Source organism: Dermacentor silvarum, chromosome 11, assembly GCF_013339745.2.
Source record: "Dermacentor silvarum isolate Dsil-2018 chromosome 11, BIME_Dsil_1.4, whole genome shotgun sequence".
NCBI lineage: Eukaryota > Metazoa > Arthropoda > Arachnida > Ixodida > Ixodidae > Dermacentor > Dermacentor silvarum.
Genome location: NC_051164.1, coordinates 116,159,176 through 116,303,354, shown reverse-complemented (window position 1 = coordinate 116,303,354; position 144,179 = coordinate 116,159,176). Strand labels below are relative to the sequence as shown.

Here is a 144,179-nt window from a genome sequence, read left to right as displayed (position 1 = left end):
CTTTCGACACGCACAGATTCCTACTTGGGACAAAAACTTTTTTTACTGCATCTAAGGCTTTTTCGTTGAAGGCCTTATGAGACAACACCGCAAAACCCCCCTCCTTATCTGAGGGTAATACACACAGCTTGTTGTCCTTCAAGAAAGAGGCTACGCGTTTTACAGATACCTTTGGAACCGCTGGCTTACTGTGGATCAAGGCATCGACACCGGTTCGGATCCTGTATAGCTCCCATTCTCAGCGATATATTTTTAGCAGAACTAGACAAGAACATGAGTGGTCGGCTTCCAGATTTTAAGATTCTCAAAGTTTTTAGATACGTCGATGACTTTTTAGTTCTACTTGACTGCAGCTCTGTTTTGATTTTTTAACCACTAACGCACTTCCTTTTATACGCGAGGGTTTATCTCCTTTAAAAGTAACGCATGAACTGCCGATTGACGGAAGTATTCGCTTTCTTGACATTAAGTTTTTATTTTGCAACGACCATGTACGCTGGAAGTACGAGCCCCGCGCGAATAAGCCACTGCTCCCTTATCAGTCCGCGCACTCTAAGTTGGTTAAGAGGGGAATAGCAAAGACATGCTTGTCAAGCGCGTTATGCAAGTCATGCCCTGAGCAGATGACCGACAGCTTCAATGATCAGATCCTTCGCCTTCGTTTGGCAGGTTACCCTATACATGTCCTTAGTAGCGTCGCTGAGAGTCTGCTCAAGTCGAAGTTATCAAAGAATTCTTCCAGCATGCCTTGTGTAGATAAGAAGAACGTAGCTGTCATCCCGTATATCCACGGCCTATCACACCGTTTAAAGAAAATAGGTCAACGTGCGAGTGTTAGGGTTGTCTTTTAAGCATCTACAAAATTGCAATGCCTGTGCAGACTAACCAGACCAGACCTGTCTGAGAAACGCATGTGCACAAACAAACACCAGGACCCGTTTGTTGAATGTGCGGGAGCGATCGTTTACAACCTTCCTTTAAAGTGTGGAAAAAATTACGTGGGACAAAGCGGAAGGTGCCTCAACGAGCGTTTAAGGGAACACCGGTATAATGTAGCAGAAAAGCCGGGTGGGTTCCCCGACGCTCGCTGCAGGCATTGCAAGTGGGCTGATGCCGGGGCGGATGATGGTGACCGCTCGACGTGTGCTCCAGCATACAGAGACTGCTCTATCGTGGGAAGAGCACGAGGAACTCGCGAAATTATCGAAGCAGAAATGATTGATAGGCTCGGGGATAACTGTATTTCGCAACCATCACTTGCCCTTTCCCGCAAAGAGCTAGCTTATCTGCGTAATGGTGTGTAAGATATTTTTTGTAAACGGCGCATGTATGATGATGTATGCGAAACGGTTGTATATATGTGTGGGTCCTTTGCTCGAAATAAATATTATTGCAGCTTAGCGCCTGTGTGTGTCACCTCTTCATTCGTCCTTATCTTTTCATGCGCTATAAGCCTCACGATGTCATACCAACAAGCCCAAATCATTGCATTACAGTACCCACTATAGCGTCCCTCGTATTCCCGGAGTGGCTTGTGAATATTATTGCGTATGATTTAAAGCTGCAGCAAAAAGGAAGCACATTACTGTTTTCTGTGCTTCTTTCTTATCGATGGTGACGCAAGCCTATTCGGCGTAAAGCTGCGGCCCGTGCTTGCCATTGGCCATTAGACAGGATGTCCCAACTATCATGCACCAAGACTTAAAAATATGAAAATATCACGTAGCTGGACAGAACTGAGGTAATATTGTTTGCCGTCGTACGGAGATACTCTGATTATTTTTTGCGTTCCGCCTAATTACATAATTAGTCCTAATTAATCAACTTCGCAATTATTATAATTATATTGAAAATGTCATTGAGAAGAGTGTAGAGCAACATGAGAAACTCCCAATACAGCTTTCTGTTGCTCAATACTTGCTGCATAAAAGTGTTTTTCCGAGTGTTAAAGAAGCCCGCGAATACGCGAAGAGTACCTCGAGCGGCCAGTCGCGCGGCAATTTTTCGTGTATTCGCGGGCTTCTTTTACGCTCGGAAAAACCTTTATGTAGCACGTATTTAGCAACAGAAAGCTGTATCGGGACGTTTTCATGTCGCTCTACAATTTTCGCACTAACACTTTTCATATAATTATAATATTTGAGAAGTTGAATAACAGACTAAATATATTAGTCTGAATGCAAAAAATAATGTCTTCATGCAACGGCAAATATTACATTGGTGCTGTCCAGCTACGAGGCATTTTCATATTTCTAAATCTTTGTGCACGACAGTTGGGCCACCTGTATAATTGAAGCCGCACATACTGTAACGCGAAGAGAACACTTACAGAGACATGACTAAGCTGGGCCCAGATTCGTATTTAACGAATCGGAAATTATTGAGCCCACAGACTCGATAGTGTTAGCATTCTTAAACATTACGGCACAACGCAAAGCCTACAGCGGTAATATTATATATAGTTATGCGCACTTTAACTAGTGTGTTAAGATTGACTTCCAATTACTGCGGCTAGCATTCTTTGGAAATTTCATCCATCTTGTGGTATGATTGTCTGTTGGTTTGCTAATCCGTATTTGAACTAACATGTGGGCCAGAAACTTGGAGGTTAAAAGAAGCTCGAGAACAAGTTAAGGACCGGACAAAGAGCGATGGAACGAAAACTGTTAGGCCTACCGTTAAGAGACAGGAAGAGAGCGGTGTGGATCAGACAGAAAACGGGGATAGCCGATATTCTAATTGACATTAAGAGGGAAAAAATGGAGCTGGGCAGGTAATGTATTGTGAAGAATTGATAACCGGTGGACCGTAAGAGTTACAGAATGGATACCAAGAGAAGGGAAGCGCAGTCGAAGACGGCAGAAAATTAGGTGGGGTGATGAAGATAGGAAATTTGCAGGCCCAATTTGGAATCAGCTAGCGCAAGACAGGGCTAAATGGATATAGCAGGGAGAGGCCTTCGTCCTGCAGTGGACATGAATATAGTCTGCTGATGATGATTATTTGAGCTCTTTCACGCCAATCAGGGGGTAATCCATGGTCTAATGTTGATGAGGGAGCAGGGTTCGTTACCAACATTCAGGCGAACGTGTCGCTGAGTTTGTGACAGTAGCTGCCGCTCTTCAATGATATTATTTCACGCCATCTTGGGTCAATGTGAATGATCCACTTCTTCAATGCACTTTTGCGCGGTCACTCGATACAGGCGTCTTACCCCATAAATGGAGGGTAGGGCAGGTGGTCCCCTTCCACAAATCTGGTAACCAACGTTTAGCAGCTACCTCCCCATTTCGCATAGAAGCACATGTCACAATCTGTTAGAACACATTGTATGGAGAAGCCTTGACTTTTTTTGATAACTCATTTTTATTCCAGTTGCACAGCATGGCCTGATGAAATAATATTAATGCAAGACAATTATCTTTTACTGATAAAATGTGTCACAATTTGATCATGCCGAACCACGTCATCCCGACTCACCCCGACCACACAGGCCCTCCGCGTGGCGCAAGGCGTTAGTGAACAAAAATGTAATTTCTGAAAGTAAAATCCGTCAGAAAAATTGTAAAGAACGACTTAACCACAACCTACAGGCGTGACAGCGTCGGCTTGTAAATTGAGTATACGAGAAGAAATCCTGATAAGCAGCCAGGGATCTTTGAGTGCTATTGCGTTCCACCCTTAAACGCGAAGCTTAAGCGTCCTCCAATTCTGATGGTGTTTCGCTGTACTTTAGTTCTAGGGAACATTGAGGGGAATGTTGAAAACCGATTTTGGACACGCGGTCGCCTCAGGGAACAGCAGACAATTTCGGCATAGGTGGCGCACAGTGTAGTCCGATTTATTTGTTTGTTCACCATGCGTACCCTACAGGCTCCTACATGGAGCATAACATGCGAAATAAAGAAAGAGCAGACGGATACACAATTATCAATATTTGAGAAGCGCTATTGCTACACACAAAATTGCATGAGATTAAAATTGCGATCTTTGTGGCGGGTAAACATGCACGGTGTGCGGGATTGCGCGCTGCAGGGAAGGAAACTAAACGCAATCGCATGCATCGCCGTTAGATGTATAGCATTTAATTACTCGTTTCGCTTCAGACATACTACAGCATGTGCATCGGATCTGCGTAACTATTTTCGTGTGCCGCGAAGCAGACGTTTTAGAGCGTTAGTGTACAGGTAGTTGAGAGCGTAACCGGCACATTGCAGGTTGTACATTCGCGTGACAGCAAAGGAAACAAAAGCTGACTCCAAATCATCGGCTGACTTTTTGCAATTTCCATCATTTAATCTGCCATGATCGTTTTATAAAGGTCGATGGCATATATATTCTACATCGTTCCAAGCAAAACCATCAATTGACAGGAAATGTACGTGTTTAATCTATGCTGTTAACTTTGCGGTGTCTTCCCTTCGTACTTCGCTTTCCTGTCGCATACTCGCTGGTCCTGAGCTACGGTGTCCCTCATAATAACCGCGTTACTTTGGAATATTATACCCCATAATTTAAAGGTGCGGCGGATGGAAGCCCTTACGATTTTCCAAGCTTCTTTTTTATCGACAGTAAAGCCAGCCTATTCGTCCTAAAGTTGCTGTATGTGCCACTGACCTTAAAGATGTTACGTAAAGAAAACACAGGGCATGCGCAGGATGTGCTTGCACTGAGATGCCAGGCTCTCAACAAAATGGTGGACAGCTCGCATGCAGAACCGTTCTCTTCGTCGTCGTTTGCCAGCGACGGCTCTTTCCTTTCGCCTTCAGTAGATTTGCCAGTAAGACAGTGCAGGCAACGCGCGAACGAACGATTCCAGGTCGGTACTATCGAGAACCTCGGGTGGCAAATTATTCCAGTCGTTAATCGTACGAGGAAAGAAAGAATACCTGTATATATTGGTATGGCAGAGGTGTTGAGCAACTTTTTTAGGGTGAGATGAGCGCGTTTCGCGGCGCGATTGGTCTTTTCTCTATTACTAACTTGTTATTACATATCAGATAGAATAGCTTCATCCTTTCACCGTCTCAATTCTTTCAATCTTTCGCTTTCCAGGAGAGCTGTTGGAGATGTGTCGCGTTGGTAGGCATTAAATATAAATCTTGCAGCTTTCCTCTGTACTGGTTCTAGTTTATCTATGTTAACTTGCGTGTGCGAGTCCCAGACAGCCGACGCATACTCTAGTACTGGTATCATACAGGCTTTATAGGCACATAGTTTAATTTCGTGGGTGGCCTGAGCTAGTGCCCTTCTTAAGTAATCCAGTTTTCTCAAACCCTTCTGTTCTATGTATGATACATGTTCATTCCGTCTTAAATGAGATGTAATGACAAGGCCAACGTACGTATAATCTGAAGAAAAATAACATGTAGTGGTTTCCCAGACTGTATTGGAATTTTAAAGGGTCCGTCTGGCGGGTTATAGTCACCGCCATAGTTTTTTCCGGGTTAACGTTCATTTGCTATGTAGAGCACCAATTCTGAATTTTAGATAAGGAGCTATTTGAAGAACTTGGTCACTGTAGGCGTTAACTTCCTCATAACGCACGCAGTCGTCTGCGAAAAGCCGTATCTTTACCGTAATATCATGGACGATATCGGAAAAAAAATGAAAAAAGAAGCCCGAGAATAGATCCCTTTGGTATTCCGGATTCAACCGGCGCATAACAGTGAATTGCTGCCATTAACCGTGGCGCACTGACGCCTGCAGTTTAGATATGCTTCGATCCAGGCTAATTAAGAGTTGTTTTTTAGAATTTGTTTTAGATTGATAAGAAGCTTACGGTGTGAAACGTGGTCAAATGCTTTTTTGTAATCTAAGAATAAGAGCAAAATGTATAAAATAACAGCGCGAAAGGAACAAGGACGACAAAGGAACGAATACCACAGGATAAGCGCTGACTGCCAACTGAATGTTTATTACAAGAAAACCAGCCTTTCTTATACATACTCAGAAAACATGCGCACATCACACTCGTAGATCACAATCTTTATTTGAGTAAGTTTATTTCTTTCTCCGATAGTGGACGAGAAGGTGAACTGACACAATTGTCACCTTCGTTGCTGATCCAAAAGGCCTCTAAAATTTTTCTTCTTAGATTTTCCTTTTCCTATAAATATCGTTTTATTAAACAACGAAGGCGCATGCGTGTTTCTTACAATGGTCAGCTAAATGGCTGCCATATCCGTTCTGTACGTTATTGCAGTGTTGACGAGCGCGATAAATTAAACATTGTCCAGTTTGACCTATGTTAAGTTTTCCACAATTCAAGGGAATCTGATATACTACATTATTCGTGGAATCGGACAAGAAACGGGTTTTGTGATTGATAGTGCAGACGGGGGGCTTGTACTTTGGTTCCATGCGTGCACAAATCGAAGGCAGCTTGCGAGGGGCGTTGAAAAAAACAAGTCAACATAATACCTATTTAAAATTCTCTTAAAATTGTGTGATAACTTGTGCAAGTACGGAACAACGTGCACTGGTCTCCTGTCTTGCTTTTTTTTTATTTGTTGCCTGGTTCTGTTTTTACTCTCTGCAGGATTGTCTCGCACACAGATGGGATGACATCTTGGGGAAAGCCTGCATCTCTTAACCTTGCTAGCTGATTCATCACGCTACGTTCACATTCGTGGTCACACGACTCATTTAACGCTGCCTTAATACACGTGGTGGCTAAGCCCCTCTTAATCAGTTTGTGTGCTGTCATATGAGAACAAGATTTTCTTAGATCTAGGCTGATAGGCCCTGCACATATGCTTACTTGGTGAAAAACATGGGTTAATGTCAAGGATTGAATTCGGTTGCTGATCGGCAAGTCGTGCTTGAACTTGAGTCCTCCCGATGACGATGAAAATGTCTAGTATGTTATTAACTTGGTGCTGTGAATGGACGCAATCGCTGTTCTTCGTAACAACTAGGTAATCGTCAACCTACCTGAACACTTGTGTTGCAGGCGTGTCTACTAACTTATCGGCGATAACATTGTCGAGAGATGATAAAAATATGTCGCACAAAATGCGAGCTATGGCTGAACCTATACAGATTCCGGTTGGCTGTATGAAAAAATGGCTGTCAAATTCGATGGCTGTTGAATGAAGATAAAATTCTAAAAGCGTTAAAAAGTTATAGCTGCTAAGGCCCACTGAACTCTGAAACTTCACTTTCCCAAAATCCTCCATTCTTCTACGCACAGCTGACATAATACCAACATGCGGCAGTGAATAATACAAGTCCTCGACATCTATTGAAAATGCAGTTTGATAAGTACATTGAGCTTCCTTGATTGACAAAATAACTTGATCTGAACTTCTTACCAGGAAAGGGTCCTTTAACGGCAGCTTTTTTAGATGAGTCTGTAGAAGCTTCCCCAAATGGCACTGTCAAGATATCTTCAAGGATACAATTACCCTAGGAGGGTGATCAGGCTTGTGGGTCTTGCATGTGAAGAACACTTCCAAGAACTCTGCATCGCCTGTGTTTACAAGCTGCCTCAACGAGTTCAGGTGCATATCCTGGAGGGCGGCTTTCTTTTGTTTCTTCGGTTCGAAAGAAATTTCTTTGAAGTTCTTCAAAGCAGCGTTCCTAGATTTTTCTTTCATTAACGTTTCGGGCAGAACGACGAAACCACCTTCTTTGTCTGCCTGTATCACTTGAAGTGCATCTTTCTTTAGGCAAGTGACAACTTTCTTCAAGGGCGCTGTTCCTGAATTCTTCCTGGGAGTATGCTTGAGAACACAGTCCACTGCCTCGCCGATGACTCGCTCGCGGTGTTCGTCGTCCGCTCTATCTCCAGCGCTAATACCCATGGCAAGAAGCTGCGGTGCGTTCAACCGTGGCTGAAAACTGTAATTCGACACTTTTTTCAGAATCTTCTAGACATGGTCCGGAATTTTTGCGCCCCCAAGCGTAATTACCACATTTGTGCTAGTGGTCTTTGATGGCGGCTTCGTTAAAAAGAGCCTAGTGCGTTGCCAAAAGAATTCCGTGGTCTGCCCTGCTTAAAGGACCCTTTCCTGGTAAGAAGTAACAACTTTTTAACGCTTTTAGAATTTTATCTTCATTCGTCGGCCACCGAATTTGACAGCCATTTTTTCATACAGCGAACCGGAATCTGTATAGGTTCGGCCATGGCTACTATTTTGTGCGACATATTTTTATCATCTCTAGACAATGTTATCGCCGATAAGTTAGTGGACACGCCTGTAACACATGTGTTCAGGTAGATTGACGATTACCTCGTTGTTATGAAGAACAACGATTGCGTCCATTCACAGTACCAAGTTAATAACATACTGGACATTATGATCGTCATCGGGAGGACTCAAGTTCACGCACGAGTGGTCCGAATTCAATTCCTTGACATTAACCTATGTTTTTCATCAAGTTTGCCTATGTGCAGGGCCAGTGCACGTTGTTCCGTACTTGCACAAGTTATCAGACAATCTTAAGAAAATTTCGAATAGGTATAATGTTAACTTGTTTTTCAACGCCCAAAGGAAAATCTAAGAAGGAAAGAGACATTTTAGAGGCCTTTTGGATCAGCAACGAAGGTGACAATTGTGTCATTTCGCCTTCTCTTCTACTAATGGAGAAAGAAATAAACGAGTGTTGGATGTGCGCATATTGTCCGAGTATGTATAAGAAAGGCTGGTTTTCTTGTAATAAACATTCAGTTGGCAGTCAGCGCTTGTCCTGAGGTCTTTGTTGTTTTGTCGTCTTTGTTCCTTTCGCGCTGTTACTTTATACCCTTTTGCTCTAATTGTGAACCAGCTATCCCTCATTATGTTGTTACTAAGATATCAATTTGGCTCTTTTTGTCTAAACTGATGGCAAGGTCGTGAACCATATGGAACAGTTGCGTGACTGTCGACAAACCACGTCAAAAACCATGCTGACGTTTATCTATTAAGCCATATTGTTTTCCTGGACACAGAAATGTGTTTAAATATTATGTGTTCCAGTACTTTAACAAATGCGCATAACATTGATATAGGTCTGTACGCGGATGGCATGGACTGGTTTGCCTTTTTTGGTATGCGAGTTATTTTGGCGTGACGCCAGTCATGGGGAAGTTCCGATCGAGCAAGGGATGTGCGAAATATTAAAGGTACTTAGAACACCATTCTGCGTATCCCACTAAAAGGCGGTTGGTATGTTGTCGATTCCACTGGATTTATTATCTAACTTAAGCAAAAGGCAAAGCACGCTCTCGTCTTCTATGTGTATATTGTCAATTGGCGGTAATTCACTGAATGAAAGAAACTCCGGGCCTAAACCGTTATCACTAGTAAAAACTGAGCGGAAGTATTCATGAAGTACGCATGCGATTTCGGAGCTATCAGTGACAGCAGTAGTGTTTATAAGAAGGTTAGGTACCGGTCGTTTTTTTTTGTTTGTTTGTTTTTTGTTGAAAGACACCTCCAAAATTTCGCCGGGGACGAAGAAAAAGTTTAGTTGCACATTTTGGTAGTAAGCTTTGCGCCAGCAATACAATCTTTCAGCTGTGATCTCAATGCACAAATGTGACTGCTTGCGGATGCTACTTTACGTCGCTTGAATTCTTGTTTTGAATTTTTTGGTCTTCGTCCCATGCGTAAAATTTCTTTGATCATCTAGTGGTTTATGTTCCGAGTTATTTTCCACTTATTTGGCACAGTCTTCTATAGATTTTATCACAAGGTTCTTAAAAAAAATTCCACAGGTGATCAACTGAATGCCTATCTGATTCACAGAGGGAGACAAAGTGCAAAAATAAACTGTCTAGTACATCAACATCGCTTGCATGTGAAAATACAGGCACATATGATTCCCGTTATATAATTTTACGCACATAATTTAATTGCATTCTGAGGCATAAAATATTGTAGTCTGATATGCCCTCGAGGATATGGATAGTGGGATTACGCTGTAATACCCTGTGGTTGACCAAGATTAGATGTAGGACCGATTATTCACTACTTTGAACACGAGAGGATACTTTAACGAGTTGCGTTAAATCATGAAAGAGCATAACGTCAAGGAGAACAGCATCACTTGAGAGCGCATAAGGAAAATCGTTGTCCCAGGCAATATGGGGAACATTGTCTCCGAAAAGCATTAAATCACAGGAGTGATTTCTATAATACAATAAGAAGGTATTAAGTCCTTAGAAGGTTTTGTCGGGACTCGGGGGCCTATTCATTCATTCACAAAACTTTATTAAAATCCTGAAGCCCGGTCTTTTCAGGCATATAGAAACCTCCAATTATCAAAACATTATCAAAACACGTTCTTTCAAGAATATTTTGACGACTACACATTCTATTCCTACAATGTCAGACAGTCTCAATATCTGTAGCGCGTCTTTGAACTCCACCACCGCGCGAATCTAATTTCTGTGGATGCTATAACTCGGTGTACAATTTCAAAGTCTTTAATGTCACTGTTTAACCATGTTTCGGTGAGCACTAAATTTCCGGATTACGCGCGATGACTATACTCTCTAAGTCAGTCGTTTTATTAACAAAGCTGTGAGCATTTAGATTTAGTAAAGTGAAACTTCATGTGCTTCTGTTTGGTCATTAATCTCTCTGCCTCGCCCTACCGTGGGTTCTCGAAACTAGAACTCTTGCCATTTGTGCGTCATCCCATTCAAAGAATTCGCTATCAACCCTAATCTTATCGTACACGAGCCTGAACTTATTTCCAGATTCGCGTCGCTTAGCTTTACTATCCCAGAGCTGCTTTCTTAGTTGCCTAGTGGCAGCGGAAAAGTCTTCACGCACAGACATGCGCTTTCCTTTTAGTTTGAAGCAGTTTTATTGCGATAGCAATTATGTGGACACTCAAAAGCAGATTTCTGCCGTCGGCGTCGCCGTCGCCGTAGCCGTCGCCGTAGCCGTCGCCGTCGCCGTGAGGTTCCGTATGACGTAATTTGGAGAAGAAATCGTCGCCGCGCGCCGAACGCTGTATGTGCGAGTGAAAGGGCGCGAGGGACGCGTCTTTCACGGGGAGTGAACGCACGGCGGAGAACAAACGCGCGTTCTGCGCCGTGTTTAAGTACACGCTTATTTTTCACGATGGTTGAACGATTTCAGTGTCACAGGGCGCGGTTTGTTTGGCTGGCGACGCCCCATTCTGTGTAATCTTTCTACTGAGCGCACATTAACGCCCAACGTGTTTTGAAAAAGATCAGTGACGACCTTGTCATTAAGAGCATCGATTGTTTTTCATTCTCACTTTCTGGAATACCGAAAACAATGAGGTTATTGTGTTTGCTTCGATCTTCTAAATCCACAAGCCTTCTTTCGAGGCACTGTACTGTTTTTTCGATGCTGTCTACTTTCTTCAACTTAGGTTCAATAGCGTCTAGCCTTTCGTGTATGCATTTTTTGGCCGTCAAATAATTGCGAAGTTCTTCGATACTCGTCTGAGATTGGGCTTAATGTCCCCGCACAGCATCAACAAAGACAAAACAAAAGCCGCACATTAATCAAGAGCGCATGCAGGCAGTTCATCTGATTTCACAAGTGCACGCCTTCATACCCTGGACCCCAATTTACAGCTCCGTATTCCGTCGGAACTTCCACGAAGTGATAGCAACCTTCAAGTCCGTATATGGCTAGGAGTAGCATTTTAAATTACCTACTCCTTTCTTATCGGAATGGCTTACAGCCTACTTTGTGACTTCTGCGGGTGCAGCGAAACGATCACGCACCTTCTTTTCGAGTTTCAACCGTCAAAGAGCAGCCCTCTCAGCCACGCTAGACCAACTGGACAAGTGCCCACTCACGGAAAACAACATTCTTGGTATAGCAGGCCTACAGGAACATTAGCGCGAGCCGCTACGAAGGCACTGCTGCGTTATTTATGACACACCAGACTGTTTGACAGGTTTTGTCTCACGTGAGGAAATGTGGTATCACGGAGTGGATGGCCTAGGTCATATTGCACAATCTAATTTTGTGCCTCATTGCTCCGTTTTCATTTTTGATTCGTTTGCTGGGAGTTGGTAATATGTTCGTGCGTTTCACTTGCGTTTGCCTCTTTTTCTTTATTTTAGTGTTCATTTAGTGCCGATCAGCCTATTAATGGCTTGCCATAGAACACTACGCCCCGTGCCTCTGCGTTTCAGCTTGCGTTGCCGTATATGGCACTATGTGGGTGAATAACTATCATCGAGGCACGGTCGGCCAGTGGTTCTGGAGCAACATCTGGGGCGATCACTTTCGGAGGTGATCACACCGGATCTGTGCAAGTATACGGCAGAAAGCGTTTCTGGCTCTGTTGCTAAGCTCGCTATATGACGGTGTACTGAATAGAAAGTCAAGGTTTCGTGTCCTCGGCTCTTTCACCGTGCTTCTCACATACGTGTGCAATGTCTATTTTGTCTCTCGTCGGTGCTGAGAACGAACGGCATGAGATCGACATGATCCTGTCGTTCACGCATCTGTCCGGCAAAGGCGATGCTGACATTTCGTGCGTCATTTCCGGGTCGAGCATGGGAGACAGCACGGTAGCTTACTGTACGAGTCAGGTCAGCAAGGTAAGTGTACCGAAGACGACCTGTTGCGTCGTAATCTTCCCATTGTCTTTCTATCTGCCAAGGTAATTGTCTATAAAACGATTTAACGCACACTAAACTGTACGAAGTAAGATTAGTAGTTTTATTAGCCGCATAAACAGTTGTACACATCCGCTCGCTGACTAAATGAACAACACATTGTCACGCGCGAACGCGCAACCGCGAACACATATCACTCGATGGCCGCGGACACTCGTTGTACCTTCCAATGTACTCAGCATACCGTCTGAGTTCACTCAGTTTGCCTGTCTATTGGTTTGTTTGTTTTCCGCATCTAACCTGTTTCACGCCAACTTATGTGACGGTGTAGACCGTGGTCTGATGGGTATAACATCGGGTTGCTGGGCTGAGGGACGAGTGTTCGCAACGAACCTTCAGAACAACTTGGGTTTATGGGATGGTATGTCATCCGTTAACTTCTTTCACGCCATTCTGGGTCACTGCGTATGTGCCACTCAGGAGTGAACCTCTTTTACACCAATGTTGGTCTCTGGTGAAGTGCCATTATGTGGCGTAGTCTGTTTGGTGTTTCGCCACTAAGCTCGAAGACGTGGCATCAAATCCCGGCTGCTGTGACCGCATTTCGATGGGGGTTCGAAGAACGCCCGTGTAGCGCGCATCGGGTGCACGTCAAAGAACCCCTGGTGGTCCAAATTATTCCGGAGTCCTACACCACGGGGTGTCTCGTAATCCTATCGTTTTTTGGCAAGTAAAGGCCAAACGTTTTCTCTTTTATGTGCCATTGGGTACGCATACCCCCGAGTCAGTATCATTGACGCAAACTTGGCAACTGTTCCAGTGGCCCGGTGTCTACCTGCCTGCACTGCGGAACTGGTGGTCAGGCATTCCAGCAGCATGGAACCTGGCAGCACGCCCTGCAGATGAGGTGGCCAGCTTTTCTTGTGGCCTTCTCGGCTGCTGATCAGAAGATCGAACATGCGTTAAGAATCACAGGTGGCAAAAGGTTTATTTCTCTACCCATTTCTTCACCAAAAATAATTTGGCAGTGTTGTTGGCTAAAATATACAACATCAGCGTCTGTGTAAACTTCGTTTTCGTCCCGCTTTGAATTCGGCCATTTCCTTGTATTGAATAATTGTCTTCGCTGAAATAACGGGTGATGAAGCCTAAATCGATATCGCGGATTACTGCCTATTTGGCTGTCATTTTGCCATTAATAGTAACTGTGGTGGCGGGAAAGAGTGTTCACCTCCTGCTTTCGTGAATCGTTTTAGCCTATAACGTCCGAACGCAACTCGGGCCGCTTTTATGAAGACACCACCAAGTGGCTGGATCATTGCTTGCTGCTCGTTTATGGAGGCCATCCCCGTGGCTTTTGGTTCAAACAACACGGAGATGGGCAACCGGGCCAAGTTGCGGTTCCTAGCAGAAGAGGTGAGCACAATACTTGCGACTGTTTTGAATAACGCTCAATCAATTTTTGGTGTAGCAGCTACGCGAAGTGCCGTCCGCTGCTTTCTGCTGTAACCGCGTTTTTATTCGGGCTTGGAAAGTAGGCGTATCTGCGGTTAGACAAATTTACTACAGCAGCCTGTGCAGTGCAGCAGGTTCTTGAAATTGATGTCGTGTAGTTAGACTTCCTGATAAAGTATTCAAGAAATACTGCAGGCAGGTTTACGTGTGTTGAGGTTTCAGCTTCGTTTTGGTAGCTTCTGTCGTGGCAGAATCAATGGAGAATAATGCTGATCCAACGCACTTGATTAATTTATTTGAAGCGAAACCTTTTAAGTAAATGCTATGCAAGCAATGGCAGCGCGCATAATTGTTTGATTTCGTTCTATGCAACGAGTAAATTCATGCGCTGTTTATGCTCAGCCTTCGCCACGCATGATATTTAGATTTGTGCTTACACCGTTCAGAAGCTATTCTGAAATGCAAACACCAAGTCAGGCGGATGCCCATTGTGAGACGTCTTCGTATCGATGTTCACGAAGACGAAAGGCGACGTGTGATGCTTGTCGAGAGAAGAAAGAAGCTGATGACAAATGTGTTTGCGCACAGATATGTTGGACACATTTCTAGCCACATGTATTCGGGACATATTCGAGGTAGGTGCAATCTTGAGAAAGCGCAGTTCGGCAGCTTAGCGTGTACGGTCACCAGTGTACCCTCTGCTGCGGCGGTTACCTGCTTATGTCCCTTGGTTTCTCGAGAGCGATTGTATCGTTTTGGAAAAAAAAAACTTCTTCAGTGTAGGCGAACGCACCTGGTTAATATGAGAAAGAATCGCGTCTGCCCTTATGAAAATGGTTATATCCTGTATGATTACTGTATGTTTCCTAGGGGTCACACGAGGAAACATCCTTTATGTTTCCTACGTGTTGAAATTTGGCCACTGCTTTTATGATTCCTTCATGTGTCCGTCCTTTATGTATCCTTCATGTTACCGTACTTTATGTATCCTAGATGCTGAAATTTGGCCACTGCTTTTATGTTTCCTTCATGTGTCCTTCCTTTATGTATCTTAGATGCTGAAATTTGGCCGCTGCTTTTATGTTTCCTTCATGAGTCCCACCTTTATGCACCCTTCATGTGGCCCTATTGATAAGATCCTGTATCCCGCATTTTCTGTAGACATGCATAGATGAGTTCTCTGTGCCCATTTTATATTTATGCACATTCTGTGAGTTTTAAAGATATGCATTGGTTTTTATTATATGGTTTATTATAAGCGTACTGATTGGAACTCTGCTAGGGCACAGAAATTCACACAATATTATTCTATAATAATAATTTCAGTATAACACTTGCAGTACAACTTGTACCTTCCTCACTGCAGTGTCGCTGTTCTAAATATGTTTTTGTCAGAAATATAAAGTGTAATGTTTGGATGGAAAGATGTCATGTTGGATAAGTGCTTGCACTTTTAAAAGAAAGTGTCGACAATACTTTGCAAAGGTTTCTCTGAAACTACAAGTAGTTTATTGGACTATCTGCATGTTACTTCCATATGTCACATCGGCTCACAGCAGACCTGTGGAATGGGGTTGCTTGGATGAGAGCTCACAAGACACCTGAAAAACAAAAGGCCAAACGTTTTCACTTATGCAATAAATTTCATATAGCCAAGAACAGTTTGGCCTGTATGCACACAGCTAATTGAAACGTGCAGAAGTGAAAAGGATTGAATTGAATTTTATTCCGCATCAAGAAAAAAATTACGAGGACAGGTAAAAGCTGTAAGAACAGCTTGAGGAGCCCTGACCTCCTAGCACACGGGGAAGCATAAAAGCGTGCGGCTAAGAGAGTACAACCTGCTAAGAGGAAACGCTTACAGGAGTTATAAAACGTCACTTGAAAAGGGGATTATCAAGCTGTCATAAATAGAAAAGAAATCATCGCGTTATACAAACATTAAACGCAGTTGTTTTGGTGATGCGCTAGGTATGGCACTGTCAACACTGAAGCTTTAAACGAATTATTTTAAACAGACTGCGCTGTTGCTATCTGCCCGAGCGTGTTGTTTGCTATCTGCTCGAAAGTTTTTTTTTTTTTTTCCCGAGCGTAAAAGACGCCCGCGAATGCACGCAAAATTGCCCTGCGACTGGCTGCTCGACGCGCTTTGCGGGTATTCGCCGGCATCTTTCACGCTCGGAAAAATACTTTTATGTAGCACTTACGGAGTAAAAGAAAGCTGTATCGGGAGTTTCTCATGTCGCTCTACAACTTTCTCATTGACACTTTTAGTCTAATAATAATAATTGAGAAGTTCATTAATTAAGACTAATTATCTAATGAGGTGGAATGAAAAAAACCTAAGTATCTCCAAGCGACGGCAAACAACATTACCTTGGTTCTGTCAAGCTACGTAACATTTGCATAGTTTTAAAGTTTGTCACAAGCTAACTGAAAAACCCTGTATAAGCGACAAGAATGCGCGCAAGCGCGAGACTTGCTTACCTTTCAAGAAGTGAAGTAATCAAACGCTCCTTGTCTCGAAGGCACCTAGGTGCCGACGCTCTTTCTGAAGCAAACACTGTCTAATTGCCGATGAACTCCAGCACACGAAAGCAAAACTTTCAACAAATTCCTCCACACACCATGATTCGAAGCCACAGCACCACGTTTTTCACGAGAGAACCCGGACAGGCGAGAACAAAGGAAGCTCGGATGGGCGCTGTAGTACACTCTAGACACTGGCGTTTCACACGAAACATACGGCGAAATAATAGCATTACATAAGTCCAGAGGTTTCATGATGATTAATACACACGACAGGGACCACATTTTGTCGAGACACTTTCAAAACATGATTAAATTACCGTCTTGCTGCAACGAGCACTCCTACACACACAACGTGGCCCAGCGGGCCGGGCATGGACGATGATGATGATGATGATTTGTGGCTAATGAACCCTTTGTAACGGGTGGACTCAATATATTAGTGTCCTAGCCAAAAGAAAGAAACAGAAAAAAAGAAAGAAAAAAACAATCTATACCACATAGTCAGGAGTTATGTCACACCCGGCACCGTTCGCGATTGTTTTACCGCTCTCCACCACCGCTCTAGGCGAGCTTTAGTTGTGGCTACGCCCTCGAAGCAGCGGCCACCTTCAGCGTCGAGAAATCCGAGGGCCTGCGGCATGGTGGTGCCCTCTTTTGGGGTGGGAGACAACTTCGCACAGTTAAGGACCAGATGCTCCGCCGTCTCCCGCTCGCTACCGCATACCCTGCACACAGCGGCCTGCACCTCAGGGGCGCAGTCAAACCGGCTGCGGTAGTCAAGAGTTCGGAGTGCGCCCGCACGCGCCTCGAATAGAAGGGCGCTGCCACCACTGTTGTCGTAGATCGGCTCCGGTGTGATGGTCCCCTTGTTGTCGCAGTACAGGCGGAGCGTCGTCTTCGAGGCCATAGCCGATTTCCACAGCTCTCGCTCTGTCTCACGCACATGGTCCTGAACTCCCTTAGCCGTCTCACACCTGGCTCCTCCGGTTTCCGGATAGTTCAAGAGGCCATATTTTCGCCTCAGGAACTGGACACGCGCCCTCCATTGTGTCTGGATGCCTTTAAGGTAGACGTACCTAAACACCCTGCGCGCCCACCTACCGTTATCCATGTTGCGCAGACGGCACTCAAACGCAATTTTGCTCTTGGCCTCTCGAGCCTCGAAGGAGGACCAGCCGACATCGCCCTGGATGGCCTCTACGGCAACTCGGCCATGGCAGCCCAGGGCCAGGCGGCCTACCTCTCGCTGCCCACGTTCTAGCCAATCACGGGTTGGTGCCGTCAGGCATATGGTTGAGTTCGCGAAGGTAAGTCCAGGCACATGCACTGACTTCCACAGCTCGCGCACCATGAGATATCGGCTACAGCCCCACAGGCATTGTCGGCGCAGTATGCGACTGGCCCGCTGTGCCGATTGTCTCAGGTGCGCCTCGTGTTCCGCATTGACACCATCTGAGGCACTAAGCACTACACCAAGATAGCGGTACTCTTTCACTGCCGGGAGCCTCTCGCCATCTGGGAGCACCATAGTCGGATTTTCCCGGTCCCCAGAGAACTGTACTACCGCCGACTTCCTCGAATTGAAGGCTAGGCCCAAGGTGCCAAGGTGTTTGGCTGATGTTTCAACCAGCTGCTGCAGTTGGGTTTCATTTTCGGCCAGTAGCATAAGGTCGTCCGCAAAAACAAGGCCAGGAATCGTCCAAGTTGTTGGGGTGCTGTCAAACGAGAAGTTGAGTGTGAACCCCACGTCCAAATTTAGAAGGGCGTGCTCAAGACTCGCTGCATATACAGCAATGGGGAGAGGGGACAGCCCTGTTTCAGGCCTCTCTTTACCTCCACTGGTCGGGCGCGCGTCTCCCCAAAGCGGGTTTCAATGGTGTTGCCAGTGTAGAGTCGGCGAAGTAGGTCGATCCACACGGGCGGCATGCCGAGGTCATCCATGCGAGATAGGAGGAGGTTATGCGGCACGCTGTCGTAGGCTTTGGCTACGTCCAGGAAACAGGCGAGTAAACCTCGCGATTCCTTGCGCGCAATCTCAGTGCACTGCATGAGCACAAATAGGTTGTCCTCGACCCGCCGTTTCTGCCGAAAGCCATTTTGCAGCTCCGTGAGTGCCCCGCTCTTCTCCGCCCACGCGTTCATCCAGCTTTTGATGACCTGCATGAAGATTCGGTAGAGCACACTGGTGACCGTGAGTGGCCTATAGTCTTGTAGTTGGGCACTGCGTCCTCCCTTCTTAGGTATCAGGCATACTCTACCGCGGAGCCAGTCTTCAGGAACAGGGTCGCCTGCAACAATGCCGGTGAAAATTGAGGCCATGGTTTCTCGTGCTCGCTGCCCAAGTTGTTTCACGAGACCAGGGGAAATCTCGTCAAGCCCTTTGGCGCTGTGGGACCCTATGTGAGGACGATGATGATGATGATGATGATGATGATTTATTGGCATCCCCTTTGAAACGGGGTGGCGACAAATAGTCACCTAGCCTGCTTGATTTAATCAGGTATACTACACATGTTCTTTATCTCGCATTTTTGTATACCTTTTTCAAAAATTTAGCTTGTACCGCTGCCTATGATTTTAAGAGATCAGGTCGTATCCATCTTTTCCCTGCTTTTTTTCCACCAGTACTCTAATCGTCTCTTGCTGATCTCTACGGCTGATCTGTTTATGTTTCCTTCCACTTTAAACCCAAGCGCTTCTGGGAGTTGCACGTTACCTACGGTTCTCGCTGGGTGGATCCCGTCGCATTCCATTAGGATGTGCTGAGTGGTCTCTGGATCTTTACTGCAGCATACACATGTCTCATCTAGTTCCGAATATTTGTTCCGATATGTTTTCGTCCTTAGGCAACCGGCTCGAGCCTCAAATAGCAAGGCACTGCCCTTTGTGTTATCGTACAGATTTTCCCTTCTAATTTCTTTCTTCTCATTCTTGTAAATCTCCATTGTCCTTTTCGTTTCCATTCTTTGCATCCAATTCACGGTCTCTATTTCTCTCACTTTCTTTCTGATGACCCCTGGTTGTCTATTTACAGTTTCGATTATCCTGTACTTGGTTGCCAACTTCCTTGACCTCTTCCTCCATTCTGTGTCCACGCTTTTCATGTAGAGATACTTGTGCACTTTAGCCGCCCATTTATTTTCATCCATGTTCCTGAGCCTTTCTTCAAAACTAATTTTGCTTTGTGCTTCTCTGACTTCAAAAGAGGCCCAACCCATGTCTCCATGCACTGCCTCATTTGTCGTATTACCGTGTGCTCCCAAAGCCAACTGGCCTACTGATCTTTGGTTAACTTCTAAACCCGCCAATATATCCGATTTTAAGCATATAATGGCATTTGCGAATGTTAGCGCTGGCACCATTACTCCTTTCCAGATTCCACGCGCCACCTCATACTTATTGTGGCCCCACAGTGCTCTGTGTTTCATTAATGCTGCATTCCGCTTCCCCTTTATTTTCAGATTATCTTGGTGGTTGCTTGAGTAATTCTTTCCTTCGTTTATGTGTACGCCGAGGTACTTATATTGCTTCACTATGGGTATTACTTGCTGTTGAATTGACACCACGAAGTTACTCGTGTGTTCATTAAAGATCATAATCCCTGATTTCTCTGTGCTAAACTTAAGGCCTAGATTTGTCGGCAGCGCCACACTGCGGTAAACAAGTGAACGTAGCCTCCGAGATCTACATTCGTTTCTAGAAAATGCAGTTTGAAAAAGCACGGCCTTCGAGATTTAATTTTGTTACGCCGAGGAAGTCGTAGCTGGAAAGAAGGCCGGTATTTAAACAGCATTTATTAAGTTCAAAGTACCTGGGTGTGCTGTCTTTTTTTATAAAACATATACAGGAATTTCAGGCGAACCATGCGCGAACTATTGCTGGCGGACACGAGCCAATCAGCGCTCAGCCCGTGCACCTCTGCTCCGTCTGCTTGCAATGGCGGACGGCCTTCGGGCGGCTGCGAGAACCACCGAGCACAAATTCGTGATCACCGCTCATATACACGCTTCTTATGGCGCGAAGTGTCGTGTTTAAGAGAATATATGTGACCTCATCTTGAATCGGTGGAACCATATTTCCTCGTAGCGTAAGAAATAAAGACGACAAAACGTGCCGATGGCTCGCTTGCGGCGGCAGCTGGCCATGCTCCGTTCACAACTTTCACTACTCAGCCAACTGACAATTAAAAATTATTCAGTTGCCCGCCCACGAAAGCATTTACGGGATCCGCGCTGCCGTATGCTTATACCCCTGCGAATGTCAACACAGCAATCACACGCAGTTTTGAAAACACAGTCATTTTCTAGCAGCGACCGCACGTTGTGAATTTGTTAGTGAGCGAATTACAGCGTGTAATTTGCGTAGAGTACAAAAGGAAAGATAGCTTGACAAAGTCGAGGTCCGAAATAGCCGAGCCCCCCCCCCCCCCCCCCCCCATTATTTTTACCTGGATACGCCAGGTAGATCTATCCGTTGCATGTGTTAACAGATAATTACTGTGTGCACTCTATGTTACCTCGATGTGCACTCGAGGGAGTGCACAGCCAGGTAACATCGAGGGCACACACAGGTAACATCCTCCCGTAAACACAAAGGACACATCCTACAGGGAAGATTAAGTTTGCTTCCTCGAGTCGTACGAAAGGATGAGTAAACATGCGGTACACACGAAGTATGTTTCCTCGAGGTCACATAAAGGACAAGGAAACATAAAGGTCACATAGGTCACAAGAAGGAAACAGACAGGAAACATAAAGGTCGTGGCCATTTTCATAGGGGTGCCTTGCCCGTGCTGCGTTATTAGTGAGACCAGTGTATCGTTTAACGGCCCTATTTCTACCCATGCCTTTCTTTTTTTTCTTTTTTCTTTTTTTTTGGCCTAACCTGGAAAGCTTGGTTTGTGTACAATACGCACTTTCTCTTTTTATGCTTCGGTTTGTAGCACTCGGGGACCCTGTTTTCACTTCTATTACCCGCCAAAGCTTAAGAGGTAATTATGGACCCCTGTTATTTTATCATATATTGACGACGACGATCATGATTATAATGGTATTAAACGACAACAATATCCTGAAGGACAACAAGATTACGAGACAAAGACGTTGACATGGGGACGTGATGATGAGTGTTTGCTTCATCAGCATGGCGTGACTGCTCAACTGCTGTAGCAGGAAAAATTGACTGTAAAAGTCTGCAGCGCGTACGTAGTCATTGACGATGATGCTTAATAAACGGTGGCTGAGAAAGTAGCAGCGTACTTCGATGCTTGTGGTTGAAAACTTCTGGAGAATAGCTTTCTTTCCTCTTTCGCCCGTTATCGTGCTTGGTAGGTAGGTGGTCCGATTCAGCAAGGAAACCTTCGTTGGTTAATTCGTTAGTTATTTCGTTGGTTAATTCTTACTGTCGTTGGTTCGCTCATTCATTCATTCGTTCGTTCGTTAGTTGGCTCGTTAAATCGTTGGTTCAGTCAATGGTTGGTGCGTTCCTTCGTTCGTTCTTTAGTTTGCCCGTTCGTTCGTTCGCTCGTTTGTGCTATTGGCTTACATCGGGAATCATCGGCGATGGTTTCCCCACAATTTTTTTCCTGCCGCAGCACTTAAGTGCCTCCGACGTCACAGTCCTCATATCGCCGGCATCTTGCGATCTTGTGGTCGAAACCAACAAAGTGTAAGAGTGCGTTTGAAGATTATTATGCAGAAAACAAAGGTAATGTTCAATGGCCTGGCAAGAGAGCAAGAATTCATGATCGCCTGTCAGCATCTAGATTATGTGCAGGAATTCAATGACTCACAGGAGACCAGATCATGAGAAGGAAATTTACGGAAGAATAAACATGGGCTGGAGTGCATGCGTTATACGCTGCTATACGCTGCTTCGTTCAGAGCAGCGTATATTGCCTGATGTACTTACCCAGGATACAGCTGAAGAATTTAACGAGTATTTTGTAAATATTGGACCGCGACTAGCAAACCAACTTCCTAAAGTCACCGAATATACGCAGTCTATCCAATCTGTGGTGAATACTATGGTAATTGAAGATATCACAGTGGATGAAATAATAGCAGTTGTTAATGGGCTAAGACCTAAGGCTGCTGGGCTTGACCAAATACCTGTTAAGCTAATTAAGGACAACATTGACATATTAGCGGGTCCCCTCCTTCACCTATTTAATCACTCCCTTGATTGCGAAATATATCCTTCAGAATTTAAAATAGCAAAAGTAATTCCGACTTATAAGGACGAAGATCGTTCTAATCCATCAAGTTATCGGCCGATTTCAATTATCAACACAGTTTTTGAAAAGATACTATCGGTGCACATAAACAAATTCATATTCAAATACAACATACTGAGCCCCCATCAACACGGGTTCAGACCCCAGAAATCTACTTCTTCCGCTGTTTTCACCCTTACACACCAACTGAATACGGCTCTCCAGCAGAATAAAATTGCGGTCGTTGTCTATCTCGACATTAAAGAGGCCTTCGATACAGTTGACTATCATATATTACTGAACAAGATTAACATTCTAGGGTTGAGGGGCAAAATCCTGAACTTGCTTCGAAGCTACCTCAGTAACCGCAAGCAGCAAGTTATACTTAAAGATTATACGTCTACTTCACAAACCGTACTAACTGGTCTGCCACAGGGTTCCGTTCTTGGACCCATGCTTTTCTCACTCTACATACCCCGCAGGGGCGTCTGCGCAAGCAGGCGTTTGGTGAGTTGCGCCACCACGTACCCGAGCACACGAGGGTTAGACCCTCCCGCGTCTAGCCGTGCGCGGCTTAGCCGTGTCCGGGGAAAAGGGGATCCTGGGGGTTGAGCCAACGCTGAGTGTTTGGACCTTTAAGGCCCCTCGGCGGAGGCAACACACCCCTTTGGCCTCGGCTTCACGTAGACGGCACCCCCGGACTGACCCACCCGGGGGAAATCGGTAGTTGCCCTTTCCTATCCTCCTCTCCAACCTTCGTCTTTCTCGCTCACTTTTATTCTTTCCTGTCCTCTTTTCGCTTCTTTTTACTTCCTATCTTCCCGGCAGCAAGGGTTAACCTTGTGTGGTACAACCAACCTTGGCTGTACATATTTGGTTATAGTGGTGATGTACAGTTGGCGTGTACAGAACTATACAAGTCCTGCACGCCCCCTTGTTGGGCTCGATGGTGGGTGACTGGCATCGCTGCCGAACATTGAACAATATATTATGGCAACACCTGCCCCCTCTACCCTTAATCGCCCTTCGAAACGAGGGCGCACCGATGAAGTGTTTAAGTTTTTTGGAAAGAGCCACGAGAACTTCCCGAAGTTCCATATCATTCACTGCGAGAAAGCGGACGTAACGGCAAGAGTGATCTCACCATTCTTAGTTGCGAGGTGCCTCGCCGACACCATCGGACCGGGGTACAAAATAACTAAGATGGCAAGTGGCGATCTGCTTTTAGAACTCCGAGAAAAAGTGCAGTACAATAAGCTAGATAGCCTAGTTGCATTTGGGGATATTCCCATCACTGTAAGCCCACACCGCTCGCTAAACAAAGTCCGTGGAGTGATCTCTGAAGATGACCTTATGTACTTAAGTGAAACGGAACTACTTGAAGAATGGAAAGAACAAAATGTAATTGACGTACAGAGAATTAAGATTCGACGTGACAATAAGGAGATACCAACAAAGCATATAATTCTTACTTTTGATTCAAGTACTCTGCCTGAGTCTATCGAAGCAGGGTATGTAAAAATACGGGTGAGGCCGTATGTCCCAAACCCTCTTCGTTGTTTCAAATGCCAAAGATTTGGCCACAGCTCGAAAAACTGCCGAGGCAGGCTAACCTGTGCCAAATGCAGTGCTAATGACCATCCTGCTGAAAGCTGCCAGAATACTCTACACTGTGTAAACTGCAATGGAGAGCACCCCGCGTACTCGTGGTCGTGCCCTACCTGGAAAAAAGAGAAAGAAATAGTCTCTGTTAAGGTCAAAGAAAACGTATCATTCAAGGAAGCACGAAGGCGGGTGTCGTGCCTGCCCAATGTCACCTATGCCGAAGTGGCGCGCCTGGGGGGAGCGCCACAACGGCCTCCTGCGCCCCTCCGGTTCACACATGGTGCACCGGTGGTCGTGCAATCTGTCCCCCCTGCGGTAGCAGCCCCAACTGCTCCGCTCAACTCAAAGAAGGACCAGCAGGTCGCCAAGCTTGCGGCCTTCAAGGCCCCTGCTTCTGCAGCACGGCCTGACGCATGTGCTAACGTGCCCCGAGGGCGAGCTTCCAGTGCCTCTGACGAGGCCATGGATACAAGAGCTAGCACTTTGGTGGCATCGTCACCAAGAGCGCGGCGCGATTCTTCTGATCGTGCCAAAAAAGAAAAAAACAAAAAATTACAGGTCCAGGGAAGGATTCTACAGCCTAGGTGGCTAGGCTAGAAGTCCTTGCTTCACACATACGTTATTTCTCGCTAGCAAACAGACCTTTATTTTTCTACCACTTCCACTTAAAATGGCGTCAAGTGGGATTATGTCTTGGAATTGTAGAGGCCTCATAAAAAACCTGGATGATATCTACGAACTACTAGATGACCACACGCCAACAGTCCTGTGCCTACAAGAGACCCACCTGGGCTCCAAACATTCAAATATCCTAACCCGGTTCAATGTATTCAGAAAGGATAGAAATACAGGAAGCCACAATGCGGGAGGAGTGGCAATAATTGTACAAAAATCTGTTGCATCTAAGCACATAAAACTGACGTCTGATCTCGAAGTCGTAGCGGCTAGAGTGATGATGATGCAGAGGCTGATTACTGTATGTTCCATTTACATTCCTCCTGACTACCGCCTGAATAGTGCTGATTTTATAGCAATGATAAACCAACTGCCTGAACCGTACGTTTTAATGGGAGATTTTAATGCACATCATCCGCTTTGGGGTTCATCATACCATAATGCTCGTGGATGTCTCATTGAGAAATTTTTACTGACCTCTGCAGATTGCCTTTTAAACAAAAAGAAGCCCACATATTTTAGCCAAGCGCACAGAAGTTTTTCATCTATTGATTTAGCGATATGCTCCCCGACATTATTTTCTTCTTTTACGTGGACGGTCATTGAAAACCCGTACGGAAGTGACCACTTCCCTGTTGTGCTGCAAGAAGACGATTCCTCGCAACCACCCTTGCCTAGTATCCCTCGATGGAAACTGGCATCGGCAAACTGGGAGCAATTTCGCAATCTCACAAAAATATCACGCAATTATTTAGATAGTTTAAGCATTGATGACGCTGCAGCGTATTTTACTGACCTTATAATAGAAGCTGCCTCACAGAGCATACCACAGACAAGTGGCGGTGTAAACAAAAGACGCGTACCATGGTGGAACGAGGAGTGTAGTCGAGCGCGCAAAAACCAGAACAAGGCGTGGGGGCTGTTCCGCCGGTATCCAACTGCTGAAAATCTTATCAACTTCAAGCAGATAAAGTCGCGTGGTAGACGCACTAGACGAACAGCAAAAAGAGAAAGCTGGGAGAGTTTTTTGTGTGGCATAAATTCATATACCGATGAAGCAAAGGTTTGGAATAGGTTGAGAAGAATAAAAGGTCAGAATATAGGTTCACTGCCCTTGGTCAACGACCAGGGGAAAAGCTTGGAAGACCAGGCAAACGCTCTTGGCGCACACTTCCAACACATCTCAAGTTCCGCACATTACTCAAAGGAGTTTTTAAGATATAAAGAGAATGCTGAGAAGAAACGACTTGACCGCAAATGCAGCCGCAGTGAACCATATAACCTTCTATTCACCGTTGCTGAATTCAGAGCCGCATTAAACTCATGTACTAAGTCTGCACCTGGAGCTGACAGAATACATTATGAAATGATAAAGAACATGCACCTGGAGGCACAATTCGTTCTTCTTTCTCTCTTCAATAGTATCTGGGCTACAGGAAACCTACCTTGTAGCTGGAAGCAAGCAATCGTAGTCCCAGTCCTCAAAGAAGGAAAGGAACGTTCTCTAGTAAACAGTTACAGGCCAATAGCTTTGACAAGCTGTCTAGGCAAGTTATTCGAAAAAATGGTAAATCGGCGTCTTGTGCACTTACTAGAAAGCAATAAGCTCCTTGACCCATACCAGTGTGGCTTCAGGGATGGAAGATCGACAACTGACCATCTTGTGCGCCTTGAAGCAAACATAAGAGATGCAATCGTACACAAGCAGTTTTTTCTTTCGGTGTTCCTGGATATGGAAAAAGCATACGATACCACATGGCGCTACGGAATTTTACGAGATTTCTCGACAATGGGCATCAGAGGCAACATGCTAAATGTCATTGAAAACTACCTGTCAGACCGCACCTTTCGTGTGAGAGTCGGTAATACAATATCTAAGCAATTCATTCAAGAGACGGGCGTGCCTCAAGGGGGTGTTCTAAGCTGCACCCTGTTTATCGTTAAAATGAACTCCCTGCGTGCATCAATACCACCAGCAATATCATATTCAGTATATGTAGATGATATACAGATTGGCTACAAATCATGTAGCTTAGGGATCTGTGAGAGGCAGGTTCAACTTGCACTGAGGAAACTGTGTACATGGGCCGATCACAATGGATTTAAATTTAACTCACAAAAGAGTACATGCATGTTATTCTCTAGGAAAAGAGGCATATCTGTTGATCCAAATATACATCTAAGTGGACAGCAACTTGCAGTTAGTACGGAACACAAATTCTTAGGCATTATACTTGATACAAAATTAACATTCATTCCACATCTGAAGTATCTTAAAGGAAAGTGCCTCAAAGCAATGAAGATAATAAAGATTTTATCCCATACCACTTGGGGAAGCGACAGAAAGTGTCTTATGAACTTGTACAGAAGTCTCGTGAGATCTCGGCTAGATTATGGCGCGCCAATATACCAGTCGGCTACACACAGCGCGCTTAGAACCCTTGACTCGGTACATCACTTGGGCATCCGTCTGGCAACTGGCGCATTTAGAACCAGTCCAGTGGAGAGCCTTTACGTCGAGGCAAATGAATGGTCACTACACCTGCAGAGGTCATACATTAGCTTTATCTACTTCTTAAAGACACAAGCTGATCCGGAACACCCTTGTAACCGTGTAGTAAATGACACGTCAACCGAAACCTTATTTGCACATAAGCCAACAGTGCAAAAGCCATTTTCTCTGCGAATAAGGCAACTCTTTAAAGACATGGATATCCCCGTACTGAGCACCACAGTAAATCTGCAGAATAGACTACCACCGCCATGGGAGTGGCGATGCATAGACTGCGATACATCGTTCATGGATGTAACTAAACAAGGCCCACAACTACTTGTACACAGCCACTTCCTTGAACTACAGGCGAAGTACTCTTGCGCGGAATACTATACAGATGCGTCAAAGTCCGTAGCCGGTGTATCTTATGCAGCCTTAGACCCATCCTGCTCAATATCTGGAGTGTTAAACAGGAACACAAGCATCTTTACAGCTGAAACGTACGCAATCATGTCAGCAGTCAAGCAAATTAGACAGATAAGCCTCAACAAGGCAATAATCTATACAGACTCTTTGAGTGTTATCAAAGCCCTAAGGTCTCTTCAGAAACACAAAAATCCAGTTCTCACAAATCTATACTGGTTGTTATGTGCAGCTTATGCATCCGGTCAGCACATTATCATATGTTGGGTACCCGGCCATAGAGGCATCGAAGGCAATGAACTAGCTGACAAAAGCGCTGCCTCTGCTATCACCGAAAACCAGCAAACGACAACAAGCACCCCATATACTGACCTGAAACCTATGTTACGCACGAAATTGAGAATGCACTGGCAGAAGGGATGGGACGGAGAAATATCCAACAAGCTTCATGTGATTCAGCCGCAAATAAGTACCGCATTTGTTGAGAGAAAAGTAAGATGGAAAGATGTATTACTATGCAGATTGAGAATAGGGCACACGTACGCAACCCACTCCTACCTCCTCACGGGTGGTGATCCCCCTGTTTGTGAGAGGTGTGGCGAGACTTACACAGTACTTCACGTACTTATAGAGTGTAAACAAATGGAATGTGAAAGAATGAAGCATTTTAAGGAAATATATAAATACTGCGTACCGATGCACCCATCCCAGTTTCTTGGTATCAAACCTCTTTTTACAACAGATAGAGTTATCGCGTTCCTAAAAGATATTAGCTTCACTGGCGTGGTATACCGAAAAGAATAGAAGATTATATATAAGCCACCCTGCAGGTTCACACTTCGTGTGAGTGTGGATGCTGGGAATAGGTGGCTTGGAATGTCTGCAATCTCTCAGCCCCTGCTGAAGCAGGAGTCATGGACTGAGGCTGCACGACAGGAATTAGTTTTCTTCCTCTGAGCACCTAGCCGCAATCATATTTTAACTCAACTTTATTTATGCACCACTCTTTAAATACTGTACTACATAACGGATGTATTTACTTAACTTCTTCGCACAATCATCATGCATTGACAATACCCACATGTCTACCGTTATCATTTACAGCGTTCTCTAGTACAGCTTATGCAGGTATGTCTTCCCGAAGTATATTGCAAATAATCGTACACTGGGTTGTATTTTTTTAACACTTTAAAGTAGTTAGATTCGTCATGGCGCTCTTTGGCCAAACTTGGCCCTTGCGCCAGAAAAACCTACAAATCATCATCAATCATCATCATCACTCTACATAAATGATTTCCCTGCAACGCTTAGGCATTCACAGGCTTTGATTTATGCTGACGACACCGCTCTTCTATTTACTGGAGACAGTCTGCTTGATATACAGGATAAAATAAATGCTGAGTTAGATAATGTTTTTAAGTGGTTCACGTCCAATGAGCTGACCCTTAATATTAGTAAGACTAAGTATACACTTTTTCATTCCAGGAAGAAAACAATCTCAATACTGAAACACTGGATACATCATTACGAGGTATAAAATGACAAGTTTTCTCCTACAAATATATCGGCATTTTCTCAGACATGCACTGGAAAACTCACATTAAACACCTTTGTTCCAAGCTTGCTTACGGATGTTATATTCCTCTTAAGGCTCGTGAAAGGACCCCCCGCTATAGGTCACTAACACCAAAACATCTCCTCCCCCCCCCCCCCCCCCCCCCCCCCCCCCCAGACACACACACACACACCTACCACCTTTTTCGTCTGTCAAGAACAGGTGCCCTGTCAAGAGGTGGATAGCAAAATGACGATGTCGACAGCTAGCGACTTCCGGTTCGAGGGTTAGCGCTTCTGTTGCTTCGTTCAGCCTTGTCAGCAGTTTTTGTGCAGTGCGATTTCCAGCTGTTCGCGAAGAAAACACGCTTCAGCAACGTGATTATGGTTGGCTGCTCGGCATTAGGGGGCGCGAACTCTTCCGTGAAAGGAAAAAAAAATGTTTCGTTTTCCGTGGAATGAAGCGCACAAACGTAAATGGGCAGTTGCCGTTAAACGAGCGACCGTGAACGGCGAGCTGTAGGTACCGAACGTAGGAGCCCGAATGTGTGATCATTTCGTCGCAGGCAAGTGTTTTGGCGAAAAACTTCGTCTACAAACTTTTTCGTGCAAATACCCCCTTTTTAACAATCAGTTAAATACACACACGTGCACTCAGCAAGGATCCGCAGCACATTGATTATGCGCTGTCTTTATTCCAGTACAATGAAAAGGCAACTGAGGCTGCACGAAAGAGGGAGGGGAGAGGTAACGTCAAAATAATTCGTGCACTTTTCAGATACTTAAATTAGTGCTTTCTCTCTGCAGTTATTCACGACATGCGTCTCTTGAGAAAAAACGGGAGACTGCGACGGCACAGCAGCCGACGACATGGCGCTTGGTTATGGGGAGCATTACAACAACGGCGAATATATTTTGTTGCACGGGCTCGCGCAACAGCAAACAAACAGCCACTTTTAAGGTTGACGTACCACTTATTAAAAACTACTTAAGTTAACGAACGTTTATTTGCGCTCGACAAACGTTTGGGCTAGAGAAACGTTATTTGACGCGACACAAACACGTACGGGCATGAAATGCCTGCCACCTAAAAATACACGAGTATAAGGGCGCCAACATAAGTACGATGGAGCGATAGCTCACACCCATGTTTTGGAACGGCCCAGCGGTGCTTGCATCGTGATTTTTCACCAAAGTTCCGCAGTATATAAAAGACCAAGCGCGTGAAGCATGGGCATGAAGTGACGGCGGCATAGACGGCGTCGTGGTCTCGAACCGGAAGCAGAATACGCCGTATCCCACAATCCCTTGCAACCACCGAGATTTTGCTATCCACCTAGTGTCTCCGCACCTTACGCTCTCTCCCCCTTCCTCTCCTTTCTTACGATGGACCTTCTAAAAGCGGCACACCGCCACCTCCGACCCCCGGAAGAAGGAGGCGAAATGGCTCCGAAACGTCGGGCTAATAAATTCTCTTATTTAGTTGGAGTCAATCTCTAAGTCTTAATCAATTTTCCCAACCAGACAGGCAATTCTGTCGAAATGTTTAGCTTCATATCATTCCATTGGACCGGTGGGGTAGAAACGCGGGGGTGAACAAGGAGCAGGCCATGTTAGGGTAGATAAGCGGTGGTATAGGCGCAGAGTGGGTGCCGAGGGAAGGCAAGCGCACGGCAGAGGTAATTGAATATGCCAGGTTGAAACGTTTGTCCAACAGTGGTCATAGAAATAAGCTGATGTTTATATATATCAGTGCAGTAAAGAATAACAGGAGCCGGCACAGGAGTATAGTTCAAAAAAATCACAGCATATCCACGAGGTGAATGATGATGATGGGGCGAAGCTCCGGAGGGATCATCGGTAAACCGTGAATACTCCGAGTAATTCGCCCAGTATATGATCAAGTAAACACGTGAGAAACAGTGTGTGTATGTATACAATACGTTTTATTTTCTTAGACGCTTCTTCTTAGATGCTTGGTTTGCGGAGACCCTTCATTACCACGGCTTTGTGGTCCGTGAAATGAAGGGATAACGGTTGTATAACGCCGCTGCATCGCGTTCGCGAACGCCTATATATTAAAAAAATGTGGTTGATCCCTCTTATATAGGAATCGGTATAGAACACGAAAGTGAAACGTGTCTTCACAGAAGTAGTGTAATGTTTATTGCACATTGATATATAATGTCTATTGGTGTTTTGTGGCTAAAGCGCCCTTAGGCGTTGATGCACCCACGCTGACGCCTGGTGGCACGTCTCCTCCATCACGACTACCAACGTCGATGACCATGAGCAACCGTCGTGCATATGGAAGCTGCACTACGCTGCACACGCTAGCACAACGCGAAAGACGAAGCACGTAACTGACACACTAATACAACGCGCAAGACAAAGCACGTAACTGAATCGTCACCGAGTCAAATCAGCGCGTACAGCGCGTCGTAATTGCAGCCTCCGCGATCAACTTCAGAAACATTTTCAGAGCTAATTGCGGAGGCCACGCTCCGCTGTGCTGAGTACGGTGAACGCCACCTAGGTGGCGTTGGTAGTGCTTCTTGATGCCAGCGTCCCTTCGAATGCTGGCATCGAGGCGTCGTAGTGATGATGATGATGATGATCTATTGGCATCCCCTTTGAAACGGGGCGGCGACAAATAGTCACCTAGCCTGCTTGATTTAATCAGGTATACTACACATGTTCTTTATCTTGCATTTTTGTATACCTATCATTATTTTTCTTTTTCAAAAATTTACCTTGTACCGCTGCCTATGATTTTAAGAGATCAGGTCGCATCCATCTTTTCCCTACTTTTTCTCCACCAGTACTCCAATCGTCTCTTGCTGATCTCTACGGCTGATCTGTTTATGTTTCCTTCCACTTTAAACCCAAGCGCTTCTGGGAGTTGCACGTTACCTACGGTTCTCGCTGGGTGGATCCCGTCGCATTCCATTAGGATGTGCTGAGTGGTCTCTGGATCTTTACTGCAGCATACACATGTCTCATCTAATTCCGAATATTTGTTCCGATATGTTTTCGTCCTTATGCAACCGGCTCGAGCCTCAAATAGCAAGGCACTGCCCTTTGTGTTATCGTACAGATTTTCCCTTCTAATTTCTTTCTTCTCATTCTTGTAAATCTCCATTGTCCTTTTCGTTTCCATTCTTTGCATCCAATTCACGGTCTCTATTTCTCTCACTTTCTTTCTGATGACCCCTGGTTGTCTATTTACAGTTTCGATTATCCTGTACTTGGTTGCCAACTTCCTTGACCTCTTCCTCCATTCTGTGTCCACGCTTTTCATGTAGAGATACTTGTGCACTTTAGCCGCCCATTTATTTTCATCCATGTTCATGAGCCTTTCTTCAAAACTAATTTTGCTTTGTGCTTCTCTGACTTCAAAAGAGGCCCAACCCATGTCTCCATGCACTGCTGAGACCACCGAAGCGTTCACTGTCGGTGCGCGTTAGTGTCATAATGCAGTACTTCTCTTTTCTGCTCGTAGGCGGCGGCACCGCCCCGAGCAAGAGCGCGGGTACACGGAGGAGTGTTAGATATATAACGCGCGTCTGTGTAGCTCTCTGCAAATGCGTTTGTGGCGCAATGGGTTAAATGCTCGGCGATCTATCGTCGCGGACCGAGAGGTCGTGGGTTCGATTTCCAAATTTTGCATGTTTGTGGAACTTTTTCTTCTGGTTTCTTTCTTTGTATTATGTTCGTGTACATTGTAAGAACGTCATATCCGTGACGGAAATACGTCAGTGAAGTCTTGGTGGACCCCGGCATAAAACACTTTCGTGTTAAAACTCAAAGAACAGGAGAACGGAGTACTGAAGATGAAAAAAAATACAACAACACGACTTTACTGACGTTCCGGCCGCACAGTCAAATGTCAAAATAGGAAAGGAGTGAAGAATGACAGCTGGAAATGCAGGTGCACACCTTTTGACCTCAAAGAAACCAAAAGTGGTAGGGATAAAAGTATATGTGAAATGATAAGGGGCCACGAAACTTTCAAGGCGTTAGCACACTAAACGGGTAAAAAAAAAGTTTGCCAGCACTTTCATTGATTCCACAAGTAACCGCTTTAAATTTACGAATTAGATAGGATTCTCGAAGCTCTCTTTCGTGGTGGGAATGAAAAGCAGATTGAAGGATTGTTGCGGTGATTTTATCAAATGAGTGGCCTGGAATGAGCACGTGTTTTGATAGTGGAAGATGAGGGAGAGTAGCTGCATGGCACTTACGGTTGTTAAAGTGATACCGGAACGGCGTTTCAGTTTGTCCAACGTACTGTAATTTGCAAACAGAACATTCGAGCAAATAGATACAGTTGTTAGTGTCACACGTAAAATTACCTTTAATTTTCATGTGGAAATCGGAGGCAGTGCTTTTGGCAATACATTATGTCGTCATGTGTGCACAAACTTTGCACCGTGTTTTCTTGCAAGGTTGGCAACCCGCAGTCTCAGGAATCCTCGTTTTAGATGACGTTAAGATGTCAAGCAGATTACTAGACCGTCTCAAGACTACCCGTGGGGGTTCTGGAAAGATAACGTTAAGGTGATCACTCTGTGCTAGTATGTTGAAACGCTTTATAAGGATTGACGAGACATTTGGAACCGATGCTGAGTGGGTTAGAACGAGGGTACTTTGTGTCTGAATGGGCGATTGCTTTTTTGCACGGAACAAATCCTTCCGATTTAGCGCATCGGCCCTTTCAACGGCATCATCCACAATATGACGTGGGTATTCCTGCTGAATTAAAGCTTCGCGAAGTTGTTTAGTTTTCATAGAAGTCAGAGTGTTTCGAGCAAAGTTTTTTTAAAGTGGAGCGCCTGACTATATACACAGGTTTTCCAGTGTTTTACGTGAGAACTTTAAAGTGAAGATAACGATGCCTGTCTGTTGGTTTTCTGTAAAGTTTAGTGGTTAGTTTGTTGTTAGATAGGGAAACTGTAACGTCCAGAAAGTTAATCGTAGAATGAGAGTATGGATGGAAAAAGAAATGGATGGGTGGGCGGTATTGAAATTAGTGGTCAACGAACATGGAGGCAGCAAATTTACCTTCATCAATTGCTTTTTTAATGTAATCGGGAATAGCTATAAGTGCTAGATTAGTTCAAAAGCCAGAACGAAAGCCAAATCATGTTAGAGTACATGTCCTTAATGTCGAATTGAATTGAGGTGGCCGCAGCGATGGCCTAGCGGTAGAGCATCCGCCTCGTATGCGGGAGGTACCGAGTTCAAATCCCGGTGCCGCCGGGAACCCACCGGCTTTTCTCATGGGTAGAGATGTCCCCTGGCCTGGTGCTCGGCTGTCGTGGGGGTCCACATCTCGAAAGAGGGCCCAATAGAGATTTCAGCTGTTGTCTCTGGGCGGCTCTTGTCCAACCACAGACGGCCTTGTAGACGAGCATCCGCCGCGGCTGTGGGAGGCAAGTGTTGCCGCCGGGTACCTACCGGTAAAATAGGTACAAGCGCGCTCCCGGCCTGGTGCTCGGCCATTATGGGACCTGAGCGCTTGGAAAGGGTTGTTTGACCTCAACCCGAAGGTGCCCCCACCTCAATAGGTGCTTGGGGCGCCACATGGGAAATGACCGCCATGGGAGCGGCCCAGACACCACCTTTTTTCCGTGCTCACGTTGGTTTCGACGGGAATTCAGGGTGCAGGCTCCTTTCCCAAGCGTATCACCCCTGAAGGAAGCCGAACGCCAGGCCGGGGTACGTTTGTACCCTTTTGAACCAGTGGGTGCCCGGCGGCGGTGGGAATCGAACCCACAGCCTCCCGCAACCGAGGCGGGCGTTCTACCACTAGGCCACGGAGTAACAATGCGATTCAACACCTCACATGTCACGACGTCCACGACTGCAGAGCTCACAGCTCTGCGTAGTGCACTTGAATTTATAGACGCAGAGATTCCTGGTACATGGGCCGTGTTTTCAGACTCGAGACCGGCTTTACAAAGTGTGCCGGCAGTTCTCCGACGTGGAGCTCACGAACAACTAGCATACGAAATTGTCAAACAGAAAGGCCACGAAATTATTTTCCAGTGGCTACCTGGCCATTGCGGGATCAGTGGAAACGATCTCGCAGACAAAGCTGCCCGAGAGTCACATCAAGAACAACACAGCGTTCCCATTCCTCTTTCCAGGACAGACGCTGGAAGGCATCTTTGTCACCTGGCACGCAAGCTCTCTTTAACAGAGCGGAACACCCAAAATATAAGGCGCACCAGGCTACAAGAACTGAACCCTTCGCTCCAACTTCGGGATTCACCGACGTGAGGCGACGTGGCTTTGATGGGAATGACCGAAAGTGCGACGTCTGCGGCAGCGAAGAGAACATAGAGCATTTATTGTGTCAAATCTAACTGCGATCGATTTTTTTCTGACCACTTGTACCGCCAGTGCCCGGCTTGCAAATACTGCTATACTTCGCGGTTATGATAAACAATTCCAGACAAGTTCACAAGCAGCGGCCCGTTCATTTTGCTCACGGCTATCTTTTCCAGCTGTGCGCGGTTGCAAGACATAAGATTAGCAGCTGTCACCGACAAAAAAAGTTTATCAAGCAGGAGCCCGAAAACACCCTTCTGCGGCATCTATCACTGCTTCATTTTGTGCTTCTGGTACTAGCGGTCAAAGGCGATCCGGCGTTTCTGATCTCGTTTCCAGCCGATTTGAAACTGTCCTTCCTAAGTATTTGCGCGATAAAAACAGGACATTACGAGCGTAAGCTACAAAACACACTTCTGGTGCCAGATAAACTGCAGCAGCTTTATCCGCCAATATCATCGTGAAGCAACACCGCGTCTATAATCTGACGTCTCCGTTAGCGACGGACGGTATTACCAGTATTGCGCACTAGCTTTGCATTGTTGAGCATGACGATGTTTAATCGATGCACACAATTGCGTCCTGAAGTGTCATGTGCGGTTTTTAATTATTCTTGTCCTGAGCGGATGGTTCCGTAGGCTAAATATGCCTTTGGCTACAACACTAGAACATTGCCCCGTGCCATAACTTTTAGTCGTTTTAGATTTATTAGACACTTGTGACTTCTGGTGAATCTAAGGCAGGGTTGAGATCAAAGCTGCCCGAGAACAACAACAAAGCACATTACAGATGTATGCAGAAGAAATCGGGCTTTTCGCATCTACTGTTACCAGTACCGAAGCGAAAGCGTTGCTGATACGTTTACGAAAGTGTTCCATAGTAGGTGAAGCATCCATCTCTTCTGCACGCATCGACAGGCAGGTTGATAGGTTCGGAAAAGTGTTCCCTAATTAACGTCACCGTAAAAACCATCCTGCCCACCATACCACAGTCGCCATCAACCACATATAACGAGTTTCGAACCAATTTGCATTCTTGACTGTTTGAACAATCACAGCAGTCATCATTTACGGTGGATCAGATGGTTCGGACGCGTGGCACATATTTGCGTGTAAACAATTCAGTCTATCGTACGACAATCTTACGAACATGACATTCAACCAATTACCAACGATCTCCAAACGGGTTTCCTACCGGTTCCTAGTCCGAGCTTTTCGAGGCCTCGTGGGAAATATCGGATGGTTCTGACGCACATGTAACTCGTAAAATGCGATAGATCATTTCAAGATCTACCGCATTCCTGTTAATTGCTACCGCAGCCCTGTACGAGCGCTGGCTAAACCTTTTACAACTTAGAACTGTTGTTAGTATGTGCTCGTCCACTGTATTCGCCTTTTCTTTGTTCCTGTCTTGTTTGTGCTGCATTCCCCAGCCAACTATGAACCAACTTGGCCAAATCAAAAAGCTGCTTGACTTTCAAGAAAATTGTTCAACAACAAAAATTTGCATTCTGCGTTTAGAATTGTTGGATTGCTTCCCAATTTAGGCAGATAAAGCATATATGACTTTTAGTACCTGATTATAGCTGTCTCTGTCATGTTAACTATAAGCAACATGTGCACCACACATTCTACACTTCTGAAAACCCCGAAATCTTCCTCCTTATTTCTGCTCACTCGAATAAAATGACGTGTGAGTGATGGTATAATCGAACCTTTGCCGTCGAACATGGCAGTCCGGTGCTCTAACCATTAGACCAGGATCTTTTTTTCTTGTGTATAATCATAAGGCCACGCTGTTTTTAAACGAACAAGCCACAATCGCACGCACAATTCTCTCGTTTCAAAGCCAGCGAGCTGATTAAAACACTCGGCGCGTGCGTGCCGTGCCACATTCTTGTCGTCTTTCGTTGTGACAGCTCTCCAACCCCAACCCAACCCGAGAGCCTGAACCTTCCTGCCCAACAGGCCATGGTCCGGCGTGTCAGGACAGCGGCCACGACCAGTGCGGTCCCTGAACAGGGACTCCACCTAGTATTGTAGGGAGCTGGCCCACTAAGGGCTGGTTTTCCGAACAACATCTCTGTAAATAATATTTTAATAAATGTTTACCACCACCACCTCGCTTTGAGGCAGCGTGTTAGACTACACTTATTAAGGGCGAAAGCCTTATATGTGTGAAAACACGTCCAAGACGCGAAAGGTACAAAAACTATCCTCATGAATGGCTCATACCCCCCTAAGCATTCATATCCCCCAAAGCATGCAACCCGAGATGTATGATAAAGATAGATGATAAAGCGAATTAAGTGGATGACTAGGCGAATTAACATGGATGACTAAGCGAATTGACTGGATGACTCAACCGAGTTAAAGGCAATAAAATTAAGATTTATGACTAAGCGGTTTAAGAGGATGACTAAGCGATTTAAGAGGACGTCTCAGCGAATTAAGCGGGATGCCTCAGCGAATTAAGCGGGATGCCTAATTTCTGCAAGTTTCCGTAGTCCTTACGTCGCAGTTTACTGCAGGCAAAACTCGCTGTCGGTGCCGCAATTTTAAACACCGCGCATCCTTAAAAGGCAACAAAGGCTACAAAGCAAAACTAGTTCAATTTACACTGGTAAAATATCCAGACAATCTAGTTTGACTCATTCGGTGATGAAGGGTTTAGTGCTGGTAGAAACACTGAAGCGCCAAACTTCATTTCCTCACATTTCGAGATGACTAGCGCGCTGGCACGTCTGTGTGACGCTGGTGCGTAATCTTCAAGACGGCGGCGCCGCGAGTCATTTCTTTTATTCGCTTGTCTTTTATGGTTTATGAAGCCTCCAATAACTTCGTCTTGGCAGTTGCAGGAGTGTTAACTTACTAAAGCAGGTCAACGTATTCCTGTTCTATAGTGTTCTTTCAATATGTTACAAGGAACAAGTCTGGTATTCTTTCTTTTCAGAGTCCATACGCCCATGAAGAACTTGGACGAATAATCCACCGTATTCAACATCATCAGCCTATATTTTATGCTCTTTATTGTGTGCCGCCATGCTCGTTTATAGACGCCATGCAATTTACAAGTGACTTTTCGCGCCATCTGCATATCTGCTTTGGTGACAATGTGGTGCGTTAGCACTTGATAGATCCAGACTTCCCGCAGTCGTGACTCAAATGCGGAACTCTTTCGACCTTGTGCTCTCGCTGTGCCCAGCCCTAGAAGGCACTACACTTGTCACCAAGGAACGGTGGGAGGAATTACTCAGAAGTGACAACACCAGCACAGCTCTAGACAGTCAAGTGGACCCACGACATCGCAACGGGACTTCGCCTCCCGGTGTTATCGTGGGCGGAGCCATCGTCTTGACCTGAGTGAGCCTCGACTCCCCGGACCACAATTTCTCAGGACCAAATAAAGTTCTTGTCACCATCATGTAACTTTATTACCTGCTCTGCAGATTACTTTCGATACAGAAAAGAAGGAAACGCAGGTAAGTCATTTGGACTTAGTCTCGTTTGTTACTCTATTCCTGGGGAGCGGGATGAGGAAGGGAAAGAGAGGACAGGAGTTATTTACGCACACTTGAAAAGAGCCCTGTGGCTACAGTCGGACACCCCCATCTCCGCTGCCTTTGGGTGCCACAGAAACTTTCGCGAGGCTTTTCCGACTAATGAGGGTTAAGACCAAGCATAAGTATACTTACCACGTGTTCTAGAACGTTCCTCCCCTAAGGCCTCCACCTCAAATAGATCATGATTTATTGGCATCTCTTTGAAACGGTGCGGTAACAAAGGATATGGAAACCCAGAGTGTCCAGATAAAAATTAACTTAAAGTTCTAATAAGCTCCTTTGTGTAACTCGAGTGGCGTGTCGTAGCGGTCCAGAGCATGAAACCAGCAGAATCGTCTTCACGAAGAAGACGAGTCGTCTCCGGACTGCTGGCCAGGATCGCTCAATACGACGCAGGTCGATGCTATCGTCTGTACCGATGCCGAAGCTGACTTCACCATCTCATCGAACGCACTTGAGAATAACTGCACAGGTTCAACCTCCATCACAGTGCCACTCCGTCCTCAGGCGTCAGTAGCCGGCACACCCTCGTCGTCCTCGCTTTCTACACCACTGAGGCAGTGATGTTCGCCAGTGTTCTACTCTGCAGAGACACGTCCTCTTGCGAGCAGCGGCGGTGGCGAGGAATCCCCGAAACAGTGGCCGTCTAAGCTGCCGTCTTTCGCTGCATTCGCGCCGCCTTGCCGGGTCTTTAGCCGGGACCCAACCTTTTCACGGGACTCGACCTGGTGCCCGGGCAAGAACCAGACTCCCGCCAATCGCGTTCCTTTGGCCCCGATATCGACACGGCACCCCTGGATGACAGCGGCGTTCCCTGCTTTTCACCATCGCCTTGTTGCTTGAGGGACGGCCTGCACCGGAAAAAAATGGCAGCCATTCTTTTTACACGACGAAGTGAAGACCGCTGCTCGATACAGCCACAACATTATATTGAACGGCATTTGAAATATCGTAGCCTACGCGGACGCATTTGGTCATCGTGATTTATCAAGCACTGACAAAGAGATCGAAAATGGTTATTCGAAATATTGCCAATTAAAGCAAGAATTCCCTTGGATGTAATTTATCCTACTGAATAGTGCAATGTGCGCTGTTTTTATTTTCTGTTCTACACTGTATTGGTGTTTCGCGAATTTACAGGTAAGTGCTTGTGCCGCAAGATTTAGAGGACACGTATGGCCCATATGCGCTCGTGCACAGCTTTTATGTCTGCAGATTGGCGCTGGTCACACATGCGCGGTGGTTTCGTCTGTAGTCGTTATTTCTTGGCGTGCTCATTCATGCGCTTCACTTGAAATATCGCCGAAGGTAGCTTAAGGACCCAGCAGGTGCTACAGCTGACTGTTGGGAACCATGTCCCTGGAGGCTGCTGCATTATGCGGGCTGCCTCTCGTCGCGAAGAAAGCTGCGGAACGCCACACATAGGAATGCGACGTAGTGTTAATCTCCCTACAATTTGTGAACACAATGCGTGCAGTAAAACAGGTAGGTTCGAATGCTTTTCAAACAATATATCGCCGCGCTGCCTCGTCTGATAACTGTTGATTGGAATATATGGGTTTGAAGAGAATTGCATTTAAAAAGTATTCTGAATAGAATTCGGATAGATGATTATCTGACTGTGCGGGCCACACTACTTTTCTTCCATTGAAACCATTGTTTGGGTCTGTCATCTATACTGATTTAAAATTGTAGGCAAATACATATGAATTCGTTTTATAATCTTTTCTGGCACTGTGATTTTTTACTATTCCTTCCCTTACATACTTAAGTACACAGCATGGTTTACGACAAGTTAGCGAGTAATCTGGATGGCACTATGGAGGTACTATGGCTCAGGCCGACGTAAGCACGACATCGTTGGCTTCAATGGGCCACCTTACTCACCCAAGATGCTGTACGAGGCCGCCCTGGCGCAGAGGCTAGAAGACGCCCCGACAAACTTCTCCTTGGACTCAGGCATGGTCGCCGACAGCGAGGATTGCTGGGGCACATCACGGACGCTGCCGGACTTGTTGCATGGCCCCGTGGAGAGCAACCCTGTGGTGATGGCTGTGTTGGACAGTGAAAAAGTGGTGAGCAGGATTCATCCGGATGCCATGATGATGACACCATCGAATCCGAGATTGCAACAGCAGCAGCAACAGTCTCAGCACCAGCAGCGATACAACCAGGATACTCCCATCATCAGGGGATGTGCATAGCCTCAGCTGCAGCAGGCAGCATGGTGGAGTGACTGCTCTAGAAAGCTTTTGTTGGTCCAGGTTTCAATCCCCTGACCCGGAGCCATTTTTATTCAACTGCGAAGCCTTCTTTCTGAGAAACCTATATGGAATTCCTTTTTGTGCTACTTCCCGTACACGAGTTCTTTTTTCAATGGCAAATGAATGAATGAATGAATGAATGAATGAATGAATGAATGAATGAATGAATGAATGAATGAATGCAGGGAAATGTCTCTTTACTAAAGAGGCACTCGAGATAAGCAATGAAGTGTTTCTGTGCGGCAAATGAATGAATGAATAAACAAATGCAACGAAATATCTCAGTTTATTATCGAGACAGCCTAGAGAAGCACCGACATGCAGGGTTTCAAATTAAAAATTTTTTCTGCCTTTGGGCCTTTTATTTATAGTTTTTTTTTTGTTGCACAGAAATTTACAACAGTTGTCAGTACAAGTCTCTGGCTCCGTCAGGAGGCAATGTAATCCAATTGCTTTTCAATAAACAAATATCTCTGAGCACGGGCGCTGATAACCCATGTCATCACCATGAACTCCATGGAGGCATTGCCACGAGTATTCTTGCGCCTTTCCTTACTTAGGAGCCTCCACTGATTTTAAGGTGGACCTTTATGTACTTGAAAATAGTGCAAAAATGCTCACTTTACGACATGCCGGCACTTGCACGTGCAAGAGAAAAGGGGAAAAAGGAACAAGAAAGCGAGTCACTATAGTACAGCCTGAATCACACTTGTCAGGAGTCATCGAGTGGCCGGCAGCGCCTTTGTCCGCAGTTGCTACATTGTGACACTAATGTTCGTCCTATAGGACATGGACCCAGCATGCGGATTGACCATGCGTGGTCTCATTGCGACGTGACGTCCAAATTGACCGATTGACCTCTCTAGACAAGTGTGGTTCATATTGTACATCAATATTGTCGCTAAGGCTTTTGAACACATGTCCTAAACTAACACAGAAGTCTTGCGGAAACGAAAGCCATCATTTCAAGGCAAGACTAAAAAAAGGTAAGTACACGATCATCCAAAAATAGCGACGGACACCCAAGCAAGCGTGATGCAGACTGCAAGCTCTGTAGAACGGTAAGACAAATTAGACGAGCCTCCATGATCTTAGAGAAACTCGCGAACCACGGAGAAAGGTAAGAAAGACACGGTATAGCTTGCACTAGGCTACGCAAAGCTCGAGACACAGCGAAGCTGGCTGATCGATTGCGTAATAACCTAAGAGTTACCTGGCATAACCAAGCTCAACTCAGGCATAGCCAAGGCGGAACATAGCTGCTACCAAGTTCAGCCTAGATACTACCAGGAGACGCAATCGATCGGCCAGCTTCGTTGTGTCTCGAGCTTTGCGCGGCCTAGTGTAAGCTTTGCCTCCCCATTACCACGACAGAACAGAAGTGAATTTTCGCGCTGGAATGATTAACGGCCACACAGCCAGCTGCTGAAGAAGACTACGAACGCGAGAGCAGTGGCACGAGCGCGTGCCGAGCACGAGTACGAGCGCTAACCGAGGGGCACCAACGAGCCAGCTGCGGAAGAAGACGACGACGCTCGAGTTAATGCTGATTATGATTGTTTCGTGAAACGCGCAATTTTTACGGCTGGATTACACAGCTTCGCTCTTAAAAGAGAATCTACGGCGTCTATATAGGGCGAACATTCATCACATTTTTGGCTGTGCCCTGGTACTCGGGATATCAGGCACAAGATGCTCAAGGAGGCCAGGCTGCATGTTCCAGAGGATTTTAACTGTTGGATAAAGGACAACGGAAGGGTGCCTCTGCCATGACGTCACCTTGGAAGGGTGCCTCCGCCATGACGTCACTTAGTCATGCACCGCTTCGCCGTTTCATACGGCCGCTCGAATGTCAACGCAAGTGCCGCCCACGGTTATGCTTCCTTCGAATGCCACTGTAGCACTGTTCAGTAAATGTTGTCACTAAATGTGTCTGCAAGCGGTCAAATATACACACGAAGTGATGATTCGGGTTATCGCTTAAAAGATCGAAGTCTCTGGTTTTTAAGCTATGTATCACCTATATGTTCACGTCGCAATCGACGCGGATCATAGTATACGGATATCTCGTTTCATGTCGCTCAGGTTGATTTTTAAATTTGTTATGATAACCTTAACTGGGCCGGTATTTTGTAGCGATGCCTTTCCGGTAATAATGCCTTTTCGCCCTTATCGCGCTTTGTCAGTGGTCAGAGCGACGGTCCGCTCACGATATCAACGGTGATAACGCGAGCGGACCGTCGCGCTGACCACTGACAAAGCGCGATAAGCGCGAAAAGGCATTATTACTTTAAAGTCCTCGCTACGAAATACCGGCCCTGATTAATCAATAACTAATAAAGCGAAAAACATTTCTGCGCTTCCCACGTACATTCTTTGCCAAAGTATTGTTACGTTTCAACCTGGACAAGCGCATGCGTTGGAAGTTTCCCACTAGGCGGTCCATTCATCAGCGCGCGCAGCGACAGCAATCATTCGTGTCATGGACTGTGACGCGCTAAAAGGAGCTCGCGTCGAATCAACATCAATGACCACCATCGATGTATACGGTAATTACCGTGAAGATTACTACCAAATCCTGATCCTGTCAAGAGGGCCGTCACGCAAAGCCCGCTAATTGATGAAAGCGGCCGTCGTCGCACAAAACCGTGGGAACAGCTTCGAGCTAAGTTTCCCAGGTGGCCACGCATACTACTCAAGAATGCGGGGGCGGGGGTGTGCCTTTGGAGGCCGGCCCGGCGGAACGGATTCAACGAATAAAATTGGCTGAGCTACCGACACTGCCCCAGTTCAGTCTCCTAGGGAACACGACGGTATTAAAAGCGGAGTACGTGTGGTGCAGTGTGGTGCAGTGAGAGTGGTTCTGATGTGTCCTGATGCGAACTCAGACGTTTAATATGCTCCTGATGAAGTGTACTTCCGTACCGGGGGCCAGTGTCCATAGTGTAAATTCAACCATTTTTTCCTTATTCCTACTACTGGACGTACTCATCAATGGGATTGGTGGATTCCTGGCCAAAACGCCACCTCGAGCCGCAGCAACATGGACTAAGTGAACTGCGATCGCCAGGCTGCACCGAGATAACGCTTCATTCATTATTTCACTGAAGTCACAAAGATGCTAACGACAGGTGAAAGCATGCGTTGGTTTCACCGCAATATGTATCACAAGGGCTGCGAAAAAAACACCGCATATCCACGGGATGAATGATGATGAGTGGGCGAAGCTCCGCAGGGAATCATCGGTAAACCGTGAATCTTCCGTGTAATTCGCCCAGTCTCGCCGCACTAAATCGAACGATTGCCTTCCACCAATGACACGCGCCATATGTGACGTCATTCCTATTTTATAACAGCGCCCTTCATTATAATTGCACCATCTCCGGCTTAAGGGGACGCTAGCACAAACGCGTTAGAAACGTGCAGTACTCTCTAGTAAGGGGGAGATGCCACAGCGTCTTACCCAGCCGTTTACACATGCCGGAACGTGCACCGCGTTTGCCGAAGCCATCACATGACTGCTGAGAGAGTATAACCCCCGTATTCATAAACGCTCCTTGACTTGAACTTGACTTGCCACCGCCTTCAACGCGTTTCGAACGCGCTGCCCAAGGCGGTGGCAAGTCAAGTTCAAGTCGAGGAGCGTTTATGAATACGGGGGTGAGGCGGAGAGGCCACAGCGTCTTACACCAGCTTCTTACACGGGCCGTAACGCGCTAGCACAAACGCGTTAGAAACGCGCAGTCTTTCGTTAATGTTGGGTATTTATTGTCATCATGTGCGCTTCGTGGCGTAGTGGTTAGCGCCGCGCGTTCGGTAGCGAGGGGTCCCTGGTTCGATTCCGCGCTACGGACACAACTTTCGGAATTTTTTTTTTTCATAAAAGTAGACGTGGCTACCTACTACGACTACGACGACTACGACTACTACTACTACTACAACGTACTACAGAGGAGGGACAGACCCACACCCTAAGGAGCTTCGCCCCTAAAAAATCGCCATTTGAGCGAAAAGTACGCTTCGGTACGTCGGCTGCGTCGCAATACAAAGCGTGGTAAGAGGTAGGCTTCACCGCAGCACAGACCGCGGGAAAAAAATTTTACGCCATTTCGGGTGGTTTCGGGCACATTTTAAGCCTTTCAGAGTACGCGCAGTTCCCTTCGTCGAAACTTGGCGCCAATGCCCCCTGTATCATTTCGCCTGTTGCCACCGCCACACGTGCTCCTATTTTGCTCTTTCCTATTAGACAACAACCATCACGTGACCTAGCACCCTTTACGCAGGATTTTCCGCCGTTCTGGCCGACAAAGCCCGATGCACTGTGGTACGATGAGTCATGTCCAGGCTATAGTGAAGCTGCGCAGCGCCCGCGACCATAGAGGTGACTTAAAAAAAAAAAAAAAATAGGGCGTGGTGTCACGTGGTGTGAAATGTGGAAGGAGAAGAAAGGGAGTGGGAGGCCCAGGAACAGGAGAAATACGAAGTTTGGTGGCGCGAAACTTTAAACGATGACGTTACTTATTCATTGCGAGGCTTAACTTTCGCAAAAACCAGCCTAAATTTGGGTTTCTTGTCGTGCAGTGAAGCCAATGCGTAGTATATATCGTATGCACTAGCGTTGCTTATGAAAATAAAATAAAATGGAGGGAAATTACTGCAGACCGCGCTGTAAACATTTACCGTAGGCTGAGGCACCTGAATGACGGCCACCAGAGTGGGTGATAGGGGAGTGAAAGGACTGGGACATAGAGGTTAGCTGAGAGGATACACCTGTACTTATTCAATGCGAAGCTTAGCTTCTGACCAAAGCGGTCAAAATTTTTTCCCGTGGTCGTTGCTGTACTGAAGCCATATACTTGTAGTGTCTTGTCTTGCAGTGAAGCCAATGTGTAGGCCCGGTATGCAGCACTACTCTGCGCATTGCTTTGGCGTTTCTCTTGCCTTCGCTTCCACTTATGCTGCGTGTTCGCCTCTTCTTCCCACCAGTTCTTTTTCCCCACAACTGGGGGTAGCAGAGACCAAAGCAGATAATCGAAGTGGGTAATATACAAAATTTCACAGCAGTGTTTGAGCACTGATTTCCGATCACTATCCGTAACGACCTGGCTCTCCCGACGCGCGCACACGCACACGCACACACACACACACACACACACACACACACACACACACACACACACACACACACACACACACACACACACACACACACACACACACGCGCATGCACACACACACACACACGCACACACGCACACACACACACACACGCGCATGCACACACACACACACGCACACACACACACACACGCACGCGCACACATCACACACGCACACGCACGCACACACACACACACACACACACACACACACACACACACACACACGCGCGCATGCACACACACACACGCACACACGCACACACACACACACACACACACGCACACACACACACACACGCACACACACACACACGCACACACACACACACACGCACACACACACACACACACACACACACACACACACACACACACACCACACACACAGCACACACACACACACACACACCACACACACACACACATCACACACACACACCACGGCACACACACACGCACACACACACACACACACACACACACACTGCAACACACGCACACACACACACACACCACACACACACACACACACACCACACACACGCACGCGCACGCACGCACGCATGCACGCACTTCATTCAACCTCCGTTACGTCATTGTATGCAGAATACAAAGATAATGTTCAACTGCCTGGCACGAGAACAAGAATTCAATATCGCTGGTCAGCCTGAGTCTGTAAAGGAGTACGTTTATCTAGGTCAATTAATCACAGGAGACCCTGATCATGAGAAGGAAATTTACAGAAGAATAAAATTGGGTTGGAGTGCATACGGCAGTCATTGCCAAATCCTGACTGCAAGCTTACCACTGTAGGTGAAAAGAAAAGTGTACAATCATTGCATTCTACCGGTGCTAAAATATGCGGCAGAAACTTGGAGGTTAACAATGAAGCTCGAGAACAAGTTAAGGACCGCATAAAAAACGATGGAAAAAAATTGTAGGCCTAACGTTAGGAGACAGGATGAGAACGGTGTGAATCAGCGCAAACTGAGATAGCCGATATTCTAATGGATATTAGGGGGGGGGGGGGGGGATGGAGCTGGGCAGGCCATGTAATGCGTAGGATGGATAGCCCGTGGACTATTAGAGTTACAGAATGGATACCAAGAGAAGGGAAGCGCAGTCACGGACGGCAGAAAACTAGGTGGACTGATGAAGCTCGGAAATTTGCAGGCGCAAGTTTGAATCAGCTAACGCAAGACGGGGATAATTGGAGATAGTAGGGGGAGGCTATCACCATGCAGTGGACATAACAAATAGGCTGATGATGATGATGATGACATCATTGTTCCCTCCATCTGTTAAGCCTAATGCACCTATCACGGGACAGTACGTACAATTCCAAGACTCTCTTGTCAACTGACCAGGCGTGGCGCTGACACGAAAACGTCTCTTGAACGTAGCCATTTTCGTGTTGGTGCCACGATAACGTCTACTAATTGTCGTATGAGTGATGTGTCGGTTTCAACTTTACAACAAAATACTTACCCGTGTGCTTGTTAGGCAAACCACTGCGCCAAGCCCAACAACGAGAACGCCGACGAGTTTGGGGCGAGCGTTCAATAGCTGCCGCCCACGACGTTGCCCTGAACAGCGAAGACGTGCTGCCATGCACCACACGACGCCGCCTCCAACAAAAGAATCCCGACCGGCGTATCGAGTGCGGATGGAAGCTGCCCGCGATCACCGCACGAAAAAAAAAAAAGAAAGAAACTTCAAGGGGCACTTAGTTATCCCTACGTGGATGAATGCGAAAGCATTGCGGCCACGTCCGTTTAAGCGCCGCGACGTCACCTGACCGAAAGTGTTCGTCACAAGCTGCGAACAACGCAAACTCCTGGGTTCGACTCCCACCAAAGGTCGTGGGTTCGAGTGCCTAAGTAACTATATCTTAATTAACCGTGCCCTAATAATTTCTTGCTTTCCCTTTCCTGCAAAATGTATATGTTTTCAAATCAAAATAACTCCAAAGGCCGAGGGTTCCACTCCCACCAAAGGTCGAAGGTTCGTAGCCTTTTTGTACCATCGTGTGGTGACACCAACCCCGGATTTCCCGCCTCCTGAGCCATATAATGCTTTCGCATTAATAATTCGCGGAGACAACGGGCGGGGTTGCTACAGTTGCGTCTAGGGTGCGTGTGGATGTAAGTACGCAGGCAACTCCTCGGTCTCGCCGTTACGGACAAGTGGCACAACTGTGGTGAAATGGCGACCATCATCCTGTGGTGCAGTGCATTTTTTATAGCTTCGCTGTCTATGAATAGGAGATTGGGTTTTGTGGCGTCCGCGCTGGAGAATTATCATCACCAGCAATTGCTCGAGCGTGGTCGTCTTATTCCACAGCTGGCTCCGTTGCCGCTTATCATTCCAGCGTATTATTTCACTTCTGTCGTCGTAATAGGGAGGCTGCGTGTACAGGGGTATGAGCCATTGCTTATAAGGGGGTATGAGCCATTCATTGTCTTGCGTGACGGGCAGATTTAACAACAGAGGAGATACGCGAATAGTGTGTGCGTACCTATCGTTACGATGACCACCGATCAGGACAATAAATATGTTCGTAACTTTGTTCAAAATTCTGTGTCACATCTGTGTCGTGCGCTAAACAGCTTCGCTGCTCATCCACCTTCACAGAGTGGAATGCGTCAGGAATGTTTTGTCACCGCGGGAGGAATTCTGGTGCTGCTATCGCGCGCATGGATGGCGGAACGACCACGTCGAGGCGCTCACGTGACCACGCAGTCACACTCGCGCGCGGGAGGCAGCTGCCAAAACACTCCAACTTCCTCGAGAAGTCGGACCTCGACAGCCGGCAGCTTTATGTGAACAGTGTGGGTATGCGGGGCCGGGTGACTCTTTGGGAAGTGGGTGACTTTTTGGTCACTTTTTGGTGACTTTTTGGTCAATTTGGATCTTTGGGTGACTCTTTGGTATGCGGAGCCAGCTCTTTGGGAATTCACTCCAGGAGCCAACTATGGATAAAATTGGCAATAGTAAAAGCACGGTAAAATATGCTTTTAATTTTACTCTCTCCTCTGTACTATCCTCTCTCGTTCTATCCTTTTGCTCCCCTACCCCAATTCCCGCAGTGCTGACCATCGTTCAGGTGTCGGCGGCCATAGCTAGAGGGTTACAGTACGGTCATAAGAAATTTCCATCCTTTCATTTTCCGTTCTTTATTATATTTAGGTACTTACCGATTTGCCGGGACGGTGTGTCGGCTGCACCTTAATATAAAAGGCGGCGAGAAGGTGGTTTCACCACTGCACAGGTCGTGGGGAAAATTTTTTTTACGCCATTGCAAGCACTTCTGAAGACCATCAATGCATACGCAGTTTCCTTCTTAGTACAAAGGCGCCATTACAAATGGTCCCTTTGTTGCGGCTATTTTGCTTCTTCCCAATGGACTGCAGTCATCACGTGACGTAGCAACATTTCACGCGTTCTTTCACGCTGATTTGTAAGAGAGAAAAAGTCGCCCAATGAACCATGTTCACCCATTAGCGCAGCGTGCGCACATGATGTAGATGAGAGATGAAATATGAAAGAGGAGGGGCGTCAGGTGTGAAGCGTAGTCTAATAGGAAGGGAGCGCGAAGCATAGGAAAGGGAGAAAGGTGAGGAGCAAGTGTGATGGCGCCAATCTTGAAACGTAGGCGTTACTTATTCATTGCGAGGTTTAACATTCAGTCAACACAGCCTGAATACATATATTTTTTCAATGGTCTGTGCTGCGGTGAAGTCAACTCCTTGGAGCGTATTGTTTTGCAGTGAAGCCAATGACTGTTTCTGTTGAGCAGCACTGCTCTGTTAGACGCGGCGGATGTCCTCGCGCATGCGCTTTCGCGTACGCCACCGTATTGTCCTTATCTTCGTACCCGTTTACGTTCTCACGCCAGGATCAAGAGCCTGCGAGTTACTTCACCTTCGTGACGTCAGTGCTGCTGAGCGCGCATGCATGCAAGGCATGATTTTCTTAACTTGAAGGTAAGTGCTTGATAGCAATTTATTGCAGCTTGTTGACAACCAGAAATGGGGGAGCGGGTGACGTTAATGCGCGTATACCGCCACAGCGAAGAGCCGAGGAAGGCTGCTCGCACACGTTCCAGCCGCAAGCTCACGCAAGCTCAAGCGCAGGCAATCGTGCGCGGCAGCCCCACCGACACTGCGACACCGAATGTGAACATCGTACTCAGAGGTAACGTACACGCTTGGAAAACGCTAATTGCAATACGGAAGCTGTGACCGCGATGCATTCCAATGCTCTTCGGAGAAGCAAGACATGTTAATACGTACGCCGGCGTTCATAGCAGTTCATTCACAATGCCCTTTCGTAGCCTCGAGGCTGCTGGATGGAATTGGGATGCATTTCGGCTACAGCTCCCATGTTCCAATTATACTTGTCAAGACGCTGCACTCTACATTTTAATCTGTTCCGATGACGTTATTGTTTTGTAAACCGTCGTCTACTTCGTGATGTATTAGCCCGCGTATGTGTGCTTAAACATTCGGATCGGTTTCACCTTTAAAACAATATATTTGCCTGTGCGCGTGTAAGCACACGTACACGGGTAATACTTGCAGAATACTGTTGTCTTCATAATAAAGCATCTGTCATTGCCCTAACTGTCATTGCTGTATTCAACAAAATGGACCCTGTAGAACGCAAGGTGGCGGATGTTAATTCGAGTGCAGCGAAAAGGTACACAGGGCACTAGGCAGGGGCATAGAATCGCAGATTGAAGGTAAGGTAAAAATGAATTGTGACAGAAATGCTAGCGACACGTGAGAGTATGCGTTAGCTTCACCGCTATATATACAGGTATATGTATTATATATCATGAAGACTGCGAAAAACAATTTCATGTCATCTAAGCGAAAAGTGCACTTCTGTACATCGGCTGCACCGCGATACAAAGCGCTGAAAGAAGTTGGCTTCACCACAGTACTGACCGTGGGAAAATTCTTTAGGCCATCATCACCGTGTTAATTAAGATACAGTTAATTCAGGCAATTGAACCCACCATCTTTGGCGTTAAGGCGAAGTTAATTAAGGCACAGTTCAATAATACAGAGGTAATTAAGGTACTCGAACTCGCGACCTTTGGTGGGAGTCGAACCCATGACATTTGGTGTTAATTAGGGCGATGGTAATTAAGGCACCATTAATTAAGGTAGCATCAATTAAAACACTCGAGTCCGCGACCTTTGGTCAGAAAAAGCAAGTAATAAGAAGTAACAACGCATTCGAATGAGAACGTGAAATAACTTAATGAATGTCTCTTGGGCGCGCAGGCGCTCGAGACCTTCACCCTCCTTGGCGTATGCTGAAGTGACTGTCTATTTTTCTATCTGGTGTTCCCGCCACACGTGCTCCTATTTTGCTCTTTCCTATTGGACTACCACCATCAAGTGACCTGGCACCCTTTTACGCATTATTTCACGTCGTTCTGCCCGAGAAAGCCCGATGCACGGTGACACGATGAATCACGTCCATGCAGTAGTAAAGCCGTGAAGCGCTTGCGATCACACAGGCGATGCAAAAAAAAAGTAGGGCTGTGTTATTGCGTCACGTGACAAATGTAGACCAATAGAAAGGAGGAAACGGGGAACGCGAGACCCTGGGAAAGGATGAAGGCGAAGAGCTAGTGGGGTGGCGCCAAACTTGTAACGATGGTGTTACTTATTGGAGCGAAGCTTTATATCTATCAATGATTCGTCCGTGAGCGCCGAAAACGCACTACAGGAAAGCCAACTTACACAATGGAACTATCTGCGCATCTGCGCACATAATAGAACAACGGCACACGACATACGTTTCGTAGAACACTACAGTTTACATTCGCAGTTGTACCGATAAGAACAATGGGAACTGCAAAGCCACGCTACCCAGACGAGCTGTATATATTTGCATTGCATTACGCGCGTCACTCAATGCATTCCCGGCCGTCATGGGTAGGCCGCGGGTACGGCGCACGGCAGAACAAGAGGCTGCCGTACGCGTACGTAAGCGGGAGCGCGATCCTAAGGCCGATCCCGTGTATCGGCAACGGCAGAGCCTCTGACCGCCAACCACAGCGATCACGAGGCAATACTGCCCAAGTGTAGAGTTGTCCGTGTGTGCGTGTAATGAACGGCTACGTGATCTTAACGTGAACTTAACGAAATGTACCTTCATTCAATTTCGACGTTCAAAAAATAGAATACTAAACAAGCAGTCAAATCACATATGCATCGCATCGGGTCGCTCAGCATTTATTGGGTTCGTTGCGTGGTCGCTGGCTTTGGATTTTGACTTTGATTCAGTTTGCATGGGAGAAAGGTTCGCGTCAAACCATCTTTCTTTAAGGAAGGGGCTTTAATTTTTTCCTTGCGAGGCTTAGATTTCGACCAAACCAGCCAACTTTTTTTCCCCCGCTGTCTGTGTTATGGTGAAGCCGACTACTTGCAGTGTCTTGTCTTGCAGTTAAGCCAACACGTAGTCTGTAAAGTACGTACTTGTGTAGTTCATTAAAATAAAAATAATAAAAGGGAGGAAAACTACTGCTGACCGCGCTGTAACTATCAACCGTAGGCTCGGTCACCAAAGTGGGCGAAGGGGGAAGGGGAGGGAAAAGATGAGTAGAGAGAGCATAGCAGACGGGGTATATAGTAAGATAAGGCAATTATTTACGTATACATACGTACAACAGAGCGATAAGTAACAGTTTATCTGTAATTCGCCTGTGGAGTGGCTTCCTCAAGAGAGTTCGTAACCGGCACTGTTAGTTCACGTAGAGTACTCCGGTGGCCCCGATGAGCAGCAGTACTCTGCGCGTCGCCTTGGTGCTTATCAGGCATGTGCTATCACGCATACCGAATATATGCCTTTCCTTTTTAGAGCTAAGCTATTAAAGAGGCTAGGTTCCCCGGAATCGTGTCCATGTGTAGAAAGAACTATCATCATCAGCATTAGGTGGAGCATCGTCGTCTTCTTGCGCAGCTGGCTCGTACCAACGTAGCACAACAAAACGACGCGTAGAACAATAATTTCGGCCCCATTTGCGTGGTGTTCTGGCTCCATGTGCGTGGTGGTTTGTCGCTAGCTGTGCCTTAGCACAGGTGTCAAAACGGATGATGGAAGGCTCATTGTTATACCCCTCGTCACCACCGATGCCTCTTTCACAAGTGTCGCAATACTCGGTGGGGGCACGTCCCACCAATCGTTGTTCCCCTTTGTCTCGTGACGTAGAGATCGCGCTAGGGCTGTTATCAGCAGTTGCCCAGACTCGCTATGGGATGGACGCTCATTTAACATCTTCCAGGATCCTGACGTCAGGATTCTGACGTAGCCGCGAAGAGTGCCGCGGCTATGAACAGGGGGGTGAATCTTCCTATACCTCCCATTGGTTCCCCTATAGCAGACGCTCAGTCGACGCTAGCGCCAAGACGCACTTCAGTTAGGCCCTAGCGGATGGATGACAGTACCACGGGGGCGAAAAAAATAAAAAAAAATGGAAAAGCGGCGCGATTTTTTTACCCTCTCCCTTTCGCTATAGCACTTTTTTTTTCGTCCTTTTTTATGATAACGTTGATCCGCTCGTTTCTCCTTTCCCTCTTGACTTTCCTATCACTCTCCCATGCCTCGCCTCACCCTCCCCTCATGCCTCGCGCAATGCTCTTTTTTTATTTCTTTAGCTGTCCGCGATGCGCTTTTTTTTTTTTTTTTTTTTTTTTTGTCGCGGGCGTTATCAGACGCATCGCCGGACCGAAGCGCGCCGCGCTGCTCTTCTGTCCGGCCGTGCTATTCGTGCTGCGTGCTTGTGCGCAGTAATTTTTTTTTTGCGTTTTCATGCACGCAGTCGCGTTCATTATAACCATCAAGCAAGCATGTGCCCAAATTGTATTTAAAAAATAATTCCACTTACAACCCAACAGTTCTTTGGACTTACTTTATTGTGTGCGTTTGCGAAAACCAGAATTGGAGCAGACAGTGCAACACACTATAGAATGCAACAAAACGCGGATGGTGTTTCATGTACGCACATGTAAAAAAAAAACATTTATTGTAATTGCTCTAATGGCCAATGCGCAGAATAGATTCTCATGGCCTGCTTCTCGCTCGGTCCTTAAAATCCACCTCCGTGAAGTGCGCCCAGCATATTCTGTGGTTGTTGGCCTTGTGTCTGGGCAAACCCATTAGGTCCATCCTTCCAGCGTAGGTTAAAACACTTCCATCCTGAAGAACAGTGAAGATCATAGATTATAACATCGCAGTTGGAACATACAAAACTGAGCTCGTTTCGCGTCGCGGCAGAGTTCTAGTTGTGCTATGTCAACCTTAATTCTCAGAAACGCTTTCTTAAACGATGGCGACCTATCAGCTAGAAATAAGTGCAAAGCGCACACCTACACACCTGTTCCTTGCGATACGCACAGGTGGTACTATATATATATATATATATATATATATATATATATAGGGAGCTTTATTTTCGCTGCTTGTTGACATAACGATTTACTGCATCGTTGTGGTGTTTTCAAATCAGCCAGCTGCTGCCTCACCACCTGACAGCCTTGTACGACTGCGCAAAATTGCTACCACAAATAAAAACCGGGAAGTAAATTGCAAAGTGCTCACCTGTTGTCTTTAGGGATGGGGTAGAATTTCACGTCGCATGGCTCAATTCGTCTTGATGTGTTCGCACACCATTGAAACACACGCGAACAATGCCAGCTGCGAGACATTGCGGGGAAAAGCCGACAAACGTGCAAGGGTACGGTACCACATGGACCACACTGCTAGCACGGAAGGCGAAAACCGCCTGACCGCATAATGCCAGGAAAAAAAATGCTGCCGTTTTGGCCGTTATCAGCACGGCCGACGACGAGCGCGGGCCGCGCCAGCCGCGCCGCCGATAGTTAAAGGCGAGAGAGAAACGACAAAGTTGAGAGAGGGTTGACAAGAAAAAAAAAGGAAAAGCGATTTTGGTTTCGCATCCATCTCATGGATGGCGCTGCAATTCGCGTGGACAAAAAAAAAAAAAAAAAAAACACCGTATATCCACGGGGTGAATGATGATGAGTGGGCGAAGCTCCGGAGGGAATCATCGGTAAACCGTGAATCTTCCGTGTAATTCGCCCAGTCTCGCCGCACTAAATCGAACGATTGACTTCCACCAATGACACGCGCTAAATGTGACGTCATTCCTATTTTATAACAGCGCCCTTCATTATAATTGCACCATCTCCCGCTTAAGGGGACGCTAGCACAAGGGCGTTAGAAACGTGCAGTACTCTCTAGTAAGGGGGAGAGGCCACAGCGTCTTACGCAGCCGTTTACACATGCCGGAACGTGCACCGCGTTTGCCGATGCCATCACATGACTGCTGAGAGAGTATACCCCCCGTATTCATAAACGCTCCTCGACTTGAACTTGACTTGCCACCGCCTTCAACGCGTTTCGAACGCGCTGCCCAAGGCGGTGGCAAGTCAAGTTCAAGTCGAGGAGCGTTTATGAATACGGGGGTAAGGCGGAGAGGCCACAGCGTCTTACACCAGCTTCTTACACGGGCCGTAACGCGCTAGCACAAACGCGTTAGAAACGCGCAGTCTTTCGTTAATGTTGGGTATTTATTGTCATCATGTGCGCTTCGTGGCGTAGTGGTTAGCGCCGCGCGTGCGGAAGCGAGGGGTCCCTGGTTCGATTCTGCGCTACGGACACAACTTTCGGAATTTTTTTTTTTTTCATAGAAGTAGACGTGGCTGCCTACTACGACGACTACTACTACTACTACTACAGAGGAGGGACAGACCCACACCCTAAGGAGCTTCGCCCCTAAAAACCAGCGGAGTTTTCGAGGCCTGCTATGAACGCTGTGGCTCATACGCTATCTCTATGACGATGGGGCGGACTTGGCGCGCAGCAAACGCACTACTTGGTCAACGCGCCAGGCGAAAACAAGACGCCGATGTTCTTGTTCTTTGACGAACATGCCGAAGACGCTCAGTACAATCAATAATGATAATATATAAATTCACCATAGCAGTATTCACTATAGCAGATCCACCATAGTCACAGCTTCGCTGTCTTCCATATTCACAGTAGTGGAAGGGCTCTAAATTTTTCTCCTTTTCTTTTTTTTCTTTTTTTTTTACATTTATTGCGGAAGAAATGATATCGACACTAGGCGAAGTCCCGCCGTTGGCGCAAATTTTTAAACGCATTTTGAAGCAATATTTAGAGGCCTTTCGGGCAAAGATTCTTGCCGGCAGTATTAAAAAATAAATGTTATAAAGCCGACTTTTGAACCAACTACGGTGTCGATAGGAATGTTATAGGAATGTTGCGAATTTCAGGGACTACAAGGACTCCTGAGTCAATCCACACTTAATTTCTGCGTTCTTTATTGCCCATCATTTTATTTCAGAATGTACGCACAATCTATGTGGTCCCATAGCCGAAAGGTAGTACGGAGACCATATACAAAAAATATATTTGAAGAGCTGTCAATACAATAATACAGCAAATACAGAAATAGGAGTTAATTACGAGGAGATGCGAAAACATGTAGCACAGTAACAACTGCGGATAAGTAAAAGAAAAGAAAAAGTATAAAAAGGACAGATTACAGACGTCGAGGTGAGGCTCTTCAACCGATAAATTTAATACAATGGCAAGATACAACACTCGACAATAAGCTTAAGTCTACAAGGTATAAAAAGAACGTGGTCACTAGACCAGACGCATGGTGGCTGTTGGTGGGCCGAAGGAATCGTTCCTGCAGTAGCCGCGCGTTTTCGACCAACGTTGATCAAACTAGCTGATAAAGTGAAGGCACGCGTCACGTATATCTCGTAGATATGGGTGCATATTTGATGTTACTACGCGTACCTACTTTTTTTTTCAGGTAACGGGCGTGCCACGCTAGGCTCAAATCATGACTATAAGAAACAGGTAAACATGACCGGTCCATATTCGAGCACGTGACAGTCTTTCGCACTAAGAACCTCCAAGTTTTACGGCGAGCAACAGTTTCATGAGCTTTTGAATGTGCTGAATGTGTACGCCCGTGTGCAGACATTTTGACAGATTTTTATTCAATAACAAATTACTGAAGAATGTGCGCTGGCATGAGGAATCAAATCAGCGCTCACGTGACTCGAAGCCAAGCATTATAACCCCTAATACACGCACATCTAATCAGCCGTTGCAAGTCGCGAGATAAACTCAACGTCATTCTCGGCTGGGCAGATTTACCGGGTTGCGCGGAAAGATGCGCAGAACGAAAGGAAGGGCTTAGGCACGGTGACTATAAGACTTGAGGTGAGCATAAAGAAAGAGAGGTAGAGAGAAGCTTAACGTCAGCTCGCGCTATCACTGCTGTATGCCACCGTTGGAGAGCCGGAGGCGTTTGCCTTCGCGCAACTGCTGTTCGCAGTAATTGAGTTGATAAAATCGAAGGGTCACTGGCGGCTGCCGGCTTTTTCTTTGAGGATTTCTAACACACGTGCGCACAGCCGCGTGCGATAGGCTGTACCATAAGATCCATATACCATAGGATCATACCTTAAGAAGCCAACAAAGATACCAAGGACAACATAGGGGAAATTACTTGTACTTACTAATTGAATTAAAGAAATGATAAATTAATAGAAAATGAAAATTTATGAAAAAAAAAACAAAGGACCGCCGGTGGGGAACGGTCCCACGTCTTCGCATTACGCGTGCAATGCTCTTTCCATTGAGCTACCGCGGCGCCGTATTCCCATCCACTTTCTGGGGTATTTGCTGTACTACTAGAACTAACCCTGGGGAATGTCAGCCAACGCCTCCACTCACGAACGCTGGTGGCAGATGTGGAACATCCTTACCGCCGCAGGCGTCACGAGTACATGATCTTATTGGGTGAAGGCAACTGGTCAATAAACCCACACATGCTACCTGAAGGCATCAATGTTAATTGTCGGATTCGAGACCCTCGTTATGTAATGAACGAGAAGAAAGGGAGCCGAGGGGCCCGATTTTTATTAAACATATCATTAGAAGCCAATAACCAGTCACCAAGGACAACATAGTGGAAAATACCGGTGCTTATTAATTGAAATATTGAAACGAAAAATAAATTACCATGGTGATTAAATTACCATGATACAATAATGATTATCATTTATCAATTTATCAATGAATATTTTATCAATTTGTTATATAACGAATTTTTGCTAATTAGTTGAATTTATGCTTCGATTTCTCGCGCTAGTAAAGCGCCTCTTCGAATAATTCAGCTCAAGGACAACAATTATGCTATCTGCCCCAGGCGATTTTTTTAAATTCAATAGAACGTACAAATGATCAGCTTGTATAGTGTACGGATTCGATCAGTGTCCATTCTAGCACTCTAAAAGTCGGTTCACAAATGCAGGAGGTATTCATCCTCTTTGAAATCAGCAATAACCAGAACTATATCATGGGATCGGTGTGAATTGCTTCACAAACACCTTGACGGCTGCCTTCGCAGGGGAAGGACCTGGGCAAACTGTCTATCAACACTGCGTCCGGATACTCCAGCGGAATGAGCCCTCCAATGGCGACGACTCCAAGAACGCATGTGTCGAAAGGGTGGTGATGGAGACGTTGCGTGTCAAATGACGTCTTGTCAAGTTGTTTTTGGTTGCTCTGAGAAGTGGACAATGGCGACAATACGATGACAGTGTTCGTGCTTCTTGTGTGTGTGTTTGTGCGATGAAGTTTTCACCACCTGCATGACTGCATTCTATGCTTCGTTTTTGCATAACACCTTGTACAATAAAGTTTCATCCTGCCGGCTAACTTTGTTATCGGCGCACTTCAGCGATCCTCCCCGTTCTGTACATATTTGCCGCGACAACAGCAGGCTGTCGCAACTGTTAGCAACGTTTGCGGATGTAAAATATTTCAAACGTAACATGCGCCGCCATGTGTTCAGGTTGCACTACTTCTGGATGCGCACATCTTTCTTTACGGCAGTGCCTGCCGTGCTTCACGAAATGCACGCAAAGATATCGCCACTCCGAGGTGGCGCGACAAACGAATTCAAGCTAAAGCCCCTATATTTATAAAAGTAGCGCCATCTAAAGCCCCTATATTTATAAAAGTAGCGCCATTCTTAGATCTTGCCGCCACCGCGCTCACCCCGGCGCTTCCTCCTCGTCCTCCCTTAGCCGCCTCCTGTCGCCCCAGCGTCCTCCGCTCCCCCATTGGCCAATCCGTGTCACGTGGAATTTCGCGTCGCGCTTTAGTATATTTTTTTTCTTTCCAGCGCGCTCCGACTGCCATTCTCGGGCCTGTGCGACAAAAGTTCTGTACGCACAAACGGATCAAACGTGTTAGGGACAAGAACTTCGTTGTGATGGCATGCTGCTGCGCCTTAAGTTGCCGCAACCGACAAGGCGAGGGCAAAAGGCTTTTTTGTTTACCATCCGGCGTGCGCAAACGCTTGCTGCACACTTGATATTTGCGCCGTCTCGCATCGTCGCGTTGCTACTTCCAAACGGCATTATTAAGACCAGTTACTGATTGACGAAGCAAATCGCGCTCAAAAACGTCTCCGCAGGGCGCGATCGAAGTTTTCCTCGGATTTCCTCTGGTAGCGCGTTAGCTGTCGTCTGCCACGGCAGGCCCGACGCAGGCGGCGTCACTGTCGATATCGCGCCTCGATCGCGCTGGTCGCGCCGAGCGCGATAGTGGAACGGAGAGGAGAGAAGTGGATGGCGCTACTTTTATAAATATAGGGTTTTAGCGCCATCCACTTCCCTCCTCCTCCGTTCCACTATCGCGCTAGGCGCGACCTGCGCGATCGAGGCGCGATATCGACAGTGGCGCCGCCTGCGTCGGGCCTGCCGTGGCAGACGACAGCTAACGCGTAACAACTGCGGATAAGTAAAAGAAAAGAAAAGTAATAAAAAGGACATATTACAGACGTCGAGGTGAGCTCTTCAACGATAAATTTAATACAGGCAAGATACAACACTCGACAATAAGCTTAAGTCTACAAGGTATAAAAAGAACGTGTCACTAGACCAGACGCATGGTGGCTGTTGGTGGCCGAGGAATCGTTCCTGCAGTAGCCGCGCGTTTTCGACCAACGTTGATCAAACTAGCTGATAGAAGTGAAGGCACGCGTCACGTATTCTCGTATATAGGGGGCAATTTGATGTTACTACGCGACCTACTTTTTTTTTTTTCAGGTAACGGGCGTGGCCACGCTAGGCTCAATCATGACTATAAGAACAGGTAAACATGACCGTCCCTATGCGAGCACGTGACAGTCTTTCGCACTAAGAACCTCCAAGTTTTACGCGAGCAACAGTTTCATGAGCTTTTGAATGTGCTGAATGTGTACGCCGTGTTGCAGACATTTTGACAGATTTTATTCAATAACAAATTACTGAAGAATGTGCGCTGGCATGAGGAATCAAATCAGCGCTCACGTGACTCGAAGCCAAGCATTATACCCCTAATACACGCACATCTAATCAGCCGTTGCAAGTCGCGAGATAACTCAACGTCATTCTCGCTGGGCAGATTTACCGGGTTGCGCGGAAAGATGCGCAGAACGAAAGGAAGGGCTTAGGCACGGTGACTATAAGACTTGAGGTGAGCATAAAGAAAGAGAGGTAGAGAGAAGCTTAACGTCAGCTCGCGCTATCACTGCTGTATGCCACCGTGGAGAGCCGGAGGCGTTTGCCTCGCGCAACTGCTGTTCGCAGTAATTGAGTTGATAAAATCGAAGGGTCACTGGCGGCTGCCGGCTTTTTCTTTGAGGATTTCTAACACACGTGCGCACAGCCGCGTGCGATAGGCTGTACCATAAGATCCATATACCATAGGATCATACCTTAAGAAGCCAACAAAGATACCAAGGACAACATAGGGGAAATTACTTGTACTTACTAATTGAATTAAAGAAATGATAAATTAATAGAAAATGAAAATTTATGAAAAAAAAAAACAAAGGGACCGCCGGTGGGGAACGGTCCCACGTCTTCGCATTACGCGTGCAATGCTCTTTCCATTGAGCTACCGCGGCGCCGTATTCCCATCCACTTCTGGGGTATTTGCTGTACTACTAGAACTAACCCTGGGGAATGTCAGCCAACGCCTCCACTCACGAACGCTGGTGGCAGATGTGGAACATCCTTACCGCCGCAGGCGTCACGAGTACATGATCTTATTGGGTGAAGGCAACTGGTCAATAAACCCACACATGCTACCTGAAGGCATCAATGTTAATTGTCGGATTCGAGACCCTCGTTATGTAATGAACGAGAAGAAAGGGAGCCGAGGGGCCCGATTTTATTAAACATATCATTAGAAGCCAATAACCAGTCACCAAGGACAACATAGTGGAAAATACCGGTGCTTATTAATTGAAATATTGAAACGAAAAATAAATTACCATGGTGATTAAATTACCATGATACAATAATGATTATCATTTATCAATTTATCAATGAATATTTTATCAATTTGTTATATAACGAATTTTTGCTAATTAGTTGAATTTATGCTTCGATTTCTCGCGCTAGTAAAGCGCCTCTTCGAATAATTCAGCTCAAGGACAACAATTATGCTATCTGCCCCAGGCGATTTTTTTAAATTCAATAGAACGTACAAATGATCAGCTTGTATAGTGTACGGATTCGATCAGTGTCCATTCTAGCACTCTAAAAGTCGGTTCACAAATGCAGGAGGTATTCATCCTCTTTGAAATCAGCAATAACCAGAACTATATCATGGGATCGGTGTGAATTGCTTCACAAACACCTTGACGGCTGCCTTCGCAGGGGAAGGACCTGGGCAAACTGTCTATCAACACTGCGTCCGGATACTCCAGCGGAATGAGCCCTCCAATGGCGACGACTCCAAGAACGCATGTGTCGAAAGGGTGGTGATGGAGACGTTGCGTGTCAAATGACGTCTTGTCAAGTTGTTTTTGGTTGCTCTGAGAAGTGGACAATGGCGACAATACGATGACAGTGTTCGTGCTTCTTGTGTGTGTGTTTGTGCGATGAAGTTTTCACCACCTGCATGACTGCATTCTATGCTTCGTTTTTGCATAACACCTTGTACAATAAAGTTTCATCCTGCCGGCTAACTTTGTTATCGGCGCACTTCAGCGATCCTCCCCGTTCTGTACATATTTGCCGCGACAACAGCAGGCTGTCGCAACTGTTAGCAACGTTTGCGGATGTAAAATATTTCAAACGTAACATGCGCCGCCATGTGTTCAGGTTGCACTACTTCTGGATGCGCACATCTTTCTTTACGGCAGTGCCTGCCGTGCTTCACGAAATGCACGCAAAGATATCGCCACTCCGAGGTGGCGCGACAAACGAATTCAAGCTAAAGCCCCTATATTTATAAAAGTAGCGCCATCTAAAGCCCCTATATTTATAAAAGTAGCGCCATTCTTAGATCTTGCCGCCACCGCGCTCACCCCGGCGCTTCCTCCTCGTCCTCCCTTAGCCGCCTCCTGTCGCCCCAGCGTCCTCCGCTCCCCCATTGGCCAATCCGTGTCACGCGGAATTTCGCGTCGCGCTTTAGTATATTTTTTTTTCTTTCCAGCGCGCTCCGACTGCCATTCTCGGGCCTGTGCGACAAAAGTTCTGTACGCACAAACGGATCAAACGTGTTAGGGACAAGAACTTCGTTGTGATGGCATGCTGCTGCGCCTTAAGTTGCCGCAACCGACAAGGCGAGGGCAAAAGGCTTTTTTTGTTTACCATCCGGCGTGCGCAAACGCTTGCTGCACACTTGATATTTGCGCCGTCTCGCATCGTCGCGTTGCTACTTCCAAAACGGCATTATTAAGACCAGTTACTGATTGACGAAGCAAAATCGCGCCTCAAAAACGTCTCCGCAGGGCGCGATCGAAGTTTTCCTCGGATTTCCTCTGGTAGCGCGTTAGCTGTCGTCTGCCACGGCAGGCCCGACGCAGGCGGCGTCACTGTCGATATCGCGCCTCGATCGCGCTGGTCGCGCCGAGCGCGATAGTGGAACGGAGGAGGAGAGAAGTGGATGGCGCTACTTTTATAAATATAGGGGTTTTAGCGCCATCCACTTCCCTCCTCCTCCGTTCCACTATCGCGCTAGGCGCGACCTGCGCGATCGAGGCGCGATATCGACAGTGGCGCCGCCTGCGTCGGGCCTGCCGTGGCAGACGACAGCTAACGCGCTACCAGAGGAAATCCGAGGAAAACTTCGATCGCGCCCTGCGGAGACGTTTTTGAGGTGCGATTTTGCTTCGTCAATCAGTAACTGGTCTTAATAATGCCGTTTTGGAAGTAGCAATGCGACGATGCGAGACGGCGCAAATATCAAGTGTGCAGCAAGCGTTTGCGCACGCCGGATGGTAAACAAAAAAAGCCTTTTGCCCTCGCCTTGTCGGTTGCGGCAACTTAAGGCGCAGCAGCATGCCATCACAACGAAGTTCTTGTCCCTAACACATTTGATCCGTTTGTGCGTACAGCACTTTCGTCGCACAGGCCCGAGAATGGCAGTAGGAGCGCGCTGGAAAGAAAAAAATATATATATACAAAAGCGCGACGCGAACTTCCACGTGACACGGATTGGCCAATGGGGGAGCGGAGGAGGCTGGGGCGACAGGAGGCGGCTAAGAGAGGGCGAGGAGGAAGCGCCGGGGTGAGGGCGGTGGCGGCAAGATCTAAGAATGGCGCTACTTTTATAAATATAGGGGCTTTAATTCAAGCAAGATATGCAGAATACAAATGCTGCGCAGTATATCTTGGTGTTTAATTAACTTTTCCGAAACACCAATAGCACATTGCCAGGCGCGTAGCCAGGGGGGGGGGGGGGGGGGGCTGATGGGGCTGCAGCCCCCCACCCCCCCTCGAAATTTTTTCGTGCTGGCATGCACCGCCGACCAAAACTACCACCGACGCCGGCAATCATTCTGGATTTTGTCTACAATGTCCTTTTCATGCTCGAAAAAACATTTCAGCACGAACATTGCGAACTCGGGCTGGATTTCATGCCAACGCCCTTGCACCTGGAGTCACGTAACGCAAGGAGCCCCATCCGAGCACAAACTTTCAACGGCTTTTCGATAGCGAGCGGGCGCGTTGCGGCATCTCGCAGCGGCCGCGGAATATACGGAGCGCATGGATTTCACTTACGAAACTTTATGGGTATATTCTCATAAATTTTTGACGCGAAAGGTGCGCTGACATTTCCAAAGGCATGCTTTAAAAGATTTTCAAATACGCTCTTGCCAGCCCCCTCCAAACTTACCTGGGAGACCTTACTTAGAACTGCCGCCGATCTCGGGGAACAACTGAAAATCGTCACTTGGGCCGAGGGAGTCGCCTCCAACAGGGGCCACCCTGAGACCCCACCATGATTTTCAATAAAGATGTTGTAATCACCTCAATTCTAGAACTTTATGGGGTTAATGTTCTTATAAACTTGGGCCAACATGCGTGCACTGGAACGCTCGTGTCCAAGCCGTTCCATAAATGGAAGCGCGCGCTCGCAATCTCCCTCACACACGAAAATACTAAATATCACCGTGACTGTCAGCTAGCAGCTGATAATTTTCTCTAAACATTTTCAGGAAGCGTGCCCAATGTGAATGATCAGCTGGACCAGGGCAGGCAAACTAAAATATGAGAAAACAGAAGAAAGTGAACGGCCTATTAATGAGGATTTTTTTCTTCTTGCGTGCGACAAAGTCTGGCTTTCCGTGGCTACAGGGACAGGGGCCCTATGGATTTAAGCAATGCCCCTGCTGAAAATACAGGCATTTTCAGAGTGCTTCTTCGCATGCGAGCTGATTGTGGAGATACATATCTGAAGAACCATTTGGAAAGTTGCCCCAGTACTGCCTCGTATTTAAGCCCAGACGCACAAAACCAAATTATAGAAATTTGTGATGACATTATCAAAGAAAGCTTAGATTCAAAAGCAGGCTGCTTCTCCATACTTCCTGACGAAACGACGGACATCGCTGGAATCGAACAGCCTACTGTTTCTGCAAGGTACCTAAACAAGTATGCCAACGACATCGAGGGAGTGTTTTAGGTTTTAGCACCGGAATAGATGCCCATCTCTCACTGCGACAGCAGGTTCTATGTAAATGTGTAAATACTGCTGCAGCTTCTAGTCACCCTTCCAGTGACCACTGCCAGCGCAGAGAGAATATTTTATTAACAAGAGTTTACTAAAAAACTACTTGCGCTCTACAATGTCTGTGGAACGCATGGTTAGGCTGGCGCTTCTATACACCCACAGAGACGTCGGCATCAACGTGTCCGAAGTCATTGACCACTGCACTCAACTTTCCCGCCGAGAGAAGTTTGTCGTTTAGATAGCGAAGCAGCAAAATACAAATTTTACTTGCAGCAATGCAAGTAAAAAGCACTGTTCCTTCAGGTCCATAAGTTCTTACTTATGAAAACGTATGACCGCTCATTAGCTTTTAAAACCGCAGAAATTTTCGCCGTTTATTTTAGCAGTTAGCATAATGATCACAATTATCACGCGAATACAAAAATTACGAGAATACTAATAACCAATTTTGACCGACCTTGCTCATTGAAAGCCCGGCCCACGCGGCGTTCGCCAAAAACACTCGGATATTGGGTAGTTCAACTTACCCCATCATCTGTGGCCTTCGTTTGTCCTTTTGTTTCCTTTTCAGCTACCTGCTTTTATTTCTTTTTTGAAACGAAGGAATACCCTCCTTTAATTTTGGGTGCAGAATAATTGTTGGCGTTGTGCAGGCAGTTAAATTACACCTTTTCGTACTGATTTATTCATTATTCCTCTATTATTCTACCCACATGGCACTGTCGCGACCGCTTCATGGCCCAAGTTCATATCACGATTTCTGCGATCATAGTTATGTTCTTGCCAGGATCATCTGTCTTTCTGTGCGCAAAGTTTACTATCTGTGACTGAGCAACATGTTTATTTGTCGTATTTGACGCACTATATACACTGACGTTTGCTTAAATACGTAGATTTATTGGAGACTCATACGTATTTTTAAATATCTTATTGCGAGGTTTTGTGTATACAAGCAGTGAACTTTGTTTCTAGCGACTCTTTTTTTTGCCCTTTAGCGAGTTGTATCTTCGCTATTGTATATTCCATTCTATCTTCGCATTTCTAATATATACTTTGCAGAACTCCCACTTTTTATTTGTACTCACTGCTGCGAGTATTATCTCGGTGTAATTACAATACACGACGAATTACGGCTGCTCCTGCGCAATCGATTGCAACGAGGGATAGCGTCATTGAGGTTTCTTCCTGGCCGTTGCATATGTAGAAAAATGTAAACAAGGTTCTCGAATGACAAAGATTCATCAAAATATTTGTCCTCAACTTATTCATTTCATGGCCTTTACGTTTTTCATATAAGCTGCATGCACTGCTTTGCTGGTTTCGAACTGATATTGACCCTTTTCGCGGCAATCCCGTGGGCGCTGCCATATTTGATCACGTGGTGACGCGTCCATTGCTTGCCTCAACTGCCTCCGTTGCCTCCTTGTTTACAATGGAAGTGTATGACGCCGGTGCGGCTTAGAAAACCTCTGTTTTCGGAGATATCGTAGACGGTGACTAGGTGGACGACACGAAGCTTGGATCACAGCTTCAGAGAACATGCAAAAGCGCTTTCGGAGCTGATTGAGCTATGTCCAAACGGCGCAGTCAGTTTATATGGTGCTTCTTCTAAAAGCAGGACTAAATATGCATTCCAAGCTTTGCGATTATGAATTCAGTCAGGATTAGTGTGTTTTGCTCTTTGTTCTTTATTCGGCAAATATTTTGAAGCAGTGGCTTGTCAGTTTCTGACTCAGTGAAGTTCCTCGGTGCGGCCACTATCAGATTATTTTCTGCCTAATCGCTCGCGGGTGTGCTCAGTTCCGAATCCGATAGATTTGTTCTTGCTGCGCACAAGGCTTGAAACGTAGCTGTTTTGTACATTGTAATACCTTGTAGCAAATATATATTACAGCTAGTAACTTGCTTACTCTTGTGGACCGTCACGAAACATTCACCTTCGACCATTGGTGCGCCATAGGTGTAGTCCGTCATTTATTGTGTGTATACAGTGCGCATATATTCAAATGTGCGTCGATTCACTTATTCTTGATACGTCGGCGATAGAGTGGGCGTAAGTTTTCCTGCCATTTGGACAGATGTGTATAGATAACGTGCGCGAAACTTACTATGACACAGGAAGCGGCGCTACTCCCTTTGTCATTGCTTAACGAGTGGTACTCACTGTTGCCGACGTTCTGGGGATGAAGCCTTTTCTTTGAAGGTTAGCGATACAAGGCTGGCGGATGAGCAAATTTCTGTATCCTCGAAGAAAGCCGCACATCACGAAGTGCCGGTAACACGTTCGGACAGTTTCAGCAGCGGTCCGCGAACTTGGCCATACAGATTCATTCTATTCCTTAACATGTCAGTCACTATTTTTGCAGCCACCTACTGCACACGTCTTCAATCCACATGATTCAATCTAGCATGATTGGAGCACAGTGTGTTGGCGAAAACTCAGTTGTATTTCCGACAGCTGATCGCACAGAAGCAAGGTAGAATCGGTAATGGTTTCGTATTCGTGCGCGGTCGCTGAGGAGAGGTATGGCGCGCCGCCATGAGCGCCATCTCGTTTCTCTAAAACAAACTGCTCCGCGAAAAGGGTCAATAGTTCTAACGTTCATGTGATGTTTTCTTTACTTATTAATTAGACAAAAAAAACACGGAAGCATTGATATCAGTTATTTCTGCCACAATTTTGGGGACATACGGATATATTCTGTTATGAGAACATACATATTTTAATGGACATTGCATAGCGTTCAGTAATTCGTTTGCAGCATCTAATATACAATGAAATTGACAATGCAGTTATTATTCATGCATTTGATCCCTCGACAAATTCTATAAGGAGGAGGCCGCGCTGCAACCTGAGCCCCCCCCCCCCCCCCCCCCCCCCCGAACAAAATTTCTGGCTACGCCACTGCACATTGCTGCACAGGTAAGACTGATTTACAATATGATGGGCGAACTTTTTTGTTTCATCCGTTTTTGTTTCACCTCTACGTAGTCAGTGTGAAAGTATTCTCGCGTGGATAAAACACTCGGTTAATCTCTCTTAGTGGGCGACAAACATTGTAGACAAAAACATCGGCGATAACGACCCACTGACGTGATCAGGGGCGCAGATTGGGCACAGGTTACAGATTGGGCCGACCAGACTCAGCAAGCTTGTCCAAGCGCTGTAATCTTACGCTGATCACAAGTTATGGGCTTATTGAACAGACGGCTGACATTATTCTCTGCCACCTGCAGGCTTTCTCGCCGTAGCGTGAAGCTCTTGATTTCATGGCCTCATTGCCATCGTAGCGCTCGGTCTAGATTACAGCTGTGTGATTTATTTCCGTGGCTATAAAACCTGCGTCGAGTAGCTCTTTTCGGATGACAAAACGCAAAGACATTATGCAATAGTCACAGCGACCACTAAAGAGAGCATCATCTGTTTAAACTGCGTTATTTTGTGATTACTGGTTTCCTTCATTCGACTGCTGGGTTCATTTTGTTGAACTCCGCGCGGAAACTGTAGTGCCATAATGACAGCATAACTGCATAGAATATAAAGAAATTTCTCGTATTTGGGACGCTTGGTGTGCTGGAAAGCTTTCTTAATCCAAGAAGGCCTAGTCACCATTCCACACCAAGAAAAATTAGAACAACTTGATCACCTTTATTTTAGCAGTGGTGAGTGCATTCCTACTAAGAATAAGTACATGCCATTTGAGGTAAAAAGAGAAGCAATGTAGAAGAAAATTTTTTAGTAATTTTATTGCTGAGCTATCCAAGAACTTAGGCTTCACTCCCTAGCATGTCAAAAAAACGCTACTTTAGTTTTGAGTTAGGCTTTTCACACTAAAATCGCCAACCCGAGGTATACAACTCGGCGCCGGCATTTGCAGTACTCGATTTTCGACTGCACAATGGACGGTTACCGAAATAATCGACATCGTCCGCCGCCTCTATAGTGATACCAGTATAATTATTCACCGCCTCGAGGGACTTTCATCGGCTTTTACAGTCGCAGATGGCATCCTTTATCATCGACGTACAGAAAGTGAATCGTACCTACCTGTGGTGCCTGTGGCCATGCGACCATCCGTACTTATCTGTCCCGATGCGCCCTCAGCTGGCCACCTGGGTCAGCAGGAGAATCTGGCTCGTGTTAAGAAAAGATTTTGGTGGTCTGGCATGCACGCCAATGTCTACCTGGAAGTGCCATCCTGCACCAGTCGTCAAGCTCGTAAGCTTGTCACAAACCCACAACCTATGCTGTTACAACCAATTGCCCCTCCTAACGAACCATTCCATATCTCGGGCATAGATCGCATGGGCCCGTTTCCTCGCAGTAAGCACGGAAACAAATTTCCCATTCTGGCCACGGACAACCTGACTAAATGGGCAGAAGTTCGAGCCGTCCCTGATTCTGCAACCACTCGTGTGCCTCGTATTCCGGCATGGTAATCCGAAGGTGCTGATTTCCGACCGTGTCACAGCATTTATGTCACGTGCCTCCAAAGCTTTCTTGTCTAAACATGCTGCATGGAATACGACATGCTGCAGCGTCCACTCAACATTCACAAACAGCTGGACAGATCGAGCGCACCAATCGCACCATAAAAGACACCATTTCTTCCTACGTTTGTCCCACACGCGACGACTGGGATGACTACGTCGCTGCTGCAGTTTTCGCTCTAAAAACGTCACAACAGGAAGTCACTCGCGCCACGCCGTTTCAGCTGCTCTACGGGAGGTCGCCAAGGTTACCGCAACAGCACCTTCTTGGCTTCGACACGTCTCTTCAAGAGCGCCCCGCAAGAGTGGACTCCAGGGAGACCCTGCGCCAGGTCGTCGACAGAATAGAGACGACGGGGCCCAGTCAGCCATGGCGTAGGCGTGTAATTGGAGAAAAAGCGGTACAAATATAAGAAAGGTCTGTACGTCAACGCAGACTTATTGTACCAGCTTTTTATTTTCAAAAGTGGTTGAAAAGGACGAAATGCAGGTGGTTAACTAAAGTTGCACACGCTCCCATGAAAGCGGAACGATGGGCGGCTTTCACCATTTGCGAGGCGGGCTATCGGCTTCGCTGTCACTTCTCAGCGTTGCTGGAGGAGGGACTCTTGGCTGCTAAGATTGAAAATTCTGCTTATAAAACGTGACTTTCGAAGTAACCGCTGCAGGTGAAAACATTGCCGAGGGTGAGGTTTTCGTTGCGCCTTAAAACACAAGGTCCTTAAAAATCTGTTGTCAGTTACTTTAAGCATCCTTCCCTCTTATACAAACTGCCACCCGATTCATGGGCGATCCCCCGTAGTGGGTTGTACCCTACATTCGAGTATAGGCACCAAGCAAAACCAAAGCTCGCTGGCTTTGAAATGAGATAATTATGCGAGCGATTGGGGCCTAACTTATTTTTTTTAAAAACGTGGTTTAATGGCTATAAAGAAGAAAAAGAGATCGTGGCCTAATGGTTAGAGCAGCGGGCTGCTGTGCTCGACGACAGAGGTTAGATTCTACCATCGGTCACACAATATTTTATTAAAGCGAGGCGAAACAGGAGCCCACCTACCTTGTTACCCACCTACCTGCTGCAAAGTGCCAATAATAAGGCAAAGATTGCTTCGCCTTAAAAAATGAAACACATTTATATATCCAGAAGGACAAACTTTCGGTTTCACCTTTACTAGCATAGTCACGGGTGCCATCGTTTTTTTTTTTTTTTCAACGCATACCTCTCATCACCCGTTATGGCACCTTATGGAAATATTCGACAGTGTGCGAAAAAATATGACACTCGATGCAAATCCTCGTGGACTGGCACAAGGTGCTACCGTTTGCGACGTAGGTTTTGAATTCCAGCCTTGGTTCGTAGATGAAGCATAGTCTTGCTATTTCGAATCATTCTTGAAACTAAATGCTGCTGCCTTCAAATTCATTAGAACATTGTGAAGCAGAAAGATTTTGGGGCCTTCAGAGGTGTAGAATGTGAAGATACTTTAAGTCGGATATGCTTTCTCTGCGTCAATTACGAAGCAATCCGATATTTCTAAACACTGAATGCGAATTATTGACTGAACAACACAGTGATTTCTTGAAAGTGATGAATTTGCAAAGTGACCAAGCTGTTTGAAGGCACAAGGGCGAAGTTTACGCACATCCATCTGCAAACCACCATTCCCATGTTGAGTGAAGCACCGTGCTTGCAGCTGCCATTCACTCTTGTAATTTCATTTCTTTTGTACTTCGTCATTTGCTTCGAACGCCTACTTATTGCTGCTGTCGGCCTCTTTCCGTGACAGGCCGCGAAAAGCAAAGATGGGGTACGACGACGTCAACACAAAATACTGACCCAGGCTTAAACGATCTAGTTATGCGAAGCTTCACAACTTGAAAGCACTAAAATGATTCGATTTCATTTATTTGATGATATCGTAAACGTCAGCAACATTCGTGGCCACATTTTTAGCAAAATTTTATTGTATAATAAGTATAAATAAATGACGCGAAGAGATGAGCAAATAACAACACACGCACACAACGACGTGCACTTTGCTTCAGCGCGCTTGCTCGATGAGCAATGTAGTGACACGACATTTTGTACGATGTGAACAAAAGTGTTCAGGAAGCGAAAACAATCAATTGAAGAAAACAATGGAATACAAAAAGAAAGAATCAATCTAAATTGTAGGGAGACTTGCACAACCAATACAGCCTTCGTGCTGGCTTCAAGCCACCTCGTTCCCTTGCTGGACCATGCCCGTTCTATTCGAGTTGAGTTTCAGCTTGAATTTAACCTTTCGTCTGGCAACATCAGTCGATGACGCCATCCTTCACGTGATCTGATAACTCAGTCTCTTCCCTCGCCGCCGTGCTGCAGGTTCTCGGACCGCGTCGCCGCTGTCTTCGCCAATGTTCATGACTTTCCCGACTATCCAGGTTAGTTACGTTCACTATTCTTGTGAATATAGTAACGGAAACTGCTTCTGTACCTGGATATTATGTACTTACGGCCGGAGATGGCGCGGCGCCGTTGGAATCAACAGGAACGCGGTAGATCTTGAATTGATCTATCGCATTTTACGAGTTACATGTGCGTCAAAACCATCCGATATTTCCGACGACGCCTCGTCAAGCTCGGACTAGGAACCGGTAGGAAACCCGTTTGGAGCTCGTTGGTAATTGGTTGAATGCCATGTTCATAAGATTGTCATACGATAGATTGGATTGTTTACACGCACATATGTGCCACGCGTCCGAACCATCCGATCCACCGTAAATGATGACTGCTGTGATTGTTCAAACAGTCAAGATTGCAAATTAGTTCAAAACTTATTATATTTGGTTGGTGGCGATTGTGGTACAGAGGGCAGGATGGTTTCTATGGTGACTGTAATTAGGGAACACTTTTCCGAACCTGTCAACCTGCCTGTCGATGCGTGCAGAAAAGATGGATGCTTCAGCTACTATGGAAAACTTTTGTAAACGTCTCAGCAACGCTTTTGGTGTGGTACTGGTAACAGTAGATGCGAAAAGCCCGATTTCTTCTGCATACATCTGTAATGTGCTTTGTTGTTGTTCGCGGGCAGCGTTAATCTCAACCCTGTCTTACAGATTTACCAGAAGTCACAACTGTCTAATAAATCTAAAACGACTAAAGGTAATGCCACGGGGCCACGTTCTGGTGATGTATTGTAGCTAAAGGCAGATTTATCCCACGGAACCATACACTCAGTACAAGAATAATTAAAAACCACACATGACACTCCAGGACGCGATTGTCTGCACTGATTAACCATCTAGTCATGCTCGACAATGCAAAACCAGTGCGCAATGCTGGTAATACCGTCCGTCGCTAACGGAGACGTCAGATTGTAGACGCGGTGTTGCTTCACAATGATATTGGCGGATAAAGCTGCAGCAGTTTATCTGGCGCCAGAAGTGTGCTTTGTAGCTTACGATCGTAATCGCCTGCTTTTATCGCGCAAATATTGAGGAAGGACCGTTTCAAAGCGGCTGGAAACGAGACCAGAAACGCCGGAACGCCTTTCACCGCTAGTACCAGAAGCAAAAGATGATGATGCTGTGATAGATGCAGCAGAAGGCCGTTTTCGTGCTCCCGCTTGATAAACTTATTTGTCGGTGACAGCTCTTCATCTTATTTCTTGCAACCGCGCACAGCGCGAAAAGATAGCCGTGAGCAAAGTGAACGGGCTGCTGCTTGTGAACTTGTCTTGAACTGTATCTTATAATTTGCTGAAGGCACTCGAACGAACACGTGTTGTCTTATTTGTCTTGTACATATTTTCAGCCGTCTAAAGTTAAACTATCAGTATTTTACGGTGAGGATATGCTAGATATGCAGATGTTGCTTGCACAGGTGGTTTATGCTCTCTGGTAGTCATAATTAAAAAATATTATGGGGTTTTACGTAGCAAAACCACCATCTGATTATGAGGCACGCCGAAGTGGGGGGCTCCGGATTAATTTGGACCACGTGAGGTTCTTAACGTGCACTTAAATATAAGTACACGGGTGTTTTCTGCATTTCCTGGTGGTCATAATTTGGGTGGTCAAGTAGACTAAGGATAACTAACAAAAGGAAATCTCCGTACAGATGATTAACCAGCGAAGGTGAAACATGTGGTCCCGGTGTTTATCACTGGGTGAATCACGACTGTGCATTAAAGTATTCTTAATTATGAAGTTACGCACACGTTCGGCTGCGACGGAGAAAACGACGTCACAGACGGTATGCCCGCAATCGGCCGTTATCGCTTGCGTTCGATGCCTCGAGTTTGCTCGGTGGCGGGGTTAGCAGCATTCGCCCACCATTGCCGCTTGCGATCCTTCGAAATTAAATTGCTTCAAAATTAAACCTGTCCGTCACGTAAGACAATGAATGGCATATACCGCGGTAAACGCGGCAGAAGAGAAGTTAAATTCTACGCCAGAATGATGAGCGGCAACGCAGCCAGCTGTGGAAGAAGACGCTCGAGCCAATGCTGATGATGATAGTTATCTGTGGACAGGCGACGGATATAAAGCTTCGCTTTAAAACATTTATTGCATTTTCTTTATTTCGCTATTATAATATACGTTTATGCGCATACTGATATAACATGCAGGGCTGTGCATCAACGCTCTCGCCTATTGGTCTGAGCCTGTTTCGAAGAAGCTTCCCCATTTAGCGTTTCTGTTAGGCACGTCGCTTCGCGGGTGCCACCTGGTACTGGTATGAAGGGACAAGCATGTTTAACGAACATCGCGAGCGCTGCCGCTATCCAGACGCCAGGTGCCCGATTTCAACAAACCACTTCCGCGTGCCCCACAAAGAATTTTAAAGAGACACGAAAAATAAAATTAAGCTAAGCAGGTATGCACCTCAGAACCTCGGCTAGGCTGCGCTGCTGCGCCTCCTGAGAAGCGCCCCCAATGTTAAAAAATTCAGAGACCTGGGCGACCCAGCACGCCCGTGAGGCGGCGGCGAGGCAAGCCCTCGACGTCCCCTCATGGGAGGCTTAGGCCCGGCCATCTTAAAGTGCTGGTTCCGAAATAAATGTTTATTCCTCCTCCCTCCTTCCATCCACTACTGTGAAGATGGAAGCCAGAGAAGCTGTGACTATGGTGGGTCTGCTATAGTGAATATTGCTATAGTGAATCTATATATTATCATTATTATTTTACTGAGCGTCTTCGGCATGTTCCTTAAAGAGCGAGGACACAGGCGTCTTGTTTTCGCCCAGCGCGATGGCCAAGTAGTGCGTTTGCTGCGCCAAGTCCGCCCCGTCGTCGCAGACTAGCGTATGAGCCACAGTTTTCATAGCCGCGGCACATTGTACGGCATCGTCATAATCCTGACGTCAGGATCCTGGAAGATGTGATTAAATGAGCGTCCGTCCCATTGCGAGTCCAAAGGCCAACTGCTGCTAACAGCGGTAGCGCGATCTCTACGTCACGAGACAAAGGGGCACAACGATTGATGGGACGTGCCGCCGCCGAGTATCGCGACACTTGTGAAAGAGGCGCCGGCGATGGCGAAGGGGTATACGAATGGGCCATTCAGCTTCCATTTTAACACCTGTGCAAAGGCACAGCTGGCGTGACACCGCCACGCACATGGAGCCAAACCACCACGCTCATAGAGCCGAAAATTGTTCATTAACTTCCTGTCTATCTATCTACTCTCGTTGACCGACACGATCTCCTGGAACCTAGCCTATAACAGCTTCGCTGTAAAAGTGTCTCTGCCATCACGTCAATGCGCCACTGTCTGTCGCGTGCTCTCTCTCTCTCTCTCGTAACTTAGGAGGCAAACGGCATATTTAAAAAAAATTGATAAATGATCTTCGTTTTGGCGAGGGATACGAGAAACTTATAGTGCAATGGCTCGCAAAGGCTTGTAAGGGTTAAACTAAGTGCTTTATGACAAACAGCGCGCGATTGCCTTTTGTGTAAACTACTACAGTTGTTTTGTCACGCGGTCGCCTCACAGGTTCCCAGACCACTAGTCGAATTCCCATATCATCCCATGATTTTTGCCCTTTAAATTGCTGCCAATACATGCTATTCCCTTTACTGCATTTCCTCAGTGTACATTTAACCGCGACGTTGTTTCTCATCAGCCGGTCCCGCACCGCGGTTCCTCCCGAAAGGCGAGAGCATTGAGTAAACGCGCCCGCATGTACGTAGCTTACTGAGCTTTGTCGCTTTTTCCGTAAGGGACACTGGGTTTATTACAAGGCATGTATCAAGTGAAGACACGCGGACAGAAAAAATGCGTGATTTGACTCTGTGTACAGCGCGGTGCATGTTTCGTCGGGGAACTGTTCTGAAACAAGCAATTGCACGGGCTCCGTGAAATGCTCACTGTTCCCTGTTTGCGAAGCTGTTGGGGCACTGAGCGACACAGAAATACTGTTTACCAAGCTTATGGGACGACGAGACCGCACTAGTGTAAACACAAACACCGGTAAGACGGACTTCAACGTAAACGGGCGCGTGGTTGCTACGGCGGGAATGGAAGCGACCGGTGACTTTTGATTTTTCCGCTAGGGGAGCAATTGGCACTGATGTCACGTGCGGGAACTCGAGGTTGGCTATTGGTAAACTGCGCTCCTGTAGAGCCACTCTTACCATGCCGGGAAGCTGCCAACTCAAAATGATTTTGACAGTCTATAGAATTTATATAGACTGCTTTGTCTCTTTAGAAATTTATTGTCGTTTATAAAAATCAGTAGACGGTCTATAGGGAAAATTGGTAGGGTGTCTATTTTGTTTAATAGCAACCCATAGATTATCTATAAAGAAAAGTCCATACAAAGTATATTTTCATGTGTATTCCCACTCTATGGTGTGTCTATAGGCAATAGGCATTTTCTGTGAACGTTTCATATACTAATTGATATTATATAGAATTGATAAGAAGTATAAGGTCATAAATTCATAGACGTTTGCTAGCCTACGATGATTAGTCTGAAGAAAGTCTATAGACTTTATAAACAAATGTGTACAAATTTTATAAGGACGCAAGTAAATTATCATTCTTGACGTAACAGTAATTAAGCGGCTTTTGTTTTGAAGGATGGACACAAATCAATCAGCATTGTCGACAAACTGCTTACCGCAGGCAGCTGATCTGGGCGTATGATGTGACTTTTTAGCTAGTCAATAATGCTTGGGTACAGCGTCATTCGGGGCACGTGATCAGAATGAAAGAGCCTTTGCTGAACGCCGTGTGGACGATCTTCCATGGTTCAACATCTGTCCGGTCTTCGCAGAGACGAGAACCTTCCGGCGAGCCGCGCCTGCTACACGACGTCCAAGCACAAAGCCAAGTTCCGGACCAGGTTCGGAACGGACATCGGAAAGCGGGTGTGAACCTCCGAAAGCGACCTGGCTGCGAAGCAGGTAAGTCGGCACTTGCTACACGCATTCGCCTTTGAAAAAAAAAAAAAAATGCTGCAGACTTGGGTGGCCTTGTAGAACCACAACCCATTTACCAGCCAAGCTGTTTCTTTCAAGCAGTTGCTATAAAAAATTCAGTTGCCTGTTATAAAATCACAGAATTTAGAACCTTGCCCCTATATGACAGATCATCTCTAATCTTGACAGCATATAAATTTTCGGGAACTTGGTAAAGAAAGGTTACAAATGAGGTGTTTCATCCAAACCCGTTTTACTTTGCGAGAACATTAACCATAATGTTCCTCCATTTTCCCCATACATGATCTGATCTTGTTGGTGTTCAGATTTCCCCCGGGGCAGCCGGTTATAAATTATGCGTTGTTCCTTAAACAGAGTTACAAAGCTCCGGATTGCCTGTATTTTCTCCTAAGGCAGTTTTTTCTCCACAAACTTTGAATTTCGTTTACACGCTGCTTATAACAAGCCTCTAACTATCGAAGATATAAGCAAGATGCCGTTTTTAGTTCATCAGGAACCAGGGGCGTAGCCGAAAATTTTTTTCGGGGGGGGGGGGGGGGTTTCACCGGCCCGACCGAGGGGGGGGGGGGGGGGGCGAGCGTCTGCTTTCTTCTACGTGACGTGATCGATAATAAAAATCGGTAGTTTAAGCAGACTCTATGCAGGTATATCAAAGACATGGGACCAGTTACCTAATTAAATCTCAGTAACGTAAAAATTACTGGCGGCTACTCCACTGTACTGGAAACAATACGCACTATGTTTGCTTCGCGTAACGCCGTTCCTCCTTTATTTAAATATCGTGCTGCGAGATAGCTGGGACACCCTGTATGTCATTGACGTTCTCACCCGCAGCAACCCTTTTAATTACTGGTTCCGTAACCCCCCCCCTTCCCCCCCGCTCGCGTGTGCTTGTGGGGAAATTAAGTAAAAAGTAAAGAAAGTTCAGTAAAATACAGTAAGTACGACAGGTACAGTGGGCGTTTGGAGCAACGGTCTCTCATCGCGCCACTGAATGGACGAATCTTCGAAAACGCATCATTGAGACGACCCGCCCGATCGGAGAAGACATCATTAATTGTTAATCTCCGTTAAGCGCAGATGGCGTCGTCCTCGTCGGAGGCGAAGTGCGGTTCACAAGTCAAGGACGGCTATACACGTGAAAATACATGTGTGACCAGGCTATACCTACTCCCATAGCAATAGCTTGTTCGCTGCGTCTTTGCGCTAGAAAACGTAAACACGCGCAAAAACGCGTAAGGCTTTTTTTTTTTTTTCGAAGCTTTCGTCGCCCTGCTCCCTCATACGAGAGGGTTGCATTTCCTGCGACAAGTGAATGGGCCGCTGTGTCTTCCGATGTGTGCGAGCGTGCAGCCGTCATTTGCCTTTACGTCAACAGATTCGGAATTGTACAGAATATTTCACCGCACAGCATAGATATGGCATGTGTACGCATTTTAAGTAGTGCGTGCAACTCATTTCTGCTTCACTTACACCGGTGCAAACAGGAAGCGGCCTTGTACCTCACTGAATCTCGACTGATTGGTGTACTAGTGATGCATGAATGAACTCCGGTCTTGTTCAGTGCATAGTGCACATAAACAATTTCTCAGGACGCGTGAACTCCGACGAGAACTGTCAGCGCCTGTAACAAGAGTTTACTTACGCTGTACTGCGCACAGCAGTAATACATGCTTGTCGGCTGTCTGTTCCATGCATTCTGTTATGAGTCGGTGGAATTTCACTGCTGGCATCAACCCCTTCGTGTGTACATTGCTGGTTTGGGATTCTGTTATGAGTCGGTGGAATTTCACTGCTGGCATCAACCCCTTCGTGTGTACATTGCTGGTTTGGGATTCCACAACACAACAGCAACTACCAGCCTTCCGTAGGGGCGCAATCGCAAACAAGAGACGTTTCTCGCGCAGACTAAGGCTACGTTCACACTTGGGAAGCGGCAAGCGGACGGAAAGGTCAAAGCGGCCGGAAAGTCCAAAGCGGCCGGAAAACTTTTCCGCGCATGTCCAAGTTGTTCACATTTGTTTTGCTACCGCCGCGGCCGCCGCTGCCGCTCTCGTCCACATCCATCTAGTCAGCGGACATTTGTCGGCGTGGTGGCGCTCATTATCGCATTATTTCGAGCGGTATGTTCATTCATTGGCCCACCCGTCATCAAAAGTGATCATTTTGCGCAACTTCGCGTGTCATCTGCGACCTTCGGTAAATTCCTCGTTGGCGTTCCGTGATTCTCCTCACACGGGCGCGGTACCGCTGAGTCACAGGTTGGTGCCTAGGCGTGATAATATTTCTTTATTAGCTTTTATTTCCAAGTTGTAATACCATTTCATCATTTCGTATTATTGTCGGCGCCTCCAGGGCACCAAAGCGGCAACGGGAACACCACAGCTAAAACCCGGGCCGGCCTTTGTGTTGGGGCTCGCCAAAGCCTGTGCGTCCTACGTGAGACCTACGCTCCCAATCTATCGTCGCGACGAGAAAAGCACCCCGCGACTTCCGCAACATACCGTGCACGTGCGAGGAGAATTATGGAGCGCGAACGAGGAGTATGTCTAACTATTGTCTGCCATGGAAGTGGAAGAAGAAATGGCTTTTATACTTCTACCTACTTGTTTTCTAGAAATGGACAATGAATAAACGGAAGACGCGGACACTTCGGAAACGGCGGTGGTGGGTTCGCCTGGCTTTGCAGAAGCGCGAGAAGTTGGGTCACGCCAAGGCTTCTTTGCCGCACCTCCGGTCGCGCGACGTTGAATACTATCGCGAGTGTTGCTGACAGTACGTTTTAGTACCACTCTTGTCGTATAGCAAAGGGTGGTTCTTGATCGCGTCGATCAGCATTGCAGCCCACACTTTTGGTGCCATGTTTACATGCTAGTGTAGCTTCCGGGCTAGCAGAACGACTTTCCGCCACGTTTCCGCTTCGCCATGGCGAAGAAATCGGTCTATGAGACCGATTTGGCTCGCCGCCTGTCTTTCTGCCTGTTCTGCCGCCTAGGCGGGCGGATTGTGCAATATTTTGCCGCTTCCGACAGCTTCGAGACCAAGTGTGAACGCAGCCTAAGATCTTGCGCGAGCGCGGCCTAACCGGCACCTGAAGGGAAGCGGCGGAAATGTATACCGGAAATTTCGACCACCTGGGGTCTTTAACGTGCACCTAAATCTAAGTAAACCGGCCTCGAGCATTTTCGCCTTCATCTAAAATGCGGCTGCCGCATTTGTTGCTACATTTGTTGCGCATTTGTTGCTTCAGAATGCGGCCGCCACATTCTCGCCCAAAACCTCACAGAGTGTCAAAGCCTTGAGAAACACCGTGTCACTTTTTTCCATATGCAGACATGATTCACTGTAAATTACCAACCCGAACGGAAGCGCCCAGGAATGAAATTGTGATAGTAGCACCGGTTTCTTGAATTATGTCAGCGCGAAGCGACGAGAACAAAGGGTGGGTAAGTGGGCGGGGGAGGGGGGGGGGAGGGTTTACGGAAAAAATTTCGGGGGGGGGGGGGGCTGAACCCCCCCCCCCCCCCTGGCTACGCCCCTGTCAGGAACACAGGGTAAATGAACTACGAACCTCGTATAACGCAACATTGGGAAAACATGGTTTATTATTTGCTTACAGCGCTTCTAATCTGGCATTTGACGTCACAGTTTCGTTATACATTGCACGGAACATGACCCTCTTTTCAAACAAACACTGGCGTAGCAACTACTTCTCGGTAAGGGGGGAACCGCAAACAATCTATCTCGTTCTCTCTCTCTCTCTCTATCTATATATATATATATATATATATATATATATATATATATATATATATAGAATTACTTTTACAATAAGTAACAAAGCAGCAGGGCAATGCATCTGTCAGTAATTTTTATATTTAAAAGACATAAACCTATTTATCAATCACCAAAGGTGAACCATTGGGGCCCTAAAAATTATTTGAATTTGCATTTATTTCTTGACACTGTATAAAATCTACATATGATACAGGGACAACAGGCAGTGAGTGCCTAGAGGTTCCTGATCCCGCCCAGTAGCAGCAGCGCAGCGCGCGTCAGAAAATGCACATTTGCTACAAACGACGTTGCTAATTAAACAAAGAATTGTATTGTAGGCCTGTAATTACAAATTACAGGCTTATATCTATCTTGCCGTGTTTCAGTAGCAGTAGAAAAACTAATAGCACAGCGCCTATCTAAGTACTTGGACAAGTTTCAACTATTAACACCAAGACAGTTTGGTTTTCGCGCTGGATATTCTACTCACCTAGCTTTAATCACCCTCACTGACAAGATCAAAGCGGAAATTGCTGGGGGCAGATTCCTAGGATCTGTCTTTATCGATTACTCGAAAGCATTCGATTCCCTTCATCACAACATTCTCTTTACTAAACTCAGCGCATATGGCATAACAGGTCCATCTTTCGAGCTACTGCACAGTTATTTACAAGACAGACAGCAACAGGTTTGCATTTCAGGAGTACTGTCTGACACAAACATAATTAACACTGGCGTTCCACAGGGGTCCATACTCGGCCCCCTCTTATTTCTAATCTTCATTAATGATTTCCCAAACTGCCTAACTTCTACAGAACGTCTTTTGTACGCGGACGACACCACGGTTTACGCTTCCCATAACGACATCTGTACGCTAACTGAGCATTTAAATGTTGAACCAAATAACATCAGTAGTTGGTGCAAAAAAATAAATTGCTAATTAACCCTCAGAAAACGAAGTTTATGGTTTTTAGTTCACACAATAAACCTCGCCCTAACCTTCCACCACCGTACATAGCTTCTCACCCAATATTACCATCTAATGAGTGCTCATTTTTAGGTGTTCAATTAGACTCCTTTCTAAAGTTTAATTTGCATGTCAGCTTCATAAAAAAAGAAAGCCGCTTATGGTATCAGGGGGCTTTTAAAGGCCAGACACTACTTTCAAAAGCACACTCTCCTGACATTGTAATATGCCTTTATTCATAGCCATTTAAATTACTGTATCAGTTCTTGGGGCCTCGCATATCGCTGTCATATAGCTCCCTTGCAGCACATCCAAAATAACGCTGTCCGCATCATTGCTTCGTCTCCATATAACGCTCATGTTACCCCCATTTTCACTGAGTTAGATCTCCTCACAATAAATAAAATTATCTGGTACAACCACAGCATCGTTATTTACCGCCTACTTAAAAACCCACAATTACATTATATCCTTGGCAGGAATAGTCTTGCTCATCCTAACACTACCAGGTTCTCTTTACAAAATAACCTTTTACTTCCAAAATCACGCAGCAACTATGGCCAACTAACTGTTGGTTTTGCTAGTGTGAAAATGTGGAATAACTTACCTGCTCACGTGAAATTCTCACTTACAATATCGTCATACCAACGTTCACTCAGAGCTTATATTAGTACCTTGTAAACTGCATCTCTTCTTTGATGTATTTTTATGCTGCTTATTATGTACATTTTTTTAAAGTTGTGATGTGTTGCCATAGCTTGTATTGCTTTAACACTGTAGAAATTGTTTAATTCGTTCTTTGTTCATAACCGCAATCGACGCCTTTTTATTTATATTAATATTATGTAACTAAGAACAAGAGGTCCCGCTGCAGTTTCCAACTGTGGGACCTCTTTCTGTATATTTTCTACTACATATATGTACCCCTACTGAAGCAATAAACTTGAATCTGAATCTGAAAACTTGAATCTGAACACTTGAATTTAAACATGAAAGTGAAAGTTTCGCAACACATTGCGCTTAAAGTTGTCCCTATTGTCACCGAATTTTAAGTCCGCATCTCGTGCGGACTTGAAACATTTAGGAGTCTGGGAAACATTTCGACTAGCTGCAGTATGACCCCCTGGAACACTTCAGTGAGAAACTTTCTACAAAGGTTGTAATGAACCTGCACAGAATAAACATATATCGCTCGTCACTCGGAACATTGCTTCATACTTCGAATAAGTATGAACACCGTGGCTTACATAGTTTACCGAGAATACCAGGGAGAAACAAGCAAATGCCGTGTATAAAGCATAACAATTTGGAGAAAGCGAGTATTCAGTAATGGGTTTTTTCGAACACATAAGCAACTTACACAGTTCAAGTTTTCGGTACATGTCACCTAAAAGTGGCTTTCATTTCTTCAAAATGTAAAATATCCGCTGCTGTTGCTCCTGTCGGGAAACGAGTAATAGTGCAGCTCTTATTTAGAAACGGCCTGAGCACGAAATCAAAAGATCATAAGTGACACATGCCTTTAGAAAAGCTTCAGTTCAGTGTTTTTGTGGAATTGAAATGGCTCTACACATTCAACCAAGGTTCCTTTTAAGGAAGCTATGTACGATAAGTCGTGATTACAAAATTAAATTCGTCAGACTTCTAAGTGGTTTAATTAGATTTCTGATGGTGATAAGATACTGAGACTGCATCCTATGTAGACTATCTCTTTGCGGAGATTCAACAGTTTCATCGTTTGATAATCCAATGATTTCATGCCGTAAAAGGCGCACCAATCGTTGGGGGTGGCTGATTATAATACTCTATCCGGACCTATGCATTTCCTCGCCCACAGGTTAAATATAGCAGGCCGATTGCGCTTTAAAAAATATGCTTAGGCGGTCCCAAAAAGCTGGGCATGGTGCAAGTAGCGATTTGATAGAGTGGGAACCGTCCTGTGCAAGGCCTTCTCCGCAATGTGAGAACGTGTTTGGCGAATCCCGCGCGTCGCCCGCTACAGCGCGTCGCGAGGAGGGACAAAAGACAATCCTCGCTGCCCCAGCAGGGGATACGTAGTAAAGAAAAGCATTACTTACGTGGCAACTCTAATAAGAAAATTTAGCTTCAGCTGTAGCTTTGTTGGACTTTTCGGCGTGCAGCCGAAAGTGCCCACTTTCAGAAGATGGGGGGGGGGGGGGGGGGGGATGGCATACCTTGTCCCGTCCCCCCCCTCCCCCCCACACACACTTTTGACAGTGGGGGGCAAGTGCCCCCCCCCCCCCCCCGGTAGATACGCATATGCAAACAAACATGAAGTTGGTGTCACATAGAGTTATCTCGGATTATTGGGTAGCTTAGCTGCTAACGGCATTATGGCACTTTCGAACACTTGCCTAATTTTTTTTTTGCAGGGGCAGTATTTATTCCACATGCCCACGTATTTATTCCATTACCCTCACGCACATATCTGCCATAGGGTTCCACCCATATTCCCCACATGTTCTGGGTAACATTCTTTTTTCTGCCAGAAAAACGGGCTCCATTCTGCGCACTCGTGAAACACTCTTAACGTTCCGGAATTTATGTCTACGTAATTTATTACAAAATCGTCAATTAACCAGACCCATCTCAACATTACCTGCAAATCACCCATTACCTGGCCCTTAGTTTCACCGAAGCAAGGTGCCTCGTTGAGTACATCGAGGGCACCAGAACGTCGTATAACACTTCCCACTTAAGAGGAAGCTTGAGTTCGGGGGTTTCTATCTAAATACATGGGAAAGGAGAAATCGTCTCTCTAGGCAACCAGCGCATCATCTTTAATGAGTTTTGTTCTGTATTAAAGAAAAGGTTATAATTTATTGACTGTTGCAAGCGGATTTTTATTCAGGATATGGATGTATTCACAAATAATTGCAAATTTTCAGAAACGAAACTTAAGCTAAGAACTAACTCAGCAATGAAAGCAGGTATCACAAATTTGTAAATTGGATCTAATAGTACATCTAAAGCGGACAAAACTGATTATTGTACTTGGCTGTTGAATACATCAGGCTGTTGAATGTGAAAAGAACTTTTGCAAAACTCGTGTAAAACATTCCATCAAATTCACGTAAAATATAAATGAATGCATGGAATTTATTTGCTTTGGACGTTCTAATGAATGCAGTTAACAGAAATGTGATATCTATTCTTGGTGCAGAGTTAAGGATTTGTAAACTGGGTGCTTTTATTGTTTTGAGACTTACCAATATCTGGCAAATATCCGAAAAAGCCCAGAGGGTATTTAGAGTATAAAATTGGCCTAGCGGTTATCTCAGAAAAGCACTTCGGCATTTTACATGCATTTGAATAAGTGGCATCGGAGTTGGTGCCGAGCTAAAGCTTCTTCTTAAGGTGGAATTTCCACTAAACATAAAGTTTGTGAAACGCAAGTTCGCTCGTGACGTTGGGAAACGTTGCGGACTACGCCGGCGTAACAGTTGTGAACGCTTTGCTTAAAATTGTTTTTTTTTAATCTGTATTTGATCCACACGCATTTAACGTAGCACACAAATTTTTCATGGATGTCTGCCTATTTGTGTCAACTGTGCTCTTGATCGCATATGTATTTAGGTCATTGCAGGGCGCTAAATTTTACGCCGCACGTAAAGCACTCTTTTAATGCTCCGGAGCATTTGAATCCGAAGTTTCTTAGAAATGCCCACACTAACCAACATATTTCGAACATTGCGTACGCATTAGCCATAACTTGGGTCTTATTTGGCGAAATATTAGCAAGGTACCTTGCCTAATTCACCGAATACACCGGTGAAACCAACTACAAACCTGGCTTGAGGCATGAACGTACGGAGGGAAACCAGGGTTAAGTAATTATGTGCAAAGCTTCTATTTAAACATGGATCACGAAAGGTTCACCACCACTTACTCTTAACATTGCCATTATTTTCACCAATTTTGAAGGTGGTGTCTTGCGCCGTTGTTTTAGGACTTTGGCAAATACAGAGAATAAAGGCTGTGTGACCTTCGGCAATGCTCGAACAAGTACCTATCTACAAAGGCTGTTTTAGGCTACAGAGATGAAACAGTTATCGTTCGTCACACACGGCATGCTTCCAACTCCAACGAAATAAGAAGATCGCTACTAGTGTAGTTAATCAAGGAGACCACAGAATGACAACTGCCGTGTATAAAGTGTAAAGATCGGGAGGAAATGATTATGCAGTAATTATTTTCAAAGCCCATACTTAGCCTAAGCACTTCAAGTTCGCCACCCATAGAGTGACCGCCATTTCATTTAAGTATAAACTTTCTGTCTTTTATGAATCTCCCACTGAAGAGGAACACTTTTTAGGCGTTCGATATAAAGAACCCAAAACGAGTGCTAGTCAATTTCAGTTTTGCTCCTAAATAACACAGACTATTAAGAACTCGCCCCTAACAATTATCTCACTTCCTTACATACCCTTTTGAGTGATTTAGTTTTTTTTAAAGGATTTAATGGCCAAAAACTGTCAGATAGCGTTTTTGAACGCTACCAGTCGCATTAACAGCTTTGCTGTAATACTGTCTTAAACCGTTATCATCACTCAGATCAGCCAGCAGATAAGAGAGAGAGAAAATGATAAATGAAAGGCAGGGAGGTTAACCAGGACCTTGCACTGGGGGAAGGAATAAGGGGAGGGAAAGATTAAGAGAAGAAAAAGTCCGATGTGTATATCGCCAACATAATAATTTTTCTGCTCTATGTACAGACGGTCACTCAATCCGGTAGCTTTCGAAAATCGCAGCAGCGCTTTTATGGCCTTTTTGTAGCTGCGATATGCGAGGTCATGGTCCCAAGATCTTGTTCAAGGGGAATGGCTTTCTATCGAACTGATTTAGTGCTGTGCACAGGTCATGTCTTTCTATTTCAAGAGATGGGCAGTAGCATAGGAGGCGTTCTATATTCTCCTCGACACCGCAGACATTGCACTCGTTGCTATCTGTCATTCCATTCAAACATGTATATGCATTGGAGAATGCAATGCCCAAGCGTAGGGCCCAATACTGCTTCCTCACGCCGCCGAAGCCTATGTAATCCCGAGAGAATGCCATGCATGCTGGGCAAATTCAGGTGCATGCCACTTCTCCAATATAACACGGTGCGCTAGCTTGCTTAAGTTAGAGGCTGCGTGAGTCTTCGATATAGGTATAGAAATAAAATTTCTTCATTCGTGTGCTTTCCTAGCAGCTTCGTCGGCGAGGTCGTAACCAGACATGCCGCAATGACCCGGCAGCCACTGAAACACGACGTCGTGTACTTTTGCGATCGAATGACGGTGCGTTTCTCCCATCTCCGACATGAGTTGTTCACAAGACCCGCGACGAAGGGCTGACAGAAGAAATTGTAGGGCCGCTTTTCAGCCGCAGAATATTACTGACTGATTTGCCGGTTGGTTGTTATAATATAATAAATGGCGCCTCGGAGGGCAACAGGCTTCGAACCGGTCGATGTTGTGACGGAGAAATCTTGTATCTGGTGCCTATTGATCGTGATAGGATAATCACGGCGCCGGTGGAGCTGGTCTGAGTGGAAGAGCCATCCGTATACATGTCTACTCGGTCAAAGTAGAAAGTATGCAAACAATGCAGAGTTGCTTGCTTTAAAGTCAAGGTAGACAAGTCAAACTTATTTCTTATTCCTGGAACGGAAATACGCGCCTATGGTTCATGTAAACACCACAAGGCTGACGGTGAACGTGTCGAGGGTGTGATGGCAACACCACCTAGAAAGCACAACGCCTACGCACTCCGATCATGACATGATGCTACCTGGCCCCACTGCCATAGAATCTAATGGGGATGCTTCCCCGTAAGCAACAGTGATTTTGACGTCACCGCTTTCGTCACGCCAGACTTGGCGATGGAAATTTCTGGCCAGTGAGCATGGCGTCATAGATAGGAGTGCGTAGGCTTGTGCTATCTAGGCGGTGTTGGTGAAGACCGACGGTGAGTGCTAAGTACGTTGGAAAATGACGCCTGTGGTCGTCATTCTGGCAGACAAGCAAGATAGCTTGATGGCAGCTGTAAAATCGTGATCCGTGACAACCGTGATCAGAGTTGTAAGCGTGTCGGTGGTAACGTATGTCGTGATTGGATGGTCTCGAGCCATTATAACTGTTCCTGCTATTGAGACACTCGGCGGAGACCGAGGCAAACGCGTAGTGCCTGTGTTTGCACGCTCGGAAGTGCTCGAAGATTTGACTTACAAGGTTTAGAAAGCACGGGAGAGTTATAGCACAGGCATCCGATAAAAAGTGCTCGGTACAACCCTGGCATAAACCCCACTGATGAACCCCATGTTTTGCCAGCGATGAACTTGAAGACGCGGACAACAGATATTAGCGTATTCTTTAAATGGGCAACCTGAGCGCTCCAGGAGACGTCCCGGTTAACAATGACACCCAAAAACAGATGATTTCTCTTGTAGAAGATAGGCTGGCCATTGATGCATACTGGATAACCAGTTATCGCTCTTCGCGTAAAAGCGAGTAATGCACATCGTTCTACCATCTACCATGGTTAGGCCTTGTGTGCAAACATAGCCAGATGCCTGTTGCTGCCTACTGTAGTCTCGCAGGAACCTCAAGGCGAGCCCATGCAGATGTCATCGCAGATGACATGATATGCAGATGTCGGCGTAGATTGGGACACTCGCTGTTTTCAGTAGGGAATCGGCCAGCGCAAGTAGCGCGAGGTTGAAAAGAATAGCGCTTAAAAGAGCGTCTTGTAGGATTCCAAGGCCCGTGTAGTTGTCGGTAGTCGGACCATCTTCAATACGTACAAACAAGGAAGTTCGTGTCAAGTAGCTTCGGATCCATCGAAATACTCGCCCTTTAGTGGTCACCGTTGGTGTGAGAACTCGCCTACACAGCTTCGCTGTCTTTTATGTATCAGTTGCTCAGATTGGCAAACATTTTATTTAGGACTGGTAGCGTCAAAAGAGACGGCAGATCCCAATGACAACGTCAATGAAATGACATAGCATGACAACGTCAATGACATAGCAAAAGCTAAGTTAACAACTTTTGTTTGGTCGTAACGGTGTCGAACAACTAGTAATGCCTGATTTGGGCCGGAATGGGCGGCGTGTGTGTCTGTGTGTTGCTCGCTAGCTAAACAAGTGATACAAATGCCTCAACAGTAAATCCAAAAGTTAGCTTGTGTACTTAACCCGCACAGCTCTTCATAGACTTCTACGCCTGCAAATTTAAGGTCATTCAGGAGACTGCAGCACTAAAGCTCGGTTATGACGTCTTTACGACGTGAATGAAAGTCCCGCCACAGAATTTTCTGAAAACACATAGAAAGGATGATGAACTCGGTCGTGCACAGGACGTCTTGCATGAGCACTCGGTGTGTACACATCGTTAAGGAATGAATTTGGTGCGCAGTGGCTGTGCGAAAAGAAAGACGCGTCGTCCCTTTTCGAAGAGAACGGCAAGAGATAACTTCCATAACCGAAAATACGGCGCGTATATGCCTCCCAGAGCAGTTTTACCGACACCGTCAACGAATACTTCTAGAACACATTAAGTGGAGAAGAGCGAGTGCTTGTATAGTTCGATGGAAGCGCAGTTTGGGGAAAGAAAAAATCCTGAGGTAAAAGCAATCGCGTTCGGTGCCCAGATGCCGTGCGCTCATCGGCGAATTTTCGCGCGCTGAGTACATCCGCGAGCTGCTACTAAATGGCGAGAGCTGCACGTTGACCTATGACGCAATCCGGGTTGTGCACAAGTCACCGTCTACGCCGGAGCCATTTTAACGCTACAGCGTTAAGGGCCCACTGACCTCCACTACGAAGGCTGGATGGCGCACCCCCTATGTCCGCGGCGGGAGCTCATGAAGCTACCTGAAGTTCCCCCGCATGTCCTGGAAGCCGGCGTCTGCTGCGGTTCTTAAGAAAATGAAGTATTTTCGGGCTGCCGCTGTCCTCGTGATCACACATTTTATTTTTTATTGCGATATCAATTATATGGACACTTCAACCGGATTTCTGCCGTCGCCGTGAGGTTCCGTATAAAGTCCAAGGGCGATAAAATCGTCGCCGCGCGCCGTATGCGCGAATGAAAGCGCGGGGGGGGGGGGCGCTATCATGGAGAGCGAACGCACGGCGGAAAGCAAACGCGACCGTCTCGCGAAAGGCCGTGGGGGGACGGGAGGGAGGGAGGAGGGCCGACGCTGTGCTCAGGCACCAAATACGTATCTTGCAACCGGGCGCAAGGGGAACTGGTCACTCAATCTCCAACGCGAAAGCAAGAAAGCGGGAAGGCAGCGCGAAAGGCAGGGAGGGAGGGAGGGGGGGCAGCTTTTACTCTGCCAACAACTGGGCTTCTACTTTGCACGCTTGTGGCGGTCGCCCGCACCGTCTTTTATCTCCACATGGCTCTGACCTTTGTATGCGCTGTGCATTCGCCGCTCAGTTTCCGTTGAAGCGATAGACCGCACGAACCTTCGCCCGCTGCGATGGCTGCGCTTGCTGCCAGCGTTTTGACAGTCGTTCTCTGCGGTTATTCAGTGTGATGTATTCATGTTTGCTTGTGCGCGCTGACACTACGCTTGTTAATTCAGTTAGTAAGCGAATGTGTCCAAGTTTATGCAGCCGATAAAACTACTATCCCTACTCCGAATAGCTCTCTACTAATTTGCTATCACAATTGATGCTTCGCCTTCCGGACGAAACAGCGACCTTTTTTTAAAGATATCACATCCTCACTGATCTTAGAGTAGGACAACATAGCATGAAGCAGCCACAAACACAAAGAAAGTTTGTCTGAATGCGCGTTTAAAGACAAAAAGATTCCCACACTATAGAGTGACAAATTTTCGAATTATGCTTTTCTGCCAGTGGCTTTCACGCTTGTTAACATGATTTTGCAATGCGATATTTTTTCTTTACAAAATGGGAAGTCATCACATGTTTACGATGATGTACACTCGCGCAACACTGTATGCCGTTTCATATTTGCGTACCGTTGAAAGGTTTCAGAAACGCCACCCTCTCTATCCTAAAGTGCACATGTGCAAAAGAAAGTCCTAAAGTGCAAAAGAAAGTCATTTAGGAAACGCAACGACATTGAGGTCTATATTATGGTGATCGATTAAGACATATCCACTTATCACAACAGCCTTGACCAAACTGGAATCGGCACCGCAAGCTGTTGAATTGGTGATGTACAACAACGACTAAGTTGGAACATGAGCACTATGTTCACCTATATATAGCTCAGTACAAGCCCCTTCAGTGCTGTATAATAGTTTCTGCTGATAATGAGGTGGCCACGTCTTAAACCACTGAAGATCACTACACATTCGTATGAAACCGGACAACAATGACACAACAGAACAGTGCGTTTATTTATGTCATAGCCATGTGTGGTTCATGGTCGCTGCAAAGCCTACTGCCTGGAGTTGGTTTCCATTTGTCCCTTTTGAGGTTAATCATCCATTGATGGAAAATTTGCGGCTTCGAGCGCGGAAACCTGCATGACAAAGGTCAAACTGCTTTAAGACGCCTCACCTGCGAAAGCGAAGCTGTTTCCTCGTAAAGTGCGCGAAAATCAATGCAATTTCGGGGTACAATGAAAGCCATAACGAGAGCTTGACTGTACTCCGCAGATTTTTCAGCTAGCTGATTGATGACATGGAGGTGATTTATCGTAGAAAATCCTTTCCTGAAGCCAGCCTATTCTCTTGGCTGATAGAAGTCAAGCGAGGTCCTTTTTCTTTTGGCAATTATTGTGAATATTTTATAGCATACTGAAACCAACCTAATGGGCCTATAATTCTTCAATCCTTTAAAGTCTTCCTTCTTATGGATTAGTATAATTTTTGCATTCTTCCACTCTATGGTACACTTGAAGTCGTGACACATTGCAAAGAAAGGGCCGCAAGTTATACAAGCACAGTATCTCTTCCATCTTTGATCCAATAGACTGTTATTCCATCTTCTCCTGCCTTTGAAGCTTTTCCTCTAGTTATGGAAGTTATCCTTTTCATCCCTGCTTTCAATGAAGCTTGCGTGGATACTCTGTGTACTGTACTTGTCCGTATTCAGTTCTTCTGGTGCTTTTACTACATCAACGAAATTGCTAATGGCATTACCCTGCTTATCTTTCACGGCATGCACCTTGACCTGTCCTATGTCAAGTATTCTTCTCACAGATTTTTGTACATCGTTTACTTTCTTATTCTTTCGCGAATTCATTCTGATCTCTTGAGAATTTCATGTTTTGTCATCTCCTTATTAGGTGCTTTCTTACATGGCAAAGCTTACCTACTGGTTGCCTTGGTGCCTTACCTTCAACTTCAATTGCTGCTTCTGAAATCGGCCTAGATGTTATCATCTTCCTGTTCCTTGATGGCTGTAGGGAAGCACGAAGAAAGCAAGATAATGCTCGGGGCCACCTTCGTGACTACCGCAGAAAATTTCATAAACTTTATGAAAGCAGTGAGTGAGCATAGAAGAACGCGCAACCGTGCCAAAAGGGAAAGCCGACCAAAATACATATCAAGCATAAACTCTTACACAGACGAAATCAAAGCCTGGAACCAAGTCAAGAAATTAAAGGACCGCCAAAGCAATCCTACACAATTAGTAAACACCCAGGGAAACCCTCTTGAGGACTAGGCTGATTCTATAGGTGCCCACTTCGAGTACATTCATAGTTCGGCCCATTACACAGATACTTTTCTACGGTACCAGCGGCAAGCACAGCGATTGCCCTTGGATTTATTTATTTGTACATTTATTTATACATGTACCTACAGCGCCCTCTAGGGGCATTGTTGTAGGGGGCTTGCTATACAAAAATACATAAATGACATCATGCAATACAATATGCAACAGTTTAACAGCATCCGATATATGGTAGGAATGCATAGGCAGGACAATTGCCTTTGACATCAAAAAACAGCAAGAAAAAAAAATAACAAAGAATGATGCTTACAAACGTCCATTTACCATGGCGGAGTTTCGGGTCTCACTGAGTTGTAATAAGTCAGTGCCAGGAAGAGACAAAATAGCTTAGGACATGATCAATCCCTGGAACCTGATGACCCTGGAACTCACAAAACACTTCTGTCGCTTTTCAACTCCGTATTCTGTGGGGGGTACATCCAGGCTGCCGCTGCCTGGAAAGAGGAAGTAATAATTCCTATTCTCAAAAAGGACAAGGACCCGACTACGGCTAGCCGTTATAGGCCTATAGCCCTAATAAGTTCCAAACTCTTTGAGAAAATGACTAACTGGTGCCTGATCCATTTTCTTGAATATAACAAAACCCTAGATCCCTTACAGTGCTGTTTCAGGGAAGCTAGATCCACAACAGATCACCTTGTCCGCATCGAGAGAAATATTCGTGATGCCTTTGTGCATAAACAGTTTTTATTTTCGGTGTTCTTAGACATGAAGAAAGCATATGACACCACTTGGCGTTTTGGAATCCTTGGCGATCTGGCTGGAGTGTAGTACGAGGAGGTGCGCTGAGTTGCACGTTATTATTGCAATTATATGCATATGCGGAAAGTTTTCATTTTTCCGGGAAGGGGGGGGGGGGGGGGGGGCTGACCAGCTTTCCGAACCCCATCCATGTATGCGTATATTTATTTATTTTTATTTATTTACAAATACCTCACAGGCCTACCAAGAGGCATAGGGGGAGAGAGGCGTAGGTTACACTAAATACAATCGGTTAAGTGATACCAATGCTACAGGGAACACAAGAAATTTGCATATAGCAAAAACCAGACATATCGTCAAAAAAGAAGAGAAGAAAGAAGTGAACAGATAAGCATTGCAAAAAAACAGCAAGAAGTGAAAAAAGTTACATTATACATTACATAGTTACAAAGGACTTTATACATTGCATAATATTGAAAAAGCGAAAAACAAAAGTGAATAAAAAATAAAAAATAACACAGGCATAACGCGTGAGAATGCATTGAAAACTTAATCGGTTTGATAAAACTGTCATCAGTGTGAAGAAAAATGTTTCGTCAAATTACAGCAACAAGCGTCATGATTTGTGAGCGAGGCAATGATATCTGGAAGCCTGTTCCAGAGACGGATAGCGCGAGGCAGTGGTGAAAAGTTAAATGCTTGCGTCATGCCATATACACGGGCATAGCTGAAATGATTGTGTAACCTGCGCGATGTGAAGACGTGGTGATTCAAGCATGGTGGGGATATTCCGTCAGAGTGAACTTATCGAATAATGACAGCAATGCAATATCACGGCAAGTACTCAACGACTGCAATGATATTTCGGCTTTGATCTGCGTTATGCTAGACTGGGAACTGTAATTATGAGTAACGAAACGACTTGCCCTATTCTGAATTATTTCCAATGCGTCAATTAGGCATTTCTGATGGGAGATGCGTACTCAAGCTGGGGTCGCACGAATGTTAAATAAGCCAGCTTACGCAGGCAGATGGAACACTGCGCAAGTTCCGGCGCAAGAACCCCAATGATTTGGATGCATTGGCGGAGACACACGTAATGTGCTCAGACCATGTTAGGTTAGGTGTAAGGTGCACACGAAGATACTTATACTGTGTAGTCGGCGATATAATACTATTGTTAATGTGGTAGATAAACTGCGAATTAACAGGTCTACGGGTGAAAGACATTGTTTTACGCTTTGACACGTTTAGTGTCATGAGCCATGTGTTACACCACTGGTTCACGATATCTAGGTCTCGTTGGAGTGCTATGTGATCATCACTGTTGGTTATTTGGCGGTAGATTATACAATCATCGGCGAATATTCGTATGCAAGACGATATGTGGTTAGGCAGATCATTTATATAAATTAAAGACAACAGAGGCCCAAGGACGCTTCCTTGCGGCACACTAGAAGTAACGTTAGATTTGGGAGAATCGCAGTCATTAACAGATGTAAATTGCTCTCGATTCGACAAAAAGTTACGTAGCCATGACAATGTATAGGAGTCCAATTTTATCGCAGAAAGTTTCGATATGAGGCGGCAATGTGCCACACGATCAAAAGCTTTGGAAAAATTTAAGGAATAAGCAGTCGGTCAGTAAGTAGCGATTCATGTTAAGGTGGATATCGGTTGTAAATTCAAATAACTGTGTCTTGCACGAAAAGCCTTTTCTGAAACCGTGTTGATTGCGGGAAAAAAAAAGCTGTTAGATTCTAGATGTCTATAAATATGCGAAGCAATTACGTGTTCGAGCATTTTGCAACAAATGCAGGTAAGCGAGATGGGCCTGTAATTTTCACACGAGCTTTTACTTCCATTTTATAAATCGGTATAACTTTTGCGATCTTCCAGTCGAAGGGAAGCATACCAGAGATTCAGGACTGCCTGAATATGTGGAAGAGGATCACGCTTGACACAGAAGTGGTATTTTTTAGTATCGTAGAATTTATTCAATCAATGGGGGGGGGGGGGGGGGGCACAAGAAGAAGACACTTTGAGGTTGTTTATTAGCGAAGCAATGCCCTCTATCATGATGTTTATCGGTGCCATGTAATCATAGTCGAAATCATGTACAAAGGGTACATTAGAGCTATCCTCACTTGTGAATACAGACGTGAAAGAGGAATTGAAAACCGTTGAACACTCTCTAAGAAAAAGCAATCGCGTTTTCATTGTGTAACAGAATGCGGTTACTCTCTTGACTAGGGCTTATTGTTTTACAAAACTTTGTTGGATTGTTCTTCAGTAATTGTGGGAGGTGGTTAGTTAAGTACTTATCCTTTGCTGTGCGTACGGCAATGCAATATGATTTAAGGTAGGCTTTGTATTCAGTCAACGATGAAGGCGTTCTAACGCGCCTGGCGTACTTCTAAAGCCGCTTTTTTATCTTTCATGCGCTTAAGGGTTTTTGAGAACCATGGATTAGTGATTCCGTAACGCCATAGTTTCATTACAAGTCAAAGCATGCCTTATGCCACTGGTTTCGTTTATTTTCCGGACGCAGAACAAAGGATTACAGAGTAAAAATTATCAGGCGCCCAAATAAATAAACATATTAACAAATAAATAAAAAAGACAGCGATATCTCAAAAGCGCGAAAGGACTCGATAGCAAATACAGGAACAACGTGGATTGTGTTATTGAGAGGCAGATGCAGCATACGACGAATAAATATTAGTAAGGAAAATGCACAGATAGACTAGGGAGTTTTACAAATAGCGCAACCACGCGTCTTTTCTTAACCAAATGCCTTCACTTTGCTTGCGATGTTATGGGCCCCATTTTCGTTCCTTTGTATAACTGTTTGCGTTATTTTCTAAGCCAGGTGGTTTGCTTTGACTTGTAAGTTGGTGCCTTTTTCTCTACTATTAAAGACATCAGTTCGTTGTCTGTTACGATGATTTCACCATCATTGAAAGAGTGTTCGTTTGGGCACTTAATCTGGAAATGAAGTCTTCGGCAATCTAATCAAATTGATCTTGCGGGAGAGTTCTTTGTGGGCGCGAAGAAATTGCCAGATGGTTCAAACGGGCTTGTCCAGTCGTCGACCGCAAGTACATTTTCAGTCGCCGAAGGCAAGAAAAAGACCTCTAAGATGTGGTCGATGAGATCGGTATAGCCAACGCAATTTTTTTTAGCTTGACCATTTCCGGCAAAAGGTTTCGCAGGTGTTCACCCTTGCCCCCCGTAATTACACATGTGCACGACGTCCCCAAATGTGTGCAATGATACCGACCTTTGCTGGCTTAAAATGTCAATCAGCATATCTCAGTGCAAAATCAGGCGTCCTGGTTTAAGGTCGTCACCGTAGAACTATGTTATATATGCTTCGTCTTCCTTCCCTATGGCAAGCTGCTCAATGTGGGACATATGCTGCCACATATCAGGTAGCAGCATAAGTCCCTGTTGCTTAACGAAGACAGCACCGTGTCAAGTACTCTGGCGGTACATTTCACTCGCTGATGGAAACACGTCAGCTGAGGAACCTTCTTGATAGCGGCGTGCAGTCTTCTTTCACCTAATGGCTAGAACACACGGGTCCTCGACTTCTACTTTTCCTGCCTCTGCCATACATATGTGGGTCACGCGCTTCATTTTGGAGTTAATCTGCGCCGAGTTCAAGCTTCGGCCATCCGAGATGGCTGGTCCCTTCGCGTGCGCTGTCTCCCCGCGCGCTATATAGTGTTACGTTTCCGCTGGTGCTTATACGGTGGAAAATACACTTCGTTTTCAGCGTCATACGGGTTCTGGCGAAGTACCGATAAGCGAGGTGCCCCCTATTGGTTTTCAAGGTTTTTGTCGTTGGTGCTCATGCTGTGTTTGTAGCCGGTGCACATTGCAACGTCCGCAGCCGCGGTAGAAGCGAGCGCGACAGCCATTGTATCGACACTCCGGGAAAATTTTCGCTGTCTTCGTCGCCGTGATATTCCGTATAAAGTTCAAACGTCATATGAGTGAGCGACCCATACACTACGGGTGCGAGAAAAAGCCAGTAAGGCTGAGCCTTGATGCACATTATCTTCGCTCACGCGCTCAATATTCGGGTTAGTTGGAGGTGACGTGATCAAATGCGTGCATGGGCAGGAGATCACGCGTCTTCTCATCTAGCCCTGCCGCAGCTGCAAATTACTGTCTGCGGTTGACGCTTACGCGACCCGCATGCCCTATCCAATTGTTGGTAATCATTGGGGGTGCAATGATCAAGGCCGAGCAGGGATGGCTGCTAACTTCATGCACGCTGCCTTCCTTCTTAGGATGTTTTCCCGCGCCCCAAGTGTTGCAGATCGCATAGCCTAAGTTAAGAGACAGGGGTAATTGGAGATCGCTGACAGAAGCCGTCCTGTAGTGGACATAAAAATTTGCAGGTGATGAGGAATCTAATTTTCGGAGTCGCGGTGAATCGCACGCCTGTACAAACCATTCGCCTCCGCGGCCGGCGTTCATCATAATGCCAGCGTTGTGATAGCGACTGTTCGTGGTCATCCAGCGGGACATTTACAGGTTTACATGGTCCGTGCATTGCACGATGTTTATTTTAATTAGTCAGTAAATGTTACTACAATTCATATAACCAACGTACACACTCGTGTGAGGGCCGCACTTTTTTGCCGCAATTTTGACGAGCGTTACAAGGAACCGGGCCGTTTTATCTATTTTCCAACTACGAGTATGAAATCCGCCGTAAACCTCCGCGATCGCCTCCTATCGCCCTCTATAGTAGTGTACAACTTTAGAAGGCAGCCCCTAAAAGGCGGATGCACACGAGGATCAACCAATGGGCGTGCACTCTAGACTGACGTCATGAGCCGGACGGCCGGTGACCCCGCCGACGGAGGACATGGCAGCCCGCGCTTCGAGCTGGGCCGAGTTGCGTCAGCGGGACTATTGCAATAGGTTGCTGTGCTTCAGTGATGAGGGCGGGGCGCCTCTCCTCTCGAGTTATAACCGACTTTTTTATATAGTTACGACGCGCGAAAATACACTGCGCGGTAAAATTCGCACTGGAGCGCGATGGGAATCGCGCTGAACGCGATTGCTTCTCGGTTGGATTAAAAAAAAAATTTGCTTTCAAGTTGGGCGTGCGGCTCTCACACGGGAAGAATCTTTTTCGTGTAATTGTCTTATGCTTCGCTATCATTATTACTGCTTCGCCTTTCCGGCAAAACTGCAGCCTCTTTTTTTTTCTGAGTCCTAGTAGCATGACTGCTATTGATTCTGATTTCGATTGAATCCAGCTTGGCCTCACTTCGGTTACTATGTTAATGATATATATTTATGACCTCTGCAAGCACGTTGCGATGTTTCCATCCCTAATAAATGTTGTAAATTATAAGTTTTTTTTAATGAGTCGCTAGCATGACCTACTGGAAAGAGAAGCAATGCTGAGACACATATCATTCACGTGCATTTCACACACCATTGATGAAAGACTCTGCTGAAGGGGTCACTGAGGTCTGCAGGTCTTTTTCAGTGTCAAAAAGTGCGCAAAGCAATTTGTAGCGAGTTGAACATACAGCAACATATTGATTCTCTAGACATAGGCTATCCATATCATTAGAAATAATTGTTAGTTGGCTACCTCTTTCTCTTTCAAAATATCATAAATTTTGTCCAGTGTACACATTTAAATATAATGTGTCTGTGCATGGTGTTCACACTGGAAATTAAAATAGCATGTTGAAGTGAGAAAATGCGGATGAGGGAGCTTCTGGTGCGTTGGTGCTTCTAATGCGCTTGCTTTCCTATTGCCAGGATTTTCAGAAATAAAACGAAATTATGAATATAAGCCGTACACGTCCGCGTCAACAATGATGCAGTTCCCTTTTAGCCCCAATAACATTATAAGGGAAAATGTAGAGGCAACTCAAAAGAAACCATAAACAGTTTGGGTAACAGGACTCTGGTACTGACATTTTGGTACTGACCGACGTCGATAAAATCATCACCGCGTGTCGTACGCTGTGTGTGCAAGTGAACGCGCTGGAGTGTGAGCCGGCAATCACGGCTCAATGTAGCGAACGCGGGGGAGAAAGGCAGGTCGGAAGCCTGTGATCTTGAGCTTGGCCTCAAGATTCATAAATCTTTTGGCAGGTGACTGTGTACTATAGCGCTTAATTATGAATCCCTCTGATGAAGCATGTTTGCAATCGGATTGGAACGTAATTTCTTCATGGTGCAGCGACTGGCTCATGACGCTTAACACCAAACACCTGCGTATTTCTAGCCGTCCTCCAGCTAATACCCCTCGCTATTCTTCTTAATAACACTCCGTTATCACCAGTCTCATCGTACAAATATCTAGGTAGTCACTTAACACGCAGTCTATCCTGGAAAATGCATGGGGACTACATACCTTACAAGGCTAATCGCACACTCTGATTCTTACGGCGCCATTTCATAGCTTCTAACAGCACCGTTAAGCTTCATCTGTATAGGACGTTAATAAGACCTAAACTAGAATATGCATGCTCCATTTGGGATCCTAATCAGATCACTTTAATTAACACTTTAGAGTCAGCCCTTGGTGTTCCCGTTCTTTCTCTGCGCCGTAAATTTATTCGTCGAACTGGAAATGACTGGAACTATCTCCCTGCCTTCATCGCAGTCATCACCGACGTCCACAAATTTAAGGAAACTGCCGCCTATTTTGTATGCCCCTCCTCTTTGTAATGCCTCTGGCCCTGAGAGTACCGAAACAAATAAAATAAATAAAAAAGTGGGTAAAATAGATTTCGACTAAACCCACAGAAAAAAAAAAAGAAAGGCAGAGCCCTTTCACCCTGTGAAGAGGGAAGGCCAGCGAAGCTGGCGCTTTAGTGGGATTTGCTATGTTGGGGTTTAGTTATGTTGAATTTGGCTACAAAATGGTAAACCGACCCCTTCGCTACGTACTCGGGAAAGAAGCTTCGGTGCTGGCTCCGAGTGGGGTAATTTTTAAAACTTAAACGATGGCCTACGACGTTCCCAGACGAAAGTACTTGACCAAAGCTTCGTATAGACAACCGACGCCAACTCCTCTCACACCCCACTCCTCCGTTGACCTACTTTTTGCGTACACCGCCAATGGTTGGCGCGCCTCACGCTCTCCCCCTCCCCGTTCGCCTTTTCATATGCACCCTCTCACAACATAAAATGCTCGAGCCAATCATTTTGTTTTCTACGCGCGGACACGATCATCTGAGACTGAGCCCTTAACAGCTTTGCTGTAAAAAAAAAAAAAAAAAAAATATGGGCAGCTTGCTCTAGTGGTGCAAGCAAGGCTGGAGTAAACAGCGGAGATGGTGATCGACATAGCTTTTCTAGGTTTTACTAGGCTTGGCTAAGTTTTGCTAGGAAATGCTAAGTGCTGCTAGGCACGGTATTCAGAATCGTCTCGCCGCCGACGCGCTTCCAGATGAGCGGCTTCTTCTTCGGTCGTCCCATGTACTCGCCACAGAGTCAACGGGAGTTCTGCCGCCGCACTTTCTTTACGCAATTCACAGCGACTTGTTTTAGGCCTTTTGACAGCCACGTTGCACTTACCATTTGGAACTCGCTGTCCACTCCTTTCGTAATACATTGAGGGCCCATCACCATATGCCATATCTCGCCCTTGCGCCAATAAAAAACCACATATTATAATTCGATTTCTAAAGCTTCATATTTGTTTTCGAGCACCAGCCTGCATTCGTCTGTTTTTACCCTACCCAACACTTCTATATCCTGCATTATGCTGAGTTCAGCAGAATGTCTGAAATATATTTCATTTCTTGTTTCTCCATTACGGCTTTTCCTGTAGAAACCTGTAGATTCATTTTTCGGAGTCTATTCGTTTCCGCGAATTCTACCAACATCTCTCCTCTACTGCTCCTGGCATGTACTACCTCTAATCTATATATCCTATTTGGCTTTATTACGACGACCGCTACCTTTTCATTAATGCTGTAGAATTCATCTATGTCCTTATGAAATAGAAATCCTACCCCGCATTCTCTCTTATCTGGAGCCACTGTGTAGCAGAGGGCGTGGCCGTTAGTCTGCACTGCATAACCAGTTCTTCTAACCTCACTAAGGCCAATAATATCCCAGACAACGGATCTGATAATTCTTCAAGAATTATCAGGCAGCAGAATTAGCTGCTGTGCTAATCTAACCTAACTCGAGAGGGTTCGTCTGTCAAACGTTGCCGGGTTCAGTTTCCAGAGATTATTAGAACCTTCTGCCGCGTCGCAGGCCTGACCACCGCACTGATCAGGTGCTCCGTAGCCGCTGGGGACCAATCTTAATTGCAAGAGGTAATTGCCAAATTCTGGGGTATTACGTGCCAGAACCACGATCTGATTATCAGGCAGGTCGCACTCCGGATTTAGTTGGACCGCCTGAGCTTGTGTAGCGTGCAGCTAAATGTAAGTACAGGAGCATGTTTGCCTTAGGCCCCCATCAAAATACGGCTGCGCGTTACGGGTGTGCTGGCAGTTCGAAACAACTTGTTTTGAGCATTTACCGTATATATTCGTATAAGAGCCGCGCTATTTTTTTCGCAATCGTGAAGAGGTGCGGTCAGTAAACGGGGGTGGGCCAATGGGGTTTCATCTTTCTGACGGTTTGTTTTAACACGAAAGTGTTTTATGCCGGGGTCCACCAAGGCTTCACTGACGTATTTCCGTCACGGAAATACGTCATAGAACATAATACAAAGAAAGAAACCAGAAGAAAAAGTTCCACAAACATGCAAAATTTGGAAATCGAACCCACGACCTCTCGGTCCGCGACGATAGATCGCCGAGCGTTTAACCCATTGCGCCACAAACGCATTTGCAGAGAGCTACACAGACGCGCCTTATATATCTAACACTCCTCCGTGTACCCGCGCTCTTGCTCGGGGCGGTGCCGCCGCCTACGAGCAGAAAAGAGAAGTACTGCATTATGACACTAACGCGCACCGACAGTGAACGCTTCGGTGGTCTCAGCACTACGACGCCTCGATGCCAGCATTCGAAGGGACGCTGGCATCAAGAAGCACTACCAACGCCACCTAGGTGGCGTTCACCGTACTCAGCACAGCGGAGCGTGGCCTCCGCAATTAGCTCTGAAAATGTTTCTGAAGTTGATCGCGGAGGCTGCAATTACGACGCGCTGTACGCGCTGATTTGACTCGGTGACGATTCAGTTACGTGCTTTGTCTTGCGCGTTGTATTAGTGTGTCAGTTGCGTGCTTCGTCTTTCGCGTTGTGCTAGCGTGTGCAGCTTCCATATGCACGACGGTTGCTCATGGTCATCGACGTTGGTAGTCGTGATGGAGGAGACGTGCCACCAGGCGTCAGCGTGGGTGCATCAACGCCTAAGGGCGCTTTAGCCACAAAACACCAATAGACATTATATATCAATGTGCAATAAACATTACACTACTTCTGTGAAGACACGTTTCACTTTCGTGTTCTATACCGATTCCTATATAAGAGGGATCAACCACATTTTTTTTCCATGATTTCTTTGTCCAAAAAGAGCGATAGCTGTAGCTTTCATAATGCATATATTTGTTTACGCAAGCACGCCAAGCTACTGGTGGCTGTCTATATAGTCCTCAATACAGTTCCTGTCACCGCTACTCACATTCGGCTCGGTAGCACACTCATGGATAGTCGACCTCGGTGCCCTACAAGGCGTGAGATATGACTGTGACGTCAAAGCTTTTCCCAGCGATGTCCGAAAATGAGACGTGCTCAGTCTAAGATCATGCAAACAAGCTGCGACGCTCTCTTCAGCCTTCGAATTATTTATTTCAACATTGTTTTTCGAATACATTGCTGGCAAGTTTGCAATCCGGCCCTTATTCGAGTATATACGGTATTAAAAGTTCTGTATTCGAATGCACCTCTGCATGCCAGATAGCTGTTAGTTCAAGCAAAGATTAAAGGTGAAAGTGAACCTTGGTCATAGGCGTATCTACCGAGGGGGCACTTGCCCCCACCCCAGTTTTGAAAGCGGCACTTTTGAGCTGAATGCTTGAAAGTCCAACAAAACTACAGCTGAAGCTAAATTTTCTTTCGTAATAGAGTGGCCATGTCAGTAATGCGTTTCTTTACTATCCTCTGCTTCTAATAGAGTATCCCCTGCTTGGGCAGCGAAGATTGTCCTTTATGTCTCCTCGGGACTCGCTGGATAGTTCCCGTCCAGACAAATGTCAGCTTGCGCTACTATCATCATGCCCAGTGTTTTCGGACCCCTATATCCATATTTGAAAACACAATCAGCTTATTTAACCTGCAGGCGAGGGGGAGGTCAGGATAATGTAATATAATCAGCCGCGCCCAACGACTGGTGTGGTTTAACGCATGAAATCGTTGGATTTTCAAATGGTGGAACTATTTAATATCTGTCCGAAGACAGCCTACATGGCGTTGCAGTCACGGTCAAAAAATCTAATCAAATCTCTTAAGGGTATAAGTGACGAGTTTCACTGTCTATAATCACGACTTATTGTAGATATGTTCGTGAAAGTGACCTTGGTCGAACGTGCAGAGCCACTTAAAGGGGCCCTGAACCACCCCTCGGGCAGCGTACGCTGCTGTGGAGCTCTCGTTTCAACAGAAGCCATGATCCTCGCTCTCTTCTGTGTGCTTTTATTACGTAATAATAATTGCAATACGCCACGAGTCCACTGGCTGCTCGCTGTGGACGACCGCGATTGGCTTACGTTTAGCGCGTCGCAGGCACCAAAATCGGAAGTCCTGGCGTCTATGTTAACATACAAAATGACATGTGAACTGCACGCCATGGTGCTCCAGACATTTCGAAGGGAGCTCCGCCTTCGAAATGTCTGGAGCGTTGTGGCCCCGCCGTAGCCTTCGCAGTGCAAGACATTGAAGAAGGAAGGGGAGCACAGCGGAGGCCGTGTCTGATTGCCAATAGCTCCGCTTCTGCTGAACGCATTAGTTAGTTTTTGTGGTGGAGTACCGCTGTTCGAGTTCAGGCTGTTGCTGGTCTGTCACTCCTGATGGCACCCTCGTTGATCCGGGCTCCTAGCCCTCAATCTTTCGTTCGTTGTGAGGCTACACGTTGCATACAAGGCTCGCAACAACTCCTCCATATGTACACGTTTATTTACATATGTACATTTCGCCAACAGCTCGCGGAGTCATCGACTCCAGCTCTCTCATCGCTCTCCCCCAAAACAGGACCGGATTCCCCCTTTTAAGCAATTCGGTTCACACAAAAATTTCATTCCTCCGCCCCTCGGCAGCGTAGGGCGGAGCACTCTCACAACCACAAACAGCACCAATAAAGTACACAACCAAAAGCCAGGAAAAGAATTTTCCTTCCATTTTTAATCCCCTTGTTACCCCGCCCATGCACTAGAGCAAGCGGCAAACTAGAGGATGCGCCGCGCAATTGCTTGAACACAGGTGGCGGCCTGCTCTATGCGACGAAGACCGCTGCCGACGCGTGCCCTTTTATCCTTTGTCCAGCTCCCCCGACAACGTGGGTGGGGCGACAACAGTGACGCGTTTGTCGGCACCCGTTTGCCGTGGTTGACGGTTCAAAACATCCTGCACATGTGGTCCATGACCATCGGCTCAGCGGCGCCCGCCACCCCGCTCTAAACGGCCTATCTCTCTAGCCGAACTTAACAACATTGAAGTACGTTTTGCGGCAAAGTATTTCTGAAATAGCCTGAAACAGTTACTGCCGCTAATCGAAATATTTACCTGACTCCTAAAGCAACAGCACGAGAGACGGTTGAATTTCTGTGTAAATAGAGAATTTTAAGCGCAATGCGTTGCGAAACATTCACTTTCCGGCTTTTAATGCAAGTGTTCCAGACAATTACTGAACGCCCGTTCTTCCATGTGTTTTCGTGCATCACACAAGATCTGGGTAATCTGTAGGCAATTTTCCAAATACCTGGTTTAAATGCGCATTTCATAGTAGAATACGTCTGCAGCTGGTCCATTGCCCGTACAAATTTTTGACCAAGCTTCGCAGTTGAAAAACCCATTGTATAAATCACTGTAGTCGTATTTGCAGGAAACAGGCCAGGATGCTTATATTTAGTAATTTATTCCGCGTGAGAACCCAAGCGAATGAAAAAACAATGCAAAGCAGGCGAAAAAGCTTTGTGGTGAATTTGGGAATGTCTTCATAAGCCAATGTAAATATGTTTGCTGTGTCGTAACATAATGCCAAGGCACTTCATATACTGTATGTGCCCACAAGCCTTCATTGTTACAGAACTCATATGAATTGTTGTGAGCCCAACACCCGGAGTGACATTTAATTTCAACCCGTGCAGGAGTTCGGTTGTCGAGCCGTTTTCCATGTGAGTCCCGGAGCCACCAGAAGCAGGTGAGTGCAGCCGTGTTCACGTTTCACGGGCGTCTTGACTGTCAGTCAAACAGCAGTAGTCTTATTTGTTGTTATTCATAATGAATGAATACCTTTGCGCCAGCGACATACAACTCTTTCAGAGTGAAAGAATAACAGCGCGAAAAGACAAGGACGACAGCACGCATGTGTGTCCCCTTCTCGTCCTTGTCTTTTCGCGCTGTTATTCTTTCCCTCCGAAGGAGTTGTATGTCGCCGGCGCAAAGGTATTCGTTCACTATGAATTTCAACGCGCTAGCGCAAATGCGCGGGTAGCCCCGATCGGCGTGAAAAAGAAAGGAAACAAAAGTACGGGCACCTGCCCACGCAGGTACCCGTGGAGACGCGAGAAGAGACTTTGCGGAAAAAACCGCAAAGTCTCATCTTGTCCCCCACTACGCCCGAGTGGCGGCCCTCGTCTTTCGAACCCCATGGGCGCTGCGGCGTGCAAATCCCTGCCGGCTCCCAGGATTCGATCGTGGGCTTCGAACCCCATGGGCGCTGCGGCTCTTCGCGTTGCCGGCTCCCAGGATTCGAACGTGGGCCCTTTCGAGTGCGAGCTCGACACTCTACCCACTCGGCTAACGTAGCGGCACGGTTATCGCCTTACGAAAGGCCACCAGCAGCGTGAGCCTGTTTATCGCCCGGGTGAGGGGGACAAGTGCGTGCTACGTCAACGCTTACGTTCGCTTATCGTCTAAGAGAATCGCAACCCGATAACTGCGTAGCGATATCTCTTCCTGGTATTCCCAGGAAGAGAAGCGGCAGTTTGCGCATGTGCGAGCCACCCACAATGATACGTTCCAATCAATGCACGGAGGCGGCGTTTTATTGTTTTTGCTTAGAGCATTGTTTCGCAACGTGTTCCGGCTGGCTGTTACCTTCGGCAATCAAGAAGGAGAAAATTGCTGGAAACGTCGCGAAGTTCGTAGGGGCTGTTGGAGCGACAGTGGGACGCTACAGCGCACCGACTCCATCGAAACACAGACGCTCGGCTATGCTTGGGAAACAGTACATACAAGAAGTGTCCTATTCCTACCTGAGGTAGGAATAGGCAGTTTAGCGTTTCTAACTAGAACTGATCTCAGTGAGGTGGCTGTCGTCCGCCATTTTATCTAACCTCTTTCATGCAGCCAGCGCAGACCGCTTCAAGGAGTAGCATAACATTGTCATTGAAACTGGGTCTTGCCGCTGTTTATATAACCTCCGGTAAAGGAACATGCGATACAGGGACAAATTTTCGACAAGACTGCTAACAACAATTAAGTGAACTCGCGGTACAAAGCTAAGGACTGTAACAGAAGCAGCCTGTCGTACGTTGAGATACGCATGCATCCTGGCAGTTTCATCGTCTGATGTAACAACGGTGAACTATCTGAATCTGTGCAGGTGTGCGTGGAGTTGGATCCTCGAACCAATGTCCCGTGTTAGTCGCGGCGCCGCCAGACCATCGAGGTGCGTGTAACCTTTATCCGTCACAGTTCGCGGGCGGCTTGCGCAATGCGTTTTCCCGCGGTAAAGTGCTCTAACAATAATGAACTGTCGCACACTGAACAATGGACAGTGAAGTTTCACGGGACGCATCGTGCAAGCTGCCCCGATTCACGAACCTTCTGCGAACATGAAGTGGTCGCGCGCGAATGAATCATTACGCAACGGTTTCAAACGATTATGCAATCACTAGTGTAGTAGAATATCTGCGGTATTTTTGCGGAGTGGCGCAGCCTTTCCGAACTATGACGGATACAATGTAGAAGCGCCCGCAGTAGCCTGCTTCAGCTGCATTCTGGAAGGAACAGCGCTCAGGCATTGAAAGTAAGCTTGGCTATTGTAATTCAGTAGGGTGTAGGTCAACGATTTTATGAAACTGGCAGCCCACTGAATTGCAATTATGTACATTTCGACGGTGCTGTTGCAGCTCGGATTCATAGCGAATTGCAGTGTTGTCTGGCCAGCGCTAATGGTTCATACAAGCTCAACCATACAAGCTGTTATGGGTTGAATTGATGATTCTACATATATACCATAAGGAACTTCCCCTATGCTCCCCTCTACCGGTTTTCCAATGCAACCACGATTCCGTCTGGATGCGCCTTTCACTATGCACGAGCTCAACGCTGCGATATCTGCTTCCCGCCAGTCATATTGTCCAGGACCAGATGTGATCGCATGCGATTTGTCATCTTGGCGTGAAAGATCGAGAAATCCTCCTGTAGCTCTACGACTCTACGTGGGACTGTGCCTGAGAATTGGAAGTGCAGTCCTTATGTGGCTCTCCTAAAACCCGGGAAATGCCCGCATCGGTGATTGCGAGTAATAGAGCGGATGGTAGTGAACAGACTGGAATGGTACTCGAGAGAAGTGGTGGATTTCCTGAGGCTGATCGACCTAGTATCTTCTGTGCAATATTTTTGGATACTAAACGTGCCTACGACAATGTCTTCCACTATTCTATTCTTCAAGCGCTTGAAGATTCGGAGTTAGTGGCCGGATGTATGCGTAGCCGCACCATTTTCATGTCCACTACGGAGGGCAAGACTGATAAACATGACGTTAGCAGGGTGGCGTCCTTAGCTCCATATTTTATACTGGTGGGATGCAGACGAGCTACCTGACACAACGCATGACAATTGTATCTCAGGTCTCTCAAGTGCATGCAAGGCTTCAACGTGCGGCTACCGTCACGGCGAAGGACTTGCGCCGTCGGGGCCTGCAACTCTCAGCTAGTGAGTGTGTAGTGCAGGAATTCACGCGTAAATCGATGTCGCAGTATCCCATCGTGGTCGACGGAACGGCACTCCCTTTAGTCACCGACGACAGATTTATTATTGTGATAATAGACCGCAATCTTTCTTGGACAAAATATGTTACTGCGCTGACAAACTTCATATCTGGACTGAGATGGGGTTCAGGCATTTTTTGTGGGCTACAGCATGCCTTTGCTATGTAACATGGGGTCAGCTTGTATGCGCAAGCTGGAGAGCCTTGAGGCACAAGCATTCAGTTGGCTGCAACGTTGACTGTGCTTTTTCTAAAGCAATTGCATGCATGTTGATGCTTATTAACGCTCCTGATGCATTCCAACGACGAAGACCTGACCGAAAGGGACTTCCAAAGAAGCTGCGCTCACGAAGATTGACGCAGCTACGTCAACTAACGTTCAGACCCGACCTATTCTACCGAGAACCTATGCAAGACTGGATCGCCATAAGAAAACGCGGAGTGCACCAAGGACCGGCGTGACGAAAGTCACCAACGACTATTTGAGAGCTGCAAGACAACTTAAATGTTCTAATAATGAAAGAGGCAGCTTTACGAGAATTAGCGCTATTGAACAATTGAATTAGAACTCGAAAGCGTGTACAGGTCGATGGGGGATACTCAAGCGCTTGGGCCAAGCAGTGAACGCGAAACTCGTAACATGAACCGCGACTTTCGAACTACTAGAAAGCTTCCGAAACTGGAGATCAACAAATTCCATGGAAGTGTTCAAAACTGGTGCTCTTTTTGGGATCTACCTAGAAGTTCCCAATATCTGTAACGGCACATCGTTCTACCTCCCTGACTCAACGCCTTCATGAAAAAGACACCAGTCTTCAACTTGCACATGATGCCTGCATGAATGACAGTATAGATGTTCTTATTGGATATGACTACTATTGGAACTATCAGAACATTAAGTAACGGACTGACTGTCATACAGTTCGGCTGGACTTTGCAAGGTCCTGTAGAAAGTTTCGAAAGTGTCACAGAAACTAACACCACCAACGTGATAAACGTCGTTGTGCGAACCAGCAGCCTTGATGAAGACATTTCAAAACATCTCCAAGCGTTTTGGAATGTGGAAGAAAATTGACGGGAGTTCGCTTCCCCTCAAAGGATATGTTCAACTAGACCTGATGAAGAAAATGGCTTTGCGGAACAAGTACCCAGTAACGGAGGTCTCGGACCTGTTTACCACACAGGGCAGTTATCAACAACAAGAGCGAAACGACAAAGGCACGCCTCTTACAGCAGACTGTCTTTAAACGATGTTTTGCGTGCAGGACCTGATTTGAATCCATCGGTCATCGAGCAGAGTTCAGAACCTATAGCATTGCAGTTACAGCTGACACTGGGAAGGCCTTTTTGCAAATTCATGTTGCTGAAGTAGACCGCAATTCATCTCGGTAATTTTGGTACGAAAGCCCTCTGACGCGAGGAAACGAATTGCCAAGATAAGTAATATGGAGGATGAATGGTGTACCATTCGCATCAAGCCCGTTTCTTCATTTTGAGAATACAAAAGGAGATGATGAAGGGATGACGAGCCGACTTAAGAACCAGTTTTATGTAGACGACGTTCTTGGTCTGCAAAAATGCATCTACGTAAATGGACAACGAATTCTACAAGCATGCAGCATCTCAGTGAAGAAAAAGTAGCAGGCATTAACGACGATATTTGGAATTCTCACATGTACGGGTTTAATACAACTCGTGGCAACCCTGGCAAAGACAAAAAAGAATGCATTAAAGACAGCAGCTCAGATTTATGACCCATACGGCTTTCTTCAACCTTTTATAGTGAAAGCCAAAAGTTGTAGAAGAAAAAGCTGCATAGGGACGACCGTCTTCCAATTGAAATATGTGACTCTTCGGAAAGGTGGTGAAACGACCTACGTCTTCCACGTAGAATCGCTACTGCGTAAATTTCGTGCAAGCCAACCTTCCATGCTCTTTCAGATACCAGTACATTGGCATATGCAGTTTATGTACGAACAGAGACAAAGAATTGAATAGTTACGACAATAGGGGCACCACTGAAACAGTTAATGCTTCCGCAATTAGAACTGTTAGCAGCTCTGACGGCAGCTGGGCTGTGCAGAGAGACAAATCGGCAGACTGCGAAACGCACTTCTGGTCTGACTCAGCAGCCGTTCTTGGATAGATAAACTCAGACATTGATAAATGGAAGCCTTTCGTATCGAACAGAGTAAAACAAATACAAGCCCTGAGTAGATGATTAGGCAACACTTGTTTTGGCCAATTGAACTGAGAAAGCTGGAGAAGAAACAAGGATGTTGCAAGTGACAACCGAAAATACCTCTCCCGTATTAACAATCTTTCCAAGAGCATGAACATCACTACTTGGATATTCCACTTCGTTCAAAACGCAAGGATAACAGGACCAGTGTTAACTGTTGAAACAGAAAGAGCAGAGACATTTTGGATCTCTAAGATACAAGAAATTGCGTTTGGCGAAGGTTCTGCGTCTAATACTACCTTAATGACATTTGCTTACAAAGATGAAGACAACTTGATCAGAGTGGGCGGAACACTTCAGAATTCACGAACAACGAGAAGCATCTTATTGTTCTTCCGGCAGAGCGAAAATTCACCGCACAACTGTCTCACGTACAAAAGAGCTCCGAAAGAATTAAAAGGACTCTACGAGTCGGTTCGACACGAACGTGTGCTGCAGTAGTTCAGAGAGCATAGAAATAAATGGAAGCTTACAGTATCGACTCAATGTCGACTCAGCTTCAAATACCTGGAATTACGAAGAAATCCCACGTTTCTACCATTGGCTTTACGCCACAACGGCCACATTTCATAGGCGGCGATTTCAATTAGACCTCAAATCTACGGTCAAATCAAAAATTCCCTAGCCAGCATTGGCAGGCAACCACTGTCGGAGGACGCTATCTTCGGCCCACATGGGCCGAACAACGCGTGCAACTAACGGGCTGTTTACGTTTCTGCAAGACACGAAGTTAGATGAGCGGCTCTAATAGGGCTACCGTCTCATGTACATAAGCACTCAACACTCTTCGCGTCATTATCCTCCTCAGGTCGTCCTCTCCGTATTATCTATCTACGGTGGTCATTAACCCTTCTTCTTCTCATTCATGTACTCACATTCTGACGAGAAACCCCATGCCTAGGTATAGCATGATGTCGATGAGCCGGCGCTGGCCTGTGTCCTAGTCTGCTCTTTGGTCCGTGTGAAGCTTTGCCCTGCAAGCGTTGTTGAAAGGTTGGTCTATTGTGGCAGTTATACAACGATGCCTCACAATTACACATTATACACATCGCTCCCCTCACCGTCTGTTTCCACCGCGTTATCTCCATCCCTGTTTGCCCCATAATGCCCTTTTGTACAACAACTTTGCTGTCACACTGCATATCTCTCCTGGAACTGTAAGCGGTGTTCCATGAAACTCAAAATTTCATGTGCGGTGCAGTTCAGATGTAATGCCCGCGAAACTTGTACCGCCTCAGTCACATGTGGGTGCGCACCTGACCTCCATTGCCGGAATCTGCAGCCTTACTCAAAGAGCGGAGCTAACCAATTCGTGAACAATGCCTCCAATGTGGGAAATCACAGCACGGACCAAGATGCTCCGGCAACTAAACACCATTGTGAACGCAATGCCATCCCATTCGACCTACAGGTCCTTGCGTCGAAGAGGCCGCAGCTAGAACCCAGACAAGCAGTCCTGCAGGCATGCGAGTGCAACGAACCTCTCACAATGTATTTGCCTTGTTCAGCCGAACACGCTATTGCAGTCGATGAAATGGGGGTAGGCGAGGTTTGTACTGACAAACCACAACTAGTCAAACGCGCATCCAGGTTGCCTCAGTCGTCTAGCTAGCGATATAATGCGAGGACGCTGGTTCTTTCACCAGGCACCAGTGTCCACGGCATCCTCGTAAGCAGGCTTTGGAGCCAAGCCAGGGAACAAATGATCGCACTACTCAGACGCATTTTCACTGGTTGCGTTCGATCATGGATGCCATGCATGGCGATGATTACGCTACCGTAGAATTAGGCCATATTGCAGCCCATGCGAAATTTCTTTCCGTTGGATATTTATTGTGCTTAGATTTATGTTGGCACATGCGCAAACCGCCGCTTCTCTGCCTGCGAGCGTCGGCGAACAGCCATCTACGATAAACGAACACCGGTCGTGCGCATGCATCGACGTAGCACGCACTTGTCCCCCTCACCCGAGCGATAAGCAGGCTCACGCTGCTGGTCGCCTTTCGTAAGGCGATAACCGTGCCGCTACGTTAGCCGAGTGGGTAGAGTGTCGAGCTCGCACTCGAAAGGGCCCACGTTCGAATCCTGGGAGCCGGCAACGCGAAGAGCCGCAGCGCCCATGGGGTTCGAAGCCCACGATCGAATCCTGGGAGCCGGCAAGGATTTGCACGCCGCAGCGCCCATGGGGTTCGAAAGACGAGGGCCGCCACTCGGGCGTAGTGGGGGACAAGACGAGACTTTGCGGTTTTTTACCGCAAAGTCTCTTCTCGCGTCTCCACGGGTACCTGCGTGGGCAGGTGCCCGTACTTCTTTTGTTTCCTTTCTTTTTCACGCCGATCGGGGCTGCCCGCGACTTTGCGCATGCGTGTCGCGCTAGTTAAAATTCGTAGTGCACGAATACCTTTGCGCCAGCGACATACAACTCCTTCGGAGTGAAAGAATAACAGCGCGAAAAGACAAGGACGAGAAGGGCACACACGTGTGTGTGTGTGCCCTTCTCGTCCTTGTCTTTTCGCGCTGTTATTCTTTCACTCCGAAGGAGTTGTATGTCGCTGGCGCAAAGGTATTCGTGCACTATGAATGGCAACAAATAAGCCTTCACATCAACTACTGGCCATGGTAATTCAAACTAGCGTGACGCTCTTTGACAGTACACACACCGCCCAAGACGCCCGTGAAACGTGTAGAACACGGCTGCACTCACCTCGCGATACGAGGACGTCTGGGGGTGCCGGGACTCACACGGAAAACGGCTCGAGAACCCAACTCCACACACTCCTGCACAGGTTGAAATTGCATGTTTTGTACAGCTCCGTGGGTCCCTCCGGGTGTTGGGTTCACAACAATTCAAATCAATTCAGTGTCATGGAAAGTTTGTGGACACAGAATATGAAGTGCCTTGGCGATATGTTACGACACAGCAAACGTATTAATCTTGGCTTTATTAAAAGACAAAAGAGAGTGGCATACAAAGGGTGCGTACTTATCCCCATGAAATTATCGAGAAACAGACATTCCCAAATCGCTCGCCCTTCGGAGCCACCAAACAGTTTTGTCTCCCTGCCTTGCATATTATTTTTTTCATTCGCTTGGGTTCTCATGCAGCGTAACTTAAGTATGAAATTATGCTTAAATATAAGCATCCTGGCCCGTTTGCTATATACTGCTACAGCGAAGCTTTGTGAAAAATCTGTACGGACAATGGACCAGTTGCATACGTATTCTACTATGTAATGCGCATTTAAACCAGGTATTTGGTACATTGCCTACAGATTACCCATATCATGCCCATATATAAACAAAATACGAATCTCGTATGATGCACGAAAACACATCGAAACGAGGGTTTAGTAATTGTCTGAAACACTTGCATTAAAGGCAGGAAAGTGAATGTACCGCAACGCATTGCGCTTAAAATTATCTCGTGCTATTGCTTTAGGAGTCAGGGAAAGATTTCGATTGGCGGCAGTATGACTCCCTGGAACACTCCAATGAATACCTTTCTACAACGACTGTAATGAACCTACACAGAATATTTACATAGTTAGAATACACATAGTTCACCGAGGATACCGGGGGGGGGGGGGGGGGGGGGAGAACTAAATGCCGTATATAACGCATAATAATTGGGACAAAGAGACTAATCAGCAACCTAAACAGTTCAAATTTTCGATACATGCCACCAAAGAGTGCCCCTCATTTTTTCGAAATATAAACATCTGCTGTTCTTGCTCCTGCTGGGATACAATTAATAGTGTAGCTCTTATTTAGAAACAGCCTGAAAATGAAATCGACAAGGTAAAAAGTGACACAAACTTTTCGAAAACATTTCAAGTCAGTGTTCTATTGGTATATAAAGGGGCCGTGAACCACTTTTATCGAAGTGGAGAAGGACATTTGGAGTGAAAATAGGCCATTTCAGAAATACTTTGCCGCAAAAAGTACTTCAATGCGTTCAGCAGAAGCGGAGCTATTGGCAATCAGACACAGCCTCCGCTGTGATCCCCCTCCTCCTTCAATGCCTTGTACTGCGAAGGCTACAGCGGAGTGTGGCGGGGCCTCAACGCTACGCCTTGGCAATGTCACCGTGGTGCGCATTTCAAATTTCATTTTGGATGTTAACACAGACGCCAGTACTTCCGATTTTGGTGCCTACGACGCACTACCGCGTAAGCCAAACGCGGTCGTCCGGCCAGGCTCGTGTCTCCTCCATGGTGTTTGTGCCGTCCTGAAGTCCAACTTAGAATTCCAGGACTTCAGAAAAAGTCAGATTTATCACCGTCTGCACTGAAACAATTGCGCTTACGCCGGTTGTACGACAGATACAGCAATCACGTGCACGACTATACGGACGGATCGACTACATCGACCAGTTCTGGCGGTGCTGTGTTTATACCGACGAGAGGAGTAACAATGCGATTCAACACCTCACATGTCACGACGTCCACGACTGCAGAGCTCACAGCTCTGCGTAGTGCACTTGAATTTATAGACGCAGAGATTCCTGGTACATGGGCCATGTTTTCAGACTCGACACCGGCTTTACAACGTGTACCGGCAGTTCTCCGACGTGGAGCTCACGAACAACTAGCATACGAAATTGTCAAACAGAAAGGCCACGAAATTATTTTCCAGTGGCTACCTGGCCATTGCGGGATCAGTGGAAACGATCTCGCAGAGAAAGCTGCCCGAGAGTCACATCAAGAACAACACAGCGTTCCCATTCCTCTTTCCAGGACAGACGCTGGAAGGCACCTTGTCACCTGGCACGCAAGCTCTCTTTAACAGAGCGGAACACCCAAAATATAAGGCGCACCAGGCTACACGAACGGAACCCTGCGCTCCAACTTCGGCATTCACCGACGTGAGGCAACGTGGCTTTCACGAAGGCGTACTGTGCTTTGATGGGAATGACCGAAAGTGCGACGTCTGCGGCAGCGAAGAGAACATGGAGCATTTGTTGTGTCAAATCTAACTGCGATCGATTTTATTCTGACCACTTGTACCGCCAGTGCCCATACCGGCGCCTTGGGCTTCACGCGGCTTGCAAATACTGCGAATCTTTGTCAAAAACCTGTATGGGTTTCCTTTGTAGCTTGGTGATACAAGTCGGCTGGATGACATTTTGCTGTCTTCCACGTTATACTCCAGATTGCGGACGATAGTAATAGTCTTGCGATAAGTCGCGCGTTCGCTTTGAGGCATCGTGATTGCCCAGGCATATCTGGCATGCAGCGGTGCATTCGATTACAGAACTTTTAATACCGTATATACTTGCCAGCCCAGTATTCGAAAAACAATGTTGAAATAAATAATTCAAAGGCTGAAAAGAGCGTCGCAGCTTGCTTGCATTATCTTAGACTGAGCACGTGTCATTTTCGGACATTGCTGGGAAAAGCTGACGTAACAGTCATATGTAAGGCACCGAGGTCGACTATCCATGAGTGTGCTACCGAGTCGAATGTGAGCAGCTGTGACAGGGACTGTATTGAGGACTATAGTCGGCCACCAGCAGCTTGGCGTGCTTGCGTGAAGAAATATATGCATTATGAAAGCAACAGCGATCGCTCTTTTTGGACAAACAAATAACGAATCAAGAAATCAACAAACCAGCCCCGTTTAGTGACAACACCTCTTTACGATTACGAAAAAATAGTGCGGCTCTTACACGCATATATAAGGTCAATGCTCAAAGCAGGTTGTTTCCAACTACCAGCATACAGATGGCCGAAGCCTACAACCCGTAACACGCGGCCGTATTTTGATGAAGGCGAAATGCAAACACGCTCCTGTACGTAAATTTAGGTGCAAGCTAAATAAGCTCAGGCGGTCCAACTTAATCCGGAGTGCGACCTTTGGATTAAGTTGATTAAGATAATCAGATCGTGGTCCTGGCACGTAATACCCCAGAATTTGGCAATTACCTCTTGCAATTAACCTTGGTCCCCAGCGGCTACGGAGCACCTGACCAATGTGGTGGTCAATCTCTGGAAACTGAACCCGGCAACCTCTAACAGACGAACCCTCTCGTGTTAGGTTAGATTAGCACAGAAGCTAATTCTGCTGCCTGATAACTCTTGAAGAATTATCAGATCCATTGTCTGGGATATTATTATCCTTAGTGAGAGTTAGAAGAACTGGTTATGCAGTGCAGACTAACGGCCACGCCCTCTGCAACACAGTTATTCCAGATAAGAGAGAATGCGAGGAAGGATTTCTAATTCTTAAGGAGATTACGGGCAGCATAGATGAATTCTACAACATTAATGAAAAGGTAGGAGTTGTCGTAATAAAGCTAAATAGGCCATATAGATTAGATGTAGTACATGCCTATGCTCGAACGGATGGAACAATTTTATGAATATGTTGAATTAGCAATGAGAAAGTTATAAACACAGTATACTGCATTCATGGGCGACATCAATGCAATAGTGGAGGGAAAGCAGGCTGGGCAACAAGCTATAGACAACTATGGCATTCTTCCGAGGAGCAGTAGATGAGATATGTTGGTAGAATTCGCGGAAACGAATAGACTCTGAATAATAAATACCTTCTACACGAAAAGGACCTGGAAAAGGGCTAATGATGAAACAAGAAATTCTGACTAGAAAACTACGGTTAGACAGGTAGCTTTCTATAGTGCTAAGCATGGGGTGCGATCGCGCAAACAGCTCGCTTTCCGCACGTTCAGTTTGACTGCTACGTCACAAAGTGGGAAAGCTGCGGTACCGCCCCGTGACGCAATCACAATTCTGACCAATCACGAGAAGGCAAGCGAAGGAACGGAAAAGCGAGCTGTTTGCGCGATCGCGCCCCATATTCCCTCGAATGCCCATGTGCGAAAGGTCTCGTAAGATACCGTACCGCCATGTCGTATCGTACGCCTTTGTCATATCAAGAAATATAGACAAGAAATACTGCTTCTATTCTATTCTATTCGGACCCGGTGCAGAGCTCTGACAAGGCGGCTTTAAGTTCGGCAATGACGAAAGGACTGTTATAAGGTGCGTTTTGGCCACATTTCCGGTTCAGAGGCTTACGTTCTTTTATTGCTTTATATTTCAGGAAGCTCTCGGAATAGTGGCTGGAGCTAGACACGCGCTAGAAGTGTTCACCTAGAGCGTCGGCCTAGTCTTCCAACTTGTTTCCTTCTTTATCCACCAGGGGCAATGGATGAATTTACTGTCCCTTAAGCCTCCTCAGCCAGTTCCATACTTTTGCCTCCTGTGTGAATGAATTAATACCGGATAGGAAACCTCTCCCAGCTTGCCCTCTTAGCTTGTCGTCGCGTTCGCCTTCCTTGTGATTTAGTGTGCTTAAATTTGATCAAATTTTCCGCGGTTGGGGATCGACGGAGTATGCCCCACGCTTTATTTTGTTTTTTCCACGCCTCCTTGCACTCATCATTCCACCACGGCACTCGTCTTTTGGATGAGCTACCGCTTGATTGTGGAATGAACTTGTTTGCTTTGTCGATGATAAAAGCGGTAAAATACGCTTCTGCGTCGTCAATATTAAGATCGGTAATAAAATGTTGTGACAAGTAAGTCGATTCCTTAAAATGATTCCATTGGGCGGAGGCTAGTTTCCACCTAGGAGCATGTGGTGGGCAATCGTGTTCCTCTATTAAATTTAACATTACAGGAAAATGGTCACTTCCATAAGGATTTTTGGTTACACACCATTCGAAGCAGAGCCAATCGACAGGTCTAGTGATGAATAAGAATTATGATGAAGATTATAATAGGTTGGTTCCTTTTTATTGAAGAGACACGCACAGGAGCTTAAAAGGAAGTTTTCAATGAGTCGACCTCTTGCGTCACATCGCGAGTATCCCCAACTCGTGTTGTGGGCATTAAAATCACCTACGATTATGTAGGGGTTCGGAAGCTGATTTGTGAGGTTATAGAAATCGGTTTTTCCGAGATGATAGTTTGGGGGTATGTATATGGAACATATAGTGACTAATTTATTAAAAAGAATTGCCCGAACTGACACTGCCTCGCGGGGTGTCTGAAGGGCGACATGTTGACAAGGTACAGACTTATCTGCTACTATTGCTACACCGCCGCAGGCGTTAGCCTCATCACGGTCTTTCCGGAAGATGGTGTATTGGCGGAGAAAGTTTGTGTTTGTGGGTTTCAGGTGTGGCTCTTGAACACACAGCAACTTTGGATTGTGTTTGTGTAGGAGTTCTGTAATGTCGTCGAGGTTGTGAAGAAGTCCTCTGACATTCCATTGTAGTATTTGTGTCTCCATAATGACAAATGCGTTTGTGCTATGTGTTTAAGAAATGAAGATTAGCTCGTGGGGCCCTTTGCAGGCGCCGTGACACGAGATCTTTCTTTTCTGGAGCGGTCGAGTGATTCTCGCCGTTCCTTAGGCGCTGGTGGCGCCTAAGGCCGGTTGTGTCCATCGCATCTTGCGAGGCGCTGGACACGCGCTCTTGCGAGCGGTTAGTTTGACGTGAAGGCCTCGTCTCGAGGGACTAGACCTTGGAGGCCACCAGCGCGGAGGTCGATGGCCCTTTGTTCTGAGATGGCGGAGCAGCGCTAGCTGCAGCCGCCGAGGGGGCGTATGGCGTCACCGCCGGGAGCCGTTGTGGCGCTGCCCCCTGACGCTCCACTTCGGCAAAGCTGGTTTTCGGCAGGTGCGATACCCGCCTGCGTGCCTCCTTGAAAGTCATGTTTTCCTTTACCTTAATTGTCACTATTTCGTTTTTCCAGGATGGGCACGACCGCGAGTATCCGGCGAACTTCCCCATCACAACTAACACAATGTAGAGAACTTTCTTAGGACTCAGGATTGTTCATGATTACTGCATTTCGCACAAATCTGGTGGCCTCGACAGTTCTGCAAACTAGGCCAAACCGCTGGCATTTGAAACATCGAAGAGGATTTGGCACATATGGCCTAACACGAAGCTTGATGTACCCGGCCTCGATGGACTCGGGCTAAACACTTGAGTTGAAAGTAAGTATCAGGTGCTTGGTCTGGATTTCCTTGCCGTCGCGCCTAATCTTAATCCGTTTGACATTGAGAACATTCTGCTCACTGAAATCCTCCAGGAGTTCAGCCTCACTCAGCTGCAACAGATCATCATCCGATACAACGCCACGGGTGGTATTCATTATTGTTACTGTTACTTGGGCATCTCCAAATGACACTAGATTAGGCACTTTCTCGTATTGTTTCACATCACGGAGTTCCAAAGGAGATCTCCGCTTGCGATCCTGGATGCTTTATAGTCTGATCCAAAAATATCAGTCAAAATCTTTGACACAAGCAAACGTGAGATTGTTCGTACTGATTTGTCTGTTTTTTCTGAGTGAATTACGTGGAATCGGGGAAAAGTTTCTCTTTGGCGACCAAAACACTGGAAGACTTCATCAGTGCGCCCTCGTTTCAGACGGCGATCAGGGAGTGGACGGAATAAGCTTGCCATAAGTATATATAGATTTTTCGGCAGCAACGCCAGCAACCCACCATGGAGCCCAACAAGAGGACGCTGCAGAGCCTGTAAACACAAGACCTGCAGACGCCAGCCGTATGTCCCCACTATAACCAAATATGGAATATCCAAGGTTCGCTACCCACACAAGGTTAACCCTAGCTGCCTGGGAAATTGGAAGGAAGTGAACAGAAGACAGGATAGATTGAAAGTGAGAGAGAAAGACGAAGATTTAAGAGGAGGACAGGAAAAGGCAACTGCCGATTTCCCCTGGGTGGGTCAGCCCAGGGGTGCCGTCTATGTGAAGCAGAGGTGTGTCGCCTCCGCCGGGGGGCCTTAAAGGGCCGACCACCCGGCATCGGCTCAACCTCCAGGATCCCCCTTTCCCCAGACACGGCTAAGCCGCGCACGGCTACACACGGGAGGGCCCAACCCCCATGTGCTCGGGTAGGTGGTGTCGCCACTCACCAAACACCTGCTCACGCAGACGCCCCTGCGGGGTGCGGGTGGCGGAGAAAATCATCCCCAACCCCTACCGCGCAGGCCCTCCACGTGGTGCAAGGTTTTGGTGAACAAAAATTGAATTTCTCACAGTGAAATCCGTCAGCAAAATGGTAAAGTACGATGTACTTTACAATTTGGCGTCGGATTGAAATTTGAATGTACGAGAAAACCTAATTCTGCTATGAGGAAACTCAAACACAAACCCCTTTTCCAGCACTTCTACCAGACCTGCGCGCGTCGGGCAATAGCAAACAATTAATAAAAAAAGGTGCTAGGGCCTTGGCTAGGGCCTTCACCTTTTAATATAACACCACATATATTGCTCATTGAAAAACGTCTTTCCAGCAATACATTTCAGTTTAAAAGTGAAGCCGACTTTAAGAGGATCGGTGTACACTTGGTATTTGTACGCTGGCTTTCCCACGTTCAGTGCTGCAGTGAATGAAGCCTACTTGCCGTATGCGAACGGGTCCCGATAATGCTATCGCGTTCAACTCTTAAAGGCGAAGCTTTAGCCTCCTCCAATTTTTTATGTATGTACTTTGCGGCATGCTTGCATCACGCGTACACAGCAACCGCCGAATATTCAAGCGAACTATGACGAGTACCCTTGAACCGCTTCTGCGTACACGGCTACGCTGCCTCGAAACAAGTCTAGTTCCATGCCATAGCCACGGAGCCACCCCCTCCGTGGTTTCCAATGTTGTTTCGAATGTCTTGTATTATTATTGCGATAGCAATTATATGGACACTCCAAAGCAGATTTCTGCCGTCGCCGCGCGCCGCCGAACGCTATATGTGCGAGTGAAATGGCGCGAGGGATGCGCGCTTTCACGGGGAGTGAACCCACGGCGGAGAGAGAGAGAGAATAAACTTTTATTATCGAGGTTAAGTGGAGTTTTCTTTCCCAGCGGAATGGCTAGCGTGGCGTCTGCTTCGCCGCGACGCTATCAGCCCATTCCGCCAACCGTATCTGGTCTTCCGGGTTGTAAGTTTTCGTCTTCATCTCCCTCTCTTCGTGTGAAGGAGCTCGTCGAAAGAGTTCTCTCGGGGGAGGGTTCTTTTGGCATCCCCACAAGATGTGATCTTGGTCCGCCAGGGGGCAGTTACAATGTTTGCAGTTTGGTGGATATTCATCACCGGTCATTGCAGCTAGTCTTTTTGGACTAAGTACAGACCTAGTCTGTACTCTCCTGAGGTTAGTGGCCTGTATTCTTGTCAATCTCTCGTCGGCGGAGAACAAACGCGCGTTCAGCGCCGTGCTCCCTTAAGGGCTGCAGAAGTAGGCGTCTCTTTCCTCCTTTACAATCACCATATATGTAGAGCAAACGCGCCTTCTTCCGACGCGCGAAAGGCCGTGGGGGGGAGGCGACGTTTAGCTGCGGCACGAAATGCCTATTTATATCAGAGGCTCCGGCAACAGTAACCAACGCCGCACGCATTGCAAAACGCCGACGGCGTCGACAACAGTTATGCGTGTTGCCGGTGCTGCTGCATGTCCAAGTTTATACAGCTGATAAAGCTACTATCATTACTCCGTATAGCTCTCTACAAATTTGCTATCGCAATTGATGCTTCGCCTTTCAGGTGAAACTGCGACAACTTTTTATTGCGACAGCAATTATATGGACACTTCAACGGGATTTCTGCCATCGCCGTGAGGTTCCGTATAGATAAAATCTTCGCCGCGCGCCGTATGCCCGAACGGAGAGCGAACGCACTCAATCTCCCACGCGCAAGCAAGGAAGCGGGAAGGGGGGGGGAGGCGCACTTCTACTCTGCCAACAACCTCGTTCGTCGCTCGCCCGCACCGTCTTTTGTCTCCACACGGCTCTGACCTTTATGCGCTGTGCATTCGCCGCTCAGTTTCCGTTGAAGCGATAGACCGCACGTACCTTCGCCCGCTGCGGCGTATGCGCTTGCTGCCAGCGTTCTGACAGTCGTTGTCTGCAGTCGTTCAGTGTGATCTATTCATGTTTGTTTGTGCGCGCTCACACCATGCTTGTTCATTCAGTTAGTAATAGTCGGGCCACAATTTCCAACGCATGCTACACATGCAATGCTGCCCGGATCGGCAGTGCAGCGCTACAGGTTTCGCCCATTAGGGCGAAACTGTGACATTTTTTTTATTTTTTGACCGCAGTTGTGTGCAGAAGTTGTGTACCGCAGAAGAGTGTACACGGTAAGTTCTTGGAGACATTGAGCAGCCACACCGCCCAGTCAAGCCGCTCAGGTGCAGCGAACGATCCCATGCCTGCTGTACACGCCGCAATGTTGGTTGGTTGGTTACACCATCGTGACGTCCTCACAGCCGCGTTATCCTACCTTCCACGCTGCACTGAAGGCCAATTGCAGGGAAATATTGGGTGCACCACAGGAACCCGTTCATCGGAATTTCTGGACCTACAAATAGAGTTTCGCATCGTCATGTTAACATGACGAGTGTGAAACTATATTGTTTGTAGTTTTCGGGTATTAACCGCTTGCAAGTTTCCTTTAACTTCCTTTACTGGTTCTAGATTTCTATAAAGAGACAGTTGATTTCTCATAGTGTAGTTGCAAACAAAATAAAATCGCAGTTTCGCACGAAAGGCGAAGCATCAATTGCGATAGTAAATTAGTAGACAGCTATTCGGAGTAGGGATAGCAGTTTTATCGGCTGCATAAACTTGGACACAATGGCTTACTAACTAAATTAACAAGCGTGGTGTCAGCGTGCACAAGCAAGCATGGATAGATCACGGACCGCAGACAACCACTATCAAAACGCTGGCAGCAAGCGCAGCCGCCGCAGCGAGCGATGTTCGTGCGGTCTATCACCTCAACGGAAACTGAGCGGCGAATGCACAGCGCATACAAAGGTCAGATCCGTGTGGAGATCGCTTTCAAGATACGGTGCGCGCGACAGCCGGCACTGGTGCAAACTACAAGTGCAGTTGTTTGCAGAGTAGAAGGGTGCCCCTGCCTTCCCTTCGTCCTGCTTTCGCGTGGGAGATTGAGTAGCCAGTTCCTCTTGCAAGATACGCATTTGGTGCCGCAGCACAGCGTCGCCCCCCCCCCCCCTACCATACCCCCACGGCCTTTCGCGCGACAGAAGTCGCGTTGCTCTCCGCCATGCGTGCGTTCTTCGTGATGGCGCGCGTCCCCCGCGCGCTTTCACTTGCACATACGGCACGCGGCGATGATTTTATCGCCCTTGGACTTTATACGGAACCTCACGGCGACGCCGACAGTATAAATCCGCTTGAAGTGTCCATATAATTGCTATCGCAATAATATATCGCGTAGAAACCAAAATCGATGACCGTCAAATTCAGTGATACGTTGTGTGAACATGCTGCGGGAATGAGCACATGTGCAGCATTCCGTTGCAACCGAGCGCTGCTGGCGTGACATCATCAGAACATATCTGGAGGAGTGACGAACACGATTTGGATACCGTGTTCGCGAGTGATGCAGGCGCTGGTGCAAGACCTGTCGTTTCGTTTTGCCTAATACATGTTTGAAATAACAACTACACCATCTGACGCCGCTACTAACTGCTTCGCGTCTCTCCTCGTTATGCCATCGCATTTGGCAGGTATTTGGTTTGATACCGTACAATTTTAAAGGGGTGCAGGACCAAACCTTTTGGGTCAAAATCAGTGTTGTACGGAACGGCGTTCCTTGAACTAGTTCCTTTTGGGAGAAAGGAGGAACGCCACCGTTCCGTTAAGGATCGGTGGAACTGTAGCAGCAACTCGTTAGATTTAAGAAGGAACGACGGAGGGAACACCGTTCCTTTCTGTAAACTTGTAAGCTTGTCTGCCAGAATGACGACCACAGGCGTCATTTTCCAACGTAGTCAGCACTCACCGTCGGCCTTCACTAACACCACCTAGATAGCACAGGCCTACGCACTCCGATCTATGACGTCATGCTACCTGGCCAGAAATTTCCATCGCCAAGTCTGGCGTGACGAAAGTGGTGACGTCAAAATCACTGTTGCTTACGTGGAAGCATCCCCATTAGATTCTATGGCAGTGGGGCCAGGTAGCATCACGTCATGATCGGAGTGCGTAGGCGTTGTGCTTTCTAGGTGGTGTTGCCTTCACACCCTCGACACGTTCACCGTCAGCCTTGTGGTGTTTACATGAACCAGATGTGCGTATTTCCGTTCCAGGAATAAGAAATAAGTTTGACTTGTCTACCTTGACTTTGAAGCAAGCAACTCTGGATTGTTTGCATACTTCCTACTTTGATTGAGTCGACATGTATATGGATGGCTCTTCCACTCAGACCAGCTCCACCGGCGCAGTGATTATCCCGTGACGATCAATAGGCACCAGATACAAGATTACTCACGTCACAACATCGACCGGTTCGAAGCCTATTGCCCTCCGAGGCGCCATTTATTATATTGTAACAACCAACCGGCTAATCAGTGAGTAATATTCTGCGGCTGAAAAACGGCCCTACAATTTCTTTTGTCAGATATTCGTCGCGGGTCCTGTGAACAACTCGTGTCGCAGATAAGAGAAACGCATTTGATCGCGAAAGTACACGACGTCGTCTTTCAGTGGCTGCCGGGTCATTGCGGTATGTCTGGTAACGACCTCGCCGACGAAGCTGCCAGGAAAGCACACGAAGGAAGAAATCTTGTTTCTATACCGATATCGAAGACTCACACAGCCTCTAAAGCAAGCTGTCGCACCGTATGGCATTGGAAAAGTGGCACACACCTGAATGTACCCAGTATCCATTGCATTCTATCGGCATTACCTAGGCTTCCGCGGAGTGAGGAAGCAATGCTGCGCCATTACGCTGGGCCATTGCATTCACCAATGCATATGCATGTTTGAATGGAATGACTGATAGCAACGAATGGAATGTCTGCGGTGTCGAGGAGAATATAGAACACCTCTTATGCTACTGACCATCTCCAGAACAGGAAAGACATGACGTGCGGACAGCTCTAAATCAGTTCGACAGAAAACCATTCCCCTTGAACGAGATCTTGGGACCATGACCTCGCATATCGCAGCTACAAAAAGCCATAAAAGTGCTGCAGCAAATTTCTAAATGACCGGATTGAGTGACCGTCTGTGATGTGGACTAAGTGGCCATCTGTGATAAAGAGCAGAAAACGTATCATGCTGGCCATATCCACATCGTATTTTCTTCTCTTAATCTTTCCCTCCCCTTTTTCCTTCCCCCACTGCAAGGTAGCCAACCGGGCTGAGTCCTGGTCAACCTCCCTGCCTTTCATTTATAATTTTCTCTCTCTCTCTTTTATCTGCTGGCTAATCTGAGTGATGATAACGGTGTAAGACACTATTACAGCAAAGTTGTTAATGCGACTAGTAGCGCTCTAAAACGCTATATATCTGTGTTATTTAGGAGTAAAACTAAAATTGTCTAGCACTCGTTTTGGATTATTTATAACTAACGCTTAAAACGTGTTCTTCTTCAGTTGGAGATCCACAAACGATAGAATTTTCATATTTAAATGAAATGGTGGTCACTCTATGGGTGGCGTGTACCGACAGCTTGAAGTGCTTAGGCTAATTGTGGGCTTTCAAAATAATCACTGAATAATCATTTCCTACCGATCTTTACACTTTATACACGGCAGTTGTCGTTCTGTAGTCTCTTTGATTAACTACACAAGACGCGATGTTCTTGTTTCGTTGGAGTTGGAAGCATGCCGCGTGTGACGAACGATAACTGTTTCATCTCTGTATAATAAAACAGCCTTTGTAGAAAGGTACTTATTCGAGCATTGACGAATGTCACACAGCCTTCATTCGCTGTATTTGCCAAAGTCCTAAACAGCGGCGCCATACGCCACCTTCAAAAATGGTGAAAATAATGGTAATGTTAAGAGTAAGTGGTGGTGAACCATGTTTAAATAGAATCTTTGCACATAATTACCAAAGACTGGTTTCCCTCCGTACGTGCATGCCTCAAGCCGGGTTTGTAGTTGGTTTCACCGGTGAATTAGGCAAGGTACCTTGTTAATATTTCGTGAAAATAAGACGGAAGTTATGGCTAATGCGTACGCAATGTTCTAAATATGTTGGTTAATGTCGGCATTTCTAAGAAATTTCGCTTTCAAATGGAGCATTGAAAGTGTGCTTTGCGTGCGGCGTAAAATTTAGCCCTCTGCAATGTCTGAAATACATGTGCGATCAAGATCACAGTTAACACAAATGGGGATACCGCTATGAAATATTTGTGCGCTACGTTAAATGCGTGTGGATGGAATACAGATTTTGCAAAAAAAACAATTTTAAGCAAGCGTTCACAAGTGTTAAGCTGCCGTAATCCGCAACGTTTCCCAACGTCACAAGCAAACTTTGCGTTTCACAAACTTTATGTTTAGTAGAAATGCCACCTTAAGAGGAAGCTTTAGCTCGCCACCAACTCCGATTCCACTTATTCAAATGCATGTAAAATGCGGAAATGCTTTTCTGAGATAACCTCTAGGCCGATTTTAGACTCTAAATAGCCTTTGGGCTTATGGGCCTAAAGTGTTTTACGGATATCTCAATCCGTGAATTTGATCTAATGTTTTACACGGGTTTTGCAAAAGTCTTTTTCACATTTACGTTATCTATTCAACAGCCATGTACAATACATCAATTTGTTCGCGTAGATGTTCTATTAGATGCAGTTTACAATTTTCTGATACTGGCTTTCATTGCTGGGTTACAGACTTCTTAACTTATCAGTTTCGTTTCCTGAACATTTGCAATCATTAAAAAAATCCATCTCCTGAACAAAAATCACGATTTATCCTTTCCCATGCATTTAGATAGGAGCCCCCGAACTCAAGCTCCCTCTTGAGTGTGAAGTGTTATACGACGTTCTGGTGTCCTCGGTGTACTCAACGAGGCATCTTGCTTCGGTGAAACTAAGCGCCAGGTAATGGGTGATGTGCACGTAAAGTTGAAGGTGGTTGGGTTGGTTGAGGATTTTGTAATAAATTACATAGGCAAAAACTCCGGAACGTTAGGAGTGTTTCACGAACGCGCAGCATGGAGCCCGTTTTTCTGGCAGAAAAAAAATGTTACCCAGAACATTTGGCGAAAATTGGTGGAATGCTATGAGAGATATGTTCGTGAAGGCCTTTGGAATGAATACTGCCACTGTTTTCGAAAGTGCCATACTAAGCGTTAGCAGCTAATTTACTCAATGATCCGAGATAACTCTATTTGACACCAACTTTATGCTTGTTTGAAAAGGGAGTCATGTTCAGTGCAATGTATAACGAAACTTTAACGTCAAATGCTTGATTAGAAGCGTTGTAAGCAAATATTAAACCATGTTTTTTTTTTCTCAATATTGCGTTATACAAGGTTCGTAGTTCATTTACCCGGTGTTCTTGATCAACTAAAAACGGCATCTTGCTTATATTTTCTATATTTAGAGGATTGTTTTAAATAGCGTGTAAACGAAATTCAAAGTGTGTGGACAAAAAATCGGCTTAGGAGAAAATTACGTGTACAGGCAATCCGGATATTTGTAACTGCGTTTAAGGAACAGCGCAAAATTTATATCCTGCTGCCCCGGGTGAAATGTGAACGCCAAGGAGACCCCATATGGATAAATGGAGGAACATTATGGCCTATGTTACCGCAAAGTAAGACGGGTTTGGATCAATTACTGCATTTGTAAGCTTTCTGTACCAAGTTCCCGAAAGCGTTATATGCTGTCAAGATTAGAGATGATCTGTCATATAGGGGCAAGGTTCTAAATTTTGTCATTTTATAACAGGCAACTGAATTTTTATAGCAACTGCTTCAATGAAACAGCTTGGCTGGTAAATGGGTTGTGGTTCTACAAGGCCACCCCAAGTCTGCAGCATTTTTTTTTCAAAGGCGAATGCGTGTAGCAAGTGCCGACTTACCTGCTTCGCATCCAGGTCGCTTTCGGAGGTTCACACCCGCTTTCCGATGTCCGTTCCGAACCTGGTCCGGAACTTGGCTTTGTGCTTGGACGTCGTGTAGCAGGCGCGGCTCGCCGGAAGGTTCTGGTCTCTGCGAAGACGGGACAGATGTAGCACCATGGAAGATCGTCTACACGGCGTTCAGCAAAGGCTCTTTCATTCTGATCACGTGCCCCGAATGACGCTGTACCCAAGCATTATTGACTAGCTAAAAAGTCACATCATACGCCCAGATCAGCTGCCTGCGGTAAGCAGTTTGTCGACAATGCTGATTGATTTGTGTCCATCCTTCAAAACAAAAGCCGCCTAATTACTGTTACGTCAAGAATGACAATTGACTTGCGTCCTTCTAAAATTTGTACACATTTGTTTATAAAGTCTATAGAATTGCTACAGACTAATCATCGTAGGCTAGTAGGCGTCTATGAATTTATGACGTTACACTTCTTATCAATTCTGTGTGCTATATACTATCAATTAATATATGAAATGTTCACATAAAATGCCTATTGACACACCATAGAGAGGGAATACACATGAAAATATACATTGTATTGACATTTCTTTATGGATAATCTATGGACTGCGATTAAACAAAAATAGACACTACCAATTTTCCCTATAGACAGTCTACTGATTTTGTATAAACGCCAATAAATTTATAAAGAGACAAAGCAATCTATATAAATTCTATAGACTGTCAAAATCATATTGAGTTGGAAGCTTCCCGACGTGGTAACAGTCGCTTTACAGAAGCGCATTTTTCCAATAGCCAACCTCAAGTTCCCGCACCTGACATCAGCGGCAATTGCTCCCCTAGTGGAAAAATGTCAAAGTCAATTGGCAATATGTTTGTCATAAAGCACTTATTTTAACCCTGATAAGCCTTTGCGAGCCATTGCACTAATGATTTCTCGTATCCGTCGCCAAAACGAATAGTGGAGCGCGATAGCATTCAAAGATACGTGACGGCTTTTCACGTTTCCGGGCAACTGCACTTTAGGTAACCGTAACGTTTACCGGGAAATGCTGGTGGCGAACGCTACGCACGAATGCGACTCTCTGGTAGAAACGCAGCCTCTTGCGTGGGCCCATCTCGGAGGTACCCCCAGCCGCAACAACGAAATTACATAATTTCGAGGTTTCTGTCAATGTTTCGCACTTTGAATATTTAAGTATGACAAGATTTAACATGTAAAAGGCATGTGCTGTCGGCGTTTTGTTTCATGACATTTGGTTGTGGTCTGTCATTCTCAAAATTCCGCGGAATAGCTTTGTCAAGAATGTAAGACAAGGTATGAGCAACTTTAATGATATAATATAATGGCATGGCCAGTATGACCCACATATATCGCCTGTCATACAGCAAGGTTTGGTATATACATATACCTATACTCAATCTCACAAGCTGTTGTCAGCACTGTGGCAGCTACACGTATTCTTAGTCAAAAGGAAGGTCGTATGCGCCTCGAGATGTGCTCATCCGGGCCGCGTCTGCTTGCCCTCCTGTTACATGCTTCATGGTTGGTGGATTGCCGCAAAAAATGATTTGACACCGTAACCATAATCTGCGTTTATATGCATGTGACAGCAGGGCTTCGCTTTACGTGTACGCTTTCCATGCAGTTATCTTGCAGCCTTCTTAGCAAGTAGTACGGGCGAATGTCCTTACAAATGTTCACTTGCGCCACAGCGTCTGCTCGGCGTCTCCTTGGCGTTTGCTCGCTACCGTCATCCCGTGCTATGATAGAGCGAGTAGTAAATTAATGATGCAGTAGGCCTTTATAGCGTTCCGCATCGTCAACGCATTGCCAGTGCTAATGGTGTGGCGCCATCTGCTAACTAGAAATGAAACCAGTTTTACGACTTGGTGCCGTGTCTGTAGTCCGAACAGGGTGAAAACAAACAGCCGATCTCAATAATTACGACAAAACATATTTAATGATTTGACCTCAGCTTCAGATGAAACTTAGCGATGATGGATTTTGCCGCTTGTTTCTCGCTGACAGGTAAGGAGAGCCAGTAAAAAGCGCGAGTTCGGTTTGAAGAGGGTGGTCGGCGCTGTATGGTTACTGCAATTAGAGAGCCTAAATGCAAGCGCTCTCATGTAGGCTACATAGCTGCAATGTTTCTATTATAGTTACCAGCGGTCATTGCTACAGTCATAGCCTCCTATATAGAAAGTATATAGGCGGCTATGCTACAGTAATTCTCGGTATACGACGTGCATGCGCAACGGTCAATTAGGACTGAATTCGCGCCGACACCGACGTCGCGTTAAAATGTGCCGTTCACCTACCAAGTTACGAGAGAGAGCGTGCAGAGTGTCGCGAACGGGAGAACATGCCGCACAGCCAACAAACAGTGGCGCGGTGACGCGACCGCAGACGGACACTTTTAAATCTATCTATCTATCTATCTATCTATCTATCTATCTATCTATCTATCTATCTATCTATCTATCTATCTATCTATCTATCTATCTATCTATCTATCTATCTATCTATCTATCTATCTATCTATCTATCTATCTATCTATCTATCTATCTATCTATCTATCTATCTATCTATCTATCTATCTATCTATCTATCTATCTATCTATCTATCTATCTATCTATCTATCTATCTATCTATCTATCTATCTATCTAGCCGCCTACGTCTTGGTGCTCTCATGGTCGTTTCGTTAACTTGGTAGGTACCACAATTGGCATAGTATGACAACAGTGCATGACGAACATAAATGTCATGACATGCGTGTCCTTTATGTCACGATGCAGTCGCCTAAAATGACAATGACTCAGCGAAATAGGATTAACACTCAAAAACCACTGAAATGGGTTCGGACGTGGGTAGTATATGTGAAGGAAACACTGAAAAATGGTGGTAGAAGCCATAATCATGATCATGACTCAGCAAAATTGGCAATGACTCATCGAGAAAAGATTAACACTCAGAACCCACTGAGATGGGTTCTGATGTGGGCACTAAGGGAAGGAAAAGGCTAAACGTTGATGGTCATAGTCATGAGTACGACTAAGGCTTTCACCTGAAGGTCTCTTAGGTCTAGCTAAAGGGACTCCTGAGGAACTCGTGACATGAATGTCATGGCATGCGGGTCATGTAGGTCATGAAACAGCTGCCTACGTCTTGGTGCTCTCATGGTCATTTCGTTAACTTAAGCTCTCATTATCATTTGGGTAGGCTCCTCGCCCAACATCGATTCCCCGAGGGCGTGAATCTGCCGGCTTTTTTTTTTTTTTAACATTGGTGTAGCGCTCGCGGTGTTCGTTGCATGATTGTCACTTCATACCAGTGTCACGTGGCACCCATGTAGCGACGTGCCTAAATGAAACGCCCAATGGTGAAACTGCTTCAAACAGGCTAAGACGAATAACCGAGCACATTGATGCACAGCCCTACATGTTATACCATTGTGCGCATAAACGCATATTATTATCGCAAAATAATGAAAACGCAATTATTTTTTTCTTATTTGTCGACTTGCTTACTCTACTTGGCCGCGCAAATTATTATCACCAGAAGGCATAAACAACCTGTGCAAGCAACATTTGCATATCTAGCATATCCTCTCCATAAAACATTACTGATAGTTTAACTTTAGGAGGCAGAAAATTTGTAGAAGACAAGTAAGACAACACGTGTCCGTTCAAGTGCCTTCAGCAAATTATGATAAACAGTTCCAGACAAGTTCACAAGGCAGCGGCCCGTTCATTTTGCTTACGGCTATCTTTTCCCGCTGTGCGCGGTTGCAAGGCCTAAGATTAGCAGCTGTCATCGACAAAAAAAGTTTATCAAGCGGGAGCACGAAAACACCCTTCTGCGGCATCTATCACTGCTTCGTTCTGTGCTTCTGGTACTAGCGGTCCAAGGCGATCCGGCGTTTCTGGTGTCGTTTCCAGCCGCTTTCAAACGGTCCTTCCTAAATATTTGCGCGATAAAAACAGGACATTACGAGCGTAAGCTACAAAACACACTTCTGGTGCCAGATAAACTGCAGCAGCTTTATCCGCCAATATCATCGTGAAGCAACACCGCGTCTATAATCTGACGTCTCCGTTAGCGACGGACGGTATTACCAGTATTACGCACTGGCTTTACATTGTCGAGCATGACGATGTTTAATCAATGCACACAATCGCGTCCTGAAGTATCATGTGCGGTTTTTAATTATTCCTGTCCTGAGCGGATGGTTCCGTGGGCTAAATATGCCTTTGGCTACAGCACCAGAACGTTGCCCCGTCCCATAACTTTTAGTCGTTTTAGATTTATTAGACACTTGTTCTGGTGAATCTAGGGCAGGGTTGAGATTAACGCTAGCCGAGAACAACAGCAAAGCATGCAACAAATGAATGCAGAAGCAATCGGACTTTTCGCATCTACTGTTACCAGTACCGAACCGAAAGCGTTGCTGATACGCTTACGAAAGTGTTCCATAGTAGGTGAAGCATCCATCTTTTCTGCACGCATCGACAGGCAGGTTGATAGGTTCGGAAAAGGGTTCCCTAATTAACGTCATTGTAAAAACCATCCTGCCCACCATACCACAGTCGCCACCAACCACATATAACCTGTTTGGAACTAATTTGCAATCTTGACTGTTTGAACAATCACAGCAGTCATCATTTACGGTGGATTGGATGGTTCGGACGCCTGGCACATATGTGCGTGTAAACAATTCAGTCTATCGTACGACAGTTTTACGAACATGGCAGTCAACCAATTACCAACGTACAGGTTCCTAGTCCGAGCTTGACGAGGTGTCGTCGGAAATATCGGATGGTTTTGACGCACATGTAACTCGTAAAATGCGATAGATCATTTCAAGATCTACCGCATTCCTGTTGATTCCAACGGCGCCGCGCCATCTCGGCCCGTAAGTACATAATTTCGCGATACAAAAGTAGTTTCCGTTACTATATTTACAAGAATAGTCAACGTAACTAACCTGGATAGTCGGGAAAGTCATGAACATTGCGCGAAGACAGCGGCGACGCGCTCCGAGAACCTGCTGCACGGCGGCCATGAAAGAGACTGAGTTATCAGATCACGTGAAGGATGGCGTCATCGACTGACGTTGCCAGACGAAATGTTAAATTCAAGCTGAAACTCAACTCGAATTCAACGGACTGGATTTCAAGGCCACGGAGCGGGAACACTGTGTCGCATGGTCCAGCAAGGGAACGAGGTGGCTTGAAGCCAGCACGAAGGCTGTAGTGGTTGTGCAAGTCTCCCTAGAATTGAGATTGATTCTTTCTTTTTTGGCATTTCAGTGTTTTCTTCAATTGATTGCTTTCGTTTTCTGAACACTTATGTTCACGTCGTACAAAATGTCGTGTCACTACATTGCTCATCGAGCAAGCGCGCTGAAGCAAAGTGCGCGTCGTTGTGTGCGTGTGTTGTTATTTGCTTATCTCTTTCCGTCATTTATTTATACTCAATGTACAATCAAATGTTGCTAAAAGGGTGGTCACGAATGTTGCCGACATTTACGATATCATCAAATAAATGAAATCAAATCATTTTACTGCTTTCAAGTTGTGAAGCTTCGCATAACTCGATTGCTTAAGCCTGGGTCAGTATTTTCTGTTAACCTCGTACCCCATCTTTGTTTTTCGCTGCCTGTCACGGAAAGAGGCCGACAGCGGCAGCAACTAGGCGTTCGAAGCAAATGACGAAGTACAAAAGCAAAAAAAAAAAAAAAATTACAAGAGTGAATGGCAGCTCAGATTTATGACCCATACGGCTTTCTCCGTTCACAGTGAAAGCCAAATTTATCTTCAAATTGAAATATGTGACTCTTCGGAAAGATGGTGCTACGATTTTCGTCTTTTGAACATAATACGTGTTTTAGGTACAATTGCTACTAACCGTCGTAACCATAACATTGGCATATGAAGTTGCAGTTTATGCACGAATAGAGACAAAGAATTCAGCAGTCACGACAAGAGTGGCACCACTGAAAATGTTAACGCCTCTGCAATTAGAACTGTTGGGAGCTGTGACGACAGCACGGCGCATGCAGACTGTGCAGAGAGGCACATTGACAGACTACGAAACGCATTGCTGGTCTAACTCAACCCAGTAGAACGGGAGAGTGTCTTCAAGAAGGCACACTTTCGTGAAATGGACCTGTGTGGCTGATTAAGGAAGACTTGTTTTGGCCAACTGAACTGTTCAAGGCTCCTGAGAAAACTAAAGAAGAAACAAGGATATTACAAGTGACATCCAAGAATACATCTCCCGTATTAACAATCTTACCAAGAGCATGAACATCACTGCTTGGATATTCCGCTTCGTTCAAAACGCAAGGATAACAGGACTACTGTTAACAATTAAAACACAAAGCAGAGAAATTGCGTTTGGCGAAGGTTATGCGTCTAATACTACCTTAATGAAATTTGCCCCTTACAAAGATGAAGACAACTTGATCAGAATGGGCGGAACACTTCAGAATTCACGAACATCGAGAAGCGTCTTATTGTACTTCCAGCAGAGCAAGAATTCACCCGAGGAGTCTGCAGGGCAGTGTGTTCCGACAACTGTCTCACGTACAAAAGAGCATCAAAAGAATTAAATAGAATCTGGGAGTCAGTTCGAAATGAACGTGTGCTGCAGTACTTCAGAGAACATAGAATATAAATCGAAGTTTACAGCGGAACGTTCACCATGGTGGGGTGGTTTCTGGGAAAGACTCATACGCATAGTCAAGACAGCCCTACGAAAAGCTTTGAACACCACTTTTCTGAACTTCGTTGAATCACAGACAGTACTGACAGAAGTTGAATCACTGGTGAACTCACGCCCATTGACAACAATATCTCAGCAATTGACTCAGCTTCAAATACTTGAAATTACAAAAAAATCCGACGTTTCTACCGTTGGCTTGAAGCAGCTCACCCGGTTTCATCTGCCCCAACTTGGAATTAGGCGGCGATTTCAATTGGACCTCAAATCAAGATCCACTATTTATGCGAACGTTGAAAGGTTCCCTAGCCAGCGTTGGCAGGCAACCACTGTCGGAGGACGCTATCGTCGGCCCACATGGGCCGAACAATGCGTGCAACTAAAGGGCTGTTTAAGTTTCTGCAAGACACGAAGCTAGACGAGCGGCTCTAATAGAGATACCGTCTTATGTACATAAGCACTCAACACTCTTCACATCATCATCCTCCTTCCGTAGCAGACTAGCGCACACTAGCTCAGGTCGACCTCTCCGTATTAGCTATCTATCTACGGTGGTCATTAACCCGTCTTCTTCTCATTCATGTACTCACATTCTGACCAGAAACCCCATGCGTAGATATAGCATGCCGGAGCACCAAGATGCTCCGGCAATTAAACACCATTGTGAACGCAATGCCATCAATTCTAGCAAGCAGAACGACACGAAACCAACGCTACCATTGGCATCCCATTCGACCTATAGGTGCTTGCGTCGAAGAGGCCGCAGCTTGAACACAGACAAGGACAAGCAGTCCTGCAAGCATGCGAGTGCAACGAACCTCTTACAACGTAATTCCCTTGTTCAGCCTAACACGCTATTGCAGTCGATGAAATGGGGGTTTGTACTGACGAACCACAACTAGTCAAACGCGTATCCATGTTGTGCACTACGGAGCCAGATTACCTCGGTCCTCTAGCAGTGCCTTCACGTACCTTCCTTACTGTGTCGCTTATGCTCCGCCGATTGCAGCACCGTTAAGGCTAGCTGGTGACATAATGAGTCCACGACATCCTAGTAAGGAGGCTCTGGAGCGAAACCAGGGCACACAATTAATATAGTGTAGAAGTGATCGCACGAGTCAAACGTATTTTCACTGGTTGCGCTCGATCATGGAGGGCGATGATAACGACGCCATGTGGTTCACTCCTTTCGCATGGTTACGCTACCGTCCAATTAGGCCATATTGCAGCCCATGCGAAATTTATTTACTTTTCTGCTTTATGTTTGCTATTTCTTGTGCTTACATTTAGGTTCGCACATGCGCAGCCCGCCGCTTCTCTGCCTGCGAGCGTCGGCGAACAGCCATCTACGATAAACGAACACCGGTCATGCGCATGCGTCGACGTAGCACGCACTTGTCCCCCTCTCCCGGGCGATAAGCAGTCTCACGCTGCTGGTCGCCTTTCGTAAGGCGATAACCGTGCCGCGACGTTAGCCGAGTGGATAGAGTGTCGAGCTCGCACTCAAAAGGGCCCACGTTCGAATCCTGGGAGCCGGCAACGCGAAGAGCCGCAGCGCCCATGGGGTTCGAAGCCCACGATCGAATCCTGGGAGCCGGCAGGGATTTGCACGCCGCAGCGCCCATGGGGTTCGAAACACGTGGGCCGCCACTCGGGCGTAGTGGGGGACGAGACTTTGCGGTTTTTTCCGCAAAGTCTCTTCTCGCGTCTCCACGGCTACCTGCGTGGGCAGGTGCCCGTACTTTTTTCACGCCGATCGGGGCTGCCCGCGACTTTGCGCATGCGTGTCGCGCTAGTTAAAATTCGTAGTGCACGAATACTTTTGCGCCAGCGACATACAACTCCTTCGGAGTGAAAGAATAACAGCGTGCAAAAGACAAGGTCCCCTGGTCGTCCTTGTCTTTTCACGCTGTTATTCTTTCACTCCGAAGGAGTTGTATGTCGCTGGCGCAAAGGTATTCGTTCACTATGAATCGCAACAAATAAGCCTTCACATTCAATTACTGGCCATGTTCATGAGTCACTGTGTGGTAGTACACGCACTCTGCAAGACGCCCGTCAAACGTGAACAACACGGCTGCACTCACCTGCTTTAGCTGGCGATAGGCGGACGTCTGGTGGCTCCAGGACTCACACGGAAAACGGCTCGAGAAACCTGCACTTTTAACTCCTGCACGGGTTGAAATTAAATGTTTTGTACAGCTCCGTTGGTCACATGAGTTCTGTATCATATAAAGATACAGTATATGAAGCCTTGGCAATATGTTATGACGCAGCAAACATATTTATCTTGGCTTATATTAATATATATTATATTAAAGAACAGGAGAGTTACATACAACGCGATATAACTTCAATGTGAAATCATGCTTCAGTTAATAAATATGAGCATGCTGGCTCGTTTCCTGCAAACACTGCTACAGCGATTTATAGAATGCATTTTTTCTAGATCGCCATCTCTAACATGCCCCGCCGATCGGGACAGCATGCAGGATGCGCCCCACGCTTTCACGTGACGCAGAACCTGGTGGCGCTGACACGGAATACGGCTAGAGTTCCTGCCTGCACATTTTCCTTTAAACAAGGAAACAATTTGATTAGGGGTGGGTGAATATTTCGCACTATATGTTCGCTAACAACGTACTGTTAACGTATCGCACATTATCGAAAGTGGGACAAAATGGTTATTGAAGCCTCGAATTAGGTTTTGCAGTGGTTCCTACGTACTCTAGTAGTCTGCTAGTTCCGAAAGTAAGGATGAGGTGCTTTAGTCGGTGTTTCTTTGTCGTCACGGCGTATCTTAATTATCTGGACATCAATAATATTGAGCTCTTTCCACGCCTCCAGCAGTTCTGTTTCACTAAGGTTGATGACGCCGTCGTCTGTGTAGCCAGGTCCAACCTTTTCCGTTAGAGGCTTTGCCACAAGCAAAGGTGAGATTAGTCTGCCTGGTTGTTCACGGTGCTCGCTGAAACTTAGGAAATCGGACGTTGCATCGGCGCGCACTCTTTTCTGACGGCGATCAGGAAGGGGTGGAAAACATACCAGCCTAGCTTTGTTCAGCTGTGATGGTAGCCGCCCACCACGGAGACGCGAAGATTACCAAGGGGCCTTAATGGGGACCTGAACCATCCCCTCGGGTTTGGTGAAATAACTCAGCATCTCAGCCAAGTTTTGCTGTCGTACGCGGTTCGTGGAGCTCGTAAACGTTCTCTTTTCATCAAAATCCATCACTTTTTTTCTGGACGCCTTATTTTGTAATACATTGGATTCCCATGTGAGGGTGCTAATGGTAGCTGTCGTCGGCTACGTAGCGTAGATACCGCGGCCGCCGTGAGTCCACTGGCTAAGCACATTGCAGATCACTGAGGGAAACCACGAGGACAAAAATCGGAGCTCTCGGCGTTTACGTTAACCTCCAAAATGAAAGTTGAACTGCGCGCCAGTGTTTGCCAATAACTCCAGTGCTGCTGATTGCGTTGAAGTACTTTTTGCGGCAAAATATTTCCGAAATGACATATTTTCATTTCAAATGCCTTTCTCCACTTTCGATAAAAAGTGGTTTAGGGCCCCTTTAAAGATACAAACACCCGGCGTCGGCTCAACCCCCAAAATTCCCTTTTCCCCAGACACTGCCAAGCCGCGCATGGCTAGAGGTGGCAGGGTCCAACGTTCAGACACCTTTATGGGGCTGAAAATGCATCATTTCTTGCATTTTTACTAAGCCAAATACATGTGGAAAATTAATAAATTGGTTAACCTATGACGCCACATAGATGAACCACGTGATAGAATATTATAAAATTGGATTTGTCGCGGTACCTAGTTTTACACCCGATTCAAAAACATTTACCACCAACCAACATTTGCTTTCTTTAACTTGTAGGAAAGCTTACGTCACGAAAAACGTTTTTGTTTTTTCGCGTAAAATACTTTAGGTAAACCTCATTCACACAATCCACAATTATCGACAATCCACAAGTTCAAGATATTGCAACCAACAGGCATGAACATTTCAAAGACAGTTTTAGAATCTATTCGTTATGCTAAACTTCAGAGCATAGGGAACAGCACTTAGTTATTATTGCGATAGCAATTATATGGACACTTCAATCGGATTTCTGCCGTCGGCGTCGCCGTCGTCGTCGCCGTGAGGTTCCGTATAGATAAAATCTTCGCCGCGCGCCGTATGCCTGAGCGGTAGCGTGGGGGGACGCGCGCTATCACGGAGAGCGAACGCTCTCAATCTCCCACGCGCAAGCAAGGAAGCGGGAAGCCAGCGCCCAGCGCCGGAGGGAGGGGGGGGGGGCACTTCTACTCTGCCAACAACCGCGCTCGTCGCTCGCCCGCACCGTCTCTTATCTCCACACGGCTCTGACCTTTATGCGCTGTGCATTCGCCGCTCAGTTTCCGTTGAAGCGATAGACCGCACGTACCTTCGCCCGTTGCGGCGTATGCTCTTGCTGCCAGCGTTCTGACAGTCGTTTTCTGCAGTCATTCAGTGTGATCTATTCATGTTTGTTTGTGCGCGCTCACACCACAGTTCGTAATAGTCGGGCCACATTTTCCAACGCACGCTACACATGCAATGCTGCCCGGATCGGCAGTGCAGCGCTACAGGTGTGTCCCTTCGCACGCGCTGCCCACGGGCAGCGCTTCTCATCAACACCACCGTTTCACACGCGCCTTCTCGTGGTCATCGAGTCTCTCTTCATGTCGGTCTACTTACGCCGCAGCACACCCGCTTACTTAATCAGCTCATGTTTACTACAATTCATATTGCTACCAAAGCCGCTCACCTTACTTCGTATGACATTGCTGTGTTGCTATCGCATTCATTGCTTCGACCTTAGGGCGAAACTGTGACATTTTTTTCATGGAGTTGTTTAGTGTCTTTCTCTTTTTTTCCCCGTTATTCGATTGTCAATGATTTTCCAACCTTCTATTGCTTTCACTCATTGCTGTTGTTCTTTTATTTATTCACCCCCCCCCCCCCCCCGTTTTTTACTTTTTACATTTATTTTCCACGAGCACCATTTTTCTGCCGCTACTTTTATTCTCTCTTTCAGAAACGATAGTTCACTGACCTGCAGCGGGCCAGTTACCGCCACCCCCCTTCCCGTCGTCCAGGCCCATTCCACGAAAAGCGGAACCTACAATGACGCCTCAACCGGCTAACACTCGGCGCTGCCTCAAATTCCTTCACCGACTATCAGTAACGCATTATCTTTCTTTTTAATGCTACGCCCTCGCCGCTAACACACTCTCCCTCGTTACTTTCTCTCCCCTTTAGAAGAACCCTGCCTATATATACTGTGCCGAGGAGGAGAGCACATGTCGCCTTGAAGAAGACACTTGTCGAAACTCCCGCTCTCACCTTGTTCTCGTGTTGCTCATCGTCTTGAAATTCCATCTCCCGCATTCCCCGTGTTTTCCATGGATTATGGCGAGAGCTCATTTTTACAACAAATAGAGTGCAACTCCGCACACCTCCTCGTGTTAGTCTCTTGGGTAAATGGAAGAAGTCAGACGCTACCAACTCGAGCACGGAATGTGCCGTTCGACAGATCAGTTTGAATCACGTTCAGCAAGTTGCCTCGGGCGCCCACTCAAGCCTGATCAACAAGGATTCCAAAACGCCAAGTCGTGTCATATGCTTTCGCCATGTCTAAGAACACCGATAAGAAAAACTGTTTATGCACAAAGGCATCAGGAATATTTGTCTCGATGCGGACAAGGTGATCTGTTGTGGATGTAGTTTTCCTGAAACCGCACTGCAAGGGATCTAGTGTTGTTATTTTCAAGAAAATGGATCAGACGTCGGCTAGTCATTCTCCGAAAGAGTTTGCAAAAGCAACTTATTAGGGCTATAGGCCTATAACTGCTGGTCGAAGGAATTATTATTGCCTCTTTCCAGGCAGCCGGATGTGCCCCCACAGAATATGGTGTTAAAAAGCCCAAAGAAGTGTTTGTGGGTTTCAGGTTGTAAGTTTGATCATGTCGTAAGCTATTGTGTCTCTTCCTGGCGCTGACTCATTACAACTCCGCCATGGCAAATGGACGTTTGTAAGCTTCACTCTATTATTTTCTGATCCAGGGACAATCGCTCTACTTGCCGCTGGTACCGTAGAAATGTATCTGTATAATGGGCCGAACTATAAATGTACTCGAAGTGGGCACCTATAGAATCAGCCTGGTCTTCAAGAGTGTTTCCCTGGGTTCTTACTAATGGTAGAGGATGGGTTTGCGTTTAATTTGTTAACTCGGTTCCAGGCTTTCCTTTCGTCTGTGTAAGAGTTTATGCGTGATATGTATTTTTGCCGGCTCTCCATTTTGGCAAGGTTGCGCTTTCTTCTATCCTCACTCTATGCTTTCCTAAAGTTTATGAGATTTTCTGCGGTAGGAGAGTCACGAAGGTGGCCCCAAACCTTATCTTGCTTTCTTTGCGCTTCTCTACAGTCACGAAGGAAAAGGAAGATGATAAGATCAAGGCAATGAATGAATGAGCCGCAACTAGATTGATTTCAGAAGCAGCAATTGATGTTGGAGGTAAGGTACCAAGGCAACCAGTAGGTAAGCACTGCCAAGTAAGAAAACACCTAATAAGAAATGACAAACATGAAATTCTCAGGAGGTAAGAACAAGAAGAAGGTAAGCGATATTCAAAAAGATAAGTCCGAAATATTGAGGAAGCAGTAAAAAAAAAATTGCTGCAGCATGAAATATGTGAGAAGAATACTTGGCATAGTACTGAACAAGATGCATGCTGTGAAAGATAAGCAGGGTATTGCCATCAGCAATTTCGTTGATTGTAGTAAAAGCCCCATAGAACTCTATACGGACATGTACAGTACCCAGAGTAGCCACGCAACTTTATAGGAAATACTGATGAACAGGATAACGAGGCGCCTTCTATAACTTGAGAAAAAGCTACAACGGCAGGAGAAGATGGAATAACAATCGATTTAATCAAATATGGAAGGGATGTTATGTTTGTATAACTTGCCGCCCTTCATATGTAATGTATCACGTCTTGAAGCTTACCAGAGAGATGGAACAATGCCAACATTATATGGATTCATAAGAAGGAAGACGTTAAAGGATCGAAGAAATATAGGCCCATTAGCTTGCTTTCAGTATTCCATAAAATGTTCAAGATAACTTCCAACGGAATCAGGTAAGCGCTTGACTTCAATCAACCAAGGGAACAGGCTGGCTTGAGCAAGGGATATTCTTCGATGGATCATGTCCACGTCATCAATCAGGTAACTGAGAAACCTGCGGAGTTTTAATCAACCTCTCTGCATGACTTTCATTGATTACGAAAATGCATTTGATCCAGTAAGAATACCAGCAGCGTCATTACGTAATAAAGGAGTAAAAGAGGCATACGACAATATCTTGGGAAATATCATAAAAAATTCCACAGCTACCTTGCTTCTCCACAAGAAAAGTAGAAAATTACTTATCCAGAAAGGCGACAGGCAATAATACACCATCTGCCCCATGCACTGCTTGCTTAAAAGTATTCAGGTAAGGCTAAGGAATGAGGATCAACGCCTAATATCTGAATGAACCTTCGGTTTGAAGATGACGTTGTCCTCTTCAGCAACACTGGAGATGAATTGCAACAAGTGATTCAGGACCTTAACCGAGAATGTAGGATTGAATATTAATAGCTTGGCAAGGGAACAAAAATTTACGACCGCCAGTTAGATTCAAGTGTCTCTGCAGGTGTACGTTATCTAAGGCAATTACTCACGGAGTACCGTGATCATCACAACAAAATTTTACAGAACAAAAATGGGTTCAATTGCGCATGGCAGGAATGACCAAATCCTGACTGGGAGCTTACCACTGTCGTTGAAAAGAAGAGTGTGCAAATCATTGCGTTCTACTTCTAATTACAGTAAAAATGTCACAGTTTCGCCCTAAGGCGAAGCAATGAATGCGATAGCACACAGCAAGTCATACGAAGTAAGGTGAGCGGCTTTGTAGCACAACACACCAGAACTGTGTCGACGCCATCGCGTTTTGCCCGCGTTAGCTCAAAAATCGTGCGGCGTTGGTGACTGTTGCTGGAGCCTCTGATATAAATAGGCACTTGTGCCGCAGCTAACGCGTCGCCTCCCTTCCCTCCCCCTCCCCACGGCCCT

At 46.2% G+C, this 144,179-nt stretch overlaps 1 protein-coding gene across 1 annotated transcript; it reads right to left on the bottom strand.

Moving 5' to 3' along the window:
- Positions 1-91,971: 91,971 nt before the first annotated feature.
- Positions 91,972-141,159, bottom strand: LOC119432922 (uncharacterized). The gene is made up of 8 exons (XM_049658419.1): positions 141,111-141,159; positions 138,111-138,193; positions 129,278-129,407; positions 114,136-114,209; positions 112,307-112,405; positions 93,567-93,750; positions 92,918-92,981; positions 91,972-92,099 (listed from the first exon to the last, which is right to left on the bottom strand). Exons 1-6 carry the CDS (start codon positions 141,157-141,159, stop codon positions 93,685-93,687), a joined length of 501 nt encoding a protein of 166 aa, XP_049514376.1. The 3' UTR covers positions 91,972-92,099; positions 92,918-92,981; positions 93,567-93,684.
- Positions 141,160-144,179: the final 3,020 nt, after the last annotated feature.

What these genes read in the sequence shown, in the direction of transcription:
- LOC119432922 (XM_049658419.1), bottom strand. Translation starts at nt 141,159, where the DNA reads ATGGGCCTGGACGACGGGAAGGGGGGTGGCGGTAACTGGCCCGCTGCA. An exon ending in CCTATCGCCAGCTAAAGCAG is followed by an intron (nt 129,408 to 138,110) that starts GTGAGTGCAGCC and finishes CCGTCTTCGCAG; the next exon opens with AGACCAGAACCTTCCGGCGA. An exon ending in ATGGGGTTTCTCGTCAGAAT is followed by an intron (nt 93,751 to 112,306) that starts GTGAGTACATGA and finishes TCCTCTTTCCAG; the next exon opens with GCAGCGGCAGCCTGGATGTA.